Here is a 144,179-nt window from a genome sequence, read left to right as displayed (position 1 = left end):
TGGGAGTGGAGAGAGGCACTGTCTAGACTAGGCACATGCCTGTTCCACCTCTGTCTTCAAGGTCTAGCTCCCCCGGGCTGTGGTGGGCCAGGCTCTCAGAAAGCAGAGAGTAGTGCCAAACACGGTGTTGTAACTGACAAGCTGGTGACAGAGGCGGCCCGGTGTTGACCGGAAATGCCCGTGCTGAAGCTGTGAGTGTGTGACTTCCAGGACGAGAAGGGCTTTGGTGTCGGGGGAGGGGGGGGGGGGGGCGCGTGCCAGACCGGAAGTAGCATGTGCAAAGGCACAGAGGCACGGAAAGGCTGCTCTGCTCCCAGGCAGACGCACTCTTGGGAGTGGCCAAAGGGGTACTGGGACGATGGGCTGGCAAAGTAGGCAAAGGTCAGATCAGGAAAAAGCCCTCTCTTGCCTGGCCAAATAAGCTGGGTTTTATCCAGTGATGAGGGGAGCAACCAAAGGACATTGAGGCAGAATTGCGGCATATTGGGGATATCTCCCAGGTAGATCTTGGAGGACAGAGCAAAGGGGACGAGATTGGAGGGCAGGAGACCAGGTCACCTTGCCCAGATGATGGACTCAGCGCTGGTGCCCTTCTGAGCATCGCCTCCCCTGCTGCTCTCTGCCAGACCCCTTCCAGCAAAGATCCCACCTACTGGTTCCAGGTCACTTCCCCACCCCCGCACCCTGGGCCTCCTTTCCATAGCTGCCCAAATGCAGGTGGGCTGGGAAAATTGTCAGACTCACTGCTTGAGGCAGCACTTCCCCTGCCAGCAGGGGAAAGGAGACCTTCCTTTTATGGAAGGCCTGGGATTCTTCCTTGACAACCGCTCCTAGGTCCTTGCTTAGTAACAGAAGATTCCCCCTCCCACTTTTCAAGTGCTCCCAACAGTGGCGCCCACGCGGGCCCCATGGCTCTCAGCCTGCCAATGGCACCCCCTACTGAGGCTGCAGAAGGGAGTCTCAGCAAGGGCCCCTTGAACACTCCCTGAGACACACACACACACACACACACACACACACAGAGGAAAAACGACTCTGCCAGTGGAGAGAAATGCCAGGGACTTCATGCACCCGATGCGATGACAGTCAGTGGCCCAGTGGCACTGAGGCCACACCAAACTAGGGAATTCTAGATTCCTACTCTGCCTCATACTTATTTGGTGAGTTTGGCTGATTATTTAACCTCCCTGAGCCTCAGTGTTCCTAACTGTAAAATAGGAACAATCCCTACCTTTTGGGGTTATTTTAAGAATTAGAGATAGGGGCACCTGGGTGGCTCAGGCATTTGGGCATCTCACTCTGTTTCGACTAGCTTCTCTAGCCCATTAGGATATTATGATCTCATGGTTCATCAGTTCAAGCCCTGCATCGGGCTCTGTGCTGACAGTGCCCACTGCTTGGGATTTTCTCCCTCTCTCTCTGCCCCTTCCTTGCTTCTGTTCTCTCTCTCTCTCTCAAAATAAATAAATAAACTTAAAAAAAAGAATAAGAGAGAGTGTCTGTAATGTGCCTTACTTGCATAGAGTTATGAGATCGGGTGAGTAACTACTAATGCCATTATCATTCCTGCCCATATCAGCATTTGAGGCCTCCCAAGAGACTCCCTCCCTCCCCGCCTAAGATATCACTGTTGAAACGCTGCTAAATTCAGAGCCCTGTCACAAATACTATAGGAGATAAGATATAGAGGACAATAACCCCATCCTTGAATTGTTTACAAGAGATGTCAGAATGGAATGTTTTGCTTAGAGCTAGATTTTAATAGTAGGTTTCATTTATACCTCCCTTAATAGATCTTCTCAGACTCGGGTTTTAGGGCTGTATTCCCCTAAGGAGAAGGGAAAGAAAAGAATGATTGTTCAGCTTAACCCTAAGCCAGAAATTCTTAATATAAAATGCTTTGATGATTTAATTTTAAAACTATGGGTGCATGTGCATCCAAATGTAAATATGAGAGCTGAAGAAAGGTTAAAGTTTTTGTAAAGGGCCATCAGGTCGTGGCAGGAAGATAACCCCCCTCCTTAGCACTAAGAGAACAATTACTAAACACAGGATTTGGGGCAAAGCATTTGACTTCTCTGCCAATGGCCGTTATCATCTTCTCTCAAATCATGGAAGAGTCATTGAATCCAATAAAATAATAGCCATAAATATTTCACGAAAGAAAACATTAAATCTTTAGCAACAGATGATTGAGAAGTTGGACATAAGCCAAACTTTAAATGGGTGGAGGTTGGAGGGCAGGTATGTGAGATGAGGGAAGTATTTCAGACTGTAGAACTTGGCAAGTGGTCTCTTTTCCTGACCACCCCCCCCACCCCCAACAAAGATCTCTCCTCCTGACACCCAAGTTGACCCACTCTGAGGGCCTGTAAAGAGAGAAGGAAGACAGAAGATATGGGTTCTTTCCTCTCAAATGAAGAGGTCCAACCCACAATACTCAGGGACTGGCTCTGCCCACTTCCCTTCCCCCAACCCAACAGCCACCATTGTCCTTCTTCCTAGTAACTGACATCCTCAATAAGACCATCTGGACATGACTTGGTGGGCTACTGACTGGCCTCCTCTTCTCCATCATCAACTTGAACATGAAGGGCCTTCCAGAAGGGGTGGTCATTGCATTTGGGTTTCACTTTGAAAGCTCTTAGCTTGGAATCTTAGCTTCTCTAGCCCATTAGGATATTATGACACTGATTAGAAAATTGAGTATCTTCCTGTTTGCTAAGTACTCTACATATATGACCTCACTCAATCTCCACAATAGTCCCATGAGAGAAGTTCTGTTATTATCCTCATTGAACTGATGAGGAAAACTGAGGTGTCAAGATTGAGTGACCTCCCTGAAGTCCCACAGCAACTATAAGACCTCACACCAAAAACCGTGCTCTTAACCACCCTCTTGTGACTATGAAGTTAGAATCGAGTATGGAAGTCCCGCTACCTGAAGGACACCTTGAGTTCATTAGGGGATTCGGGCTGTTCTCTGGAAAGGTGAAATCAGAGGAAAAAGGACACTGAGTGAGAAAACTGGAATTGAAAAAGGAGCAAGGACTTGATGGGCACCCTAGTAGGAGGAGCACTAGAACGAACTAGCAAATACTCTTCCATTGCCAGCTTGCCAGGAGGCCTTGTGCAGGACAAGCCATCCGGGCCTCAGACTCGTCCTCTGAAAAATGAGGATCTTAGAAATGATGCTGTCTCATTTCCCTTTGGATTCTGCTGGAAAATGATGTGATTTGGGTGTCACGTCATTCCCAAGAAACCCTGGAGGCCCCTCCTCCTGGAGGACGATCTTAATAATCTCCTCTTCACCTCTTTGGATTTTGACCCCAAACCACAGAAGAAGAGGGACAGTTGTCATTAACCATAAGAAGAGGGACAGAGAGGATGAGGAAAAGGAAGAAGGACATCTAGAAGACCCCCCCTCCTCCTTTCTGGTCGTTTTTTTTTTTCTTTAACTTCTCCTTCTGGCAGCCAAATAACACATCTTGTCTCAGAGAGGCTTTCATGGCGTATAATTTAAGGCCTATAAATAGATGACTGTTATTAACAAACACATACACACACATTTTTCTCTCTATTCAGACATCAGCAGAAATATTGCAGCTAAGGAACATAAGCTATTCAAAATGGGAGGCACCTTTTTCTCTCCTCCACCAGCTGGATGGCTGCACCTGTCTCTTCCTCCGCCTTTTGCTCTCAACTCCTATTCTTCTAGGTTTTATTCGCATCTCTGTCCCCCTTACGCTGCTAAGCCCCACCCTCTGTGTTCTTACTGTGAGCTTTCTGTAATGCTTGACTCTCCTCTAATCCTTATGCCTTCGTCTTTTCCTCATTAATTATCAGTCTCCTTGCCCCTTTCCAAAGACAGCTTAAAACCTTATTAGTCTTTCCTAAAATTCTATTTGACACAGGACACACACTACATTAGTAGAAAGAACTAGAACATAAGGGTTTACAGAGATTCACATCAAAAAGAAGCAACCTCAAGAAACAAAACAGATAATGAAATCCGCTGCTATTACAGGAAAATTAAAATGCTGGCCAGATCCGGTAGGGTAATAGAAGATGATGGGTTCATTGATGGTTAATATATTAAAATACACAAGTACATGGCATAATACAGATTCCAAAGAGCTTTTAAGTACATGATTTCAGTTGATCCTCAAACCAATAAACTAGAGGGGAGAGAGGACTTGGAGAGCAAACCAGTTGATTCTCTTCCTTAAGATGCCCCAGCCAGAAATGGAGAACACAGAGCCAACACCCAGTTCTGTGTGACCCTCAGGAGGTAGTCAGGCAATGATCATCTTCGTGTCCAACACAATGACTTATAACTGTCTCTTTACTTGCCTTTCCTCTCCCTTCTTCTGAAAATTCCTTGGTTGTATCTCCAGTGCTAGGGAAATGCCTGACACAGGAAAGTGGGGTAATAAACGCGTTGTCAGTGGGTGAATACCTGAATGAAGGAAAAGATGGAAATATGAAAGCATCTTTCCTCAAAGGTCAATGTTAAACTAAGCGGAAACAACATGAAGTTTGACTTGGGAGGTCTCCAATCGCCTCCCACCATGCCGTTTGCTTAGTGACCACCCCCTGCAGCAGCAGGGTCAGGATCCACGTGCCCCATTCAACGACCACAGCCCAGTCCTTTGATAAATTCTGTCCCGTCCGTCCAGACAGTCTCTGCTCGCTCGTATCCCAGCGCGAACACCAGCTGCATTCTGCCTTGTGTTATTATCAGCCGCTCACCGCCCCATCTTTCCTCCTATCACATGCTTTAAGCTCCTTAAGTAACCACGTTTTATTTAATTGCCTCTTTCATTAATTAAAGGAGAGCTAAAATGAATTAAAGATCTGCCGTGTGCCAGACATTATCATAACCCTAAGAGATTTGTACTTTACCTCATGGATGAGGAAACTGAGGCTCCAAGAACTTAGGTAATTCATCAGAATTACACGTAACAGGAGGTTCATACATGTTTCTTTAATGAAGGAAGGAGAGGTGGTGCAGGCGGTAAGTGATTGCTCTGGGATTCAAAGCCAAGCCTTTCTGATTCCATAGCCCAACAACATGAATGACTTATGAAATCAATGAATTGAAAAATCAACCCCCGGTCTCCAGGCGTATGTAATCATCATAATAATTCTGTGAACCTGCTTTAATCTTTTCTTCCAGAGAGCATAAGGACCAATATGCACACTGCTTACCCCCGCTGCAATTTTATTTACACACAGGGGGGACCTGTTATTAGTTCCATTTTTCACGCTAAGGCATGAAGCTGTTTCCTGTGTGACCCATGGTTACCAAGTGAGTGAGGATAGCTCTGGGGTAAGAGGCTGGTTCCCCAACCGGATGTATATACCCCGTCCTTTCACTAGGCCAGCAAATAAAGCTTCTTTTATTTGCTTTTTAAAATATCCTAGTTTCGTGTCTCCAAAAGGAGACTCAGGAACTGAAATGAAGGCTGTCAGCACTCTCCTCTCTCAGAGGCTCGCCCATCAGCTGGCACACTCTATTAGTCAACGCTTCTGCACACTGCGCCTTGTGATCTAGAAGCATTCTGGAGTTCTTTAAAGTCCTAAATGAGCCTTCTGAGCAGGCAAAGAGAGATTAAATTATTTTCCCTCTTGGTTTGGTATTAACTATGCTCTCACTCTCAGCCCCTGAGCTTCCTGTGTGTTTTCCTTCATGGCCAGGTAAATCCTGCAGGTCCTTCAAAGCCCAGGGGATACCTCACCTCTTCCAGAAAATCCTCTCTGACCACAACTACCTCCTAATTGCTGTTTTTCTCTGAATCCCAGTTTCCCTCATGATCAAGCCTTCTTAATTGTTTCATGTGCTTTGGGTTGTTTATCAACTAGATTTTCAACATCTTTGAGACACCAGCTTAAATGCTAGAAACATAGTAAGCGAACTGCAAGTAAATTTCAGTCCCTTGAAAACTGGAAATACACAAATGCTATTTACAATAACATCTATTAGTGGGTGAGGCCAAGCCCCTATTAATCTAAATTAACCAGAGAGAACTCTCCATTACTCAAACTTCACAGACAGCAGACTTTTTTGGGTTTCTGCCAAGCGGGCCAATGTCTCTTTGAAAGCATGCATTAGGAACAAGAGGTGAGGCGTAAGGAGGACCTTGATCTCACATGAGGAGCACGCGAGCCCTGGTGAGACACTTGTGTCCGTGGCTGCTACCCAGCCCCGCACAGCTTCCAAAGCCAGGAAGAAGCGGGGCCTGAGGCTGACTCGAGCTGCAACTATATTCAGTGTCCTGGGCGGCGCGCTGTCTGAATCCTATCCTAGCAAATCGATGCCTTGTGCCAAGCGAGGCAGGAACCTCGCCACCTCCCCTCTCCCCACCGCCTGCCCCATGCCTGACATCTGGGCCACTGGCCTTCATCAGCGCTGCTCCCTGCCCTGGAAAAGGTGCTGTCCCTTGGACAGTGGGTTCCCACAGACGAGGTTACAAACTCTGGTGAGCACCGGGCAAGGGGGCGTGTTTGGAGGCGGGGACTCTCAAGGCTGGGGCATCTTTCGTGTGCAGACTCTTCCGCTCTTCCCCTCTTGCTCAGATTTTGTTGGACACCAGTGGCCGATCGCGTCACACATTTACAAGCCTAAGCGGGCCTCTTGGGTTTTCGAATTTTAATGTAGGAAATTATGTATTAGCTAAAAATAACATTTTAATCAAACGTCCTCTAGAACCGAACCGCAGCGGGGCTGTGATACTACAAAAGACACGACAGGGAAGTCAATCAAGATCTAGAATTCAAGGTCAGTTAGAACCTCCTGGGTTCCGGTGCTCAAAGTTGTAGGGGCTCTTGTCACTCCGCGTCTTATAACAAGACTGACCATCAGATCGAAGCAGAAACTTCGGAACCACTGTTTAGGGTAACAAAAGCTTTCCTTGGGAACTGTCATTTTCACTCCTGGCTTTCATGTGGGGGTGAAATTATGTATGTAAAATTAACCACCAAGGCCAGGCACAGTTTAGCAAATTTATAGATAATCTGTATTTCTGTTCTCAAGTGAAAGCGTCTTATTTTTGTTGTTCTTTTCTTCTCTCTGCCTGTAAATGTGCATAATTCAATAGGTAACTGCTGAGCCTAGAAAAGTGAGCAATTGTGCCTCTATTTCCTCTTCTTTTTTTTTTCATAGCTAATGTTTAAAAATACTCTTTTGAAATGCTAAGAGACTGAAATATTTATGTAAACAGACTATTAGGTTGAGAACCTAAGTGTCAAACAACAGAAAACCGATGTAGCGATTTGCCATTTGGTAGACAGAATATAGAGCTACCTGGCAGGAGACAACAAAATAAAAAATAAACACTGCCTGACAATAGGCCTACCAAGCAGGTCCTGCAAAAGGGCCGAGTAACAACACGCTGAGACAAGCTGATTTTTCATTGGAAACGCCTTTCAGACGTGAATCTCATTTCATGCCATATCACTGAGATGGGCAGAGGTTGTGACCCCCATTTTATAGGTGAGACGACTGAATCTCAGAGAGGTTCAACAGCTTGCCTAAAGCCACACAGCTACGTGGTGATTGAACCAATGCCAATCAGTGCTATTTTCAGGGTACCATGCCGCATGTAGAAGGCATTGCATACCTCCAATCATCCTTTGCTTCTAGATAAACCTAGTGGAGTATCTGTTGCCCTTTTTTTTTGTTGTTGAACAGTTTTCCTTAGATGTAATTAACATACCGTACAATTCATGCAGTTAAAGTGCACAATTTCATGATTTTTAGTTGTGCAATCATCACCATAATCAATTTTAGATTTTCATCACCCTGCAAAGAATCCTGTAGCCGTTAGCTGTCACTCCCCATTTCCCCCACCCCCATCACAAACCCCTTCTCTCCACCAGCCCCAGGCAACTGCTAATCTACTTTATGTTTCTATGGATTGTCTATTTCGGACATTGTATAGAAATGGAATCATGCAGTTTGTGGCCTTTTATATCTGGCTTCTTTCACTTAGCATCATGCTTTCAAAGTTCATCTCTGTGTAGCACGTATAAGTACTTTGTTCCCTTTTACTGTGGAAAAATATTCCGTTGTAAAAATTTACCACAATTTGTTTATTCATTCATCACTTGATGAACATTTGGGCTGTTTCCACCTTTTGGCCGATTATGAATAATGCTGCTACAGACATTTGTGTACAAGCTTTTGGGTCTTCTTTTCTCCTGGGTGCTTCTTTCCTTTTTTGTGTGTTTTCTTTTCTCTTGGCTATATAGCGAGAAGTAGAAATACTGGGTCATGAGGCGACTCCGTGTTTAACATTTCGAGGACGTATCAAACTGTTCTCCAAAGCGGCTGTACCATTTTACTGTCCCACCAGCAATGTATGAGAGTTCCAGTTCGTCCACGACAATCCTCAGCCACACTTTTTTTTTTTAATTTTTTTTTTCAACGTTTATTTATTTTTGGGACAGAGAGAGACAGAGCATGAACGGGGGAGGGGCAGAGAGAGAGGGAGACACAGAATCGGAAACAGGCTCCAGGCTCCGAGCCATCAGCCCAGAGCCCGACGCGGGGCTCGAACTCACGGACAGTGAGATCATGACCTGGCTGAAGTCGGACGCTTAACCGACTGCGCCACCCAGGCGCCCCTCAGCCACACTTTTGTATTACCTGTGCTTCTTATAATGGCCATTCTTGTGGGTATGATAGAGTATCAGACATTTGTTGTTTTGCTTCTTTTGTTGTTGTTGTTTATTGAAATGTAATTGACACACAATTCCTATTAGCTTCAGGTTTACATTATAGTGATTTGGTGTTTTTATGCATTACAAAGTGATCCCCACAGTAAGTTTAGTTATCATCTGTCACTACAAAAAGTTATTACAATATTCTTGGCTATATTCCCCGTTCTATACTTGTTGTCCCCATGATTTATTTCTTTTCTCACTGGAAATTTGTACCTCTTAATCTCCCTCACCTATTTCACTCATCCCCCAACACTTTCCCACTGTGGTAACCAACAGTTTATATTTCCTGTATCTATGAATCCGTTTCTGTTTTGTTTGTTCATTTGTTTTATTTTTTAGGCTCCCGATATAAGTGAAGTCATATGACCTTTGTCTCTGACTTATTTCACTCAGCATAATAAGGTCCATCCATGTTGTCACAAATGGCAAGATCTCATTATTTTTCGTGGCTGAGTAATATTCCATTGCATATATAGATCACTTCTCTATGCATTCCTCCATCCGTGGACACTTAGGTTGTCTCTGTGTCTTGGCTTTGTAAATTATGCTGCAATGAACATAAGAGTGCACATATGTCTTCAGATTAATGTTTTCATTTTCTTCAGGAGCAGAATTGCCGGATCACATGGTATTTTTATTTTTAATGTGTGTGTGTGTGTGTGTGTGTGTGTGTGAAACCTCCATACTGTCTTCCGTAGTGACTGCACCAGCTTTCCTTCCCACCAACAATGCACGAGGGTTCCTTTTCTCTATATCCTCATCAACACTTGACATTTTTTGTCTTTTTGGTAATAGTCATTCTGGCAGATGTGAGGTGACATCTCATTATGGCTTTGATTTGCATTTCCCTGATGATTAGTGATGGTAAGCATCTTTTCTTTCTTCCTTTTTTTTTTCAGGTATAGAATTTAGTGATTCAATACTACCATACAACACTGAGTGCTCATCCCAACAGGTGTGCTCCTTAGTGCCCATCACCTATTTCACCCATCTCTCCACCCACCTCCCCTCTGAGAACCATCAGTTTGTTTCTTGGTTCAGACCAAGAGTCTGTCTATTGGTTTTCCTCTATTTTTTTTTTCTCCCTGTGTTCATTTGTTTTGTTTCTTAAATTCCACATATGAAATCATATGGTATTTGTCTTTCTCTGACTGACTTACTTCACTTAGCATAATACTCTCGTGCTCTATCCATGTCATTGCAAATGGCAGGATTTGATTCTGTTTTATGCTTGAGTAATATTCCGCTGTGGCAGGATTTGATTCTGTTTTATGCTTGAGTAATATTCCGCTGTGTGTGTGTGTGTGTGTGTGTGTATGTATATATGTGTGTGTGTGTTTATATGTGTGTGTGTGTGTGTGTATATATATACATATATATATACATACCACATCTTCTTTATCCGTGCATCAGTGAATGCACATTTGAGCTCTTTCCATAATTTGGCCATTGTTTTTTGGGGCTTTTGGGGGGGTTTGGGTTTTCTTTAAATATAATTTATTGTCAAGTTAGCTAATAGACAGTGCCTTATGTTCGTCCATCCTCCAATAAATCCCAGAATACAGGTCAGCAGCCCATGACCAGAGATGCGTTGCTGATGCCATGAAGGACATGGTGTTGATCATAGGCAAAACTATCAGGTAAACCTCTTATCAGGGCTCCTCTCCCCCTCAAACCAAATGAGATCTTTGTGAAAAAGTTTTTAAATGGCCAAACGCTACATAAGCATAAAGTATTACTGTCACCTTTAAATTTTGTGAGCCCCCACAGAAATACTTTTTATCTTAATCCCACACATCCTGCCTTCCATATTCACCAGCCCAGCCCCTATTTTGCATATAGTAGGCTCTCAGTAAAAACATATTGATGTTACTATTGATTTTTACACCTTAAGGATATCCCTTCGAAGAATACTTTCTAAAAGCTGAAAAGATTGTACCTAACCCATAACTGCAGCAGGCTAGGAATGGATGGGGTTCCTGCAGTAAACCTTTTAAGATCAACTCTACCTATGCGCTCCAGAGCACTCGAGACATGCAGAGCCATTTGCTTTTTCTAGAATGCAGCTGCTGTTTCTTACTTGCCCACGCATTCTCCCTTCACTACTCCACGTTTGCCTGGCAATTGGCCTCCGAAACAGACCTCAGGCATCACCTTCTGGAAAGGTGTCTCTACCCAAGACCCACCTAACTCCTAACTGCATTTCCACGCTTAGACGAGCTAGCACCCTGCTGTAATCAGTGATCTTCATTTCCTCTATGGGTGGTAAACTCTTCGAAGCTCACAATTTATCGGGCTTTGTCTCCCAGCACCTGACCCAGTGCCTGGCACATTAGTGGTGCTCAGTCGATGTTAAATGACTGGTGCCAAGAGCTTTTGCAAGAGAGGCTGGAATGAGGAATGGAAATGCCAATTCAAGTCATTGTCTCCCAAAGTCTTACTTCAGCTCCCGAATGGATAGTCCTGGAGTACTTCTCTGTATTCCTTACCAGGAAGTTTAGCCAGGCCATTCAACAGCTTTGGTGGGTCAGGTGTCTTCCACAGCTACCAGCAAATGGAACTCACCATCCAGTGGTGATAATTTCATCTCCCCCCACCGCTTATTTTTAAAAAGTCATGATGTACGAGTACACACGCAGAAAAGTACGTAAACCACACGTATATGTTTAACAAGTAAATGAATAAAAATAAAAAGAACGCCAAAATATCCACCAGCCAGGACAAAAGGAACACCGTCAGCATCATAGAAGATCCCATGGGCCTCTTCCTGATGACAACGTTGCCCTTTCTCCCTACAGATGACCACTGTGCTTTCGTGACCATATTTCCTTGCCTTTTTCTAGGGTTTTACCACTCATGTATGCATAACTGTAAACAATAAAATTTTGCTTCCCATTTTTGAAGTTTATATAAATGGGACTATTCTATCCCTATTCTTTCATCTGACATTGGGTTGGTGGGATTCATCCACGTACCTGCACATGTTGGAGTACTGTCATTGCTGTGTAATGTTCCATTCTGTGAATAAACTACAAAGTAATTCATCTGTTCTTTTGTCCACGGGTATTTTCGTCATATCAAAGTGGTAGGTGCCACAAACAGTGCTGTTATAAATATGCTTGTGTTTCTTGGTGCATCTGAACAAAATCTGGTAGGGTATATACCTAGGGATTCTATTTCTGGGTATTTATATTTCTTGGTAATATGTTAAATAATGCATAACTGATTTCTAGGTGGGTGCACTGACACTCTGATCAGCAGTCAGGAAAGTTCCCAATGTTCTATCATCTCTTGCCTGTCAGATTTGAAGAGCTTTTGTCCATCTAGTGAGTATGGAAGGAATCCCATCCTGATCCTATTTGATTTCACTGAAAATTTACCTTATATCTAAGTGGCAATCATACTTCCTTTTGGTGAAGTGTCTGTTTAAGACTTGTGCCCATTCTTCCTATGGGTTCTCTGCCTCTTATGGGTGATTTGGGGGGTTTCTTTCAATATGTTGAGTACCAATCTGTTGTTTGCTGTGTGTGTTGCAGTGTGGTTTATACTTTTTCTTTTTTATGTTGCCATTTGTTGAAGAGAATGTCTTGATTTTAATGTAGAGAAAATTTACAAATGTTTTTCTTTGTACTTCATGTTTTTTGTGCGGCTTATTTAGGAAATCCTCGCCCCAAGATCATAACAGTATCTTTCCTTATCGATTTTCCTTCTCCCCTCCACCTCTCAACCCAGGGAAACCAACTTTTATAGTAAGGTATGAGGTATAAAATCCAACTTTATTTTTTCCATGTGGATACCTCATTGCCCCAGCAATTTCCTGAAAAATCCTTGCTTTCCCCACGGATCTTGATGTCTGGGAAAGCCAGTGAGTTCTACTTTTTCAAGAGTGTCTGGGATATTCTTATGAACTCTTTGCATATCGATCTGAATTTGAAAATCAGCCTGCTAAGTTAAAACCACAACACCAACAACAGAAGTTTATGAAGTTTTACTTGGGTCTGCATTAAATTTATAACCTTTGGAGAACAAGTGACATCTTTCAAAAAACTGACTAATCTGATTCATAAATTTGGTGCTGTCTCTCCACTTAAGGTCATTTTCTTTTTTAATGTCTCTCAATAACATTTGATAATTTTCTTGGTAGACATCTTAGACAAAAGTATTTTGTTAGCGTTATTGCCAAGGATATCATCTTGCTTTATGTGATTGTGGATGGTAGCCCTTTTATTTCATTTGCAATTTGTCGCTTGATTATATGAATGAAATTTATTGCTTAAGTATTGAATATGAGTACTATAACCATGTCAAACCCTCATAATAATTATAGTGATCTATCTATGAGTTCCTTTGGATTTTCTATGTGTAATTATATCATCTGTGAATAGTGACAGTTATTTTCCTCAACTTTTTAATTCTTATACCTTTTATTTCTTTGTATTGTATTAATGAGCTGGCAAGCAACTCCAGGCCAAGGTTAAATAGAAGAAGCCCAAGTGGGAATTCTTTTTTTGTTTCAAATTTCCAAATGAGAATGATCAAAGTTTCAACATTGAGTGCGATGTTTGCAATAAAATTGTAGCAGATTGCCTTTGTAAAATTAAGGAAATTTCATTCTATTTCTATTTTCGTAAGAGTTTCATTATGAATGGATGTTGACTTTTACCAAATACTTTCTCTGCATCTCTGTGATATGCCATTTTTCCCACTTTTTCTTTTAAATTTTTTTTTTCAATGTTTATTCATTTTTGGGACAGAGAGAGACAAAGCATGAACGGGGGAGGGGCAGAGAGAGGGAGACACAGAATCGGAAACAGGCTCCAGGCTCCGAGCCATCAGCCCGACGCCTGACGCGGGGCTCGAACTCACGGGCCACGAGATCCTGACCTGGCTGAAGTCGGACGCTCAACCGACTGCGCCACCCAGGCGCCCCTCCCACTTTTTCTTTTAATGTGATGAATTACATGAATCACTTTTCCAAAGTTACACTAATCTTGCATTCCTAAGATAAACCCAAATTAGTCATGGTGTATTTTTTATGCATGTTGCTGGATTCAGTTTACTAATTGCAGTTTATGTTTTGCATTTACATTCACGAGTGAGACTGGGCTTTAATTTTCCTTTCTCATTTTGTCTTAGTTGAGTGTTAGAATCAAGATTACGGGTAGTGTCATAAAGCATAATGAAAGATTTGCCCCATTAACTCAATTATCTGAAGGAATGGGTATAAATTGCAAATCTTTCTCCCATGAACATTTATAGAACTTTTTGGTAAAACTATCTGGGCTTAGAGAGTCCTGGATAAGAAGGTTTTGTTTTACTGGTTAGAGAAAAATTCAAAATTCTTATTTCTTCATGAGAAGGGTTTTGTATATTATATATATATTTCCAAGAATGTATACATTTTTTATTTATCTTCAAACATATTGGCATTAAGTTGTTCATATAGCCTATTATTATCTTCTCAATGTGTGCAGTAACAGTAGTAATATATACTTTTTCATTCCTGGTATTATTTGTGAATTTCTTCTCTTTTTTTTTAATCAATTGCACCAGAAGTTGTCAGTTTTATTCACATTTTTGAAGAACTATTGGTTTTGTTTGTTTTCTTGATTATATTTCTATTTGGTATAATAATTTTCTATTCCATCAATTTCTTTCTTGTTTTCTTTCTTGTATTTTCGTTGTTTTTGTATTGCTTTGTTTCATCTAGTTCCTGAAATTAGAATTTCTAGCCTTTCTTTTTTTTCTAATTCATCCTTTTGAGGCTATAAATTTCCCTCAAGATAATGTTTTAACTGCATCTCTTGGTGTTCTGTAACTAACTTGTAAGAAAGAAAGAAAGAAAGAAAGAAAGAAAGAAAGAAGGAACTACAAGAAAGAAAAGGAAAAGGGAGGGGAAAGGAGGGAGAGGAGAGGGGAGGGAAGGGGAGGGGAGGAGAGGGGAGGGGAGGGGAGGAGAGTAGTGGAGAGGGGAGGAGGAAAAAAGGAAAAATCCTGATATGTAGCATGCCAGGTCCATGTATCTGTGTTGTAAGTACTCCACCATGACTGATTTCAAGCTACTAGTGAGTTAACAACCAGCTATTTCTAGAATTTTTAGAAATTTCTTGAATATTTAACAATTGGCTCCAGCTCCAGCATGCTACTGGCTGTATGTCTCAGATTTTAAATAGCATTTTCACAATTGTTTAGTTCAAAATATGTTCTGATTAACACTAAACTTTCTTTTTGGCTATACTTCTTTGATTATTTAGAAGTGTCTAAATTTCTAATCAAATGAGAATATTCTAGTTAACTTTTGTTTTTTTATTTCTATCTTAATTGCATTTTTATTAGAGGTCATGTTTAATATGATTTCAATTCAATAAAATTTATTGAGATTGAATCAACATCCAGAAATAGTTGATTCTTATAAATATTATATGTGTGCCTGAAAGGAATATGTTTTCTGTAATAGTTTAATGCAATGCTCTATATCCAGCCATTAGGTCAACTTTTTATCTGGTTTAAATTTATCATTATTAGGGGCGCCTGGGTGGCGCAGTCAGTTAAGCGTCCGACTTCAGCCAGGTCACGATCTTGCAGTCCGTGAGTTCGAGCCCCGCGTCAGGCTCTGGGCTGATGGCTCAGAGCCTGGAGCCTGTTTCCGATTCTGTGTCTCCCTCTCTCTCTGCCCCTCCCCTGTTCATGCTCTGTCTCTCTCTGTCCTAAAAATAAATAAACGTTGAAAAAATAAATAAATAAAAATAAATTTATCATTATGAGTTTTTCTGTAAGATGTATCTATGACTGAAAGAGGTGTATTAAAATCTCCCATTCTGACTGTTATTTTTTCCTTCATATACTTCTGTTGATTTTAAGTTTATATATTCTGAAGCTTTATTTTTTAGGTTTTTTCCATATTTTAAATTATAATATTTTTGTTAATTAAAACATGTCATTTGTGAAATTATACTCTTTATCTCTAAAAATGTTTAGTCTATTTTGCTTCATAGTTCATGAAGCCTTCCAAGATAACTGTCAATTAGTTTTTTCCTGCTATATTTTTCCCATCCTTTTATCTTTCGCTTTTTGGTATCCTTATGTTTTAGACATGTCTCTCAAAAATAATATATACAGGAATATATATCATATATAATCTAGCCAGAAAATCTTTGAGCTTTGTTGTTGTTGCTGTTTGCTAGAGCCCTTAACCCATTTAAATTTGTGTAAGTTCTAATATTTTGGGGTTAAAAATCTGCCATGTTATTTTGTGCTTGTATTTGCCCTACTAATATGTTTCTTTTTCTTTCCTTTATTTCCTTCCTCTGAATTTATTTATTTTTATTTGTTAGGGAGTTATACACTCTATTTCTATTCTACTATTTACTCTAAAAAATACACTATACAGGGGCACCTGGGTGGCTCAGTCGGTTAAGCATCCGACTTCGGCTCAGGTCATGATCTCGCGGTTTATGGGTTTGAGCCCAGCGTCAGGCTCTGTGCCGACAGCTCAGAGCCCGGAGCCTGTGATTCCCTCTCTCTCCCTCTATTCCCCACTTGCTCTCTGTCTCTGTCTAAATAAGTAAATAAATGTTAATTTTTTAAAATAAAAACCACAATATACATAATTTATATAATTTTTAAAATTAACCAATACTCATGTCTATTACAGATAGTATAAAGACCCTAGAACACTTAACTTTATTTTCTCCCACCAATTTATATGGTTTTTTTGGTGGATGTTTTCTTTTTTATTTTTTTAATTTTTTTTAATGTTTATTTATTTTTGAGACAGAGAGAGACAGAGCATGAACAGGGGAGGGTCAGAGAGAGAGGGAGACACAGAATCCAAAACAGGCTCCGGGCTCCGAGCTGTCAGCACAGAGCCCGAGGCGGGGCTCGAAACCACGGACCGTGAGATCATGACCGGGCTGAAGTCGGACGCTCAACCGACTGAGCCACCCAGGTGCCCCTTTTTGGTGGATGTTTTCATTCTTTTTTTTTTTTCTTTTCAATTTGATCGGACTTACGTTACTATTGTTTCAACAATCAAGTATACTTATAATGGAATGCATATTCATAATTTGGTCCTTCCTTTCTTCCTTTGAGAAGAAGACCTGCCTGAAGGCAGATGTGTGTCATAAAGACTGGAAACCCGGAACGGATGGTGAGACAAGCCTCACGGTGAACACCAGGTGCTTGCTCTGATTGATGCAGCCAGATTCATGGGGCCATCTGAGAGCTGATGGTCAAGGCAGAGCTCTGGTCAGAGTTAGGAGAGAAGACAGAAGCCAGGAAGTCTAACTAATGAGAGGAGCCAAATTTTAGGCGAGCAGTTGGGAACCAGGGACTGGGGCAAGCAAGGGACAGGGAGGACCCAGCAAGTTGTCCTGAGCACAGGTATAAGGCATCACAATCTACAAATTGAGGCAACTCCCAGTACAATCAGGGAGCATCTTACTTGCCATCTGCTGAGGGGGGCATGAGCCCACCGATGTGGCCAATAAGTAACGCCAGAGAGCTGGAGGCTGAAGAGAAATAGGGGTCAACAACAAGAGCAGATCCTATTGTATCTGTCGACACTTTCTGTTCAAAGTACTGATCTCCAGAGCATAGCACAATACCCAGCACTTCATAGGCACTCAGTAAATGCCTGTTGATTTATTTGCTACCTCTTATTAAATAAATGGGACTATGCCAGCCTTTAGAATGATAAAAACATGGATTGTACCTGTTTCCTAACCTCAGGGCACTTATATTTAGGGGTTGAGATCAACATTTAACTACAATATAAAGCAGGATGACATCATGCTAAGCAGAGCTTAAAGTGCCAGGGTGGAGCCATGAGCTCTGCATGAGATTATCAAGGAAGGCTTCAGGTAGGACGAGGCAGGCTTGTTGTCACTGTCATGTCCTTGTCATTGTCATGAAGATGACAGCGTCAGGGGCCTCACTAATATTCTGAACCTGTGCTTCCTGAGATACTAGCACCGGAGGTCAGGGTGGGACTTGCTCTGGGGTGGCTGGGACTTGCACAGGGGAAAGTCTGGCAAACAAGAGAGAGAGAGACTCCTTCTCTTCCCCTCTTTCCCCCCACCAGCCACCTGGGAGCACGGTTGTCTCTGCTTCTTATTACTTTCCTTCCCATCCTGCGATACTTGTCATATTCTATCTTGTATTCCAGAGAAACACATCCTGGGCCATTCGAAGCTTGTGAGACTGGGAAACGAACCAAGGCAGATTCGTAAGGATCCCCAAAGCCCTTGATGACAAACATTACTGGGATTCGGCACTAGGTGGAGGGCCAGCGGTGGCGTTTACCACTTCCTCTCCCAGCCTAGACCCTACTGAGTTTTCACTGCAGCAAAGAAAGCAAGTGATGGGCGTACTGTGTAGCTTCCACACTCTATGCAGGAAGCCTCCAGGTCTGCTCCGACACTCAGCTTTCTCAGAATCCCATGTTAGCACCCGAGAAGTCTCTAGAAGGAGAAGCAACACAGAGACGCTGTCTGGGATTCTCTCACCTACAGCTTCCTGCCTATCAATAGTATCCCAGGACCCCAGACCGAGCACACGTAAAGCACAGCAGCACAGGCAGGAGCCCTCAGATTATTAGCGGGGTCCCATGTTCTATCAAGCAGCAAAAGATAACCTTTACCTGTGTCACTTCACAACCTGCCACCTTGTCCACAAGACTTTCCCTGTGATAGTTCCTTTCTTCGTACTGTTTTTGAACCTCTATTTAACACCTTTCCATCCCACCTTAGAGTTTCATATAGTTGATGTGTTGTCACCCACGAAGACTAGAAGAGTCTCGCGCGTAAAATCATGTCACATCTGTAACATCACAGAGCTTAGTATAGTGCCACTCATCAAGTAATAGTCAAATTGCAGGTCAGCCAACAAATAGTTACGGTCGAGTGTTAAATGCCAGGAGCGTGCTACACTCAGAGACGTCCCATGGGAAGTAGCTTCCTCCCAGGGTTTGACTAATGCGCTCGTTTCCTGGGGCTGCCCTAACAAGTATGATAAACTGGGTGACTTAAAAGGCAGAAACGTATTGTCCCACAGCTCTGGAGGCCGGAAGTCCAAATCACTTGTGTTGGCTCCTTCTGAGGCCGTGAGGCAGAATCGGTTCCAGGCCTCTGTCCCAGCTTCCGGGAGTCTCCGGCATTCACGGGCTTCCAGATGGTGTTCCACCTATGTTTTCATTTGGCTCCATGATTAAGGTAATGTAATGAATATAAATGCATCTGAATAGTGTGGCTGTGTGCATGAAATGTTTTTATATATCAATTCCCCGTGTAGAATTCACTTTATCCCTCTGGTTCTGCCATTTGCCATGTTGTGTGTGTTTCGAGCGGTTGTAGTTGGTGTGACGGTGCCATCTTGGTGTGTTCACTACCTCCTCCGGTTTTGCAGAGGTGAGGCGCTGCCTGATGTGATAGGGTGCCCTTTGTGACAGGTTGGTGGGGCCTTTGATCAAGAAGAGAGAAGTCAGCACAGATGGGCTCTCGGAAAAAGAGATTGAAGTCTCAGCCATCAACTCCTCCTAAAACATTATGTAAACTCATTTTCCATTCTGCAAGCATGGTCTTCTGTCCTGGATTGACAACTCCTGGGAGAGCGGCCTCTGCAGTCTGCTCAAGGCTAAGAGGAGAGTTTGTCACATGTCACCTTCACTCAGGCACCACATAATCCTTTAGCTTGCCCCAGCTGTGACCCAGCTGCCACTTTTGAGAAGGGCCACATGGCCGTGTGCAAACAACGGATGCTTTGCAGATGTTTTTGGCATCAGCGATGGTGCTGATGGAAGCGCTGGTGATGCTGGTAGAACATTCTGGAGGTGATGGTCATAGTAATGGTGACAGCGATGGTAGGAAATGTAGTATCTTAATCTATAGCTTTAGTGAGTGTCACAGGAGCCTGAAGTCTGGTGACAGGTGGAGTCAGGCTGTAGAACTTCTAATGTCCATTCTAACGTCTGGCCCAGGACGCTTCCTATAGTAGATTCTAAGTCGAGATCTGACAATTGGACAGATATTCAATATGATCATTTCCTATCAACCTCACAGCTCCCTGCTTAGGAATTGAATCCTCACTCCGCAACTTATTAGCTCTGTGACCCCACAGAATTTATAGGAACAGATTTTGGCACTCTACCTGGACAGAGTAAGCTGTCAATTTATGAGCTCTGTTCATAGAATTATTATCCTCACTTGGAATTTAGTAAAAAAAAGAAACACCTGATGTCTCTATAGGCTAGTCATAGAGACGGAGAACCTCTTTGGCCACTTCAAACAGCAGCACGCAATGGGTGAACTGCAAAGGCCCTGACATTCCGCAGTCAGCACCCTTCTGTTTCTGCCCCTACGCAATGCTAACGGTGGGGTTGCAATGAAGGTGGCAAGTTTATAAATGACCGGCATGCCGATATGTGACTCAGCAATGAAGAAAGAACTGGAATTGTTGGTATTGATTCATTAAATCAAACTTCATTAGCTGTGACTAATGTCTCTAAGCCCTCTGTCTTCGGGAAGGAAGGACCAAGCACCTGACCTCAGATGCCACCTTCACCTCCCTATTGGGGCACTTTTCAGAGACGGGAGGCACGAAGTTGTAGATGAGGTCAGTGCCTCATCTACAAACGAGATTCTCTGCTAACGTGGGCTAGATTGCCTTTCCAATGTTTCTTGTCTATTTCTTTTTCCTGACTGCGGATTGCTCCTTCATACTCTCTCCCCATTCCCTCAGTGAGGTGTTAGACTGATTCATCTCATTTCTTCCTGAATGAGAAGAGGAACAATTTTAAGGAAAAGGTCAGGTCCATTTAAAATTCCTTATAAAGGCATCTCGGAGCTTGCAAGAGAGTGGTAGCAGCCTTTCAAGTAGCTGGCTCAGAGGAGAAACACTGCCCATCCTTGGTGTTAAGTCAGAAATTACTCATCAAGGTTGAAAATCTTCTATCTCTTGTATACACACGCACGCACGCACGCACGCATGCACACAACAGGCCTTCAGATTTAACAAACATTTTTAAACCAGCTCTTGAGGATGAGGTGACAGTTTAGGTAAAGAGACAGGTGCACAGGAGAGAACTGTGCCCTAGGCAGGGTGATCAGTACTCTGCTGGAGGTACAACGGTTTGCTGTGAGAACCCGAATGAGGCCAGCTGGGACGCTTGGAAAAGTCAGCTGCAGCCCATTTTAATCAGGGCTTTGTTTTTCCCAGCTTTGTTAGTAGCTGATTGTCTCAATTTTGTTGGGATCTGAATCAGCTGTTAGCATTGTGGAACTAACTAGACCAGCTATGTCTCTACATTCTTCTTAATAATAGCTCACATTTATTTCGTGCAGCTTTCCCACACAGCCTCTACATGCATTATTTCATTTTATCCTCCCACTATCCCTGTGAACTTGCTCTGGCAGAAAGTACGGATGGCCCAGTGCTGAGCTCAATGCTGCCACCCAGTAGAAACTCACCGGGTTTTGTTGAATGGGGTTGGCTGGCCAGCTGGATGAAGGAAATTACCTATTTAGGTTAAGTGACTCTCCCAAAATGCCACGGGTCTTTAATACCAGAACTGGACCAGAATGTCCACTCTGTCACCATGTGCCACATAGGCAGGGATCAGCCAGTCCCAAGGTGGGACTAGCCCTCTGCCCTGAACTATTTGACCTTACTGCAGTTGGCGTATTTTTCATAGGGCCGCCCGCCATGATTATTTTCAGTTTCCATACTGATTTTCAGGTTTCAGGATAACAATCAAAGAAACATTTTCTTTTGGTTATCAGTATCATCACCATAGTTACCAAAACTCATTTGGTAAGAGTATATGGCAAAAAGGCATAGGACATTTGCATTGATCAAAATCACCTTTTTGCACTTCCATTCTTTGACCATACGGACTTCCCACTACTAATGGCCCTAAACTTCAAGTGAAACGGGTTATATCTTCTTTATGTTAATTATATTTAAGCCCACATTTTTATTCAAAAGATAATATAGCCACAACCTTAAAGACATGGGAAAAATCACTTAAAGTCTGACGGCATTAATACCAGCTTCATCTTCCCATATCACCTTCCCAGGTTTGTTGTCGAGCAACGTGATAGTTAAGATGCTAGTTTTGGACTCTTTTTTAAGCTTTTTTAATCAGTTACCAGTCTATTATATTTTCCATATAGCTCCATTCACATTATAACTACCATTTTAATAACTGCATAATATTCCACCATAGTGATGCACCACGATTTACTGAACCTTGTACCTCGTTGTTAGACATTACGTTATTTCCAGTTATTTGTTATTATGATAGCATTGCAGTGAAGATATTTTAATTACAGACCACAGTGTTTCGCTTGGATGCCCATGACTCATCAGGATGCCCAGATAGGAAGCTTGATTTGTAAAATTCAACAATGTTCATTGTATAGAAACCTATGCTTGATGTTGTGTTGTGGATACTAGAATATTGCAAGACACAATTCTCTCCTTCAGGAAACTCACAGCTTTGCTGGGAATGGGGTAAATGAGCATGGGGCCATGGAAGCTATAGAGGAAGGTGCAGTAAAATACCCTCATACAGCATACACACAAAAGGCCCTGAGCACCTCGAAAATGTGAACGTCAAGGGAGGTGATTGGAAGGTAGAGAGGATGAAGCGCAGTGTCTGCTTTCTTGGTGTTCTTACCTCCCCTGGGGCCTGGGTGCCTGCCCTCGCCCATGCCCACTACTTACCCAGTCCCAAGAAATTAGTGATGGGGAATAGGTGAGCCCCAAACTGTCAGGGGGAGGGATAAGCTGAGGGAATCAGAGGAGAAAGACAGCTCACAGAATTGGGTCTCAGACCTAGAATTGCACTAAACAGGGCAGGAAACACCCTCGGGGCCAAGGCATGGGCAAGATGCTCCAGGGGAAACAGGCCTCCGTGTTGGCCTCACCCCTTCTACAAGGTAGAAACTGTCCGGAAGCATATTAATCCTATTGAACAGCATGATAATGCTTCATTTGGATACCATTTAGCGAACATTTCTTAGATAGCCACAGGGCTTCTGCATTCCGGGAGCTGTGCTAGGCTTTTAGGTACACATCTGAACAAAATGTGGCTATTTGAAAAAATCTTACAATCCGTTTAAGGAGACAGACTTAACCAACAACTGTCTATCTACAAGATAGAGCACAACGAAATCAGTGCTAAAACTAGAGTGGCGCATTTGACTGGGGCAGTCGACAAAAGAGTCTGAACAGATGTGGTATTTGAGTGGGGCTTTGGCGGCAGAGGATTTCAACGGACCGAGAATGGAGCAGATGGTAGGTACTAGGGCAGCCGGTTTAGGCAAAGACCCAGGGGCACGAACAAGCAGGCCGTGCTTGAGTAGCTGAGAGCTGTATGTTGTGAGGGTACTAGAAGCTGTTCCCAGACATGTGGTGGATGCTAAATTAAGAAAAGTAGGTGGGGCCAGGTCAGAGATTATCAATCAATGCCAAGGGACGTGAATCTGAGCTTGGCATCCGTGGAGGGCTACCGAAGGAGCCAAAGAAGTTCCCCCACCCCTTGGGAGCCCTGGACTTAGAGGGGACTCGCTTCCAGCATCCCATTTGCCCACGAGCTGTGATGCTCGCTGGGACCCCACCAGGGTCTGGAGTGTCCCAGAGCAATTGCAGCCTCCGGCTCTGACCCCACAGCCACTGCCTCTTGCCCTCGTGCACAAGCCCGGATGGAGCACCTGCCCAAGCTGTGTTTGGCACCCAAACTCCTGGTTCCGAGCCAGTCTTGCCTTTGTGACCCCGCAGTGGTGCAGACCCCTAGATGACTGAGCCTACCTTGTCTCCAGGAGGAGGTGGAGTAAACCCTGAATAATCTAGGTTACCAAGGAACGGAGCTGGGAGCTGCCATGTGGCTCTGAAAGAGCGCGATCCCAGGAATGCAAAGTCAGGAGGCCTCTTAAGGAACCTAGCCAGGGGCCCTTTGTATTGACTCTCCAATCCACGTGGCATTGGGCATTCTGCCCAGGACAGAAAGAGCATGGGTAGTGAAAAAGCCAGAATCTTTTTGACAGTCAGGAGCAAAGAACAGAAAGGGACCATTTTCCGGTTCTAAAATCTAAGACTTAGAGGCCTCATTTTAGGTGGTGCATCTGTGAGATACTGGTTCACTCAACTAAATTTAACTGAGTAATTAATATTTGCTCAGAATCGTATTGAACGTTCTTTCAGATGCAGAGGTGAAGCTGACACAGAGCCTTCTCTCAGGAACATATAGTTTTCGTTAGAAAATGAGACATAGCCTTCAGAGAATGCAGGTGACGTGCTATAAACTCTGACAGGAGGAATTGATTTCTTCCAGCTTGGAGAGAGAAAGAGGTGGGGCAGGAGGAGGCTTCAGGAAGAAGGTGATATTTGAATCAGGGGAAAGGAAGCGTTGAGGCAAGGGTGGAATCTGGACAGGTGTAGATGGGGGCAGGGGGAGCATTCTAGGCGATAGAGAGGTGGGAAGGAGGCAGAACTGGTAAGCTGCTTGAGATCAGAAATGTTGCCTTTCATTTCTGTGTCCTCAGTGCCTTGCTCAGTGGTTCAATAAATAGCTATTAAATAAATGAATGAGTGAGCGAATAAAGAGAAAGTAGTTTGATTTAGTTGAAGCATAGGGAGCACGAAAGGAGTAATGAGAAATCATGTTGCAAAGGCCACACCTTGAATGGATGTGGACTTTATTCTGCGGGGAATAGAGAAGCCACTGAATGGTTTTTAACAGGGGTAGGGCGTGATGAAAGCTCTGTTGCAGGCAGATTGACCTGATATGTAAGACTGATCTGAGTGAGGCAGAGAGACCATTCAGCCGGTTACTGCTGCAGTCCAGGCAAGAGGTAATAAGCATCTGAATTAGGGCAACAGCAATGGGAACAGAGGAGGGGACAGGTGTGAGAGGTAACAGGAAGGCAGAATTGACAACAGCCAAGCTGTTGGGGGCAGGGGAGGGGGAAAGGGAAGCAAAGATAACAGGGAGATTTTGAGCCTGGGTGGCAGGGAGGATGGTGATGCATTAACAAAAATAGACAACACAGGAGGGGATGCGGGGTTAAGAGGGCAGATGACGAGTTCTGTTCTGCACACGCTGAGATGTGGAGACGCTTTCTTTTCTACCTGTAACATGAATCAACTCTTTACTGGGAAAATACATGAGAGTCGTGAATGGGCTCCCCAGGCAAGCGGCAGCATCGGCCCATATTTAGGGACTGGGTCAAGACCCAAGTCATTTCCTGAATGCTGATTTTGCCAACAGAATCTAATGGTGCTTTACACAGAGAAATTTTGGGGAAAAAAATAATTCTGTATTAATAATGATTTGAGATAAAAACCTGCCAGCGTTCTTCCTTTCCCTCATTACTGATGAATTAGGAGATACTCAGACCTAAGAAAAAAGCACATAAAAGGCTTGTAAGCATCCTTCAGATCTTCCCTACCAGTCAGTCACTTTCATTTTATAAAGCCAGAATTTCCAGTTTTTAAATATTGCATAGGAGCAGCATTTGACTGTGGTTTTAACACTCTATTTCGACAACAGAAGAAGAATGAAGGAGCACTCCCTATGGACTGGTACCATACCAGGAACTGCAAAGATAGTGTTGGAAAGAGGAAGCCACAGTCTAGTGAAAGGGATAAACAAATAAAAACAATGAGCACATACAGCATAGGATGTGCCAGAATAGAAATGTAAGTAGGCAAGAAATTTGAGAGTTATTCATTCTATCTTCAGAGAAGGGAGTAGAGAAGACTTTGTAGACGAGGTGACACTAGACAATGGATTTGGAGGACTATTGTGGAACAATGATGGGAAATTGTTCCACATAAAGATAGGAGATGAAGAAAATGGAGACAATTGTTTGTAGAGGTTGAGTGGAAAGAAGGAGAGAGACAAAAAAAGAGAATCAGAGGCCATATCAAGAAGGGCCATTACATATGTCAAATGCTGAGGGACACAGACTTTGTTTTAATGAGGTGGTTAGACCAGCACTCTGGATGGGTCACTGTGGCAGCACCATAGAGAATGTCTTAAAGGGATGAAGATGTGAGATGGGGAGAGGACAGCAGTTAGAGGTATTGTCACAGTCCAGTGACAGACGGTAAAGGTCAATGGAGATACAGAGGCAAGATTAAAACATAAAAGATGGTTTTAGGAGACAAATCCACTGGACTTGTTGATTAAGCAAAGAGAGAAGTCTTAGGATAGATCTTAGATTGTGGAATGATGATTTGAACTATAGAAAAGAAAATCATAGGAGCAGAAACATTTTGAAGCAAAAACAAATTTTGACTTAGGATTTGGGCGTGTTGAATTAAATATCTTTGGGTGAAGGGGCGCCTGGGTGGCTCGGTCGGTTGGGCGTCCGACTTCAGCTCAGGTCACGATGTCACGGTTCGTGAGTTCAAGCCCCGTGTCGGGCTCTGTGCTGACGGCTCAGAGCCTGGAGCCTGCTTCGGATTCTGTGTCTCCCTCTTTCTCTCTGCCCCTCCCCCGCTCGCCGTCTGTCTCTGTCTCTGTTTCAAAAATGAATAAACATTAAAAAAAATAAAAATAAAAAATCTTTGGGTGAAGCCATCCAGGTATCGCTGTCCAGTAGATATATACATCCAGTAGATACATACATCCACTAGATGTATATATGTCTGACACATAGGAGCAAATTTAGAGCTGAACATTAAGCATGGAATTAAAACCACAGGATTCATACCATTCTTCAGCAAAACATGAAGAGTGAGAAGAGAGAAGCCTCAAGGACAGAATCTGGGAATAGTCAATCTACAGGAGATGACACGGATACAAGGAAAAAGACTGAGAAAGACGGGCTAGTGAGTTAAAGGAAGAACAAGGAGACTGTGACTCAAGGAGCCAAAAAGGAGACAGTGTCGGCTAGAAGGGAGTGGTGGGCAAATCCAAACAGCACAGAGAAGCTCAGTAAGAGAGGACTGTTATTGTATGTTGTCATCAGGAAGAGACCAAATGGGGACTGGATGAGGAGAGAGAGTTATGAAGAAGAAAGAAACTGTAAGTCTAGACTAAATTGTCTGGAAGTTAGGGTAAGAAGGGAAGGAAAGACCGAGGTAGGGACAAGGGTGGGATCCTTCATTTACTAGAGGCACTATGGGGTGGCTAGTGTTCTCTCAGCCCTGCAAAGTCCACTAGATTAATGAGTAGCATGTATTCCCTCTTTCTTAGTTCCTTCCATCCTATTGCAACCTCTCCTAAAACACATAGACATGCATTTATTATTTACCTCCTACTGTGTGTCAGCTACTGTACTAAGGTTCTACATGTTGGGGAAAGTATGATAAATAAGATACAGCCTTTATCCATAAACAAACAATTGAAAGGCAATGGGATAAGTGCTATAAAATCTCTCTCTATATAGTCAGTGGTGACTTGAGCTGGCTCATACTAGCTCATTCCCACCTCTGCATTCCGTGACGTTAAGTTGGTAGCTTGAAACCAGCTATTGTGGAAGTATTTACACAATGGGAATTGCCATTTACACAAATGGCAATCATTATTTTTTTCTCCCAGAGAGACGGTTGTTAAACATTCACCAGCGAGTCACCGGATATGGCAAAAGTGAATGAAATGGCAGAATAATGGGCTGGGGGAAAGCCCACTTCCTGGGGGAATGGGAAGGGTCTTGACAAATGGGCAGGAATTTGATGGCAAAGAAAAAGGGGAGGAGTCTGTAACTGGTGGAAACAGCCTGAGATACAGGGGTGGGGAAGCATCTACTCTAGCAGAGACATTAAGTGGTGAAGGGCGAAGGGCTAAGGGAAATCCTGAGCCTGAAAAGAAGAATGGGCTTTGGGGTGCCCGAGTGGCTCAGTCAGTTCTGCATCCAACTCTTGCTCTCAGCTCAGGCCCAAGATCTCATGGTTTGTGAGTTCAAGCCCCGTGTTGGGATCTGTGCTGACAGCACAGAGCCTAGTTGGAATTCTCTCTCTCTCCCTCTTTTTCTGCCCCTCCTCCACTCATGCCTGCACACTCTGTCTCTCTCTCAAAATAAATAAATACTTAAAAAAAGAAGAATGGGTTTTCCCAGATCATATTGCTTCTTATATGTCCAGCTAAAGATTTTGAAGTAGGGAGCCACTGAAGGATTTTAGGCATAGCAGTTACACAGTCATTAAATATTTTAGAATGACCTTTCTGAAGGAATGGGCAAAGATTACTAGTAACCCACCAAACTCTGTTCTTCTCTTCTTCAAAGTAATAAACTTTAGTCTTGTCCCATGGTCATGTTGCTAGCCAGAGAGTATATTCCCCTTTCAGTGATATATGGTTTTGTGGCTTAGTAGGCTAATGAGATAGATGTAAATAGAAGTTATGCATGAGTCTTCCAGGTCATTTCCGAGTTCAAAGACAAGTTGTTTATCTTCCTTTGAACTGGTACTCAGGTTAGACCGTGTTCAGCTTCAACCATGCAAATGGAAACGACGTCCCGGGGGATGGCAAAGAAGCAGGATGGAAGGAACTACATTTCCTGAAGTGACCCTCTTTACCTGTACTTCTTACCTTCAGATATTCTCATACAGAGAAGTAATTATTTTAAGCCACCGCATTTAGGCTTCCATTCTGATGGTGTAACAGTTACTAGACTTTCTCGCTCATTATAAAAATACCATCAACTGTAAAATACGTGAAGTGACTTTTTTTTCAGGCATTGAAAAATAGGACGTTCAAGACCATTGAGAAAAGGAAAATACACATAGGGCAGTGCATGGTATCTTATGATCCAGCATTAGAAGCCACATGGTGTTTTTTGGTTTTGCTGTCACACCGGTCTGTCTAGGTTCAAGTAGTGAAGACATGGACTCTATCTCTAGATGGAGAAGAGGGGAAGTTCCAGAAAAGGATGTGGGACTGAAGATATTCTTGTGGCCACATTTGGGAAATGCAATCTGTCATACCTACCCTGTGATCCAGAAATCCTACTCTAAGGTATCTACCCAAGAAAAAATAAATGTCCACAAAAATACTTGTATATGAATATTCATAGCAGCATTATTTATAATATTTGCATTTGATCCAAATGTCCCTTGGCAGGAACATAGAGAAACAAATTGAAGTATATTCATACAATGGAATACAATTCAGCAAGAAAAAGGAATGGATTATGGACACACACAATAATCTGAATGATTTTCACAGATATTATTCTAAGCAAAATAATGAAAGAGTATTTCTATATTATTCCATTTTGTTAAGTTCTAGAATAGGCAAAACTAATCTTTGATGAAAAAACAGATCAGGAAAAAAATGATGGCTGATGGGAGACGGCAGTATTGACTAGGAAAGAGCCTAAGAGAATTCTGGGGTGATAGATATATCTCTTGATAGAGGTGTAGGATGTCTATAGGTATAGACATAAGCATTTGACAACACTTAATGAATTGTACACTTAAGATCTGCACATTTTCACTGTTTACATGTTTTACCTGAAAAAAATCATAAACAGATGTTAAACTCAACTTCGTAAACTTAGTTTTAGCAGTTGCACATATTAGGAATTCTGGAGTTATTTTCTGTTTACTCTAGGCTTGGAAAAAATGAGTAAATATATCGGAGATCATGAGAGTCAGGCTTCTTACTCTTGGAGAAAAGAATCAGACATACAAAAAAAGGAGAAAGAATGTGTCCTATAGCACACGTAATTTTACTATACATGTATGTATCAATCTATCTGTCACATACATGCATATATGTTAGTTCTGTCTCTTGAGAAAGCCTGGAAACAATGACCACTTAGGACCACTAGGTGTATACAGAACCCAGATACTGGTTTCTAAATACTATTCACCATTAAAAGGAACAAGTGTCCCTTGGAGAAAAGGCTCAAAGGACAAGATGAACCTGACACGTCGTGTTGTGTAAGAAAGAAAATTGTCAAAGAATGGTGGAGAGACATCAAAAGGACACAGGAGTCAGCTAAAAGGGGCTCCCACTTGATAAATCAGGGCAATTTGAGCATCGAATGATTATAATTGACTACAACCTATTGAATAAAATAAGAATCTATAAGTTTTTACAGATATAAATAGATTATTATTAAACAGCCCCAATGAGTAAACATGAAAGGAATGAAGGAGCTAGAAAACCATCAATGGATGTTAAAACCACTGGGTGAAAATTTGACGAAAGACATGATAGTTCCCATATTCTCAAATTATTTCCCCACAAATTACTTACTAGTTACAAGAGAAGAAACAATAACTTCACAGAAATGAAAACTGGTAGATGCCACCTTAACCAAATAATCAAAGTTAATATCACTAGTATTGGGACGAACTGACATCACAGACCTGCCAAAGCGATATTCCTGCCCAAATTGCCAAGCCTGAATTTACTTACAAGGAAACATCAGGCAAATCCGGACTGTGTCACATTCCACGAAATAACTAGCCTGTACTCTGAAAAACTGTCAAGGTCAAGCAAGACAAAGGAAAGCAGGGGAACTATTTCAGATTAAAGAAAAAAAAGAAAAAAAACTAAAGAGGCATGACAAACTGAATGCAGTGTATAATCCCGGGCTACACCTTAGACCAAAGGAAACAAATCTTACAAAAAACGTTATTGGGAGGATTGATAGCACTTAAATACGGACTGTGGGTTAAATGTAACTATTATATCAATGTTAAATTTCCAAATTTTGATTATTCTACTATAGTTATATAAAAGAATGTTCTTTCTCTTAGGAAACATGGAAAGGCACAATGAAGTATTTAGTTGTAGAAGGTCATGATGCCTCAGCTTACTCTGGAATGGTTTACAGATGAAAAGCACACACATGTAAGGAATGAGAGAGAGAGAGAAAAATAGAAACAATTGATTAGTTTGGGTACGGGACATACGAGAATTATTCAAGGGTTACAACTTTTCTGGAAAGCTTGAAATTATATGTAAATAAAATAAGTCTAAATCAAGACCAGGAAAAAAAAAAGTGATAACTTTTAGAGAGGCGTAATGGGGATGGAACAGACTATGGAAAAGAATTGAAATGATTGGGTTACTTGTAAATTTCTAATGGAGAAACTAGATGAATAGTGTTGTTACAAATGAAAGCGTTCCCATGGCGGACGGGAAGTGTCTGGGCGGGTAGTGAGATAATGAGATCATTTGTAGGCAGTATTGAGTTTCGTTGCTAGAGGGTCATCTGGTTTGAACTATGCAGCAGGCAGATGGTGTACTGGTCTGGGGCTCCTTCGTACAACGATCCTATGTGGCTCAATAATCCCTGAAGTTGGGAAGAAGAGAGAGCCTCAAATAGCATGCTCGCTTTAGTCCATTTACTCTAGCCTGACTCTGACATTCCAGGGCACGTGCCTAGACTGTAACTCCAGTGATCACTTTTTGAAATCAGGAGGACTTTGAGGAAGACAAGGACTTGACGATTGATGGGGCAAGAGGGGGTGCTTGTTGGTATAGCCGGTCCACCATGGAGTTCATTGCCTCATGAGGGACTAGTACGGGCTGTCGTGACACAGCTACTTCTGGGAGACCTCTCCTCTTCTTCATCTCTCATGTCTCATCTGACCCCCTCCCCAACCTCCACTCAGGAGGAAAAACTAGACCTAAAAGCCCAAGGTCCTTCAGACAGACAAATAGATTCTGACCAACGTGATAGAACATTTGCTTGGATCCCACGAACTTTAAAAAATATATATATCACAGAGCCCTACTCATCTGATACACACTATCATTGTGTATGCCCAGTTCCTTCTTGGTGGACCACCCCTTGGCTGGCTGTGGAATTCATCTCAGCAGGGTCTTGCCGACATGCATGGCCTCTGATTCAGCATTTTGGAGGCTTTTTACCGTATGCCAAACGCACCAGGCTACTTTCTGGTCAGGTCCAGAACTCGACAATACTACGAGGCTCCAAATCCATTCTAGCTGCTTTTGAAAAATATTATGAAATAGCTCAGATGTGCAAAAATTATACGAAGAAGAAGACTATGAGGTTGTGTGTGTTAGTTTTACGTTACCCATGAGACACTCAGCAGTTGAAAACGACACTCGTTAGTGAGCTCACAGTTCTGTGGGACGGCAGTCTAGGCACCGGGTGGCTGGGTGCTCTGCTCAGGGTCCCACGCTGAAATCAAAGCATCGGCGCACTCGTCACTGTTCCTCTCCCCTGTGCCTCAGGGTCCTTCTCCTGGACCAGGCTCATTCAGGTTGTTAACAGAATTCCGCTCCTCGCAGTTGTAGGACAGAGGACCCCATTTCTGTGCTGGCTGTCCACTGCCACCACCCTCAGCCAACAGAGGCCACTCTCAGCTTGTTGCCACCCGACCCCCTCCATCTTCAATCCAGCAACAAAGACTTCCTGTCACGTCAAATCCCTTCCGTGCTTCAAATCTTTCGCACCAGGATGAGTTCAGCTGATTACCTCAGGCCCATTTAGCATAATCTTATTTTAAGGCCTATCTTAAAGTCAACTGATTTGGGACCTTAATTACATTTACAAAATCCCTTCTCAGCGGAACTGCAATTAGTGTTTGATTGAATATCTGGGAAAAGGTACGTGTACACCAGGTGGCGAGAATCTTCAGGACCCTCTTAGAATTCTGCCTACCACACCGTGAATCCACCGCTCAGTTTGAGAAAGAGCCTATTCTAATAAATGGACGCCCCTATGTACCCCTCCACTCCCCACCATACTGAATGTAGTGTTTTCCATTCCTCTGCACTTTTTTTTTACATATGTAGGTATCCCTGATCAATACAGAGTCATTGTTTTACATGTTTTTAACCCAACGCATTCTCCTGCAACTCTCTGTTTTACTGCATTCATGAAACGCATCCGTGTTGATCTGCATAACGTCCGCTCATTTATTTTCACCGACGTAAAATATTTCATTGTATGACTATATCATGATTTATTCATTCTCCTACTAACAAACATACAGATTATATTACCATCTTTGTGATTAACAGATGGCTGCTGCTACAAGCATTGCTCCACGGGTTTCCTATACGTATGCAAATGTATACCCAGGAGAACAGTGGCTGGGGCATAGGGTTATGCATGCACACCTTTGACTTATCCAGACATGACCAAATTGTTCTCCAAAGTGGGTACACCAGTTGGCACACTCATTCCGGCTGCTGGTTACTAGTGATACAAATGACCAACTTACGGTGCATTCTTTATGCAACGTGTAATAATCTCTGCACACATAGTGTCATATTTTGTAATCATGAACTTATGAACTACGTATCATTATTATACCTACTTTACCAATGAGAAAACTGAGACTCAGAAAGGATAAGTATCTTTCCTAAAGGCACATCGTTAGTAACAGAACCAGGATTTCAGTCCATCGACCTGAATCCACAGAATTTGCTCTTAATCACTACACAACACTGACTCCCTTTCCCCCAGGAAAAATGAGACAAGCTGCAGGAAGGGAGGGAGAGACAGGGTAGAAATGAGACTCAGATGTGTGGCCTCCACCCCCATCACCACCACTTCCCTTCTCATCCAGACATTCTTGGGACTCCATCTACTGGAAGATGAGGCATAAAATCTTATCATGTAGGAAAAGTTCAAATATGACATCATGCTTTTTCATAGGACTATAGACCCATGTTATGCTCTAGGAAGCATACTGTTCTAAGGTCAAGCCGATCTTCATTTGAATCACATTCCACCATTAGCCAGGTGATTTTTGACCAAGTCTATTAACTTTTCGAGTCCTCATTTTGTTCATCTATACAAGGGATAATGATAACAGCTGCTGAACAACATCTCGCACTGAGCCTGGAACGTGGAGGCACTCAGTAAATGCAGAATTGAATCCTTGAGCGTAGGAGGTTTCAAAGCCTCAGAAGTTCTGTTCCGTCTTTGAGATCTGGAGAAGCTAGGCATCAAGGGTGCGGTGACCCATTCACAGTAGTAGAAATGGTCCCGCACTGTCAGCAGATCTGGTGGAGGAAGGGACGGCAAACAGAGGTGGCAGCAGTTATATAACTATGGGGGTGTGATGAGTCACATGGCACACAGGGACATGGGGACTCTATACGAGGGAGGGGAATACAATATGCTGTAAGCCCCCATCTATGGCCCACATGGCTCCCGCATGCAGAAACCAGATCCGCAGGCACACAGAGATAAGGCGATGCAAAGGCAATGCATGTGGTTGGGCCTGATCTTAAAGGGAGAGACTGAAGGACAGTAAGGGCCCAAAGGTAAAAGCATTGACATTTACTTTAGCTGAGGTCAGAGATAGGCTAACAATGTCCGTGGGGCAGTCAGGCAGGATTCACTTTTCTAGGGCAGCTTCTCAAAGATACCATTCACAAAGGCACACACACGCAAGTCTGTCTGTTTAGTCTACAAACGACCACTTCTTAAAAGGGGTGCTAGATGGGGGCTGAATTGGGCTAACTTCAGTGCACCCAGCTCTGCGCTTGGTGCCACGTTAAAAAGCGAGATGAGCCAGACCTGTCCCTGGTTCTCAGGGAGGCTGGCTCCTGCTCTTTTCCAGTGCCCTCCATGAGGGCACTCTACAGCTGTGTGCTCCAGGTTTCTATTCCTCCAGGACTCCTCTCCCTCCTGGAAGAGTGTTGTCTCAGGAATGAAGTCTCTGAGCCTGTAAGATAAATGATCTATTATCTTGGTCCCGGCTAAAATGTGGTCTCCTCGCTAAGGAATGCTGCTAACACAGAGAGGACTTCGGGTAAGCAAGGGAGATGCGGTTGGTGAGGTGATCTCTTGGCACAACTCTCTCCTGCTGGGGAATAAGCAGGGGGATGATTTTTGTACATCACAGTTCTGAAAGAGAAAGAAACTGTGGAGACATGAAGGTGTTGGCTCTGAGAAGGCCCAGCACCTAACAGCATCATTAGCCCTGATCTCAAGGTACGTTTTAGCTGAAGGTAGCCTCATCTGGCAAAAGTTCCTCATCTAGGAGGAGCCAAAATGAGAAGGGAGGCTCCAAATGCCTCTGCCCCAGTGAGGGAATGATTACTAAGAAGATGCATCAGTGCCAAAGCCAGAAGTCCAACAGTGAGGAGGGACTGGGTCAGTCAGATGCCCATGTTGTAGGGAATAATGGACAAGGCAGACATCTTACTTTGCAATGGAATGATCTTGAAGGCCAGCAGGCAAGCCTTAAGGAACCTGAGCCATTAAAGATGTTGAAAAAAAGAGGAAGGGAAGGGGGGAAGGGGAAGAGAGGAGGGGATCCTGCTTCTCACACGCAAGCCCCAGGATCCGGAATCTTTAAGGGAGGAAGTATTCCTGTTCACATGATCATTTCTGGATAAGAATGGAGAAATAGGGCTGGTTGTTCCCAGACTTCAAGTACTAGAACTTTCCCCACTGGGGTTGCGCTAGATAAACAATGGTAGCAGGGCCATCTAGGTGCAGGATGGTGCCCCCAACACCAGACTGGGGGAAAATAGTTCTACTATTGATGATAATAAGCTACCTTGGGGATTAAGCCCCTAAGTGAAGAGGCAGATGGCCCTGGTTCCAAACTGTTTCTTTGTGGCTGTATCACAGTCTGGCTGGGGGTGAGTCATTTCCCGGAGCATTTTGGTTTCCCATCTGCAAAGTGCCCTGATAGTCCCAAACCTGGGCAAGGGGGAGGGGAGGGAGAAGGAAGAGTCCAGAATGAGTAAATATAACTTCAGATTCAGCTTGGCTTCGAGAAGGAAGCAAGGCACTGCTTTCCTTTGGTTGAGAAGGACGCTTGCTTCTATGTTGGGTGATAGATGTTTCCCCAGTTCCACCTAAGCTTAATTTTTCTCCAGGGCTGAGGGCTATAAAAGGTCTGGCCTTTGGAAGGGTAGCAGAGTTTAGAAAAGCATTCCCTCATACTAGCCTCCCAGGGCATGACTCAAATATATGCCTCAACAAAACGGAAAATTAGCATATGTTAATAACCTTTAGGGTCTCTGACAAAGAGTCAAAACTATAAAAATATTGGTAATGTTTATTAAATTTTTTCTGATTATAGAAGTGATATGTGCACATTTCAAAAACATTAAACGTTCAAAACCCATAAAGAGGGTAATAAAAATTACCCATAAACAATGGTCAATATTTTGGTTTCAATCTCTCTATATGTAAATAAGATAATGGGAATGCATTATGTGAATCCAATTTTACATCTTACTTTTTATACTTTATACTGTGAGCATTTTCCAGGGTCATTAAATATGCTTCAGAAACATGATTTGTAATAGTTTCATAAAATTCCTTCCTATGAGTACAATATAATTTATTTAACCTTCACCCGTTTGGGGACATTTATGCATGCTGTTTCCTATTTTTCTCTCTTATAAATAATGGTATAACTTAAGTATTTTATACGAATTTATGATTATTTCATAGGAATAGATTCCTAGAAGTGAAATTCCTGAGTCAAAGTTAGCAGACTTTCAATGGCAAAGAGCAGAAAACAAAACTCAAATCGGCTTAAAAATAAAGCAATTTTGTTGTCACATGTTAATTAGAATTCCAGAAGCAGACCAATTTCAGGTTGACTGATCCAGTGATTCGGAGATGTAGTCAGGGATCCATTTTCTTCCTCTCTCATCTGTCAACCACAAAGCCAACTCTGTCCTCGGCTGACTTCCCTCATGGTTATAGGATGGCTACCAGCCACAGTTAAGGCTACAGATGTTCTCACTTACATCTAGTGGGAGAGAGTACATTTCTGTCCCTGCATTTCAAGCCAGAGTTTTGCAATCCATCCTGATTGGAATATAGGCCCTAAGCCTGTCCACAAACCAGTGACCGCGGACCAGGAGTTCGGATGCTCTGATTGGGTTAAGTCCACCAGAGCCTATCCGTGATGGGAGGGAGACAGGGAAGTGGTCAGTTTCCCTGGAACATGTGGGTCCTTGGAGAAAAATGAATGATCAAATAAAGACCTTAACAGTAGGAAGAGGAGAAAGGCAAAAATGAGGGCTGAATTAGCACCAACAGACATTTTTTAAGGGGCTTGACATGAATTTTCAAATTATTTTCCATAAGGGTTATACCAATGTAAAATCAGCAGTATATTAGAAGGTCTGTCTAACCATACCCTCACCAGCACCGATTATTGTATCTTAAAATATTTTAAAACTACTTCATTCCAATTTGATAGGCCCAAATAATTATTGCATCCCTATGTAAATTTATATGATTGCTTCTTATTACGTGCCTGTGGCCATTGAAGATTTCAAAACCTTAAAACTTAAATGCTGATTATAAACACTCCAAGCTTAAGGCTGACCTACCCGATCCCTAAGCATCGAGTAACAAAGATTGTAATATCTGGGTGCTGTCTCTACCAGTGAGTGGAGGCGAGGTTTAGTCTCTAGCTCCTAACGTTTCCTCAGCGAGCGCCCGGGTGCTCATATTATCTGCTATGCTTCTAGGAAAACAATTCTCCCCTCATTCCAGCCCCAGTTCCTAGCTTGCCTTCTAACGCCCCATTAGGATTGGAACTCTGATATTCTCCTCCAACTAGGAGGGGTATCTGGCTAAACCCCAGCACCACATTTCAGTCACAGTGCTTTTGCTGAAGCGGGAAAGAAGCGCTCTTCTACCAAGGTCCTGGATTGCTGTGCCCTGAGAACCAACACTGTGCCCTCTCCTTGTACCCTGAGCTTCCTAAAATGCCATTTCTCCATCTCAGACTGGACCGGTGCTTATGACATAATTTGACTGCTTGCAAGGGCAGTTCTATAGCCAGGGCAGTCTCTCTAGAATTGCCCTCATGACCCCTGATTACTTCTAACCCCCTCCAGTCCACCATTGCGTTGCACCTTTCATCTTTGCTACAGCTAACCTGATGTGATTCATCCAACACACAGAAGTCTCCTTCCTCACCATGCTTGGCTCCTTTTGAAACCCTCCACTCCTTAGTTTCCCCCTTCCAGGGGGTTGAGAGGAAACAAGGGGAGAAGGTGCGTATCATCAAAAGGTAGAAACGGGCTCCAGACTGTACCTTCCAGACAAGGCACTAGCAAGAGTCACCAGGAAGTAAGGCCCTATCAAATAGGTTGCAGTATTCACAATAGTAATATATGCTGTGCTGAGCTCAAACCTAGGCTTTGAACACAGGGAAAGAGTTCATAGCGATTATAGAAAAGTCCCCCAGGATGCTGGTTCAATGTGCTGAAAATCTTGGACAGGTTCCTCAATGCATGGAATGTTGTAGGTAGCGGGGATGTTAGAGATCATCTTCATTCGTCTCACTTATCGGCAAAAAGTGCCAACCTTGGGCTAGTTGCTGGGAATATAAACGTGAATCAGATATGAGCTCTATCCCCAAGAGTGGGAAAGGCCAGGAGAAACAAATGCATACAAAAAAGTAGTATTTGTGCTGTGATAGACATTTGTTCATCTGGAAACAGAGAAAGGTGAGTTCAGATGAGCTGCACAGAAGATATACCTTGAACTAAGTCTTAAAAAGTACACAAGTTTTCTCTAGGTGCACAAAATGGGGTGGGATATGCTAAAGACAGAAGGAAGCTGAGGAAAAGTTGGAAGGCATGAAATATCCTACCATATTCTAAAGAACTCTGAATAATTCAGTGTTGCTAGAGTTATGAGGAGGGATGGGCAAGAAATGGGACTACAGAGGGGCGCCTGGGTGGCTCAGTCAGTTGGGCGTCTGACTTCGGCTCAGGTCATGATCTCGCGGTCCGTGAGTTTGAGCCCCGTGTCGGGCTCTGTGCAGACTGCTCAGAGTTTGGAGCCTGTTTCAGATTCTGTGTCTCCCTCTGTCTCTGACCCTCCCCCATTCATGCTCTGTCTCTGTCTCAAAAGTAAATAAACGTTAAAAAAAAAAACAAACTTAAGAAATGGGACTCCAGAAATTGATCAAACAAATGAAAAGATTTTGAGTTTACACTGTGGGCCGGAAAGGAAAATATGTAGATATCTATTTCAGATATCTCTGTGGAGATTGAATAAATCACCATACTGCAGGGAAATAGGAGATTAGAGTCACAGTTCAGGTATAAGATTGAAAGGAGGAGACCTATGAGAGATAATGAAAATTAGAATGCCCCAGGTTTAGTTACCAGTTAGATGAGAACTGAGGGAATAAGGAGTAGTATAGGAAAGCTACTAAGTCATTTATTCACGCACTCATACATTCATTCAAGCCTTTATTTATCTACTCAATAAATATTTGAGTGCTTGCTAATTGCTACTTAGGCTTGCAGGATATAAGCTAGTCATGATCTCTGTCTTTATGAAACTTACAGATAATTGAACAAGTGGTAACAATAAGAGTCATTAGTGTTATGATAAGGGGAGTACAGAGAGATTAGGCATGATTAATCTTATCTAGGGGACAGATAAAGCCTAGCTGAGAAACTGATGTTTACACCCATACTGGAAGGAGGAGCTGAAATTCACCGGGTTGAGACAAGGGTGAAGGAAGTGTTCTGCACAGAGAAAAATAATTAGTGCAGACCCAGAAGAGAAAAGCTTGCCACATCTAGAAATTGAAAGAGGAGAAATATGACTAGAGTATAAAAAGAGAGGGTGAGGGGCAGGATGTGAAGGCAAAACCAAGACTAGACCCAGAAAGTAAATGCTTGGTAAGCAACGGGAGAGTTCAGACTAGATTCTAAAGGGCTGGTAAGCATGGGGGGCCTGGGCGGCTCAGTCAGTTAAGTGCCTGACTCTTGATATCGGCTCAGGTTGTGATCTTGTGGTTGTGATCTGGTGGTCATAAGATTGAGCCCCACTTAGATCGAGCCCTGTGCTGGGCTCAGCGTAGAGCGTGCTTAGGATTCTTTCCCTGCCCCTTCCCTGCTTGCTCACTCTCTCTCTCTCTCTCTCTCAAAATAAATAAACATTAAAAAATAAAGGGCTGGTAAGCAATTTTGCAGAGTGCAGAACATACTGCAAAATGTCCAAACTCTGCAACGTGGCTTGTCAGGTGAGTGGCATCATCAGATATGCATTTGGAAAAGATTATTCTATCTGCATGATGGAAACTGATTTGAAGAAGAGCAGGCCTTGAGGCAGGAAGACCAGATAAGAGGTTGATGCAACACTCCGATAAGATCAGAACCAAATTAAAGGGAGCCGCTTGGTAGTGCCTGGAGTGTCAATTTATGGAGGGAAATGCACACCTCGGTAAGTTTCTAAAACATCAATAGAAATGTATTAAGGTAGACACAATTATATTTTCAGATGTCCTGCCCACCAGAAACATTGTATGTAAAGAATGCTTTGATCAGTGCTGTAATTGTGGAGAACACTCACTGTGGTTATGGGGGATACCTTGCTGCCTCGACCACCCCCTTCCAACCCTACAGGGAGAAATGGTAGACTTACAGAACATGATTTCTGAATTATTTCACAAGGAAGTATGCAAGTGTGGGGCCAGAGCTGAACTGTTGAAAACAATAGGAGATCAGCAAATATTTTCTGTAAAGAACCAGATAGCAAATACGTAAGCGTTGCTGGCCAGTTCGTTTCAACTACCAACCTCCATTGTTTTTTGTGAAAGCAGCTAGAAACAACACAGAAATGAATGGGCATGGCTGTGTTCCAATAAAAGTTTACAAAACTGGTAACTAGTACACTAGCTTTAGTTTCCCAGCCCTTACAATAGAAGGTAATTCTTCCATGGGTCTTCCTTCTCTGTGCTTTCCCTCTAAATAAACAGTGAATTTACATTTACACAATGTTGCTTTGAAGGTATGCCAAAAAACTAGCCTGCCTGGAGAATCCACACATCTTGCATCCATCCTTGAAGGACAGATGGTGGTGATCTGGATTATGGCAGCAGAGAAGGAGAGAAGTGGATAAAGCCAAGGTCTATTTAGATAGTGGCATTATTAGGACTTGGCGATTGGTTGGATGTGCATTGAGGCAGAAGATGGAATTAAGAAGACTTCTGCATTTCTGGTTTTGCCAACCAGTAGACGCTAGGGCAACAGAAAAGAAGAAGCTATCTGGAGAGTGGAAATGAACAGAGTACTTCAGATGTTTTCTATTTGAAATGTCTGAATGGCATACAGATAAAGATAACTCTCTAGTAAGGAGTGAGATTTCTGAGCCTGGATCCCAGGAAACAGTTCCTGGACTGGAAATATAGGTTTGAAAGTCATCAGTAATTAAATGAGTGAAATAACTCAGATATAGAGAATGGCAGAGGGCTAAGAACGACAAGCCTGGGGACAAGCGTCTCAGGGACAGGCAGAAGAAGAGAAACCAGAGAAAGGGAAAAGAACCAGCCCAAGGGAGGAGAGTAAATCCAGACAAGTGTGGAATCCCAGAAGCCAAGGAACATGGATTTCAGTAAAGGGAAAGTGGTCAGCAGGGTCCAATTTTTAAAGGGAAACAGAATTTTCTTAGAATGCTAGAGACATACGCATGTAGCAATGCCCCTGCTTCCCACAGCTCATTTTATGTAAAGGAAAGAGATCTTAATCCTAGCTTCCATTTTTCCTTTCCTCTTTCCCCAGCAGAGACAACTAATGAGCAGAAATAAATGTTCCAAGATCAACATCCAGGGCCCAATTGCACATTAGATATCGAGAGGAAGGAATCTGGTTTCCCACCAAAAGTACCTGGGATTCTGGGAGATAAATATTAAAAGGGGGCAGAGGTCCCTTTCCTCCACTCAGATCCCTCAGAACATCGTCTCTTTTCTTTTCTGAGGACCACAACATCCTGATGGGCTCAGACTGCTGTCTCTATTTGCCTTCCCAAGCAAATCCCTTAAATCCCTTACTGTCTCCTTCAATGCTTCCTCCTCTAAGGCTGCCACCATTTCCAAAATCACCAATGCTATCATGCCCAGGCATACCAACAACAACCATCTAGTTTATCAAAGAAGCTTGAAAATAACTAATTAATTCCATCTCCCATACGGTGAAGCAAACGAAAGTTTGTAATGAGGAAGCCATGGCTGAGCTGCCCTTGCTGTTCTACAAGACAGGAAGTGCTAATTATGGCAATAAGCCCCTGCTGCGGTCCAGCAGGAGGAACACAACTGACTTCCCAACCTGCCAAAACCCTTTTCTCCCTGCCTTCAGTCTCCAGGAGGGAGCAGGGAAGAAATCCTGGGTGGCCATCCACCCCAGAATCTCAGCTTGCAGCTCACAGCCTCTTGGGACGGTGCATAAACTTAATGGGGCAGCTTAGTGAGATGTGTACCGGGGATGAAGAAGAAAGCCCATTACCCAGATAGAGCTTGACGGAGGCCACTGGGAATTAGACTACGATAGAGATTATCTTGGATACGGAGCTTTCTGGTGCTAATCCGGAGGCCAAGGCTCGATGTGAAAGGGAGTCGTTCCTCTAAGCTGTCTATGAAACGGCTCTTACGTTGAGGGAGTTCCATTATTACCCTTGGAGCTTCCTCAGAATTCAGTCCCGAGGGTTTATCATTACACAGATTTAATCACAAAACATTAGCGATTAGAGCATTTAGAAGTACCACTGGTTCTAGTCTATAAGCTGGGGAAGTTATAGGATTGTTTCTTACCTACATTGTCATGGCAACAAGCATGCAGCCTGAGAGTAATCCTGGCAAGCTTCCCAAGCATCTGGTGGGAAGAGAATGTTTGAATCTGTGCATAACTGGTTTACTGAGCAGTCAGAACTCGGTGGGGTGTATACATAAAATAATTGTATTTTTTCCAGTCACCGCTTCCCTCTTGCTCTGTAGAACCTCCTTTTCCTAACACATAGCACACCCTTCAATAAGATTTGAGGCAGATTCCATCATTTTCTGGTCATTTTTGGCTCTTAAAAACGCAGCCCAGTTTCAAGTTTCAGTGGACTTAAATCATGTCTCCTTCCCTCCCTTCGCCACAGCACTGAGCTGTATATTGGTTTCCTAGGGCTGCTCTAAAAAAGTACCACATGCTAGGTGGCTTAGAACTACAGAGATTTATTGTCTCAGCATTCTGGAGGCTTGAAGTCCAAACCCAAGGTATCGTCAGGGGCATGCTCTGCCTGAAAATGCTAGAAGAGGACTTCTTGGACCTTCTAGCTGCTGGTGGCCCCAGGTGTTCCTAGGCTTGGGCACCATCACTGTGGTCATCACATGGTGCATTTCGGTGTCTTTTCACATCACCCTCCTTTTGTGTATGTTTGTGTCCAAATTTCCCCTTTTCTTATTATCAGAGCCCACCATAATGACCTCATTTCCTAACCCCCAGTCCCATCACATTTTGAGGTACTGGGGGTTAGGATTTCAACATATCTTTGGGTGGGGGACATAATTTGGCCCACGACAACCTGGCACGTGGGACGGTAATCTGACTCTGAGATACCTCCTGTGCCCTAACCATACAAATCCCGACTCTTCCAATAATGTTGGGGTGGGAAGAAAGGAGAGAGAGGAGGACACGTATCTCCTTACATGGCTGGTCTCTGTTGTGGTCCTTTCTCTGCCGCTTCTAGCTGCTCCCTCAGCTTACACAGATTGGCCACTGAAGCTCTCCATGCAGTGAGCTTCCAGTCATGGGCTGTCTCTCCTTAGACACATTTGTGAATTCTTCAGAGTGCCATATGAGCCTACCCACAGCACAATGCTGTGATGGAGAAGATTCAGCTCAGGCTTGATCTCTTCTACCCCCTGGCCTTCCAGCTCTAGACCCGGGAGCTACCCCTACCTTCCCAGTGTCCTGCTGCAGAGATCCTGACCCCCAGCAGGCTCTGTGCTCCAGATACAAATTCCAAAACAATAGGAAACATTTCAGTCATCATCCTGTTGGGTATGTTGCATACATACATACACGCATACAGACATATATCTATACCTATAGATAGATATAGATATAGATATAGATATAGATATAGATATATAGATATAGATGATATAGAGATATAGATATAGATATAGATATAGATATAGATATAGATATAGATATAGATATAGATATATAGATACATAGATATAGATATAGATATAGATATAGATATAGATATAGATATAGATATTGATATTGATATAGATAGATAAGTAGGTAGAAAGATGATAGATCATAGATAGATAGATAAATAGATAGATAGATGATACATCACAAGTAAGATACCACTGAGACAAATCAACAGCAGATTAAAGCCTTGGATAATGCAGAAAATGTAATAAATTGTGATCACTCTAGAATTATGAGAATTATTTAAGAGACAAATTGTCCTTGTCTTTACTCCTTTTTTCTAAGGCTAATGATTGGTTTTGAACATCATTTTCATGAACTAAGAACTTGTCACAGAGATAGTTGAAGAAATAATAGCCATACATTGCTGATTACAGGGGGACAATAGTGAAAGGGACAAAACATAATGATAGCTACTCCTTATTGATTACTTTCTGTATCCCAGGCAGTGTGCTGATTGCTTTTGTAAGCACTCTCTAGTTTCTTCCTCAAGCTTTGTAAGATAGGAACTGTTTCTGTCCCCAATTTAAAAGGAACTGCTCAAATCAGTAAGGGTCATGAGCAAGACCAAGCAGCTGGTAAGATCCGCAGCTGGAAGTTGAACACAGATGACCTAAGTGCAAGTTTACATGCTTTCCACCATTTCTCCCTACCTTCCTTGGAATCCATGCCATATGCACACCATCACTGAGTCCTGCTGACCTGGGGGGTTCTCCTGGATCATGTCTCTCAAGATACTCTCTTTCTCTCACTCAACACAACTATGGTTTGAGTGCACAAAGCATTCAAATCAGTGTTTAATGTCATTCCCCCTGTCCCGCCTCAGCCTCTGCATCTCTCGGCCTCTAAGGAATCCTATGAATTCATACCTACCTGCGCTGAACTGAGCCATAGTTTCTGCTAATGAAGACTGAGCATGGAGTGGAATTCACCAATATTTTAGGTTTAAATAAGGGTTCAGGGTACAGGGAATAAAAAGAGACACAGATAGGGAAGGAAAAAAAGTGTTCCCCTCAACACAAACCTAAGAGAGAAGAGGGGAGGCTGGGGAAAATAATCACATGCTAACTCCTTTTACCTCTCATAGGTCAATTTGAAATATTCAGGCTAGAAGAAAATCTGTCATATAACAAAACCCATGTACAATTATAATTAGGTGTGACAGTATCTGTGTTATGCTCAAAGCCTCTTTGAATATGAACTTGGGAGAGGCAACGGGATGGAAAAGAAGGAGCAGAGGGCTGACAGATGAGAGAGTGTCCTGACTGAAGTCGAGTTGGGGAGGGAAAAAATTTGTGTTCAAGTTTCTCTGACCCTTTCTCAGCAGAGTGCCACCTCTCAAGTGAAGTCAACCATTGTTAAAGGCCCCAGAAGCACCTGTAGTAAATGCTGGACCACAGTGCAGGGTTTTGCATCAGTGGACAAAGGTAAACAGAGAACAGGGCAGGAAACAGCTGGGGAAAGTGAAGTATAATGGACTGATGTCCATGATTCACAGTCCCGGCAAATGTGAATGAAAAAGAAAACTTACAGTTCGCAACAAGCAACGACGCTGGGTCCTCCTATGAGGAAGAGACAGCAAGCACATTAACCCTCTGAATGGAAGAAGCACTGAACCGATCACATAGAACACACACACACACACACACACACACACCCATCTCCTTTCACTTGCACTCACTGCTCATTGCTAGTGGGCACCTTAGTCTCTGACAGTCACAGCTTCGCGTCCGATGCAGGTGCACTAAGTCATTTTCATTTCCTAGGAGACATAACAGACTGAGTTAGGTCCGTGAGAGTGGTCCAGAGGTGGTTAGTATAAAGACTGTCATAAATAGAAAATTCGCTCCAATACATGTTCCAAGGAAAGAAATTTGAGATGGAGGCCAGGATTGCTATGTCATTGAGGGGAAAGGAAGAGGGCTAAAACCTCAGGTACAGATTACCTTCATTGTCCAAGCACTTCAAGAGATCTACAACTTATACTATTTTTGACACTCTCAGTTTAGTATCTATCAGCCTTTATTGGCACGAAGGGCTCTCTTACACCCAACCTAAGTCATTCTTATCAATGCTCAGCATCATGCAATCACCAATCAGATAGGAAGCTATCCCAAGAGCCACCCCGTTTGATTTTACTTCTACTTTACAATCTCTTAATCACATTTCTGACCAAATACTAAAAATTTCTTTCTGTCCCACTGAAACGGTACTGCATTCCTGCAGGCCTCCATCAGTTCATTCGTGTACGAAGTGATCAAGTGCTTACCAGCGTATCAGATCTTGTAAGGGATTCAGATGCAGGCATCCAAAACATGTTTCCCATCTTTCAGAAGCTTGCAACCCCATGACCTTGAATTGTTGAATCACTGCGTGATAGAAATATCGAGTTACAAAAGAACCTGTAGTTTGTTTAACCCGCTCGGCATTTTTCAGCCATACACACCAGTACTATTGATATTTGTATGAACCACTGATGTTGATGGGCATACCATGGGCAGGGAGTTGTACCCAATCTCCAGGTAAGTTACCATCCTCTCCCACTCAAGGAACCATAGCCAAATGCAAGTCAGTGAATACAAAAATTATTATTTGGATAAATTAACGTGCTTTGAATTATTATTATCGAAAAGCTTGGGGCGCCTGGGTGGCTCAGTCGGTTAAGCATCCGACTTCAACTCAGGTCACCATCTCACGGTTTGTGAGTTCGAGCCCCGCATAGGGCTCTGTGCTGAAAGCTCAGACCCTGGAGCCTGCTTTGGATTCTGTGTCTCATTCTCTCTCTGCCCCTCCCCTACTTGTGCTCTGCCTCTCAAAAATAAATAAATGTAAAAAAAATTATTATAAAAAAGCAGATCATTTATAAGCTTGTATAATTTGCTACCACTAGGAACAACACTTTTGAAAAACCATAGTTGAAAAGCATTAATCTAACCCAATTTCCCACCAGGTCTCGGAGTTTTTCTGTGATATCCATGGTGTAGTCATCTGGTCTTTGGTCAGAGAGTTTAGAACCAGAAGGTTCCTTGCCTAACTAAACCCCTTCCATAACCTTCCTTTAATCCCCCCATCTTGACCTCCGCAGAGCAGCCCCCACTGTTGAAGAGTTAAAGCCTCTCTACTTTGAGTGACGTGCACTGCTCGGTTCTGCTGCTACGTATCCTATTGTAGTCTGATGTCTAATTTGTCAATTCTAAATGTAACTGTAGCCTAACGTTCAGACTCTGGCTTCCATCTCTTCTCTCTCGATACTTTTTCTTTCAGAGACACCCACTTTAAATAAAGCCCTCTCAGGTCTACATTTCCCCTCTCTGTAGGTTTTCCACTGAGCTTTAAACCTACATTTGCCTCTGCTTCTGGACGTCTCCCTCTCTTACCTGGAGTTCTATGCATCTAAAATGAAATGCTACATCCTGCTCCATATGATTGAAATCTAAAGTTCCTCCTTCTGGTTCCTACACTTCTCTATACGATATTGCCTGTCAGAATCTCTGGAAGCTATTAGGCACCCTGAAATTGCTTATTGGCTACTGACTTTCTGTACGCCACAAGAAATTTGAAGTCAGGGTCCTGTCTTAATCATCATGGTATTTTCCACATCTAGGCCTGACATCTGACAAATAGCACACACTCAATAAATGAATGAATGTGCATGTATGTAGGTGAGTGGGTGTTACTGAATCCTCTTGAAATCCAGGCGTGAAACATTCAAGATCCACATTTGACCCAACTCTCTCTTCAACCCCATATTGACCCAGCCATGAAAACTTGTTGATTTTTCTCTCCCAGTTTCTCTCTCTTATGTCTACCTACTCTCCACAGCGAATGGCCACCCCTGACCTTGCTAAGTTGTTCTGGCCTCATGCTTAGACCTCTGTGACAGCCTCTTAAATAGCTGATCTTTTTTTTTTTATGTTTATTTATTTTGTTTGAGACAGAGAGAGACAGAGTATGAATGACAGAGGGTCAGAGAGAGAGGGAGACACAGAATCCGAAGCAGGCTCCAGGCTCTGAGCTGTCAGCACAGAGCCCGATGTGGGGCTCGAACTCACGGACCGTGAGATCATGACCTGAGCCGAAGTTGGACGCTTAACCAACTGAGTCACCCAGGTGCCCCAATAGCTGCTCTTTTCAAAGCCATTCTTTATGCTGCCAGACAAATCACTCAGAAACACCATGCCCTTGTGCAAAATATTTACTGTCCCTTAATTGCATGGAAAGTGATACGTAAACACGATATTATAGTTTTCATTGCCTTTAGAATCTGGTCTTAATCTTTCTCCCCCCTTTTACTTCTGATTACTCTGTTTTTCACCTGCTCTAGGCAATCTGGTCAATTCCGTTTTCCTCTGACACGTGTTTTTCCTTCACTGCCTCTACACTTTTGCCGATGTCACTCTCTACACCCCCTTCCTGAAAATGTCTTTCCTCATCTCCCATCATCTTGGCCAGTCACACACATCCTTGAAACACATATATAGGTCCCATATCTTTTGAGAAGTCTTCCTAGCCCACCTTTTCTGAGCTCCTAGAGCTTTTAGTGTCTACCTCATTCCTTGAGTAATGTCTACATTTTAGCATCTACACCATTCCTTGAGTAATTAATCGCACAACGCCTTCTGACATCTTCTGTGCTGTTGTTGTCTTAAGCTGCTATTTGTCTCTCATAATGTTACTTAACTTCTCACTGATTTACATCTGGGCTCTACAACAAGATCACAAACTTGCCAAGGGCAGAGACCCCATTTTATAATCCTTTGTATCTGCCGTAAGACTTAGTCTGATATCTTATGCATAGTAGGAACTCAATAAGTATTATGATTTATTCTCCCCCACCCCTCAAAGTCCAGCTAAATGCCATCTCATTCATAAACCCTTCCCTTGAGACCCCAGCGCACATTCATTTTCCTCCCTCCGAATTCCATTGCACTTACTGCCGGTCCTGCTAAATGCACCCTTTATGGAGGATAATCCCTTTTGTGGCACCTTGTGTATAAAGCGTGTTCATCATACTAAATTGTCTGTTTCTGGAGAACAGGGCTATTATCTTGGAGTGCTCCTATATTCTTCTCAGGGGCAGGCACTGGATAAGTTCTCCATGAGTATGTATTCAGTGACCAAAAATAGTTTCCCAATTACAGACAGTCTAACAAGACAGACATTAGGGATAGTCTAACAAGACACCTCCAAAAGGCTGGAATGTGTTATCACCGCTCAATATAACTTAATTTATAAGTAGGCATCTACAATATTACATATATACACATACAATAGGATGTATATTTCCTAGGTCTGGATTTCAACCTTAATGAAGACATATCAAGTCACTTGCCTGGGATGTTCTTGGCAAGTTAGAAACAGACTCAGGCAAACATAAACAACCATAAACTCTGTTGTGAAGTCCACTCAGACAACCTGTGGTTAGTTTGTAGGACCTTTTACCCACTGGTAGTTGCTTCTTCAGATATTATGTGTTCAAAAGGGGACTATAATGAATAATATGAAATAATGCGTAATAATCCCTACAGCCTTTTTCTTTGATAATATATTTATTCATTGATTCATTCATTACAGACACTGTGTTAGCACTGGTTGTACAAAGGTGAACAAAGTAGGAACGGCCCTTGCCCTACAGGAGGAGAATGGCTTACCAAATAACCACAAATAAATGATGACAAATATTATCAAGAAAAATATGAAGAGAAAAAAATGAAACTCATTTCATGTAAAGGACAAATTCTCAAGAAAGCACATTTAAGCTGAATTTTGAGGATGAAGAAGGAGCCAAAGGAGAAGCTGGGCAAATAGCAATCTACAGAACTGTATGTGCAAAGGTCCTGAGATAGATTGCAGAGCCGAAGGAAGAGCAGTACAGCTGAAACACCGTGAAAGAAGCAGCTTTTATAGAGAATGGACAATTAAGACATTAAAGGCATTATACCCTTTAATCCTTGTGGAGGGCCAGACCTGAAGCGGCGCCCCAAAAGCAGAGCACCATAGACTGTGGTTGATAAAGGAGTCAGCTGGAGGCAGAGGAAAGACATTGAACTTTGTGATAGACCTGAAGTGACTTCCTAATTCTACCTCCAGGTAGCTGTGTGACCTTGGGTAATTCATTTCACCTCTCTGGGCCCATATGTGATCTGAAATAAGTGATTCATTCATTCACTCATTCATTCATTCACCAACTGTACCCAAGTAGTTATGTGCTAAGGTATATTCTAGATATGTGCCAGGGTATATTCTAGATATAGAATATATAGAAGGGCATATGTATTGATATAGGTGATACAAAAAGTGAGGAAAAAAAGAACAAACCCTTGCACTCCTGGAGCTTACATTCTAGTGGGGACAGGCCACTATAAACTACATACCTCTCTCTCTCTCTCTCTCTCTCTCTCTCTCTCTCACACACACACACACACACACACACATGATATTAGAAGTCAAAAAAGTAGAGGAGAGGTCGGGTGGCACTGGGAAGAGTGGGGAAGGCCTCATGGAGAAGATCACAGTTGAGTAAAGACTTGAAAGAGGGGAGCATGTGGGCCAAATGGGTATCTGGGGAGAGTGTTCCAACAAGGAGGCTGGTGTGGCTGAAGCAGAGTGAGGAAGAAAATAATACCAATCATACCTGACGTCAAAATTATCTTCCCCTAGGAAATGTAGTGGCTCCATGCTAATCTTCGAAGTAGATTATCCATAGATACGTGATTGAAATGGACATACTGTGATATGCCAGGAGTTATAGGCTCCCTGGATTCGAGGGAACCACTGGTATAACCCAGGAGTGGGTGGCAACAAATAGAATGTGAGGCTCTAAGGGAGAAGGTGGGATGCTGACAGTGAGGGCAAGGGGCCAGGACAGGGAGGGAGGGGGTGTGGAGGTGGGGGGTGGAGGGGCGTTAAAATATACAAATCATAGGGCTGGGTGGACCACAATCAAGGCCCAGAGAACTGCAACTCTTTGCAAACGGTAAAGATAATTAACTTCAGCCAGTGTGGCTTCAAAAGAGTAAGTTTTGAGACTTCACGAGTGGGAGGCGTGGGTGGGTCAGTCGGTTACATCTGACTTTGGCTCAGGTCATGACCTCGAGGTCTGTGAGTTCATGCCTTGCCTTGGGCTCCGTGCAGAGCCCAGAGCCCAGTTCGGATTCTGTGTCTCCCTCTCTCTCTGCCCCTCCCCTGCTCTCTCTCTCTCTCTCTCTGTCTCTCTCAAAAATAGATAAACATTAAAAAAAAAATTAGGGACTTCATGAGTATTCAAAAAAATGAAACAGAAATGAAAGTAAGCAAAAGAATTCCCAGCGAAAAGAGAGGGTTCTTGCCGGGAAAGTGGATCAATGTGAAAACTAAGTTTTGGTCGAATCGAGCCTCCTTCCTTCAACAGCTCCCGATGCCAGATGCTCAGGTACGTGGTTTGCAGATGGCATTTCATTTAGTCCCTAGGACCGCCCTAGCAGTGGGCCTTATTTCCCCCTTGGACGGGTGAGAAATGTTCAGGCTCTTCTTACACTCTGTCTTCAGAGGCTGAGCTCCCTGGCCCCGGGTGCAGGGGGTGTGCCTTGGCTGAGTGAGGGATTTGGTGACCCTCCTGCTCCCTCAGCCGCTGGGGTGGCTGGAGCCCGTGGCAGTAGCCCTCTCCACGGGGACCTCTTCAGTCTGTCACTATTCACGTATGACATGAAAAAGCCTGAATTCATTCGAAAGCTCTGCAAAGGAGGAGGAGAGGTGCACTTAATGTGAAAGAGCGTCTAACTGCTCAACTGCTTGGTTTGCGAAGGTGAGGGACTAATGGGGGGACCTCTCTCTGCAGGTCCTTGTGTTCTGAGCATCCGATGGCTGTAGGCTTACAAGTCTGGAGGCACAGGGGCTGAGCAACGAGAAAGTGAACAGCGAACAGAAAGCGGTTTCAGAGGCCTCCGGAGGGAGGAAGGGGGGGTGCACGCCGGCGTGTGGGAAGTAGTGAGACTGAGAAGGCCCAGCCAGTGAGTCTGGGCACTGGGTGAAGCAGAGAGGAAGAGGGGCTGTTGATTAGCAGGGAAGTGGACAGATTTGGGAGAGAAGACCTGCATGGAGGCTTACAGGGCTCACGGTGGAGGTGCACGGGGTAAATCCCTCCTCCATTTCTGTACAAAATCGTCAGTTACCTCCACATGGCTCCATAACGGGGGTGGGGGTGGGTGGAAGAGGTGGGGGGACATTCACCGGGAGGGAGAAAGATACACTGCATCCTACTGGCTTGGAGGAGAAAACGTCAGCAGCGCCCCCCCACACACACACCCGGCACCCTGCCCGGGGCCACAAGTGGATCCAGAACGCATGCCTCCATGCAGACAGGGAAACTGGGGCTCAGAGAGGGTGCGCGTCCTTCCCAGAGTCACACGGGAGCCAGCTGCTGAGGTCTTGCAGCCTCCAAAGCCCAAGTGTTTCCACTACATTGTGCAGTGTCCTTGGACCGTGTAGGTTGGTAACTTGGCACTTGGTCCAAAAATTCTGGCCTTGAGATGTTTTGTGTTTTTTTCCACCAACCTGACTGCTAGATAAAAGCAACATCTGCACATCCTTTTTTTTCTTTTCTGTTGGAATACGTAAGTTGAAGATGGAAGAGGAAATAAAATAAACTAATACAACAAAGCTTAGGATTGAGGATTGAATTGGAGCTAGGGCAGACACAGGATGAACGAAAAGACAGGATGCTTGGTTTCACTATAAGTCATAGGAGGGTGATAAAAACAAACATATTATATCATATTATATTATATTATATTATATTATATTATATTATATTATATCATAATGATTTAATTTTAAAATTAGCTTCCCTAAAATAATGCCTGAAGCCTGGGCAGTGAGAGAAAGCGGTCAGTGCCTGCAGTTTCAATGCTTTTCAGTGAGCTCCGGCCCTCCAGCTTCTGCTGGGACAGGGCTTCTGCAACATTTGAGTTGCAAACAGCTTACCTGAGGGAGAAGTTTCTGCAGCCGCTGGCTGATGCTGGCTGATACATTGTTTTTCCTCCTCGTTGCTTCCACAGAGGTGAAGGAAGTATTAGAACTGGTAAGAGGGGCCTGCATCTACCTCAGGGTGTCTTTACTTTTTTTTTCTGGACTTAAACCCTTCTGGGGATTGGACAAAGCAGAAGACGTTCCTGACACAGTGGCACAGAGGCCCATATGCGGGAGGTCGCATATAAATTATCAGGGAATGCGGCGGAGGGACAGGGACCGCAGAGCATAGGACCCCTGAGACGGGTAGGCAGGGTTTCTCATTGTGAGGTCCCCGAGCCACCTGCGTTAGAGACCTGGGTTGCTGATGAAAACTGCAGGCAGTCTCCCTGCCCCATCACAGACCTGCTGAGGAAGAATCTGTAAGGCTTCGATTCCAGTGTCTGCCTTTGATCCCATTCTCCAGCTGATTTTTTTGTGTGCTAAAGGTTGAGAACCTTGCCCGCGTGTCTGTGAACCCCAGGTTTAAAATTCCTGATTTAGAACCACCCTGGTGTGCGGGTTCAAAATGCAGATTCACGCTCAGAAACGTTAGTGTCTAAGACGGGATGCAGGGATCCGCAGCCTAATCACTTGCGTGATTCTGGTGCAGGACTCCAGCCCCATCTTTTGAGGCGGTGGCCTGGAAGAACCCCCCCCCCCCCCCCGGGAACTTTCCACCTAGTTTTGGTGTCCTTCACATATGCCTAGTGCTGGAGCTGACCCAGATCTCCAGGCTTTCCTCCATTATAGTTTCTCATTTAAATAAATCACCCAAGGGGCGCCTGGGTGGCTCAGTCGGTTGTGCTTCTGACTCTTGATTTCAGCTCAGGTCATGATCCCAGGGTTGTGGGATCGAGCCCCATGTCAGGCTGTATGCTGAGCGTGGAGCCTGCTTAAGATTCTCTCTCTCTCTCTCTCTCTCTCTCTCTCTCTCCCCCTCCACCCACCTCTCCTGCTCCCTCATGCTCTCTCCCAAATAAATAAATAAATAAATAAATCACCCAAGAACAGTACCCATTCACTTCTCATTCTCTGGTAGCCTACCCCACCTGAGAAGAGTCATGATTGCTAAAATGTTAAAGCTTTGCTGTGTCAGGTAATACAATTTCAGATATACTTATATTTGTCAGGGGCCTCTGATACCTCCAGCCCTAGTAGGGACCGACGGTTTTCAGGCAAGAGGTGAGAGACAGATAATCTGGTTGTTGAATTCTGCAACTCTACCACCTCCAGACTTGGAGCCGTCTGAGGACGTAGGCTATAGCTTCCTTAGCTTTGTACGGGTATCTCTGGCACAATTCTCAGAACATAAGCTGTGCTCAATAACTGGGGTTCGATCCTCAGATCCATGAAGCATGGGTGGGCGAGCACCCACCCTTGTCATTTGCCTTCTTTGCTAGACCCTTATCTAGATTCTGCACCTGGGTAGGTCTGGGGAGCAGGTCTGGATGATCAAGGTCTCACCCAGAATGGAAAACATGCTCCCCCCCCCCACCACCACCAATCCCATCTCGGCAACAATTCAGTCTCTGGTAATACAGAAGGAAATAGTCCCCAGTGATTTGGTTCTCTTTCAGCCTCCTTTCCTCAAGGCAGACTGGGTTGTTGGAAGCAGAAAGACATGAATGCTACCACCCTGAACAATTCTTAGGGCCAAATCAGTGGTCTGGCAGGTTTTTGTGTTCCAAACGGAGCAGCTGGAAGACAGTAGACAGATTCAGAAAGGCAACTGGTCTCAAGAAAGTTTCCTCAGAGACTTCGTTTAAAATTGGCTTGGAGAAGAACCCAGTCTCATCGATTAAGCACTGGCTGAAAGGCGATAGGGCAATGATAAATTGCCAAGGAGCCCATTTGGGGTAAGTGTCTAATTGGTGGCACAGGGTTTGGGGTAAGAACCTGTCTTCCTTCACGGCTTTATTAATGATCTGGAAGTGGTTGGAAATGCTATGTTCATGCTCAATTGGGAGCTTGTACAAGCAAGAGAACAGTAGAATAATGATACAAATAGACTAAACAAAGTGGAAAATAGCCCCATGACATTCAGCTTAGAAAAATAAGCTTTAAGATTTTTTTTTTTTAATCAGGGGATAAAGGGAAGCGAGGGGATTGAACAGAAAATACTTAATGGATATAACAAACCTAGAAATACTCAGACAGAATAGGAAATACACAGCTCTTTGAAGTATCAGACAGCCAGAGGTCAAAGTTATTCTAAGAACCCACAAAGCAGGGGGGTGGGAATAGATCAAAGCCAAGAGCACTCCACGTAACACCAACCCTGGCCCTAGCAGTCCCACATGCTCTCTGCTCTCCGTGGGAGTCCTGAACATCCCCTTGGGAAAGAGAATCTGGGTGGCTGTTGATATACCTCAATGTGACATGACTCTGTAGCTGGCATATGGGTTCCTGACACTTATAAGCTAAGAGAAGGGTCCTTGGAGGAAACGTCAGGAATTGGAAGGTCAAGCCCTGGTTGGTGGTCAAGGAGGACACTCTGGATGGAGCCAAATATCTCAGACCTGGAGAGGAAACAGAGCTAGACGGGCACTTCCTGGTTGAAGGAAGTTTCATCCTGAAGTAAAACACTCTTTCTCAGAGAAAACTGAAGGGCACACTGGCATGGGGAGGAAAGCACAAGCTTTAAATGAAATTCAGTGGTAACAGTTGGACAAAATCATAAAAACAAATATACAATAATATAGATTGAATATTCATGTCGCTTCCAAATTCATTATGTTGAAACCTAATACCCAATGTGAGGGTATTAAGAGGTAGGTGGGGCTTTGGGGGAGGGGATTAGGTCCTAAGGGTCTAGCCCTCGTGAATGGGATCAGCACCTTCGTAAGAGACCCCAGAGAGTTCTTGTATCTCTTCCACCAGGTACGGTTACAGTAAGAAGACAACTCTCCATGAACCAGGAAATGGGTCTTCAAACACAGACTCTGTCAGCACCAGCCTCCAGAACTGTGAGAAACTATCTTCTGTTGTTTTTAGGCCACTTAGACTGTGATATTCCGTTAGAGCAACCAAAACAGACTAAGACCCAGAGTAAAAGTCACCGTGGATGAGGCATCCAGTGATGTTCAGAAGAAACAGACATGTCGATGTCCATGCTGATTCTCATGACCTTACACGTCTACGTTTCAATGCACAGACTCAGGCCAAGAAACGAGTGGTCTTAAAATCTGTCACAAAGAAGTAAAGAAATACATAAATACGGTGTGTGGCATACTGACGTGTGGCAGTTAAGTGACAAGAATACCGGAATGAGGGTGGGAAGAACTGGGTCTTTGAAGCTGATGCCTCTGCCACTAGCATACACATGGCCATATGAACTTTTTCATTAACACTTAGTTGGCCAAGAAAATCCAGTGGGATCTAGATGTCAGAGACCCAGCTCTCGGTGGCCCAAGGCATTGTGCCAGCCTATCAAGTACCTATTCTGCGCAAGCCCACTGACAGGGACTAGAGCACAATGGAAAAAAAAAGCCATTGGTGGGGTCTTAATTCTAATACTCCCCTAAAAGTTTACCCATAAATTAAACCTCGAGTAAGATTTTGTCTCCCAGACACACCCCCAGGAAAACATACTTCCAAAAGGGAGTTACTATCAGACATTGAAACCTGAGTAAGGATTGGCTCATCAGCTCGGTTCCCATCTTGAGAGCGAGTGATCAAAGCATGAAATGAGGGGAGGGGGTAGGATGGGAATAGGAGTGGACATAGGAGTGAGTTGGGCGGGCAGTTCCCTACTGAGAAGGGATCTGTGGTGGAGGGCTCCAAGTACCTAGATCCCAAATGAAGGCACCAAGCATCTGAGGGAGGCAACGCGGGACAAGAGGAGAAGCCAGAGGGAGAGGTTGGAGGATGTCAGAGCAAATTTTGCCAACCTCACGATTCTGCCATCTGGAGCTCTGAAAGTTCAGGTGCATGCAATTCAGAGAATCATGGCAAAGCTAGTTTTAGTGCTGTTACCGTGTCGGCCCTGCCTTGGTTTACTTACTAAGCTATTGGTCTCAGAACAACAGGAGGCAGTGAACACAAGTTATTTGTGGAATAGGTATTTTTTTCATTGCTTTTCCTCTTCTACCTGCAGTCTGTTATTCTTTCATTTTTGTAAGAAAGAAAGGAGGAGGGAAAAAAAAAACCCCTCTCTCTCTCCACAGCTGGTCTACCCCTGGTGCGGCCTTCTACCGGCCCAGAGTTGGGTGATCTGTTTGTAGATAACTTGAACTGCCTGGTGGTTGGTATTCTGCACAGGCCTCCGGTTTTGGATCCCAGTTCCAGAGCCTGGACTGGCTGGGCTCCAGCAACCGATGCCCAGAGATGCAGCTCAGCTGTCAGGGCACAGAGACAAGAATGGAGGTTCGCACAGCAGCCCAACACAGACCTCTCTCCCAAGTGAGAGCTCAGAGATACGCCATCACGGTGTTTCCCCCATGGTCCTGATCACAAGATCGGCTAAGATGTTTATTTATAATAGAGTTCTGGAGCTCCACCGTCGAGCTGTACATTAGAGTCTCAAAGGGAGGGACCTGGGAGTTTGTATTCTAGCAACCATCTCAGGTGGGTCTTAACGATCAAGGCGACAGAGGGCAACAGGAGGACGCCAAGCAGCCTTGTGAGCCGATCGGCTACATGATTTCTTGGCATTGGTCTGGAAGGTGGGAGGAGGGGGCGTTGGGAGGCAAAGGCAATGAGACCACAGGTGGGCACCATTTAAGGGGGCTGTTTCAATAATGCAGGAGAAGAAAAGATGAGAGTCTGAACCACGGAAAGGAAAACAGTGGGCGATGGGGGAGCATAAAGGCATTAGAATCGACAGGTCTTAGTAAATGAGCAGGCAGTTCTCAGAGGTCCACCAGCTCATGCTGAGAGCCCCTCAAGGAAACGTCTTGATCTACTGGGTTCATTAAAACAAGAACCTGTAGGAAGCGAGAGGCTTCATGGTACTCTGCTGAAAGTCAAAATGTGCTGAAACATATTCTTTAACTTTCTGACCCATTTCCTGTTAGCCGATCAGAATGGGTTTCCCACCGTGTAACAACCCCTGCAAGTTTCTAAACTCCCTGACTGATTGTGGCATGAGCCCTCTGACTCTGCCTTGCACACCACTGTTCCTGCTCTGCCCACGGGCCATCCCTGGTCTGCAAGGTCAGGCAGGTCCCGATGGACCGTGACCAAGAGGTCGTGCAGTCCCTCAGAGCTCCCTTGGGGCCCAGAGCTTCATGGAAGGGGTACAAGTGCTGTCCTTCAGGACACGTGCCTCCTGTCCCGGGGACAGCCTCTCCCCCGGGCTCTCTGCCTCATCAACTCCCGCACCGTCCAATCTCCTCCCAAGCATTTCTTCTATCCTATGCCCACGCCTCCTCCTTTCTGGTTGCTTCTGGTATTGACTCTGTGACTGAATGTTTTAATTAAATCACCATAAAACCCTTTGTGGGGTTGTTTTCCTTAAATCCCACACTCACTGGCCACCATCTGTGTTATTAACCCTCACAGCATTCCATCTGCTGCCAACAGTGGTCTGACGGGGGGAACCTGGGCATCCTGTTGGTTTGCTCTGTGGAGATCCTGCCCGGCGGGGCGATCTGGGGCTAGTGCCCTGCGTCTGCCCTGTGGGGAGATGGAAACTCCAGGTGACTTTCCTTCTCCCATCACAGAGGTGGGACGTGGAGGGAGGGTGGGAGACTCCTCTCCACTGCCTCTTCCCTGTTACTTGCTTTTCCTGGTTTTGCTATTGTTCTTCCTTTCCGCTTAATCCTGACCTGAACGGCTCTGTGGAGAATGGATTGGGGGAATATGCCAGTGTTCAGACAGCGTGCTCTGAAAAGAACAAGGCAGGGCGGCAGGGGACAGGGACATTCTGCAGGAAGGCGGGACAGAGAAAGGAGAGGTAGAGAAGCCATTCTCTCCATCCCCTGATGGCATACTTGGGCCGGGTAGCCAGTTGTTAGTGTCAGGGTGGGAAACCTGTCCTAGAAGGTGGGCTGGGAACCACCTAGAAGGTGGGCTTCAGCCTGCACCATGGCGTGTCAGCGGCAATATGCCTGTTGCTGCCTCCTCTGACGTCCGTGCCTGGCTTTCCCGCACCGTTCCGGGCACGGAGGACTGTCACAGCCACCTGCCAGGTCCTTCTCAGCCCACTTGGGCATCATCTTGCAACGGACACAATTTGGCAGTGACCCTTTGCTATAAGGCAGCAAAAAAAAAAAAAAAAAAAAAAAAACAAACAAAAACATTGACAAAATGAGAGGCAAGGGTTTTTTCTTTCTGTTGTCTTTTGACTCATTTTTCTTCCATGCCTCAGATAAAGGAGGCAGAGGTGTTTTAATTATGTTTTCAGCGGGAGAATACAGCCTCGTCCTTTGTGCAATGCCCAGGGTTCCCTTTGGGGCCGCTGAGCTTTTTCATGGGTCTGTTTTCTTGCAAAGAAAAGAAGCAGCTTCTCTGTTGCTAGGAAAGACACAGCCAGCCTCATTCAGGAGGTTGGTGGCCAAGCCTGAGGGGGCCCCAGCCACGACGGGAACTAGTGGTTGGTGCTCAGTGTGGTTTCTGAAGGAAGATTCTCAATTGCACGTGGACACGCTGGTCTTCCAAAACTTGAACATGAGCCTGTTGTCCAGATGAGTATAAATGAGCTGAGGCTCTATCCTGGTATGGCTCGTTGGTCTGGTTGTCTTGCCAAGGCAGCTAATATTAATCATTGCATTGTATTTGTACAACCTTCTCATTTGTCAAAGCACCTTCACACCGATGTCTCATGTGAACCTCCTCGGATATTCCTGTAAGATGGGAGGGCAGGCATAGTTATTCCCACTTTTCTTTAACTTGAGAGAGAGAGAGAGAGAGAGAGAGAGAGAGTGGGGGAGAGAGTCAGAGGGAGAGAGAGCAAGAATCCCAAGCAGGCTCCGTGCTCAGCACAGAGCTAAACCGAGAGCTCAGTCCCATGACCCTGGGATCATGACCCGAGTTGATACCAAGAGTCGGATGCTCAACCGACTGAGCCACTCAGACTCCCCGATCCCCATGATACAGCTCAGAGAGATGAAGTGACCACACCACACACACACACACACACACACACACACCCCAACGATCAAAGTAATCAGGATCAGATTCAAGCACAGGCTTCCAAACCCCACCTGCCTCAGCTTCCACTTCATCCCTTTGGCTTAAAACCTTTGATTTTCTCCCCTTCCGTCTCTTTTTCTCCCTACGACCTACCAGTCGTAGCCAGGCCATGCTGATGCTTCCTTTGTATGATCTCCCTCACCCACCTATTCCTGACACCCAGCACCGCCCCAGGGAGACCCTCGGTACTTCAGCATGTGGAACAATGTCCTAGCTGCTTTGTCTACATCTGGGATCCCCTTGTCTTGATTCCATGCACCACCCATTTACCAGGCTCGTTTTCCCACAACACCATTTGTTTACCTGCCGTGGCTTTCTCTTCCCTAAAGAATAAAAGCCTGCTGTTCAAGGCTGGCACCTGCTGACTTCCCAGACTGACCCCCAGTTATTCCATCATACTAACCTTCTGCTTCCACTAACCTGCCTGCCCTTCTTGACTTTCCTCCAACATGTGCTCGTGCCCGCCTGTGATTAATTGTGTAAGTGTGCCGGCTAAAAAAAAAAACAAAAGTATGGTTTTGCATCCCTGCTTGGTCTCTTAATTGTTGGGTAGGTTGGGTTGCTAAGCCTCAGTTTCTGCACCTGTACAGAGGGATCAGTACTGGGACTTGCTCATAGTGTATAAAGATAGGTGCTTAGCACAATGCTTATCCGTAGGAAGTGGCTGGGAAGTAGTCATTATTTTTATTATCTAACTTTCCTTTCTTGAAGTCCACTTTTTAAAAATAAATTTACTTATTTTAATGTTTATTCACTTTTTGAGAGACAGAGACAGAGTGTGAGCAGGGCAGGAGCAGAGAGGGAGGGAGACACAGAATCCGAAGCAGGCTCCAGGCTCTGAGCTGTCGGCACAGAGACTGATACGGGGCTCGAACTCGCGAACCAGCAGATCATGACCTGAGCCGAAGTCAGACGCTTAACCGACTGAGCCACCCAGGCACCCCTCGAAGCCCCCTTTTTAAAACCACCCTTTAAGTTCCCCCAAAGTCCAGTGATGACAATAGCAGTCATGAGGTTAATAGCTAACACTTACCTGGATGGCCTTTCTCTCACACCAGCCACTATTATATGTGCTTTACAAATACTAACACATTCGTCCTTCTCATCAACCCTAGCATAATACTATGAGATCCATAATAACAAGAGGAGATGGAGTTCAGAGACATTAAATACCTTTTTCCAAGTTCACCCAACTAGGAAGTAAACTCCAGAAACTTCCTCTCCAGATCCTCGCTCAGCACCTAGCTTATGCCATTGCCTCCCCGGTTCCCGTAGGGCGAGGACCTAGTCCCAACGTATTGCCTTTCGCCTGGCAGATGCTTGGGAATTAACGTTTCTGCCAGTGTTGATGATGTGGCTGCAAGCATCTCTCTCCTCTCCTGATCTAGGCAGGGCCTGTATTAGCTTCCAACCCCTCTGTAACAAATTACCATAAATTTAGCAATGTAAAACAATAATAGATTTATTATCATGCAGTTCTGTAGATTTGAAGTCAAACAGAGGTCTCTCTGCCTCACATCAAAGCGTCAGCAGGACTGTTCCTTTCTGGAGGCTCTAGGGGTCTCCATTTCCTTGCCTCTTCCAGCTTCTGGAGGCTGCTCACATTCCTTGGCTCACAGCCCCCTCCTCCATCTTTAAAGGCAAAAACAGCTGATGGAGCCCTTCCCAAACCACATCCCTCTGGCCTTGTCTTCTGTACCTAATTCTGCTTTTAACAGCCTTTATCATTGCACGGGGCCCACCTAGATAATCCAGGGGAATCTCCCATTTTAAAATCAGCTGATTAACAACCCTAATTTATTTGCAACCTTAATTTTGCTTTACCATATCACATAACTTAGTCAAAGCTTCCAGATTAGGAGAGGGACATCTCTGGGGGGCCATTTGTCTGCCTACCACAACCCCTTATGAATTAAAAGTAAAAGCAATTCCTAATCGCAGAGTAAATATAAAAGAATCTAACAAAATGCGAGTCTTCCCCATAATTACTACCTTGGTGACTTTTAAAGACATGAAATACAGTATTTTTTTTTCAAAATCACATCCTTGGCTGCCCTGTTTCACAGTGCTCTATGTGTGTGCCTCCTCTGGCTGCTGGACAGTCCGGCATTGACTGAGGTCTTGTTGAGGGAACAGCTAAGGGGAGGCCAAATGACTGCCCGCCATCTCTCCCCACACCCACAGCTGCCCACCTGCTCCCCTGGCCCTCTATGGGAAGAGGAGACTGGAAAAGATATGAACAGTAGAGATCAAGAGGAAAACATAGTGCAAGGATCATCCAGAAAGGAATGGATGGAGTTAGGCCCACAAACGTGCTGAGTGGACATCCTGCCTCCTTGCTCCCTGTGGTAGCCAGCCGGGGTGACTATGGGGCCAAGACTCATGGAAACCCTCAAAGCCAGGGAACAAAGTTATAACAGGCCAGCAACAGCAGAGAGAGAGTGATTAGTGGGATGAATGCATGGAGAAGATAAAGCCGTGGTCCTATTCACATTAAATGCTTTTCAGTTTTTATCGTAATTAAATGTTTTTTAAATGTTAATAGAATAAACTGAACTTGACGTCCCCATTTTCTCCAGATCCTGCAATTATGCTCAAGCCCTGTCTTGAAAGTTTGCCAGAGGGTGATGGATTAACTCTAAAATAAATCAAATTTCCCTTGTTACAGAGTTAGGGAAATACAATAAGGATTCTATCCTGCCTCTGGTGATGGAAGACTTGCCTAGCCTGTTCCCTGGGCCACTGGCCATTCGGGCTAGGAACCGCCTGAGAAATAAGTTTGCTAATATTGTATCATAAACTAAACTCCATCAGGGCGATAAACCTCTGTTGCCACAGCACAGCGGGTGACTGGGTCTGGGCAACATTTCTGCCGAACTGCCCCCTCTCGCCAAGGCTCCCTCCCAGTAAATAGCTAGCTAGCAAGCTCTTGGAAATGAGCTGGGTGTGATGCCAGCCAGACTTCCAGCTTGCCAGGATGGGTGGTGCAGAGGGCCAGGCACCTGCTCCCTCTGCTGTCACCGGTGTGGGGCGTTCATGCAGGGCTTTGCTGACTGGGGGGATCTTTGAGCAAGACCCAGGAGATCCAGTGCTCGGTCTGCTCCCAGCTCTGAGTCAGCAGCAGAAACTCCCATCTGTGTCTGGAAATACTGAAACCAGGCTAGGAGTGAAGCCAGGTGAAGCCCTGGGCCCTTCCTTGGGGTCAGTGAATGTGGGATCATCTGAGTTCACTAGCAGTGGGAGTCTCCCCTCCACTCACAGGATCTGATGCAGGCAAATAGAAATGGATACAAGTTTCCTACACTAAAACCCCCCAATTTACCCCATCCCTCTGTCTTCATACCTCCTCTCTATCCCCCACCTTAAAACGTTTCACTTCTCTCCTTCTTTCACGTTTATATATAATTTACCAGTAGAACATCCATGGGAGTCTGCATAGAACAGGAGTCAAAGCCTCACGCTATAGGGATAGGGTGTTAATGGGGAAGTTTCAAGCAATGGCCAGGAAAGATGTTTTGGCTATTAAGATGTTTTGGCAAAGATGTCTTTGGGTAGTTTCTTAAACCAAACTGAGTATATAGAGTTTTCTATTCCTGCTACGTATGAGGGACTTTCTGACAACATTCACGTCGATTATATATTGTCTTGACTTATCTGTTCCATTGTGTGCTGGGATTAGTCCGCCTCCAGCATTGTATATCTGGAGAGCTTTCTGTACATAGAGCCCTAAGCTGGTCTTCTGGAACTTTCAAAATCACATACACATTTTGAGGGCTTCATAGGAAATCTAGACAGACTTCATACATTAAAGCGCTCTCTCTTTCTTGTGACTCTTAAAATTTCTCATCAATCTTTCTTCTACCTTTATTGATAGAGTATTTCAAGTCATTTTTATTAAACTTAGATTCTTCATTCTGGCTTCTTAGGGTGATGTCCAGAAGGGAAGGCAAAATTCTAATGATATTTGACCAGGACATTGCAGAATGGAACATCATGTCCTCAGTTGCAGACTCTCTGCTTCTGTGATTATAGCCCCAAACTCATGCAGCATTACAGGAGACCTCACACCACAATTTCAGATTCTGTTAGGGGCGCCTGGATGGCTCAGTCAGTTGAGCCTCTGACTTCGGCCCAGGTCACGATCTCACGGCTCGTAGGGCTTGTCCGTAGCCCCCGTGTAGGGATCTGTGCTGATGGCTCAGAGCCTAGAGCCTGCTTCTGATTCTGTATCTCCCTCTCTCTCCGCCCCTCCCCCACTCACTTTCTCTATCAAAATTGAATAAAAACATTTAAAAAATTTTTTTAAATTGCTGATTCTGTTGGCACAAACTGCCAACCCTTCTCACGTGAGCCACTGCTAAGCCATGTTCTCTCTTGTACCCATACTATTAGGTGCGTTTGTTAAATATCATCTTGCCCGATTCCACTGTTGAATCCAGCCTTTGAAAAGTCTATCAGCTGAGAGGGAGATTTTCCCAGTTTCCTGTCTTCTGAAAATCTGTATTTCCATCTAGTCGTAGATAATAAACTTGAATGCAGCAGAATGAAGGGGTGGGGTTCTAAATCAGACAAGTACAGATGTGTTTTTTGCACATTCATTGAACAGTGCTTTTGGGGCCCAGATGCTCAGCTAGTTACTAATGTGCCTATATACCTGCGTATCCAATTACGTGTTTCTTTCTTGTCTACAACTAGACCATGAACGTCGTTGTCATTCAGCTGCCGAAGCCCACGTGGTCTTCCTTGACCAGTCTACCATGACCTTGTCAGAGAAAGATGTCATGACCCTGCTCTGGTTTGCCCTCAGTAGAGCCGCGTTGGATCCAAGAGATCCTAGAGTCTTTTCCTAGGTGCTTCTGAAGAAGCCCTTCAATAACCTAGTAGAATTTGGGCTGTGTTTTAACATCAAACCCACAGGTCTGTTGTCTATAAAATCTGTCTTTTGGGCGCTTGGGAAACCAGAGCCCGGTCCTAATAATGGACATAACTGAAAAGCCTGGTTTATGCCCCACCCCTTAAAACTGCAGCCTATACTCTGGTTAATTAGCCACTGTGGCTGACATATGGCAAGCAGACCATCATTTGTCTCTTCTCCTCTACACTTTTAGGCCAAGTGCCTTTTCCAATATAGTTGTATGTGAGCCTCCCACCTCTTGTATGAGCCCCCAGAAAACAACAGGGAGGCTCACAGTAGGGGAAAAAGTTTGTAATGCTATGCCTATGAGTTGTCCTAGTGAGTTCTGGGGTTTTACCTCTGGACTTTGGTTTACCTGATGCAACGGATGAGTATACGGCCACGTGAAATCCCAGAAGAAGCCTGGAGTCCAGCATTTGCTTTTACCTATAGTTACTCTGCCACCCTTCTCTCGCCAATGCTAACCTCAGCCCCTCCTCCAAGGCCGTGAGTCAGTGTCCTCAGCAATAGCCTTGCTTTTCCAGGTCACACGTTGGGAATGTGAGCCCCTAGAGAGGGGCTGAGATTGGGCAAAGCCCATGAAATAATGGAAACAGGATGAAGGGAACCACATGCCCCAGAGAATGCATTTGAAACTCACCAGGTTAGGACCTGGGTGCAGGTTATGACACCCGCTCCACCTACCTCTCTGGGAAACGAGTCAATGCTCGGGCACTAGAAGGTGAGGGTTATTACTGGATGGGTGGGGTGTGGCTGAGAGAGGGAGAGTGGGGAAGGTCACTTGTAGAAGTTTCAAGCCATGGGACAATTATCTTAGTGCTTTGGGGAAACAGCTTGAAGAGAAAGGGGCAGAGGACAAAAGAGCTTGCCAGCTACTTCTGAGAAAAACAAAGAAGAAAAACAAAATCAAAATGAGGCCTCCTGGAGGTAGGAAAATCTGTCACTGTTATTCCTCTCCCTGCCTTCCCTTATAAGACCACCTGCTGTATTTCCACCCTTCCCGGGTCAGGGGAGTCATTTGGGGCTTGTGTTAAAAACAGAGTCCAGAGGGGTGTTTCTCAACCTTGGCCGTACTTTAGCCGCTCCGTTATAATAAGCTCCATTATAATGAGGGGAACGCTGCCCTGTTGAGCCCTCTTTGTCCTTTGAAGGCTGTACCTAACACTCTTCGTGTAAGCTGTGTTTCATCTGCCAGGAAATAGAGGTGGGAAGGGTGGAGTGCCCCACTCAACACGTTACGATGGCCACTGAAGACTGAGGTGTAGGGGAGACCTCGGGAATTCTGGAAGGGTCATTACTTGGGAGCCCAACAAACTGACAAATGAAGCAATTTCCATTTCAAACAGAAAATCCAGATGAGATCAGAGGCATTTCCAGGCAGCATGCAGCATAGTTCGAGCTGCTCCAGGGACTCACCCACAGGTTGCCCCCAACTATTGCAGGGCTGGGCCAAGTGCAAATGAAGGCTTGAGGTCCACAGCCCTCACCCGTTTCTTTTCCTACCACAGGCTCCAACCTACACCACTCGGGGCCACATGCACATGCTTGTGGGCACCCCAGCCCCCAGAGTAGAATTTCACCCATAGCTCCAAATAGTCACGCCTCAGGATGGTTGACCCTCGGTAGGACAGACCCTGCAGAAAGGCTCACCAAAGGGCTGAGACCATTAGGGCTGGAATCCTGGGTTTCAGGTATAGAATATAACAGAGCATGGCAGGGGATACCGGCTCTGCGTGGGTACATTTTGTGGCCCAGCTGACTCCTTGCCCCACATGGGAAGACAGAACTACAAGATGACTGGAGGGGGACCTTCAGAATCACAGGGTCCAGGACAGGGGCCCCTTGCCCAGATCTCAGGTCAGCGATGCCCACGCATACACAGAAAGGAAGCCTCTGTGCCCAGAGGATCAGCCCACTCTCCCAGAGGGGGTAGAGCCCCCCAGCACATATATGAGCTTCTTTCTGGTAGACCTCATTCTCTGGCAGGAAGGAGGTCCACACAAGACCCACCTCCTCTTGCCACCCTATCCCTGCCGATTCATATTCCCCTACTTCTTCTGGGGGCACCAGTTTTCTTATCCTAAATGGCTTTTCCTCCTCTGCTTCTTTTGACAATATTCACCGGAAGCTCCCATACCCCTCCCGTGTCCCTGATCCAGACAATGGCCACACCCCACCTGGTTTCCTCTGCAAACTGCCCACCCGCCTTTTCCCTCCTCAGCAGGGCTGTGCCCCTGGGCGGACCTCTTCTCGCCTGAAAGTGCCCTTCATACCTCAGAGGGAGCTATGTGCCTCGAGGTTCTATCATCTCTGGCTAATATCCTGGCCTCATATTCACTCCCTTGACCTCCTCTCCTTACCTTTACTCCATCATATGAGAATAGGCTGCTGGGCAGGGTGTCTGATACACAAAACCAGACTTTACACTTCCAGATAGTTGCGATCTTCAAACTGGTGACCTGCGCTTATTTCAGTAACATTCTCGTTGCCCCCAAATGTTATTGCAGCTTCCCTTTTAAAATTGCCTTTGAGAATTGCAGCACCTACTTTGAATATCCTAGCCCAGGCCCGGCTTTGTCCACTGTTCATGGATTTAATGTTTTGAAGAAGTCCTTGATTTCCTTTGGAGTAAAGCTGGTAAATGAAGTAAACTCTGAGTAATCAAATTAAGACATGCAAAGCATGGGGCTCCTGGGGGTGAGCATCTGACTCTTGATTTCGGCTCAGGTCATGACCCCACAGTTCATGGGATCCAGCTCCGTGTCAGGCTTCAAGCTCAGCATGGAGCCTGCTCGGGCTTCTCCCTCTCTCTCTGCCCCTCCCTTGCTCTCACTCTCTGTGTCTCTCTCAAAATAAATAAGGAAACTTTAAAAACAAAAGAAGAAGAAGAAGAAAAGAGGGCATCTGGGTGGCTCAGTCGGTAAAGCATCGTGACTCTTGACATTGGCTCAGATCATGATCTCACGGTTTGTGAGTTCAAGCCTCGCATCCAGCTCTGTGCTGGCAGCCTGAAGACTGTTTGGGACTCTCTCTCCCTCTCTCTCTGCCCCTTGCCTGTGCTCTCTCTCTCAAAATAAATAAATAAACTTAAATAAATAAATACATATATACATACATAACTCAAAACATGAAGGGTGAGTTCTAGGAACTCGTCCGAGGGAAATGCTTCTAGATAGGTGAAAAGACTAAGTGAGGTAGATTTCCAGAATAGTAAAATAAACAAAAAAAAAAGAAAAGAAAAGAAAAGAGAAAAGAAAAGGAAGCATCCAACAAAAATGTGCAACCGGCAAGGATGCGGCAAACATAGTAACTTCCTGTAACGGAATAGTTGTAGCCCTCAAATTGTGCAAGACCACGTGAGGCCACGGAAACGTCATGGGAGGGGTGGTGGAGAGGATGGAGGGTTATGCAAGGAAACACGTGGGACCCTTGTGGCCCGGAAAGGCTCACCATCTGACTGTGGTAGTGGATACACAGCCTACCCATGCTAGCGCTCTATTGAGCTCTGTGCACGCGCGCGCACATAAATGGGCCCAACTACGAAGATCTGAACCAAATCCATGGATTGCATTAACATCAATGTTCCGCTTGTGATACTGTGCTGTAGCTTTCTTTGCAAGGTGTTGCCATTGGGGGAAACTGGACAAAGGACAGCAAGTTCTCTGCATTACCTCCTAACACTGTGTATAAACACATACTGGCTTGAGAAAAGTTTCACTTGAAACACACATTTGAACTGACAGGGCATGACTTAAATGTGGACACTGTTGCTTCAATGTCCGGCAGGAATTGGATAAACTCACCCACAGTGAGGTGAACACAAACGATTTAGCATAATGCATTTTAGGGGAAAGGTTACATTTCTCCAGGCAATTAGACTCACATTTGTCTCCAGCTGACAGAAGGAGTTTGGAGCCAGGCCCACCGTTAGGTGAGTGAGGCTTCTGCGGGCCCTGAGAGTGAGCGTCTCCATGCAACCTTGCACCTCGGTGCCTCTCTCGGCTCATCCCAGCCCTGTCTGTTCTGAAATGCCACTTTTGGCTGAACTAGGAGCAAAGAGGCTGCTCGGGGAAGTGGGCAGCCCATAGCCTCGCACCCTGCGGGCCACGCAGACCCTGCTATGGATTCCCTTTCCGGGCTTGTGGAGGAGAGAGAGGAAAAACAGAGCTGAGTATATGCAAAGCGGCACAGCTTCGTAGGTGTTCCTGGTGTAAGTTTACGAAAAGAGAATAGCGGCCGTGGCCTTTTAAACACCACTGAAATATTCCTGTTCCTACCATTTGCGGTATTTTTTGTAAATATTTGTAAAGTGCCTACTATGTGCCAGGCATTTTTCTAGGTTCAGGGAAGACCACCCTGAGCAACAGTCTTTTCCCTCAGGAGGCTTACATTTCCTCATTTCGAGACTGTATGATCCAGCTTAAGAAGTCCCCAACCAAAGCAAATTCTAAGCAGAAAAAAGGCTACCGACTTTGCGCCATAGTTTAAGCTCCGCGTTGTTATCTCATTTTGTCCCTTTTGACAGGTTTTGATGTGCTGGCTATCAACGGGACTGCAAAGTGTTAACAGATGGAGGGGCAGGAAGGCAGCGGAAAGAGCCTCCCTCGCAGACAGAGTGATTGATTTATATTAAACCACACACGGCTATAGGGGCAGTAGTCATCGTGGGTGGGAGCCTGGAGCCTTGGCAGCGGGCAGACTTTGGTGGAAGCTCTGGCTCTGCTTCTTAGTCATTTCCATGGGATTCATAAGACGACACACCATCCGGGATGACCGTGACAGCTGAGTATGGGGAAATCACAGACGGAAGCTTTTAGTACAGTGGTAGCCATGTAGTAGGGAGTGAATGAACTAGAACTGCTATTATTAATACACTGAAGCCTTCCAGGGTTACCTTTGTAACACCTTTTTCACAAGTGACATCCTGGCACAATTTGGGGCAGAGAGCCTTGTGCATCTGCCTGTGATTATGCACAGACAGCCTGGACAGTGTCGTTATTGGAAAGGCCTTGAAACCAAGCACGACTCTCAAGTCTTCGATATTTTCCTCAAGCATCTACTTCTAGGGCCCAGGTAGAACAAGCCGAACTTGCAGATTTTAATTCAATTCAATAAATATTCATGGATCCCAAGGCTGTGAACGGAGCTATTGTCATAGACGGTAGATACTTCTGGTGATGGAAGCATTTCTCTTGGCGCTCAAAAGCATTAAACTGTGAACAACTAAGAGTCCTACGTAGAATATAAATAAAATGCATGTCAATATAGGTCCATGAAATGAACTGTGGAACACATTATCAATTTTTTAATCCATTAATTAAGAACACTCTACAGTGGTCTATGATATCCCAGACACGATGTGCGAGACCCTAGGCTTCCAGAAACAAGTATTGAAACTGACGCACTTCATTCTCTCATAGTCCATCAGGGGAGACAAAGGAATAATTATGATTTTAGCATAAATAGATACTAGGAAAGAAATATGTACAGGGATCACAAATAAGAAGGGGTGAGTTAGGATGACTTTATACATGAGGCTTAAAAACTAGGTACAAACTCCTCGGGTCATCTAGAGAGGAGGACACTCCAGGTAGACATATCTCCACGTGCAAAGGGAGGATGGTTGCCACCAAAGGGAATGGTGCCTTTAGGGGAAGGGTAGGCAGTTCCCTATGGCTCCAGCTAGATTTGCAAAGCAGAGAATGACAGCATATGAGGTGGAGACATAGGAAAGATCGAGTTCTTGGAGGCCCTATTACGCCCTGCTAGGAACTTATGCTTTATTTTGTAAGCAGTAATGATCCCCGAGGGGTCTTAAGGAGTGCCCATCAAATTTACCTTTTAGAGCAAGAGTAATTTCGACACAGGAAAGGAGAGGAACTAGAGGGGGAGAGATGAATTTCCTTCCTGGTCTGGGACCATTTTCAGGCAGGAAGATAAGCACTTGAACTGATGCCAGAGTGGAGGCGAAGAAAAGAAAAGTTGGAGACAGGAGGTACTTTAAAGCTGAAATTCCAAGGATTTGGTCACTGATAGGATGTGAATAATGGGAAACATGGGGAAAATTTTGGCTGAAGGCATTAGAGACTACCACAGATAAGATGGCAAGATTCGTGGCAAGCAGAGGAGTGGAGGAGGAGAAAACAGCTGTCATGAAATGTTCTTTTCCATCTTCAGATGCGCGGGCTGCCCCAGGACCCGTGCTGTGCAGCCACGGGAGACCAGACTCCCGTACGAGCTTATCTTGGGTACAGACAGGGCACAGCCACACAACATGCACATGGCTCTCCTCTCTCATTCTGTCACATTTTCTAAACACTCTCACAAGAGCCCAATGTTGGCAGAGCCACGTTCGGAAGTCAAAACTTGATAATTGATGCCGTAATCCCCTGGATTCCCTCATTAGCAGCTGCTAATGGCTGGTGTGTTAACGATTCAATTAGGGCTCTAATAGGCCCATTGTAAACCACATCCCTTCAAAGGGAAGAGAAGAAGCCCTGAGATGACGGAAGCCAGCAGCAAAGGTCCCAGAGAGCACCAGGGCCCTCCCCACTGTCGGTCCCTGACTGGGGCGCACTCGGTCCAGATGAGCCCTCTCCAAAAGACCTGCCGGCTGGCAGGATATTGTATTGCAGAGGGAGGAAAGTGGCCCTACCAGAGCTTCCAGCCAGGAATCTGGAGACTTTCTCTGCCAAAAAAGAGGGTCCTTATGAGTCTAAACATCCAGATCTAAACTTAGGCTGTGAGTTGCCCTCTCCCAAGCCAATAACTATGAATGACGTCTTTACTCAACCGCGCTCTGCAGCCCCAACTCAAAGGCATATTCACAGAACCTGAGAAGAACTCGAAGATTACTATCGTAGCCACCTCCCCTCCAGCATCTGCCCTTGAGTCCCGGTCCATTTCCATCTCTCTGCCATCTTTTTCCTCCATGACACGTGTTTTTGAAGAGAGACAGTTTGGTATTTGAAAGTTGCAGAGTTGTTTGGTGGGGGTGAGGATGTCGTCAACCCAGGGACCTCACACAATTCGAGAGACCCAGAGGAAAGCCCGGGGCATGACTGACTTCCTCTGGTTTATGGGACTAGCTCTAGAAACATCTGCCTTATTGGGGACAAATGTCTCAGCAATAAAATGTGGATATCGTTGGTGGAAGGCATCCCTAACTAGAGGGGGCTCGGTTTGCGTATTTCCCAAGGTGATTAGAAGAGAAGTACGTAGTCACAAAGCTTTTTAATCAGCTCTTTGGTTGGTTAGTGGAAATGCAAGCAGATGCGATTTTCTTAAATAGTTTGGCCTCAGACTTCAAAATCACCACCTAGGGGCACCTGGATGGCTCAGTTGGTTAAGTGTCCGACTTTGGTCGGGTCATGATCTTATGGTTCATGGATTTGAGCCCTACATCAGGCTCTGTGCTGGCAGCTCAGAGCCTAGAGCCTGATTTGGATTCTGTCTCTGTCTCTCTCTCTCTCTCTCCCCCGCCCCTGCTCATGCCCTGTCTCTCTCTCTTTCTCAAAAATAAACAAACATTAAAAAAAAAAATCACCACCTATTTTTCACTTTCTGCTCTATTTTTCACTTCCTCTATCCTTCATCCTTTTAATGCTCACTTCTGAAAAAAAATTCAGATACTATACATGTATGTAGATATTCCCTAAAACATGAACTATCCTGTGTCGTGCCCACCAGCCTTTTCAAATCCTGCACCAGGCCTCCCCCCCCCCCCCCCCCCCCCCCCCGCCACCTCTTGAGTCTTGGACCCTCCAGCGTCACACCCAGACCTTGGGCTGGCCCTTAGGGTTCACATCACAAACCTACTTTTGCAGAAAAACTCAAAACCAGGGAGCTTGACTGTACTGCCTACTCTTCTTGGCATCTTTTTCCTAGCCCTGCCTGTCTTTCTCATCTCAGTTTTCTTCTGCAGCTGGTGGGAGACAGGTTCTCTGGGATGCTCTGTCAGAGTCAGCCAGCATGATGCTTGGAATAGGCAACTTCCCATGCCCTGTAGGCCTCACTAATGCAATCTTACCCGCTGAACTGCAGGGCTGGCGACACACTGAACACACAATGGAAGGCTTTTCTGAGATCATCTATTAGGCCAGGGCAGAGAACCAGCAGTGAAAAGAGCTGACCCTAGTATTGACCTAGAGTAGCAAAATCACGGAACTAAGGGCTCTAACTCATTTTGTAAACTTTGGTTAACCCCTCTCCTCTGGAGTCATTTATAAAAGAAGGAGATTGTTGTACTCATCGTTCTATGACATTCTATGTAAGGAAGACTCAGACCCAGGCTCACCTTGTCAGAGCTCTCAGTGCTAGGAACACACCCTGGGTAGATCTTAACGCCTACCCCGATCCTAGAGACCACATGAAGGAAAAACTGATGTAACTAGACTATTATCATCTACTCAGGAGGTTGGCAGAGAGGATTTGCCAGAAGGCTGACAGAAGGTCCTGAAAATGAACCATGTTACCATTGTTCCCAGAGGCCCCAAGAGAGGGCGATGTGATCTACAGGGTCAGCAGAGTTCTAAAATGGCTCCAGGATCTTTGCCCCCAGATGTCACCCCCCCATGATTATGCGACATGACACGACCAAGGGGATTGCAGATGTAATCAAGGTTACTGATGAGTTGACTTCCAGATAGGGAGGTTACCCAAGTAGAACCTAGTCACATAAGCCATTTAAAAGCAGAAATTTTGTGGGGCACTTGTGTGGCTCAGTCGGTTGAGCATCCGACTTCAGCTCCGGTCATGATCTCACACTCCGTGAGTTTGAACCCCGCGTTGGGCTCTGTGCTGACAGCTCAGAGCCTGGAGCCCGCTTCAGATTCTGTGTCTCCCCCTCTCTCTGCCCCTCCCCCGCCCATGCTCTGTCTCTCTCTGTCTCAAAAATAAATAAAAACATTAAAAAAAATTTTTAAAGCTGAAAGTTTCCTCTAGCTGGTGCCACAAGAGAAAGAAAGATGTGAAGTGTGAGAAGGATTTGACTTGAGGGGGCCACAGAGAATGACTTGAGGATGAAAGAACAGACCTACGCTGGCAGACTCCATCTTGTTCTGTGTCCTCCACCTTGAGTGACTATGTCTCCGACATGGCCCCTTTCTGGAAAATCGCAGAAACCTCAGACCACACCTCCTCCCCTTGAGTAACCTCCCGCTCACCCATTCAAACTTCCCGATCAAAACACACCCGGCAACCTGCAAAACAGGACTCTGACCCTTCCCCAGCCAATCGGCTGAGGCCACACCCTTCCCCAGCCAATCGGCTGAGGCCACACCCTTCCCAGCCAATCGGCTGAGGCCATGACCCTTCTGCAGCCAATCGGCTAAGGCCACAGCCATTACCTCACCAACTGCCCCTAGACCCCTATCAAACTTTTGTGCTTTTGAAACTCACTGGCTCTCTCCGGCATCTCACCGCTGCATCGGTGCAGGTAGGGGATTGAGCTCGAGCTAGCTCGAATAAAGGCTCTTTGCTTTTGCATCGGACTCGGCTCCCTGGTGGTCTTTGGGGATCGTGAATTCTGGGCATAACAAGGAGAGTGGTCTTCAGAAGGTGTGAGTGGCCAACAGCCGGCAGGAAAACAGACACTTCAGTCCTGCAACTTCAAGGAACTGAATTCCACCAACAACCTTCATGAGCTTCAAAGTGGATTCTTCTCCAAAGCCTCCAAACAATGGGTAATGCCTTGATTTCAGCTTTGTGAGACCAGCTGAACCCACCTGAACAGACCCCTGAAATGGTAAATGGGTGTTATTTAAGCCACAAAGTTTGTGGTAATTTGTTACACAAGAAATAAAGCAAACTCGATAAATAGCTCTGACCTTATGTCATTCTATCCTTGCCGAATAAAGAGACTGGGTATCTTGGATCTGGGGCTGGTACGAGGGCTCGTATCTCAAAAGAGGAAGTGTAGTACCATGGAAAGATTTCCAAATTTGAAAGTCAGGAGCCTGGATTCCTATCCCTGACCTGCTGTTTACAAAACGCCTTGTGGCCTTGAAGAAGACACATAGTACTCCACTCCTTCCTTACCTGTGAAATGAAGGGCTGGCCCCATCAGTGCTCACAGCCCTTGAGGGCTCTGCCAGCCGGGCTCCAGACCCCACATCAAAGAGACAAGCTCTGCTTTGAACTATTCTACACACAAGGCTTCCGAGTCAGATTTCATTAGAAGAAGGGTATCTGTTGCCAAGATGAAATTTGAAAACCACTGATCTGGCTGCTTATTAGGGCCCTTTCTAGCTCTCATGGTCTCGAAAATAAAGCTCAGGCGGGCCACAACTGGAGCTGTGGAAACGTGGTATGAATGGGGGCTTGAGTTAGTAGACAGACTAGCTGAATCAGACGTTCTCTGTCAACAAAACCTCCTCCTTCCACCTCTTTTTCTCTGGAGGCCTGAATGTCTGGGGCTATAAGATTAAACCATACAGATTCCAACTCAAATCCTGACTCTACTTTCAAATCCTGACACTGGGTAAATACATTTCTTAAATTCTCAGAGCTGCAAATTCTTTAACTATAGTGATGTCGCTTTGCTTGAGTGTTGTGCAGATTAATCAGTGCTATAGACAGAATGTTTGTGTTCCCCCAAAAGTCATGTTGAAATCTTCACCCCCAAGGTGATTGTATTAGGAGGCGGGGCCTTTAGATGGTGCTTAGGTCAAATGAACTCTAATGAACGGGATTAGTGCTCCCAGAGAGGCCCTATAGAGCTCCCTTTCTGCCATGTGAAAACACAAGAACATGGCCATCCTTGAACCAGGAAGAAGGCTCTCACCAGACACTGAGTCTTCTGGCACCTTAACCTTGGACTTCCCAGCCTCCAGAGCTGTATGAAATAAGTTTCTAAAACCACCCTGCCTATGATATTTTGTTACAGCAGCCCAAATGCATTAGATATTGTGGTCAAAATTGTTACAATGGTTAGGCCCCCAAAATGCAAAGGCTTAAGAGTAATAGAAGGTTGTTTTTTTTTTTTTTCTCTCATGTTAATAATCTAGAGCAGACCAGTTGGTGGACTGTCTGTTCCAAGCATTCTTTCAGTATCCAGGGATCCAGGCAGATGGTGGTTCTATTACCTGCAACTTGTGGCTCCCAAGGTTACTCAGGATTACCATTCTAGCCATCTGGGGCAGGGAGGAGGGGTGTGTGGTCTGTGTAGGACTTCTTGAACTCTTTTCGTGGTCAGATCTGGTAGTGGCTTGGGACACTTCCACCAGCGGTCTATTGGTAAGAGCTTAGTCATGTGGGCATACGTGGTTCCAAAAGGAGCCAGAAATCAGTTCTTGGCTGCATAGTTGTTTCTCAGCTAAAATTCTCTTACCCTGAGTTTGCTGGAAAATTAGCAGTGGTTTCCATCACATTATACATAGAAGAGTGCCTAATACCTGGAAGGCTGGTGCTCAGCATCTCCCCACAGGCCCAGCTCTGCTAATTAAGTGGGTTTCTATGCGGGGTACGTGGAGGTGGGCAGCAACATCCCTTATGCTCAGTTCAGAACTTTCCATAGCTGCTTTCATTCTCCTTCCCTTAAATAATTCTCTTTTCTAAATCTCTCTTTTCCTAGATTGGATATAGCAATCAGCTGATGCCCTTCTAAGGCCTCAGGCTCCTTTGGTTTGCAAACTTGCCCTCACTGGACTGTCTGGAATCTAGCCATTTGAATCTTATCAGTCCGTTCTCCATCACCAAAGGACTTCAGTGGGAGAGTGCCAACCAGGCTGTCAGCCACAGGCAAGCTTTCTGGAAAAGATGTGCCAACTGCTGCAACAGAAAATGCCGTTCCCTTGAATAACTTTGTTAGTATTTGAAAATTTGTTTCCTTGCTCCTTATCGTATTACTGGGTATTCAAATACAAGAGAAAGGACAGGGGCAACAGCAAATGAAAATGACATTCTTCTCACACACTCACAGATATGGAAGGGCAGGCCTTATTCCCTATCATCTTGGGTGGTTTGTTTTGTTTTGTTTTGTTGTTTTGGAGGCTCCCACTTTCATTAGACCACAGCTGCCTTAGGGATCATTAAAGGAAATGTTCTGAGATTTTTTTTTCCCTTTGTATCAAGCAACTGGTAGCACACACTTAAATTAACATTCTTTGAATCCCAAGCCCAGAAAAGAGCTGCCGTGGGCTGAGTTCTGCAACTCGGGGCTCAGATTTTACTCCCATGAGCATGGGACATTGGATATGCCCAATTATGGGATGGTGAGCCCAATTATGGGCTGACAGTTTCCACATGGGTGCAGTTTAGGTTTAGAGCTGGGTACAGGAGCATGTCACTGTGCTAGCACCCAGGCCACCAGATGACTAGCCAACAGACACGAGCTTCAGACTGAGATAAGAAGGGTTGTTTCCCTTCAGTGGCCTCAGTCTCCCCCTACTCTTCTCAAACTTGCTATCAGGAAACAGTCATATCCTTTAAAGAGCCAATGACTGATTAGACCTGTACTATTGCTCTCAAGGTTTCTGATATTTTAACAAATTGTTTTGAAGAGGAAAGAATGAGTGATCAGTGTCAAAATTTTAGACATTGATGGGACGTTTGGGGAAGGAAACTATTTCAGCCTCCCCCAACATGCATGCGCGCACACACACACACACACACACCCTAAAGCCTGTAGTTGAGGTGGTGACCTACTCTATCTAATCTCAGGGATAGATGGGTCAGAACAAGTCATCTCACTATATCGTCGGGTGGCAGGGAGTATTGGGGAGACAAAATGACAAAGACAAAAGTAACCAGTGAAAACATACAAGTAGAGAGGTGAAAGGGGAGTGTTTAGGTTTGGAGAAGCTTTCTGCTCCTAATGGGTAGGGAGTTGAAAAGCACCAATCTCATTGCACCCCCTTGTCTTCATGGGGAAATTGAGGAGCCAAGAGGTTGAAAGCCCCCCATGGAGGCTCATGCAGTCAGTGAGGAACCCAGGTCAGAGCACATGCTTCCATCAGTTAAGTTCTTAACTCTCATTTGAGAGGTATCACCTCCAAATGTCTGAGTTCCATTGACCTTCTTTGTAGCAACTGAAGTAAGAAAAACAACATGAAAAGCCTCTGCCTCTTGGTACCATTTGCATATTGATTGTCCGTGTTTCTCCATAGAGTCAAAGGGCAGCATTTTCTCTGTGCCTTCTCCTCTTGCCCGACGCAGATAAAATGTGCTGCTGTTGCCCTTGGTTTTCCCCTGGATGTTCAAGTAACGTCCAGGACTCAGGGAAGTACGACTTCTTGCTTTTCACTGGCAATAGGTGTACAAATTAAGAGTCTTCCCAGGGGCGCCTGGGTGGCTCAGTCGGTTAAGCGTCCGACTTCGGCTCAGGTCACGATCTCACGGTCCGTGAGTTCGAGCCCCGCATCGGGCTCTGGGCTGATGGCTCAGAGCCTGGAGCCTGTTTCCGATTCTGTGTCTCCCTCTCTCTCTGCCCCTCCCCCGTTCATGCTCTGTCTCTCTCTGTCTCAAAAATAAATAAAAACATTTTAAAAAAAATTAAAAAAAAAAAGAGTCTTCCCTGAGACAGTATGCATGATCTCAGACGCATTCTGCTTGATATCAAGAGCTCCTCGCCAGCAAATCCACCAAGGCTAGAAAGGAGAATGCTGGAAGGAGACAGGGGTTTGGGACTGCAGATAGGGCTGTAAATGAGAAGGGGGAGCGTGCAGAAACTAAGGAAGATGTGAGGCATCGATGCCAGCAGATCAAGTGTGACAGGTGTTCATTACATGGATCATATTACATTTCCATCATTTATATAAATCAAAAAGAATTTCCACAGAGCTCCCCCATAATTTAGCATTAGCCAGCTTTAAGACACAGACTTTCTTCACCTCTTAAAAGCACTTTTATCTATCTAGCTTTCATTTGCAGAGTGGGATAATCAGGGGAGGATCCCCAGCCCTGTTGTGTAGCCCAAGAGCTCTGCTGAGCAGGTCTGGTGCTGGCAGAAGTCCTCAGAGGCACAATGCAGTCGCCTGCATCCTAACCCCTGCTTTCGCAAATACCGTGCTCGCATTACCTACCGGTTCTGATTTCTCCAAGGTGATGACAAATTAGGAGTGTGCAAACTCCTCAGGCTCATTTACAATCTGCATACAAACCACAGGCTGCCAGCCTCCTGGGAGTTTGAAGAAAGTCTGAAAGGCTCTCCCTTTCAGCTGCCGTGTTTGATAAAGCCCAAGGGAAGCAGAATATTGGGGATTTCCATAGCCTCTGTTCTGCGGGTCTCCTAAGAGCTTTGGAATGGCAAAAGCATAGGACGGCCACATTTTTCTATACAGAAGCCAGGGTGCTGGGAATAAAGGAGCAGCCTGGAAGGAGAAAGGAATTTTAAAAGCCATGGACAGTCCATCTAAAGTGCGGTTGGATGCCACACCAAGAGAAGGAGGGTGCTGAAGGCAGACAGACCTGCTCTCTTTGCCTTATTGCTGAGGAAGGAAATTTAAGCCAAAAGAACAAATGGATACATTGGAGATTCCTTAAAGTTTTTACTGTAATTATATAGCCTTAGGAGATGAGGAATTGTAAAGTAGATGTTGGCTGAAACATTGGACATTTTCCCAAAAGGATAATTGTTTTCGTTTCTTTTTCCCCTTAGAAAAAGAAACAAAAAAGTCATATTAATACTGTAGTCAAGACTCTGAGAATGAGTCTGTTTTGACTATTTTTATACCAAAAATAGGAGACAATCTTGTAATGACCAGCAAAACCTAACCAGAGAAGTATTTTTATTTCTGCTACTAGTTAAACACCGACTTCTTAAATAAGATGAATAGCTTGGCCAATAAGAATGATTAGAGTCTGACCTGGTCTTAAGAAGAAAGAAGTCTTAGAAAGAAAAATGCCCCCATGCTGATAAGCGCCTCTGCCCTGATTGGTTGGGGATAGGGAGGACAGAAGGGGAAAAGAACACCATGAGGGTGGAAGCCACCCGGAGATCAGTTATCAATTCTGGTAATTTCCTCTACAAAACAAAAAGTGGAAACTACCTCTCCGTAGAACACCTGAATTATGAGCGTGCCCTAATATTGGAACAAGTGGTAGGAATTTAGGAGCAAGGTGGGTGATTATTGTATCTTCCTCCTTTTTCCGACACCCAAATAATTAGACTGCTTTTCTCTTGGCTCTGGAGTTAAAAAGATGCAATGCAATGAAACCTTTGCAGGCTAGAGAAGATTGAGGTAACCTGGTCCTTCTCGGGCTAATCCTGAAGCCACTTGTAACAACGTGAAGACAAAACAGTAGTCCTCTAACTCCCTCCTACAGACTGACCTTGGAGCTCCTCAGCTCTCCCCGTGGAGGGAAGGAATGCAGAGGAAGAGCAGTTTTAAGTCCCTGGTCAGGGTCTCTGAAGACAATTCCTTAGGCACGAAAAATGCCTAGACATTCCTCAAAACCCTGCATAACCTAGCATCTTAATTTGGACCTGGATGAAACAAAGCTCTGACTCCAGATTCAAACACGGTTTAGTTTCAGATTGTAGGCTCCTGTCACAGCCAAAGTTCCTGAGGTCCCTCCTGGTGATTTCCAATGTCAAAGACATACTTCCTCCTCCTCCTAATGCTCTCCTTCTACCATGCCCCTCCCCCTCCTTAGAATGAACTGTCCTGTAGAATTTACCCTTGGGTCTGACTTCTGGGACAATAAACCTACTTTGTGAGGGGATGTGAATGAAGATCACACCGTGAAGTGTACTCAAGTTCCCAGGCAGGCATGGGCTCTGCCCGGCATAAGACATGATTCCTTGGTTACCTCAGCTCTAGAGACCTTTTCCAGCTCGTAGACCTATCTACTCCAATTCCAGCTTGTACTCTTCTGTTTAATGACAAATACTTATTTCTTTCTTGTGTCAATGACTGTCTTATATTCTATATGACATAAGCACCATGCTGGGAATCTAGAGTCTTGAGTTTCGCTCCCAGATCTGCCATGCATGCGCGGAGACCTTGAACGAGTCATGTGACCTCTCTGGGCCCGAGTTTTCTCACTTGTAAAATAAGGAAAACAAGGTAGAATACTGTTAAAGTCTCTCCAGCTTTAATTTTGTTAAAACTAAGTTGTTTCCGGGGCGCCTGGGTGGCGCAGTCGGTTAAGCGGCTGACTTCAGCCAGGTCACGATCTCGCAGTCCGTGAGTTCGAGCCCCGCGTCGGGCTCTGGGCTGATGGCTCGGAGCCTGGAGCCTGTTTCCGATTCTGTGTCTCCCTCTCTCACTGCCCCTCCCCCGTTCATGCTCTGTCTCTCTCTGTCCTAAAAATAAATAAAGGTTGAAAAAAAAAATTAAAAAAAAAAAAATAAGTTGTTTCCTCTTCTGAGCTCCCATGGCACATTGTTCATCCTTCTCTGTAGAAATGTTATTAGAGTTTCTCTCTTTACAAACTTATTTCCCCTACTGGACCGTGAGCCCCACAAGAACAAGGACTGTCTCCTCACTATTTTGCTCCCTCTGCACCCGGGGAAGACAGAGGAAAGCAGAGGAGGAAAGGGGATAGGGTAGTACCAACCTTTGTTGAGGGTTTAAGTATAACTGTGCCACACCTCATACATAAAGAACTTCTTTTAAATACAATCTCTTTTAAAAACAACACAAGCGTTATTATCCCTGATTTGCAGATGAACAACTGAGAAATTAGCTTACCCGGCTCACAGAGCTAGACCAGAAACGAAATCCAGGTTTCCCTTCTTTGCCTACCTTCTCAGGACCTGGCATGGGGCAGCAAGCCTTTCCTAAAATTCCCCAAATATCTAGAAGATGCCCAATAAATACTCATTTAATGGATGTTAAATAAACCCTTTTGTTTGTCTTTTGGTCAGGCTTGGATGTGCCTTTGATCCTTACCTTTGTTGAGATGAGAAGGGGACAGAGTTGAGGTGTGGGGTAGGAGATGAGAGCACAGGGTGCAATCTTATTACAAGGATGTAGGAATTCTTTAATTAAGAAGAGGGCAGGGCAGAGCTCTTACTGCGTATGAAGAAATAATGATGAATATTCTCAAGGTAACTCAAGTCTCGAGTACTTCACCCTGAAGAATAAGCTAACGTCCTAATTTGCATCATCACTCAACCTACACATTCACAGAGGACACAATTGTTTTTACGGCCCTGGAAGGTCACATTATTCTTTCTTGCTCTGGTGCCCCTCACAATTATGTACAGGTGAGCAGACAGAGAAATCTATATTAAAGGCTCAAAGCATGAGGGGCTCCCAGCTCCGGAAACCTGCAAGGTGCTTGGCCCAAGGACCATGGCAAACACTGTGGGGTCCCGTCCTGTGGCCCAAAAGGCAAAGATATTGGAATTGAAATGGATTACTGTCTTCAGGGCATACTGGCCTAGTACGGATACCTCAGAAAGGCTCTTTGGTTCTAGTTAATTTATCTTAAGCACAAATAAATTCTAGGAGCCAGCTGAGTTAATGTTCGCCTCAGGGGAGGAAGGAAAAAGAAAGGAGACCGTCTGTTCCTAAGGGTGCCTTAGGATTGTGCCTGAAGCTTTTAACCCATTCAAGATCCGCATAAATCTCTCGTGGGGGTATTTGATATTGTTTTAGCAAGGAGTGCAGTAGAGCAGTGAAGAGGAGAATGTTCATTTCTGCCTAGTGGTGAGTTAATGCCTGTCTGCAGGCAAAGTACAAAAAAAAAAATGCACATTACATTTACTTCTTTCTAAATAGAGTACTGCTTTAATAGCTGGTTGGAAGATGAGGCTGTTTGATATCCATTTTTGAAACAAACAACATATCCTAAGACTTCAGACAGGTAGGCTGTGCTGTAAGGTGTCCAGCATTTCCAAAACACCATATAATGGCCCTAAACTTTGATTGGCTTTTTCTGCTTAACTATGCAGTGGATTTTGTGTCTCCATTTGCTCAAACAAATCCTTAACGAGTGCCTGCCATGAGAGCTAAAACGTCAGAGTGGTTAAGAAACACGGGCGCTGGAACCATATTCTCAGGTCTGAGTCTTAGCTGAGCCACTTATTAGATCCGTGACTTTGGACCAATTGCTTAGGTTCTCTGTGCCTCAGTTATCTTATCTGTAAAATGGGGATAATAAGAGTGCCAAATTGGGAGGGTTGTGTGAGGATTAAATTAGCTAATACATAAAGCACTTGAAACACCTTTGCCACATACGTGTTTGTTACTATTGCATGCTACTTGCTAAAGCCAAACCTATCACTCAAGCTATTAAAATCCATAGGATGGGGGCGCCTGGGTGGCTCAGGTTAAGCGTCCGACTTCAGCTCAGGTCACGATCTCACGTTCCGTGAGTTCGAGCCCCGCGTCGGGCTCTGGGCTGATGGCTCAGAGCCTGGAGCCTGCTTCCGATTCTGTCTCCCTCTCTCTCTGCCCCTCCCCGTTCATGCTCTGTCTCTCTCTGTCTCAAAATAAATAAACGTTAAAAAAAAAAAAATCCATAGGATGAAGAGACACTGCATGGATTGTATTTCTTATTTGGATAGAAAGGACAAGGGGCACATACATCAGAGCTTTAAGGAAGTTCTATAGTGTAATAGTGCTTATCCACCCTTGTACATGTATTCCAATTGGTAAGCCAGAGGGTTGTACGCAGTATAAGGAAAAATAATTTTCTTGAGGTTTTAATGTATTTCTAAAGTCACGTAATAAGAAAAATATATCTAACACATTAACTCTTTTATGGATATTATTACTTAGGAATAAGTAAAAAAAAATATTTAAATTGATTCAAACAAAGGTCTTGTAGGTTTCCATAGGATAATGGCAGCAACGTAAATCTAAATTTCTTATATATCCTCCAAAACAAATGACAAATAGACAACAAGTAGAACAAATATAGTTACACCTGTGCTTATGGTAGCATCACTAGGAGACATCACTAAGAGTATAGTAGTGATGAGGTTTTGGGGTGAAAGTGAGGTTTGTGGGGTTCGGAGCTGACAGCCAAGAAAGAATTCTTGAGGATGTCTTTGGGGCAAAAAGGTGATTTTATTAAACCATAAGGCAGGACCCAAGGGCTGGAAAAGGTGCACTATAGATGTGGGGGGTGACTGGCTAATGGAGTCAGGGCAGAAGGAGTTCCAGAAGGGATTTTGATATGCTAAAGACTCATCCAGCTAAAGTTGTTTTTCCCTCTAGCAAAACATTAACATTAAGACAATAGGGAGTTCCCAGACTTTAGGCTATTGATGGGATTGCCTTTTTCTTGCAAACTGGTGGACGCTTATTAAAATCCATTTGATTTTTTGTCCTTTCCTGCTTTTGGGTAACCAGGCTTGTCCAAGGAATATCACACATATCCCACGGCAGGGGGGAGGGGGGGTGCTAGCTAGTACTTTGTCCCCAGCCTGCCTTATGCTCCCTCATCAGTAGATCAGCTTGTTTCTTCATTGTTCTGCAAATACTCATTCTCTGTCTCCCACTTCAGAGTCACCACCACCATCCTCTGACACTGAGCTTGGTGACAGGATCTGCTTTGACCAATTACATGCCAGGAACATGGTGCAAGCAGAAACTTGACGTGTGCTTTCTTGGTTGGGTTTGGGCTTTCGCATGCCTGGCTTTCACCAGGGAAAGACTATGCCTCACACACCAGCTGTTATGCCCAGAATTCGTGATCCCCAAATACCGCCAGGGAGCCGAGTCCGATGTAAAAGCAAAAGAGCCTTTATTCGAGCTAGCTCGAGCTCAATCCCCTACCTGCACCAACGCAGCGGTGAGATACCAGGGAGAGAGAGTGAGTTTCAAAAGGGCAAAGGTTTTGGGGTCTAGGGGCAGTTGGTGAGGTAATGGCTGTGGCCTCAGCCAATTGGCTGGGGAAGGGTCCTAGTCCTGTTAGGCAGGTGAGCGGGAGGTTACTCAAGGGGAGGAGGAGTGGTCAAGGTGAAGGACACAGAACAAGATGGAGTCCGCTGGCGTAGCCCCGCCCTTTCACAGCTAGGTCAAAAAAGATGAAAGACCCTCGGAGAAGACCTGGATATAACTTGTAGCTTATGACAAAACCCAGCTGAACCCAGTCTAGACCAGCTGAATCTGTCACCTTGCAAACTTACAAGTGAAAAGTGAATAGTTGCCGTCTTATGCTCTTGAGTTTTAGGGCTGTTTGTTTTTGTGGCACTATCAGACAGACACAGAAATTATTACCAGAAGTAAGATGCTTCTGTAACAAGAATGTTGAATATCTGGTATTGACTTGGGAATTAAGAAGTAGGTAAGGAAGAGAGTGTTACATGAGGATGAAAAATAATGATCTCTGTTACGCAGGGGCAAATCACTTGGTAAAATATCAGCTGCAGTATCTTAGAAGGTAGGAGATGTATCTTGTAAATATTTAGTGTTGGATAAAGAAGTTTGGAGGTAGAAAATTGATAGCGGGAGCTGATTACTACTAGTTACATTTGATAAGGTACTACATGAACAATGCTCACCAGTTTGCAAACAATATGGTGTTGCCGTTATGACACAGCCTCTGAGAAAAGGCTAAGCCCAGGGGTTTCCAGTTGAAACATGACCTCAGGATAGAGATCAAATCAAAGGTGTGGCTATAATACTTGCTTGTATCACTGAAGAAATGAAGGTACGCTCCAATAGATCCTTTCAACACAAGGAGAGCTAGAAAGCTTGAGAACATGAACCCACAGAAGCATGTCGTGTTCAAATTTACTGCAATTTTAAGTCCAGAAAGAGAGAAATGTGTATCAAGAAGAAAAAACGATGTGTGTGACTCTGGGCCCTTGTGTCAATAATAATGAAATAATAAAACAAGAAGGAACTCTCAAAAGTTGGAGCCAAGTATAATGAGGAACAGTGGACCTACAACTACTCCTACAGAACCTATGGAGGGTTATTTCTATCCCCACTGTAGCAGAATCCGGAATTTGCCCAGCAGAGCTTCAGAATTTCTATGGACATGTGACTAAGTGCTATGTGACTGCTATTCTTGCCAATTTAAAGTTAGAATGTTTAGAATGAAGTTAGTTAATTAGAGTGCAGTTAGCCCGTCTCTGATCCACCAGAATCTCTTCCTGTCCACCTTTGTATATGGGGCACGTGGAGAATGGTGGTAGATGGCAATTTGTCTTCTTAGGTCAGGGTTCTCTGGATCAAGAGGAGCCACACCAACTTTGAGACAGATCATGAAATCCTAGTTTTCATGGCATATGCCATGATTTGATAAGACTTTGGGGCTCTTGGGATAACACTGAGTATATTTTGAGTATAGGAGGAATATAGATATTTATTTAAGGCCTGTGGTAAGTGATATTAGTGTTCAACAAGTATTCATTTCTCATCTCTCCCAACTTTCATGGAAAAACACATTTTTTTTTGGCCCCACTGATCTTGGATTCATTCATATGCCTTTCTTTGTCAATGGGATATATTGCAAGGAGAGAACTGAAATGTATTCTCACAGAGGACCTCGATTTCTTGCACTCCTGTCTTTTGTCATAAAAATAACATGCCTTGCATAGCTACTAATTCAAGGAGAATGAAAGGCACACAGAGTAGACCTGAACCCAACCTGCAGTTGTAACCAAACCCAATCAAATCAGGCCTAGATCAGTCAACTCTCAGTAGACTCAAAGATGGAGAAGCAAAAAATAAAAGCTTGCGGTAACATACCATTTAAGTGATTTCTTATACACTAATAGCTTACTGACATAAAAAAAAAAAAGCTACAAATTTTATTTTAGATGGAAATAGGAAAATAAACATCTGGGACTAGAAGAAAGCAACACATTTTATTTTACAAATAAGTGGCAAAATAAACATCTGAAACTAGCAGAGCCATGTCTATTGGTCATACCAGAGTTATAGAGATATAGACAGAGATTCAGGGGGAGACTATAATGAAAAAAAGAGAGCGATGTCCTACGGATTGCAGAATACATGCTAATGGCCGTCCAGAAAGAGAGGATCCCATGTGAAGCTCAGAAATACTGAGAAAAGGTCTGAGATGGTAGATAAGACTACCAGCAACTGGGGACAGAAAATAAGGGTTTGAAAAGGTACAGTTTCAAACATAGCAATATTGGGAAGGCACAGCTCTGCGACACCGGACAACTTGGGAAAGGTCTCTGTACCAATTATCAATGTATTGTCTCCCAGGCCCACACCCATCCTTCCTTGCCCTGCTTTGTGATATAGAAGTTAAACCCTCTAAACATGTCTCCTTTGCCAATTGGCACAATATAAAGCTTTATAAACACAGGGTGCTGGAGTATCCCTTCGCAGTGATAGCCGCATGAAGGTATATCTCTTCTAGACTCTAGTGCATCTTTTTGTTTGTTTAAGTGAGCAGCAGGAAAAGTTTATTAGAGTATGAGATCAGAAAGGAAGAATAGTATGAAATCTCTCTTTACATAGAGGGGCATTCACTTTCAATTTTTTTTTTTTAATTCAGCATTGTAGCCTAGTGGGCCTCATGGACCCATTGTGGGTATGCCCTCAGCCACTCTGACCCACGCCAATGGACTATGTCCATGGTAGCTCCAAATGCATCCTCAAGCCGTCCCGCCTAGGAGCTGATTCTGGGTGCCTCCAGTGGACCACTTCCAGCAGCTTCAGCTACACCTTCAGGCAATTGTATCCCACTTGACCCATGTCATCTGGCAAGTTTTGTCATTACATTTGAGCTGTGTGTCTCTCTTTAAACAAGTCTGAATCTCATGTTCATGGGGATGAAGATGTTCCAAGTCTTTAGTTTCCTTTTTTTTTTTTTTTTGAGATTCTTTTTTTAAGTTTATTATTTTGTTTGTTTGTTTGTTTTGAGAGAGACAGAGACAGCACAAATGAAGGAGGGGCAGGGAGAGAGCGAGAATCCCAAGCAGGCTCTGTGTTGCCAATGCAGAGCCCGATGTGGGCTGGAACCCACGAAGCTGTAAGATCATGACCTGAGTCGAAACCAAGAGTCGGGTGCTTAACCGACTGAGTCACCCAGATGTCCCCTAAGTCCTTAGTTCCTTTATGGCCATTCTCTCTCAGCCAGAAGTAAAGTTGATTTCTTCAACTTGCTACTTCTGGAAGCCTTAGAGCCCTCTTTTATCTCTTTTAGTCGTCAATTACCTATCACTAGTTAACCATTCTTTATACTAAGTTCAAATTTCCAATTTCCAGTTATTGATGCACTGACTGGACCCTGACTGATATAGTGTCCCTTGGAGTGGCTTGATGGTTAAGGGAAAGTAGGAAGCAAGCAGTTAAAATAAGAGCTCCTCAGAAATAATAGAGGATACACGCAGAAAACCAGAAGTTTTCTCTCCCCAAATAGACACCACTAGTTAAAGAAAGTGGGTTTCACAGTACAAAAGAAATGTAAAGAGACTTATCAAGCTAAACAGCTCTTTTCATTCCTCCATACAAACATCCTTAATATTTTTAATCTAGGAAATTTCTAAGATATTTAAAAATTAACAGTAAATATCAGAAAATATCAAGCAAAGCTGCTCTAATAAGAAAATGGAGGGACACCTGGGTGGCTCAGTCAGTTAAGCGTCAGGTCATGATATCACGGTTCATGGGTTCAGATGCGCATCGGGCTCTGCCCTGACAGTTCAGAGCCTGGAGACTATTTCAGATTCTTTGTCTCCCTTTCTCTGTGTGTGTGTGTGTCCTTTTCCTGCATGTGTTCTCTTTCTCTCTCTCTCTCTCTCTCTCTCAAATAAATAAATAAACTTAAAAAAAAGAAGAAAATGGAAATTGAGAATCAAACTTCTAAAATGATAAAAAAAAAAAAAATTCCTTCCCCAACAATCAACCATGAAGTGGAGGAAAACTGTAACACAGTAAGTAGTCCAATAGGAAATTATTTATTTATTTTTTTAGTTTCTTTAAGTTTATTTATTTATTTTGAGAGAGACAGAGACAGTATGACTGGGGCAAGGGCAGAGAGAGAGGGAGAGAGAATCCCAAGCAGTCTCTGCACTGCCAGCACAGAACCCAATATGGGGCTTGAACTCACAAAACCACAAGATCATGACCTGAGCTGAAACCAAGAGTGAGACACCTAACCAACTGAGCCACCCAGGCACTGTGAAATTGATTTAAAGAGCATTTGCAGAAGAAAGACTTGTTTCAACCAGGAATTGAACCTCATTACAGAAATGGGAAAGAGAAAAAAAAAGATAGAAAAAGAAAACAAAAGTTGGCTGAACTCAAAGAAAAAAATGGAAGTAAAAGAAAAAAAAATCTCAGAAATGAAGATTAAATTATGAAGTGCTCAGGTGAAAATAGATTTGATCGAAATATATTGAATAAAATTGATAGGAGAAATAAAAAATAGCCCAGAGAAAGCAAAGAAAAGAAAAGAAAGAACTATGTAAAAAGTATTAGGGACAAAGTGATACATAGAAGGCAAGCAAGGAATACCCAACATATGTATAATTGGAGATCCTAGAGCAAAATAGCAAGACAGAAGCCCAAAATAAAGATTTTTAAATAATGCAAGAAAATTTTCCAAAAATAAAAAAGGACTAAATTTACATATTGAAAAAACCTACAGTGTACCTCAAAAAACTTGATTCTAATTATTCAGACAATGAATGTAATGAAAAAAAAAATTTCTGGGACTCCAGACATAAAGACTATATCATTTACAATGAATGGAAACCAAGTCAGCCTCTGCATTCTCAAAAACAATACACAAAGCAAGTCAACAATGAAGCAACATTTCCAATAACTCAAGAAACATAAAATTGGTGAATTTTTACATGTAAATGTCACCTCAATACATATAGTTTTTCAAAAATGGAACTCAAAACAAAAAAGTTAGTAGAAGATTCTGGGAAAATCAGAAGGCAGTAATGACATAGTTTGTTTTGTTTTGTTTTGTTTAGGTCTTCCTGAATCTTCACATTAAAACAAAGAATGTAACTAGATAGCAAAACCAAAACCTCATGGGCAACATGAGGAGAACCCCAAAATAACTAACAAGTGTTGACTGGAAAGCATGGAAGGCCAGTTTGACAAAAGCAGCTGAACAGGATGATATTTTCCCCTCTCAGTTGTGGGTGAGTGCAAGCAAGTGGCAGTATGTTCAAAGGGAACGGAGAAGATGGGTTTCTATAAACTCTGAAAACTGCCCTAAAGATCTCTACCAACAGAGGGTTGAAAACTGCCAGAATGGAATTAAAATAAAACAGGATAAGGAAAATATAGATAAAAATTTTAAAAAGTTCCAGATGAAATTAGGGAGGAGTAACATAGCCAGGAGGCCTCTGGCAACAAACTGTGTGTGTGTGTGTGTGTGTGTGTGTGTGTGTGTGTGTGTTTTAACACTACACAAAACCACAGAAGAAAGAGCTCTGTGAATTTCAAAAGTCTATCTCGGGGTGCTTGGGTGGCTCATTTGGTTGAGACTTTGGGTCAGGTCATGATCTCATGGCTGGTGGGTTGGAGCCCCGCATCAGGCTCTGTGCCGACAGTCAAAATAAATAAAAATGTTAAAAAAAATTTTTAAAGTGATTTAGTGTTTAGCATAACATAAATCAGAACTAAAAAGAAACTCAAAATGAGGTAATATAAAATAGTAACATACAAAAGGAGAAATTACCTCAGAAATGAGGACTAAACAAGAAAGAATCCATGGGTGAATAAATATAAAAGATAAATCCTTAGAATAAATAAAAGATGAAAGGAGACCAAAGTTTTAAATCAAATAGAATGCAAGAAGGAGAAAAAAATGTGATAAACAGATAAATGTTGAAGCTAGGCAAAACAAAATTTTGTACACAGATAAGAATCCCTGAAGAAGAAAATGAAAGCAAGGGTAATATAAATATAAACATAAAAAATGAGAATACCTAAAGAAGAAAAATAAAGGAAATAATATAAATATAAGTACAAATATAAAAATTATAATCCAAGGAAATGTTCCTGTAATTAAAAAAGTAATATTTGATCAAATATTGAAAAAGCACAACTCATATCTGAGAGGATCAATTTAGAACGACCATGAACAAGACGTTTTTGTACAGATACTTTATTTTTAAAAAGAAAACAATTTTGAGCAATAACTAGATGAAAACAGCAAGTGACTCAGAAAAGAAAGAAAATTAGCTTATCATTTGATTTTTGCCAGCAAGGCTTTTTGCCAGACAAAAAACCAAGTTACTTACAATGAGTGGATACCGTTAGTCTCCAGCCTCTCAAAAATGATACACAAGATAACATAAGAACAAAGCAATCTTCTCAACAAATTCAAGAAACTTAGAACTGGTGAGATTTATTACATGTAAATTACATCTCAATAAACTTATTTCTAAAAAGTACATGCTTGAACTCAGAAATTAGTAGAAGACAATGGAGGAACATTAGTAATACAAACAAGGAAAGAAAACCTGACCCGAGGATTTTATATCACACAAAACTAACCTTCAATCATGAAGAGCACAAATTGTTAGTAACGCACAAGAACCCAGGGGATATTGTTCTCATGAGCACTTCCTGAGAAATGCTTAGTAGAGAACAAACTCAGAAAACCGAAATGGCCAGAACAACTTTCGCACAAGGACTGCATCAGAAAATATAGTTACTTGAACAACTACAACTTACATGACGGCTTAGAAAGAAAAAGTATTGTATGAAATGAATATAATGTACATAAAGTGTAACTGCAAAAAATTAGAGGGGGAGGTGAAGAAAATGGGTAATGCATATTCAGTAGTGCCCCCTTATCTACAGTTTTGTTTTCCACTATTCCCATTACCCATGGTCAACCCTGGTCTGGAAGCATACGATCAATCCTCTTCCTGTACCATCGGGTCAATAGTAACTTAATGCTACATCACAATGCCTACCTCATTCACCTCCCTTCACCTCATCATATGGCCATTTTATCATCTTACATCATCATGAGAAAGGTGAGTACAGTACAATATTTTGAGAGAGAGCTCACATTTACATAACTTTTATTATAGTACAATATTTTAATTATTCAATTTCATTTTTAGTCGTTGTTAATCTCTTGCTATGCCTAATTTATGCATTAAGCTTTATCATAGATACGCGTGTATAGGAAAAAATATACTATATATAGGATTCGGTACTATCTGCAGTTTCAGACATCCACCAGAGGTCTTGGAACATATCCCCAATGGATCAGGAGGGACTACTGCACATAACAATTTTAACGCCTCTTAGTAATAATTTTGATGGCGATATTATTATTATTTTGAGAGTTTAGGTCATCCCTCAGAGATGGAATGGACCTCTTTCCAATTAATAGGTCAGTTGTCAAAAATGATAATGCCATAAATACACAGAAAGGGTATGAACAAGTTTATTACTAACATAATGAAGCCTTCTGGGGAGTGCAGGGCAAGTTCTCAACAAGTGCAAACATGTCTTGAGAGAGTAAAGACAGGCAAATAGCATAGTTTTTTGGTGGGCAGGGGGGAGGCTGGAATGAGGGCTCCATGCACAGCGTGGAGTTTGCACTGTTTGAACTTTCCACCCATGCCAAGAGAGGGAACAATGTAAGCTTCATTATCAGCTAACTCAGATGTAAGGCAAGAACGAAAGAAGAGGACTTGAAACCTGTTAGCAGTCAAACACCAGAAAGAGTGTCATAGTCATTGTTACACTGAAATTATTGCCCATACTGTGACATAATCTTAGGATATTTTTCACACCAGATATCAAGAAAGCTATCAAACACTGATAAGCTCATCACAAAAGAACCCAGAAGCCAAACTGAATAGGCTCCTAAGCCAAATAAAGAAATTTGAGCTTCGTTAAGTATAATATTGCAGCAGATTTAAACCCTTCAAATATGTTTCAATCTAACAGTTCATAATTATAAAGAAAAACAAAACCTAATTGGTCATTTTCAAAGAAGGAAATAACGGAATATTGTCACTTTGTGTCATCTAATGAATTGAGGTATCTAGGCTTTGAAATAGGTATTCTGTGCCTGCCAGTGAAAGAGCACACCAAGACCTATATAGTTTTGCCAAGTGGATTGAGTGAGTCTAATCAAGCCTCTGGATCCAGTAGTAAATTTACAGAATATATGGGAGATGGAGGAACATGTTGAACTGCACCATGAGTATGCAATCAGAGAAATCCAGACTGACTAAAACTCTATAAGGCAATTAGCTCAGATCGATGACAAATAAATTGCATGCCAAATAAAAGGACAGAGGGAGGAACCAGAGATTTAAACAATGCCTAAGAGACATAGAATGTTTTTGTAAAGAGTTATTATATCCAGGGACACACACTGGGGTGATAAAACTATAATGAAACACCCCAAAACTCAAGATAATGGTTACTTGTGAAGGGAGAAGGGAGGAGGTTCTGAGGTGGGTAGCAAAGTTCTATTTCTTGACCTAGTTGGTGATTACAAAGGTGTTTGCCTTCATTAAACCATATATTTGTGTGGTTTTATCTATAATTCTTTTTGAAAGTTGGAGAGGGGGAAAGAGGGGAAATATTTAATAAATAATTATTCCAGTGGTAGGTGCATTTGGCACAAGTCATGAAGATGTTTGACTGGTTGGTGTTTAAAACACACAAAAATATTTCCCCGATTGATGGACGATGTTGAGCATCTTTTGTCTGTTGGCCATCTGGATGTCTTCTTTGGGAATGTGTCTACTCATGTCTTCTGCCCACTTCTTCACTGGATTATTTGTTTTTGGGGTGTTGAGTTTGGTAAGTTCTTTATAGATTTTGGATATTAACCCTTTATCTGATATGTCATTAACAACTATCTTCTCCCATTCTGTCGGTTGACTTTTAGTTTCGTTGATTGTTTCCTTTGCTGTGCAGAAGCTTTCTGTCTTGCTGAGGTCCCAATAGTTCATTTTTGCTTTTATTTCCCTTGCCTTCGGAGACGTGTCAAGTAAGAAGTTGCTGCTGTGGCTGAGGTCAAAGAGGTTGTTGCCTGTTTTCTCTGCTAGGATTTTGATGGTTTCCTGTCTCACATTTAGGAATTTCATCCATTTTGAATTTGTTTTTGGGTATGGTGTAAGAAAGTGGTCTGGTTTCATTCTTCTGCATGTAGCTGTCTATTCTCCCAGCACCATTTGCTAAAGAGATTGTCTTTTTTTCATTGGATACTCTTACCTGCTTTGACAAAGATTAGTTGGCCATACATTTGTGGGTCCAATTCTGGGTTCTCTATTCTATTCCAATGATCTATGTGTCTGTTTTTGTGCCAATACCATACTGTCTGGATGATTACAGCTTTGTAGTCGAGTCCAGGATTGTGATGCTTCCAACTTTGGTTTTTTTTTCAAGATTACTTTGGCTATTCAGGGTCTTTTGTGGTTCCATACAAATTCTAGGATTGTTTGTTCTAGCTCTGAGAAGAATGCTGGTGCAATTTTGATTGGGATTGCATTGAATGTGTAGATTGCTTTGGGTAGTATGAACATTTTAACAATATTTGTTCTTACAATCCACGAGCATGGAATGTTTCTCCATTTCTTTGTGTCTTCTTCAATTTCTTTCAAAGCCTTCTATAGTTTTCAGCACACAGCTCTTTTACCTCTTTGGTTAAGTTTTTTCCTAGGTATTTTATGGCTTTTGGTGCAGTTGTAAATGGGATCAATTCCTTGATTTCTCTTTCTGTTGCTTCATTTTTGATGTATAGAAATGCAACCGATTTCTGTACATCAAAAATGAAGCAACAGAAAGAGAAAAGAGATTTTATATCGTGCAATTTTGCTGAATTCATTTATCAGTCCTAGCAGTTTTTTGGTGGAGTCTTTTGGGTTTTCCAGGTAGAGTATCATGTCATCTGCAAAAAGTGAAAGTTTGTCTTTTCTGCCAATTTGGATGCCTTTTATTTCATTTTGTTGTCTGATTGCTGAGGCAAGGCATTCTAAAACTGTGTTAAACAACAGGGGTAAGAGTGGACATCCTTGTCATGTTACTGGTCTCAGAGGGAAGGAAGGGTCTCAGTTTCTTTGCGTTTAGGATGATATTAGCTGTGGGTCTTTCATACATGGTTTTTATGATGTTAAGCTATGTTCCTTCCATCCCGACTGTCTTGAGGGTTTTTGTTAAGAAATGATGCTATATTTTGTCAAATGTTTTTTTCTGCATCTATCAACAGGATCATATGGTTCTTATCTTTCTTCTATTAATGTGATATATCACACTGATTGATTTGTGAATACTGAACCAGCCCCGCAGCCCAGGAATGAATCTCACTTGATCATGGTGAATAATTCTTTTAATATACTGTTGAATTCAATTTGCTGGTATCTTGTTGAGAATTTTTGCATGCATCTTCATCCGGGATATTGGCCTATAATTCTCCTTTTTATTGGGATCTCTGGTTTGGGAACCAAGGTAATGCTGGCTTCATAGAATGAGTCTGGAAGATTTCCTTCCATTTGTATTGTTTGAAATAGCTTGAGAAGAATAGGTATTAACTCTGCTTACCACCTTGAGATACCACCTCACACCTGTCAGAGTGGCTAAAATTAACAACTCAGGAAACAACAGATGTTGGGGAGGATGTGGAGAAGCAGGAACCCTCTTGCACTGTCGGTGGGAATGCAAACTGGTGCAGCTACTCTGGAAAACAGTGTGGAGCTTCCTCAAAAAATTAAAAATAGAGGGGCGCCTGGGTGGCTCAGTCGGTTAAGCGTCCGACTTCTGCTCAGGTCATGATCTCGCGGTCCGTGGGTTCAGGCCTCGCGTCGGGCTCTGTGCTGACAGCTCAGAGCCTGGAGCCTGTTTCAGATTCTGTGTCTCCCTCTTTCTCTGACTCTCCCCTGTTCATGCTCTCTCTCTCTCTGTCTCAAAAATAAATAAATGTTAAAAAAAATTTTTTTTAATTAAAAAAATTAAAAATAGAATAACCCTATGACCAGTAATAGCACAACTAGGAATTTATCCAAAGGATACAGGAGTTCTGATTCATAGGGGCACATGTACCCCAATGTTTATAGCAACACTATCAACAATAGCCAAATTATGGAAAGAGCCCAAATGTCCACCAACTGATGAATGGATAAAGAAGGTGTGGGGTGTGTGTGTGTGTGTGTGTGTGTGTGTGTGTATGTGTGTATGTGTGTGTGTATATATATATATATATAAAATTCATATATATAAAATGGAATTATATATGGAATTATATAATATATATGGAATATATTATATATATGGAATATATTATATATATATCTATATATCTATCTATCTATTTCTCTCTCTATATATATATATATAATGGAATACTACTCAGCAATGAGAAAGAATGAAATCTTGCCATTTGCAACATGGATGGAACTGGAGGGTATTGTGCTAAGTGAAATAAGTCAGTCAGAGAAAGACAGATATAGGTTTTCACTCATATGTGGAATTTGAGAAAGTTAACAGAAGACCATAGGGGAAGGGAAGGGGAAAAAATAGTTTCAAACAGAGAGGGAGGCAAACCATAAGAGACTCTTAAATACAGAGAACAGGGGTGCCTGGGTGGCTCAGTCAGTTAAGCATCCGACTTCAGCTCAGGTCATGATCTCACAGTTTGTGGGTTCGAGCCCCGCATCGGCCTCTATGCTGACATCTTGGAACCTGGAGCCTGCTTCGGATTCTGTGTCTCCTTCTCTCTCTGCTCCTCCCTCACTTGTGCTCTGTCTCTCTCTGTCTCTCAAAAATAAATAAGTATAAAAAAAATTTTTTTAAATTTAAATACAGAGAACAAACCGAGGGTGGATTAGGGGGATGGTGGAGGGGAAAATGGTTGATGGACATTGAGGAGGGCACTTGTGGGGATGAGCACTGGTGTTGTATGTAAGCAATGAATCATGGGTATCTATTCCCAAAGCCAAGAGCACAATGTATACACTGTGTGTTAGATAATTTGACAATAAAGTATATTTTAAAAATAATTATTATTATTAAAAACAAATAAGTAAATAAATAAATAATTTTTTAAATTAAAAAAATAAAACACACTAAAATAGCGTTCAAGAGCTCAGGCTCTGGAAATTCACTAATTGGGCTTGAAATTCCCATTCTATTCATTATTAGTTATGTGATCTCTTAGCCTCAGTGTCCTCATGTATAGAACAGTATAGGGGTGCCTGGGTGGCCCAGTCAGTTAAGCCTCTGTCCAACTGAGGTCATGATCTCATGGTTCGTGAGATCAAGCCCTGAGTTGGGCTCTGCACTGAGCATGGAGGCTGCTTGGGATTCTCTCCCTGTCTCTGCCCCTCCTCCACTTGCTTGTGCATTCTCTCTTTCAAGATAAATAAACAAACTTGAGAATCAGTACGATAATAAGGTTGTTGTGAGGTATAAATGAGATAACCCACCTAAAGCATTCAGTAAAGCGCATGCCACATAGTAATCATTCAAAAAATGCTATTTGTTGTTATTGTTGCAGTTGTTGTTTTGGGGAATGATAGCTTTTATCTAGGCATCTTTTTTATGGACCACTAGGGACTTCTAGAGACCTCTTTCGATATGCATTGCGGCTATTGGAGTTCGTTTTCTTCTCTGCTGCTCCAATTATAGTTCTGAGAAAATTCTGACTTCATTTCTTTAAGCACTAAATGCTTTGGGATACATAGGAAAATGAAAAGTGTTACAGATTTCCGAACTATATTAAACCAATATAACTTGCTGCCCAACTGCCAGAGGGACCAACATGGTAGTAACTGTTAGATTGATGGTGACCGGAGAATCTGGGAACTCATTTAGCCTATGGCAAATATGCCTACCACCTCCCCGGGTTATCAGGAGACAATAGTTATGCTAACATCTCCAGATTGGGTCAGTATTTGGAGATGTGGCCTCTAAAGCAATTACCCTTCTCAGCATACTTTCCACTGATACATTTGTCAGGTTTATTATATGTATAAAAAACACATGGCCTATCTGTATTCATCAGCCAACTGCTCCAATGAGTGTCGATTTCCTACTGACCCGTCATGCATCATTGCCTTTTACCCAATTGTAGCAGCAGGTAGGGAGATGCCCTCTGGGAGAGAATGCTTGCAATTAGCTTTAGTCTGCTTTAGCCTAAGGTACACATCAAATAGGGAGTCGAAATGTTCCTCTACAAGCATCTCCCCTCTCCACACTCCACCATTTGGGGTATATGCATTCTATTCCCATTTCCCCTACCTGAATTTGCATAGCCAACTCAGTTCAGCTTGCTTCTCCTATTTCAGATACCTTACTCTGCCTGTTAAACTTTCCACGGCGCTTTCCTCCTTATTTCAACCGTACCAGGCAAGTATTATTAATGTCTTTTAGTTTTTACAAGGAATCAGGTCTGGTGGTTAAGCGACACACCCACAGTTCCACATGGCAAAGCTGGGACAGGAGCAGACTTCTCCCCATTAGACATGTCATGTTTATAATTTCCTCCCACTGTGTCCTCCAGACCCTGCATTCTCCTACGGGAGAACTTCGAGAGGTTTTATTTATGTGTTTACTGATTTATGAATGTATTTATTTATCAATTTGTTGGTTTATTTCATATAAATTATTATGTTATCTGTTCTATGACTATCTGATAGAAATGGAATAATATACAATGAAATACAATAGTCTACAATAATTACTAGACATTTTTAACACGTAATGAAACTAAATTTTCAAAGAAACGTCATCATAAAAAATGCAGGCTCACTTCTAAAAGTCTGTCAAAATGCTGCCTTTTATTGTCTTTTCTTGGGACTGTTTTATTCCATTTTCAATTAATTTCTAATGAGTTTTTTTAATACTTTAAATATTTAGAAAAGTATGAAGGCTAACATAATGAACACTTGTGTACCCACTACCCAAATGTTGTTAACATCTTCTCCATACTGGCTTCAAATTTTTCCTCTTTTTCAAATAAAACATTTCAGAAAAGGCTAAAGTTTCCATATTCTCTTCTTCCAGTGTCATTTCTCTCTTTCCCACCCCAAAACAAACCACTGTCCTGAAGGTGGTGTGTATATTTTCCATTCATGTTTCTAAATATTTACTCTGCATGCATTTATCCATTAATAACATTCATTTAAAAATAGAATCTCTACACAAATAGTATCATCAACCTTTATATATCACTATACACTGTGTTTTTGAGGTCCATAATAAGTGAGACTAATCCTTTTCATTTTTTGTATCTGTTAGTATATTTAAGCTTATTTCTATCTTGTTTTGTGTTTTCTTTTCCACACTTTTTCCTTCATTGTCCCTCTTTTCTTGCCTCTTGCTAAATTAATAAAGTTGACTATCAACCTACTTTTCTTCATTTGCAAGGTGGAAACTGCAGATGATTTTCTATTATTTTGACTGTTACCCCCATTTTTTTTAAGTAACCTCCATGCCCACCACGGGGTGTGAATTCACCACCCTGAGATCAAGAGTCACATGCTCTACTGACTGAGACAGCCAGGCAAACAACTTCCCCCAAATTTTTAACGAACATTCTTAACTTCACGTGTTTAATAAAGTCTCAAATTATTATTTTGTTATCCTCCTTAATGAGAAAGACCTTACCACTCACAAATCACCCCTGTTGCTAGAATTTATTCCTATTTTTTATATATTGCTAATGTTTTTTGATGATCCGTAGTTAATTAATCAAAATATTTTCCTAGTTTGGGGAGTCATGATGTTTCATGCTTTATTCTAACTCGGGTTTCTCAACAGGGGCACTATCCACATTTTGGATGGGATGATTGTTTCTTGAGGCATGTATTTTAGGATGTCTTTTAATATGTATTTTAGGATGTCTCACAGTTTCCCTGGACTCTTCGTACTAAATGCAAGGGGCACCTCCCAAGTCCTGGGGATCCAAGATGTCTCCAGAGATTGCAAACATCCCTTGAGAGGCAAAATTTCCCCCCAGTTAAGAACCGCTAACCAGGGGCGCCTGGGTGGCTCAGTCGGTTAAGCGTCCGACTTCGGCTCAGGTCATGATCTCACGGTCCGTGAGTTCGAGCCCCGCGTCGGCTCTGTGCTGAGGGCTCAGAGCCTGGAGCCCATTTCAGATTCTGTGTCTCCCTCTCTCTCTGCCCCTCCCCCTGTTCATGCTCTGTCTCTCTCTGTCTCAAAAATAAATAAACATTAAAAAAAAAATTAAAAAAAAAAAAAAGAACCGCTAACCAGCTGAGTAGGGGAGCTAGTTCTAGCTGTTCAACCTGAGGTATCCTTTGGTTGCAGGTCCACTGACAAGGATCAGAAAATGGGGAGAAGACGGTGTAACATAAACTCAGTTCATCATTGTTTTTGCCATTATACGACATTTTTAAAACTAGATTTTTAAAATCCATCTGAACGCTGAATTTTCCCTCATTGCCTTTCCTGTTGTTCGTGAGTGGCCTGCTGATGGTATAAGAGAAATTCCTTTTTTCTAAAGTGATTTGGGCCTTTCTCACTCTGGTATATCTAAAACCATTTCGCTTATACCTTGTATGTTTCAATACAACCACAGTGTGTCTAGGTATGGATTTATTTTTAGTCCGTCATGTGTACTTTTAGACTGAGAATTCATGTCTTTATTCAATTCTAGAAAATATTTAGTTATTATCTCTTTAATATTGGCTCTCTGTTATTTCCTCTTCTAGAGTTCCTTTTGCATATGCTATTATCCACATCTTTTAAGGGTCTTTTCATACCCTTTTTTTTAGGATTTTAATTTATTTGTTTATTAACATACAAGTGCTATGTTAGTTTAAGATGTATAACATAGCAATTCAACAATTCTATACATTACTCATTGCTCATAAAAATAAGCGTACTCTTAATTCCCTTCACCTATTTCACTCATCCCTTACCCATCTCCCTTCTGGAAACCACCAATTTGTTCTCTATAGTCAAGAGTCTGTTTTTTTTGGTTTCTCTCTTTTTTTCTTTTTTTTCCCCCCTTAAGTTCCACATATGAGTGAAATTATATATTTTTCTTTCTCTTACTCACTTATTTCGCTTAGCACTTTACTCTCTAGCTCCATCCATGTGGTTGCAAATGGTAAGATTTCATTCTTTTTTATGGCTGTATAATATGCCATTGCATATATATACTACATCTTCTTTATCCACTCATATCTATCAGGCTTTTTCCATAATTTGGCTATTGCAAATAATGTTCCTATAAACATAGGGGTACATTGATCCCTTCAAATTAGTGTTTTCATATTCTTTGGGTAAATATCCAGTAGTGCAATGACTGGATCATAAGATAATTCAATTTTTAATTTTTTGAGGAACTTCCATACCATTTTCCACAGAAGCAGCACCAGTTTGCATTCCCACCAACAGTGCACAAGGGTTCCCTTTTCTCCACATAGGAAACAACACTTGTTTCATGTGTTTTTGATTTTAGCCATTCTGACAGGTGTGAGGTGATATCTCATTGTCGTTTTGATTTGCATTTCCCTAATGATTACTGATGTTAAGCATCTTTTCGTGTCTCTGTTGACCACCCATGTCTTGTTTCGATAAATGTCTGTTCATGTCTTGTGCCCACTTTTTAATTGGATTGTTTTATTGGTGTTGAGTTGTATAAGTTCTTTGTGCATTTTGGATATTAACCCCTTCTCTGATATATCATTTGCAAATATCTTTTCCCATCGAATAGGTTGTCTTTTAGTTTTTCTGATTGTTTCTTTCGTTGGGCAGTATTTTTTATTTGTACATAGTTCCAATAGTTGATTTTTGCTTTTGTTTCCCTTGTCTCAAGAGACATATCTAGAAAAATGTTGCTACAGCTGATGTCACAGAAATTACTGCCACACTCTCTTCTAGGATTTTTGTGGTTTCAGGTCTCTAATTTAGGTCTTAAATCCATTTCAAGTTTATTTTTGTATATGGTATAAGAAAGTGGTTCCGTTTCATTCTTTCACATGTAGCTGTTTAGTGTTCCTGACACCATTTGTTGAAGAGACTGCCTTTTTCCTGTTGTCTATTCTTGCCTCTTTTGTTAAAGATTACTTGACCATATAATTGTGGGTTTATTTCTGGGCTTTCTATTCTGTTCTATTTACCTGTGTGTCTATTTTTGTGCCAGTGCCATACTATTTTGATTACTATAGTTGTGTAGTATATCTTGAAACCTGGGATTGTGATGCCTCCAGTGTTGTTCTTTTTCAAGATTGGTTTGGTTTAGCAATTTGGGGTCTTTTGTGGTTCCAAATTTTAGGATTATTTGTCCTAGTTCTGTGTAAAATGCTGTTGGCATTTTGATAGAGATTGTATTAAATTTAATAGGTTGGTTTGGGTAGTATGGACATTCTAACAGTATTTGTTCTTCCAACTCTTAAGCATAAAATATCTTTCCATTTGTTTGTCTCTCTTCAATTTCTTTGATCAGTGTTTTATAGTTTTTAAAATATATGTCTTTCACCTCCTTGGTTAAACTTATTTCTAGGTATTTTATTATTTTTGGTGAAATTGTAAATGTTTACTTGATTTCTCTTTCTGCTTCTTCATTATTAGCATATAAAATACAACCAATTTCTGCATATTGATTTTGTATCCTTCAACCTATTTGAATTTATTGATCAGTTCTAGTAGGGTTTTCTCATGGAGTCTTTAGGGTTTTCTATATATATAGTATAATGTCATCTGCGAATAGTGGAAGTTTTACCTCTTCCTTGCAAATTTGGATGCTTTTTATTTCTTTTTTTGTCTGATTGGTGTGGCTATGACTTCCAGTACTATGTTGATGGTGAGAGTGGACATCCTTGTCTTATTTCTCATCTTAGGGAAAAAGTTCTCAGTTTTTCACCATTGAGTGTGATGGTAGCTGTGGGTTTTTCGTATATGGCCTTTATTATGCTGAGTATGTTCCCTCTAAACTTTGTTGAGGGTTTCTATCATGAATGGATGTTGTAGTTTGTCAAATGCTTTTTATGTGTCTATTGAAATGATGCTACGGTTTTTAGCCTTTCTCTCATTTATGTGATGTATCAGGTTGATTGATTTGCGAATGTTGAAACACACTTGCAACCCAGGAATAAATCCGACTTGATTGTGGTGAAGGATTTTTTTTATGTATTGTTGGATTTAGTTTGCTAATATTTTGTTGAGGATTTTTGCATCTATGTTCATCAAAGATACTGGTGTGTAGTTCTCTCTTTTTTTTTTTTTGGTAGTGTCTTTATCTGGTTTTGGTATCAGAGTAATGCTGGCCTCATAGGACAAATTTGGAAGCATCCTTTCCTCTTTTATTTTTTGGGATAGTTTGAGAAAAATAGGTATTAACTTTTCTTTAAATACTTGGTAGAATTCACCTGTGAAGCCATCTGATCCTGGACTTTTGTTTGTTGGGAGTTTTTGATTACTGATTCAATTTCATTGCTGGTAATCAGTCTGTTCAAATTTTCTATTTCTTCCTGATTTGATTTTGGGAGTCTCTAGGAATTTCTAGGAATGTATCCATTTCTTTTTTTTTTTTAATTTTTTTTCAACGTTTATTTATTTTTGGGACAGAGAGAGACAGAGCATGAACGGGGGAGGGGCAGAGAGAGAGGGAGACACAGAATCGGAAACAGGCTCCAGGCTCTGAGCCATCAGCCCAGAGCCTGACGCGGGGCTCGAACTCACGGACCGCGAGATCGTGACCTGGCTGAAGTCGGACGCTTAACCGACTGCACCACCCAGGCGCCCCAAGAATGTATCCATTTCTTTAGGTTGTCCAGTGTGTTGGCATATAATTTTTCATAATATTCTCTTATAATCTTTTGTATTTCTGTGCTGTTGTTATTTCTTCTTTTTCATTTCTGATTTTTTTTTTATTTACTTCTCTCTCTCTCTCTCTCTCTCTCTCCCTCTCTTTCTCTCCCTCCCTCTCCTCTCCCTTCCTCTTTCTTATGAGTCTGGCTAAAGGTTTATCAATTTTTTTAATCTTTTCAAAGAACCAGCTCCTAGTTTGATTGATCTGTTCTATTGTTTTGTTTTTTTGGGGTTTGCTTTTAGTTTCCATTTTGTTTATTTCCTCTCTAATCTTTATCATTTCCTTCCTCCCTCTGGTTTGGGGTTTTATTTGTTCTTCTTTTTCTAACTCCTTTAGGTATTAGGATGGGTTGTGTATTTGAGGTGTTTGGGGGGTTTTTTTGTTTGTTTTTTTGTTTGTGTCTTGAGGTAGGCCTATATTGCTATAACCTTCTCTGTTAGAACAACTTTGGCTGCACCCAAAGATTTTAGTTAGTAGCATGCTATTTAACCTTCATACATTTGTGTTCTTTCCAGATTTTTTCTTGTTGTTGATTTCTAGTTTCATAGCATTGTGGTTGGAAAAAATGCATGGAATGACTTCAATCTTTTTGAATTTGTTGAGACTTGTTTAGTGGCCAAATATGTGATCTATTCTAGAGAATGTTTCATGTGCTCTTAAAAAGAATGCACATTCTGCTGTTTTAGGGGGAAATGTTCTGCATATATCTGTCAGATCCATCTCGTCCAAAGTGTCATTCAAAGCCACTGTTTCCTTTTTTCCTGTTTAGAGAATCTATCCATTGATATAAGTGGGGTTTAAAGTTCCCTACTATTATTGTGTTACTATTGATTACTTCATTTGTGTTATTAGCTGTTTTATGTATTTGGGTACTTCCATGTTTGATGCATAAATATTTATAATTGTTATGTCTTCCTATTGGACTATCCCGTTTATGATTATATAGGGTCCTTTTTTGTCTCTTTTTAAAGTCTACTGTAAAGTCTATTTTGTCTAAGTATTGCTACACAGGTTTCTTTTCATTTCTATTTCTATCATAAATGATTTTCCATTTTCACTTTCAGTCTGCATGTGTCCTTAGGTCTGAAATGAATCTCTTGTAAGCAACATATAGACAGGTCTTACTTTTTTATCCATTCCATCATCCTATGTTTTTGATTAGAGCATTTAAAGTAATTATTGATAGGTATATATGTAATGACATTTTTTTTAACTTTTTTTATGGGTTTATTGTTGTTGTTGTTCTCTGTTCCATTCTTCTCATGCTCTTTTCTCTTATGGTTTGTTGGCTTTCTTCAGTAATGTACTTAGATTCCTTTCTCTTTATTTTTTGCATAGCCACTACTGGTTTTTGACTTGTGGTTACCATTGGGTTCATATATAACATTTTATGCATGTAGAAGTCTATATTATATTGATGGTCATTTAAGTTTGAGCCCATTCTTTACTCCTCTCCTCCCCGTGTTTTGTATATACTGCCATACTTTACATTCTTTTAGTTTGTGAATCCCTTGACTGATTTTTATAGATATACTTAATTTTACTGCTTTTGTGCTTCCTACTTTTCCTACTCCTTCTTATGCCCTTTCATTTCCACTTAAAAATTCCCCTTTAACATTTCTTGTAGGGCTGGTTTATAGGTCATGAATTCTTTCTTTTTTTTATTAATTAATTAATTAATTAATTTCTAGAGAGACAGAATGGGAAAGGGGAGAGAGAGAGAAGAAGAGAGAGAATCCCAAGCAGACTCTGTGCTGATGCAGGGCTCGATCCCACAAACTATGAGATCATGACTGAGCTGAAGTCAAGAGTTGGATGCGTAACTGAGCCACTTAGGCACCCTGGTCATGAATTCCTTTAACTTTTGTTTGGGAAAATCTTCATCCCTTCTTCTATTCTGAATGATAGACTTGCTGGATATATTCTTGGTTGCAGGTTTTTTCTTTCAGCAGTTTGAATATATCATGCCACTCCCTTTTGGCTTGCACGTTTTCTTCTAAAAAATCAGCTGATAGCCTTAAGGCATTTCCCTTGTATGTAACTGTTTTCTTTTCTCTGGCTGCTTTTAAAATTATCTTTTTATCAGTATTTTTTGCATTTTAATTACTATGTGTCTTGGTGTGGACCTCCTTGGGGTGATTTGGGGGTGGGGGGGCTCTCTGTGACTTCTATATTTGTTTCCTTTCCCAGATTTGGGAAGTTTCAGCTATTATTTCTTCAGTTAAATTTTCTTCCCCCTTTTCTCTCTCTTCTCCTTCTGGGATCCCTACAAGGAGATGTTATTATACTTCATTGTGCCACTGAGTGGCCTAAGTCTATTTTCATTTTATTATTATTTATTATTTTTCTCTCTCTCATTCAGCTTTATTGCTTTCCATTAGTCTGTCCTCCAGGTCACTGATTTACTCTTCTGCTTCCTCCAGTCTACTATTTATTGCATCTGGTATATTTTTTATTTCAGTTATTTAGTTCTTCATCTCTTATGGGTTCTCTTTTATGTTTTCTATCTCTGTTGAGGGTCTTACTGAAGTCCTCCACTCTTTTCTCAAATCCCCAAATCCAGTGAATATCTTTATGACCACTACTTTAAATTTTCTATCACACGTATTACTTATCTCTGTTTCATTTAGCTCTCTTGCTGTGATTTTGCCCTGTTCTTTCATTTTGGGACATATTCCTCTGTCTCCCTATTTTGTCTAATGCTCTGTACCTGTTCCTACATGTTAGGAAGGTCAGCTACATCTCCTGCTCTTGTAAGCAGTGCATTATAAAGAAGAGATACTGTAATACCCAGAAGTTCAATGTCTATGTTCACCAGAATCTGGTACTTCAGAGGCTTCTCCTGTGTGTGTTTCCTGTGTCCATTGTTGTAGCTGAGCTACTTTTGCCTGTAATCCAGTCATCTGCAATGGCTCTCTTTGCCTATTGTGGGCAGGGTTTGGCCCCTGTGTTTTTGTTAGGCCAGTCTAGGGTCACTTTGGGTTCGAGTCAAGTCAGATCAAGCCTTTGCCAGAGATGCAGTAGCACCAAACTGCTGGATATTTTCCCTGTGGTGTCTCTCGAGAAGTTTTCATTAGTGGGTAGGCCTGTAGTCAGACTAGCTGTCTGTCCCACTTCTGGGGCAATAGTCATACTGGTTTATGTGGTTATGTTCCCCTCCCTCTGGGGCAGCAATCACTCTGAAGTGGTACTGGCCCCTGATAGGGCTGCTAGCACACTGCCAGACTTGTGGCACCACTTTGGGTGGGCTCTGGCCAAGGGTGTATTGGAGGGGGCAGGTCCACAGGAGAAAATGGGAGGGTGCACAGTGTTAGCAAGGTTTATGTAGGTCTTCTGTGGGAGGAGACCGGAAGCTGAGGCCTCGCTGAAGGTGGTGTGTCAGCAAGGGAATGCGAGGACTGGGTAAACCATTAGCAAGTTAGGTGGAGAATGTTGGCAATGTGCAGGCATCCATGTGTCTAGGCTGTGGGGTGCAGGAGGGAAATGAAGCCCTCACCTCCTTTACTCCTGGAGAAGTCTCTTAAATATCTTTGCCCCTCCAGCACATGCTATGATATTAGTAAATAAATCTTCCCATATACCCCAGATGTTTTTCAGACTGCTGTGTCTATGCCATATCTCAGTGGGGTTGTTTGTGGTACTGTCTCTTTACAGGTGGGGAGTGTTTCCTCTCACCCCCCATCCCAAGTTCTCCTAGGGCTGAGCCCTCTAATTTTTTAAAGTTCCAGGTCTTAAGCCCCTGATTGAAGCTAGGCCCCCCCTAGTTTTCAAAGCCAAATATGGTGATTTGTCTTCCTGTGTGGGATCCTGTGCCTTGGGTGCTTGGTATGAGGGTCCATTTCTCTCCCCTCTCCACACCTGCAGTGTTCCTTCTTCCCATGGACAACTTTGTGGGTCTATTTAACTCCCAATCGTGTCTCTGCCCTTCCTACCCTCTTCAATGTGGCCTCTTCTCCATATTTAGCTGTGGACAGTTTGTTCTGCCAATCTTCAGGTTGTTTTCTGGGTTATTTACACTGATGTGGGTGTTATCTAGTTGTGTCTGTGGGACGAGGTGAGGTTAGGATCTTCCTACTCCATCATCTTCCCCCTGCCCTTTCATACTTCTATCTGCACTATAATAGGTGGTTTCCTTACTGGCATCTTCTAATTCACTAATTCTCACTCTGTGTCCAGTGTGGAATTTATCTTATGTATTGCAACTTTTCCATTTCAGTGATCATTTATTACCTCCAGGATTTCCAGTTGTTTCATTTTTATAAATACTTCTTCTTGTTTATTTATCACTCTATTGTGTCATAATTTATTGTTCTTTGGGGGGAATATTCTTCCTTCCTTTTTCTTTGTGAAGATTCTGAACATTCATATTTTAAAGTCCTCTTTAGATTGCTGTATATTTGCATTTTGTGGGGATGAATTCCTCTCCCAATTGTTGGTTGTTTTCTCTTTTTCTTAGCATTACTTTCTCATGTCTTGGGAATGTCAGTTTAGAGTCCTATTTTGAGAGTTTATTCTCTCTCTCTCTCTCTCTCTCTCTGTATATATATATATACATATATATATCCATTTTATCCTTCTCCCTGTACCCTTTCTGGACTAGCAGTTTTTTTGGCTGCCTCCATGCAGCCTCCTGGGGCTCTCAGTGTACAACTAGAACTCATATTGCATGGCCCAGATCAGATACTTTCTTGGCCTTGGTCCTAGGTGAAAGTCTAAGTCTGCCTCTTCCCACTTTGACATAAACCAGAGTCTCCAAAAAACAATCAGATAAACTTTTACTAGCCGCTTTTTGGTGAATGGCAGCCCCACCTCAACTACAGACTTTGGTTCCTCACTTGGAACGGGGCCCCCTTTGTCTATATTACTCTGCAATAGCTGAACCCCCTGGCTGCCTCTGCCTATTTCTGGACCCATAGCCTGGCAGTCTCCCAGTTTCAGTCCACTTGGCACTTTGTATTTGTTTTATTGGTGCTGCACGGGGATGTTTGTGAGCATAGCTTTGACTTTGAAATTGTCTCTTTTTAAAATTTTCTATCTGTAGAAAGTCGTTGAAAAGCTTCAAAGAGTGACCTTTCAGTGACATTTTGACCATAAAGTTCTTAAACCCTTTTATAGCCTAAATCTACTTATCAAACTTTATCTTGGGTCCTTATTGTCCAAAATTAAATATAATTAGTCTTTCAGTGTATGTCAAACCCTCCCATTTATTTCTCTCTGGACACCCTCAGCTTCTACCACTCCCCTGGATTCTATGGGCCCAGTGGAAAGGCTAACCTTTCCCACTATTCATTCCAGACCATGAAGACTCTAGACTCTCTTCACTTCTCAGTGGTTCTACCCATGACATAGCTCATTCCACTTATCAAATCATTGTTCTTTTGGTGTTCCTTTCCCATCCAACCCCCCTGCTCTACCCTGGTACATTCACACCTTCCTAGGTCACTACAGCAACTAAAAGACATTTTTCTTCTCTATTCTAAGCTGCACTACATTCCCGATGACCCCAAAATCCATGGTGAAGTTCCCTTAGAAGCTTGCCTTTAAGGTTCTCATTCTCAAAGACATCACAGAAAAGGCTCTGTTCCATCCCTGAGCTATCCGTCTCATCCCCAGGATGGTTCAAACCCTCAGGAGCTTCCCAGGTGAAATTTCAAACCAACCTCTGTACTCCCCGGAAAGAGCAAGACTGAAGAAAGGGCCAGGTTGTTCCAGATTGGTAGCTGGCAGGTTTAATAAGGAAGGAAACTTACATATGTGGCTTGTCATCAGTGACTACAAGATGAGTACATTTCTACCTCCACCACCAGAATCTTAAAAGTTTATATAGATGTCTTACCTGGATTCATACACCACATCATTATCTCAAGACTATGTCCTTGGGGAAGCTTCTGGAAGAAGGGAAGACATGCAGAATGCACATTTCCAAAGATGGAAGGAGACAAGGTAACTCCGATTGTCAAGGTCCAGCTCATCAACCAGCAGTCATGTCCTCTCAACGACCTCCCCCAGCACCACCTTAGATAGACTTCATGATTCTTTTTCCATCCGTTATAGCATTCTGGATTCCCTCCTTTTATCTCCACTCCTTGATATCATCTTCAAAAAGATTTTTTGTTAGTATATTTTCATTGGTTCAACAATTTATTAATTTAAGAACCATTGAGATTCTGCTATGTTCTAAGTTTACATTAGGTTCTAGGATAAGAAAATAAAGCAATTATTCAGATACCAATGAAATTCTGTAGAAGTTTATAACCTGAAATAATAGATAACACATATACAGAAACAAACATACTCTAGGAATACGGAGGAGGGAGAAGCCTAAGGGAGGAAGCATCATGTGAACAGGGTCTTGAAGGATGAGAATGTAGGCATGAGATCAAGGAAAAAGAATCCAGGTAAAGGGAAAAACGTTCAGTCATCATACACCTTCTTAACTACAGTTTCCATTTCTTAGAGATAGGAACCATGTATTTTCCTTTTATACCTCTCACAATCATTTACACAGATCGATATTAAAATAAGCTCAACAGATGATGAATAATGTTATTTCACATGGTGTGAAATGTTTCCTCATGACTTGGTGTCTGTATTCTTGTTCACAGAATGAGCTACCCATGTATTAATTCATTCTAGCAACACATCAGTACCCGGTATGTGTTAGCCACACTATGTGTAGTGATGGAGAAAGGAGCAAGCCAGGCATTCTTAGTTGAACATCTCGGTCTTTGGGGGTGCCTTTGGCCAGAAGGCTGGAAGTATGCTGGGAGTTCAGTATTCAGTGTTAGGTGCTCAGGCCCTTCCACGTGCAGCAAGGGCTTCAATCAAGCAATTCTGTGCATCTGAGTTCACAGCCCTCATGGCCCTGGTACTTCCCGCCGACACTGAAAAGTCTTTGTACAGATATAAGGGATTTTCCAGTGGGAAACAGCCTAGGGGCACAGTCGGCCACACCTAGAAAACTGAAGGGTAAGTTCTCTGAGGTTGAGGAACTTGAAGGGCAGCCCTGGAGGCAGAGGCTTTGGCTCCAAACCACACAACTATCTATGCTTCTCCTGAGACTCTTCCCCTTCTTATGTTTGAACCCTCTGTCCTCAAGGCTGTCTCGCTCCCAGAAAGCCAAGGCAAACAACACCGGAAGCCAAATCAGTTATTCCGTTACGAAGATCGTGTGTGTATGTGTGTGTGTTGTGTTGTTTCTCTAGTCTAAATCCTAAAAAAAATATGTATACGTGACATCTACAAACATATTGCCCCCAATCTTTTCCCTAAACCTACCTGCGGTTAACATAAAATAAAATGGAGACTGGTCTTGAAAATCTTCCAACCAGTTATGCAACATAAGCAAAACAGTCTAGCTTACTTCGTGAACATAAGCAAAACTTAAGTTATTCTTGTAAAATGCCTGTGATAATCATAAATGAAACTGAAGTCATCTTCCTAAAATGATATAAGATAATCAGTTTTAACCAACCCCCTGCCATATGGAAACCCCCAGTGCGATAACCAATCATTAGAAAGGTTAAACAACTTTCTCATTTCACTTCATAAGCCATCCCGTAATATCATGCCACTGAGCTTCATACCAGCTTCAAGTTTGAAGTTCACAAACCATTTGTTCCTTGCTCAATAAAATATTCATAACGAGTAAAGCTCTTTGAATTCTGTTTTGACACTACATAGATTCACAAGCTCTCAGCTCAAAAGTACTTTTTGCCCTTTGACTACACAATATTTTCATTCTAAACATCCCTACCAAAAATAAGATTGCATTGAACCTTCTGCCAACTTATCACAATCACTAATAAACAATCCTAGAGTCAGGAATAGTGAGTTTTTATAGGACAGGGTAGTAAAGGCACAATTAGGGCTTGGACAATATAGCTTTGAATTCTGACTGCAACTTTTAGCAATAAATGTGGACTGACACAAATGATGTGCATGTGGACTTGTTTTGCATCTATAAAATGGGAACAATAATGCCACGATACTAAGTGGATTGTTGTGAGGGTTAAACACGGGCCTGCCAAGCCTTCGATAATTAGTGACAATTTTACTTTATTATTATAATTACTACCACTGTCTAACACCTGGGCTCAGTGGCTGCCTGTGCCGTTTCTTCACTCCCTTTCTCCATCTGCTTCAGGAAGCAGAAAGTGGAGCTTCCAGAAAGGCAGCCTCCAGGCTCTGCCTACAGAGTGTGGCATGGTAAGGGTGTCGCTCTGCCCTGTCTGTCCCTGTTGACGCAAGGCAACTGCCTTTCCACCAGTGCAAAGGCATGGTCAGGGCACAAATCTGGGCTGCAGAATGGGCCTCACCAGACCAGATCCCTTCACTGCTATGGAGCAGTTTCCATCACCAAGACGTAAGTTATCCAGGTTGCTATGTTAAGAGTCTTCAGTTTTCACATTCTAGAAAAGCTGTTCCTGGGTCTCCAAACTAGTGATGGACAGGTGCCTCACCCAAGTGCTCACAATCCCCACTTCTCAGACAACTGGGGAGTCTTTGGAGTCGCCATGAGACTCACCACCATTCCACCACCTGGGGCTGCAATATGCTCACTGGGAAGTGGGAGGGGCCCCCCAGAAGGGAACAGCGGCTTCCTGTCACCAGTCTTTCCCTGGCCAGAGCTATCACAGATGGGGTGCACCTTCTGTCTGCCACAGCCTGGACACCATGTTCTCAACAAACCCCACGTTAATTAGCAACAGGCCTGGCTTGCATGCCTTATCTTTTAAAAAAATGTGTGCTCATTCATTGCTCTAACCATCCTTCCGCTCCCGGTCTCAGCCCTTCTCTCCACCTCAGGCATCTTCACAGATTGCCTGATGAGAGTGAAGAAAATCCACAAAAGTGGCCTTGTGAACATCTGGAAAGCATCTGTCTGCCATCATGTAACTGATTGCAGGTGGTGCTGGGGGTAGAGAGTTAATACTAATGAATAAGCGTAACTGATTATTAAGCACTATTATCCTGGCAATAATACCACCCTGGAATTCTGCCAATCGCCGCGACTTAGTTACAGAGAATCCTTACTTTGCCGGTGATCGGGAAATGCAGGACAAATCAGAATGTCTGGCCTGGGAAACTGCAGGGGACTCTGAATACCAACAGTGATAAACGTGAGTAATATGAGTATTTAAAATGCATACACCAGTTGTATCCCCAAAGATTCCCAGGCACCTAAGCAAACTGGACTTTATTATAAAGTTCTCTGCCACCTCTTAACTTCACAGTAATAATCATCATCTTTTGTTCCGGGGGAGGAAAAGGAGTTGAGAAGTTGTGTGACAGGCTGGGAATGATAGGTTAGACCCAACACAAACCTCAATGATTCTTCCTTCTCTTTCCCTCAGAAAAGTAGAAATTCAGAAATAAATTTAAAAGATAACATTCTGACTAAGGACTATTTGCTATATGTTTGGGTGGAGGATTGGTAAACAAAACATGTGTTTATGTTTGGTATGTCTTGAGAAAGAAAAGTGTTACATCATATACTCTTTTAACAAAAATTTTCTGAGGGTTTACCATAATCTAGGCACTGTGCTAGGTGCTGTATATATTTTGTTTCTCAGAAAGCTCATAGTCCAATTGGGGGAGACAGATATGTGTAAAAACCTTTGCTTCTTGAGATATGGCCGATCAGATACCCTGAAAGGACCCTTCTATTACGAAACAACTAGATCCCAGATATAACACATTTTACACTTCTTTACTTGACTCACAAGAAATCTCCATGAATTATTCACACCCTCCCTCCCTATTGCCCTCTCCCAAAAGTGAGCTGAACTGGTTGGTGGAAGCGGAGAGCTTTAAGCAAATAGGGAAAATGGAGTTGCCCTGAGGGCAAATCCCAATAGCAGTGCCATCAGGATATTAGCACTGGGCCAGTAGCTAAATGGGGGAAATTAAACCTATGACACTTGTAGGTTTTTGAAGGGAGCTAACATAGTCACAAGTCACTATAAGATGTTACCTCTAAGTGGAAGTATATAGATCCTCTCTGGAGGGAGATAGCCCTGATTTAGGCCCTCAGAATTCCCACAGATAAAAGCAAGCAAAAATGAACTCACAATCAAAAACCACCACAAATGAGAGTCTGGGTCACATGGTATAAGAGTTTGGCATACCCTTTTGCAGTCATCTATGCAGGCAGAAACTCTCAGCAGAAGAGCCGCAAGCAAGTGAGTCCTTCAGGCTCTTGACATTCCAGAGAGAGATGCTCTTGAGCAAAGGCATAGCTGGATTCACTGTGAGGCTGAGCAATGCCACTTGCTACTCTCTCTTCTTTTGTAGGGAAGGAGTACTAAAAAAAAAAACCCCAAAAAAACAAACAAAAAAAACACGAAAAATAAAAAAACACAATACTTTGTCTGAATTTTGGATTCAATTGCCAAATGGTCTAGTTAAGGGGTCATCTGTTCAAGGCAGTGCATGGAAATGTCAGCTATCTGGCACCTGCAAATCCTGGGACCCACCAGTTCTATTGAAGTTGAGCTCCACTGGAACATCTTTGGATTGGATAAGGGATGAAGTATGGTTGCATGGGACGCTGTAGCCCTTCTGGCTATGAGAATATGAGTCATTGGTCCCTGCTACATCACTGCTAGACAGCTCAGAAAATTTAGGATCATTCAAAGGCTCTCCTGTTTATCATTCACTTTTAGCTGAAATGACAAAAAATAAATTTAGACCCCCAAGGGCTCCTGAATATAAAATTGTCAGTTACTGAGTGTGGAATAGCTATGTATGAAATGTTTATAGAAATAAAAGATGGGGTCACAAAGTTGAGTGTGCTATAAGAAACTATCATGAAAGAAGAATCAAATGGAATTTTAGTTATACAACAAATTATACACATCTAAACACAGAATTAGTAAACTGTAAACTAGAGTTGAAAAAAGTATTCATAAAATACCATGGACAGATAAAGAGATGAAAAATATGAGAGGCTCAATGATGTGGAAGAGAAAAGAGAACATTTAGTATCTATTTAATCAGAGTCTCAAAGAAAAAGAGTATAGAGAATGAAAGAGAGGCAATATTTGAAGAAATAATGTCTGAGGATTTTCCAGAACTGAAGAAAAGCACACATCTACAGATTTATGACATACAATGCACCCAAAAACGTGATAAGTAAAAATAAACACATGCTCTACATAAATTGTAATATAACTGTAGAGCACCAAAGACAAAGAAAAAGATCTTGGATATTATTAAAGAAGTTTCTGTAACAGTGAATCCTTGTTTCAATTTCTTTTGGACCTTAGATGCAAAGTCAATACCTATTGTTATTATTATTGTCCTTGCAAGGCCTCACAGTTATTGATTGATCCATTTATTCACTTATTTATCCTCTGTATCTCCATACCACACTCCCATTCTCTTCCCTGACTCACAACCATTTTAAAGTGTATCTTTTTTCTCTGTGTGTGTTCTTGCAAAATGTATATTGTTATTCCATGTGTGTGTGTGTGGGGGGGGGGGGTTAATTGAAGTAAATGGTACTGAATCACACCTCACAATCTATTTCTAAATTTTTTACTGAGCACTGTGTTCTGAAGATCTATGTTATATAGCAGTATTTTTCAAAGTGTGGGTTGTAACTTGTTAGCGAGTAGTGGGACCTAGATGCATTTTGTTAAATGAAATAGAAAGAATAGAAAATAAAAAAATTTATCACAAGTTGTAAAGGCAGGTATTATTTCTAATACTCTTGTTCTACTTTTATGTGTGAACAGGAGTTCACACAAATGGATCAATCACACACACACACACACACACACACACACACATGATGCATTATATGTATGTATATGTATGTGCGTTCTGGATTGTGATATCTCATATATTTCTTAGAGGGGTACAACCAGAAAAGTTTAAAAGGTCCAATTCTATAAGATGTAGTAGACGCACAAAGCAAACAGTTGTCATTTCTACCTGGGTAGTCTGGTTTTGGGGAACTCAGGATGGGAGTCTAAACTTTATAGTGAAGGTAAAATTTGCCTTGATTACTGAAAGATAGATAAGACTTCTCCAGGCTGATGACAGAAAGAGTATACCAGGTGCGGGGGAGGAGAACCATTAAAATGGACATGAAGCCATGAAAATGGGATTTTTGAAAATGCAACCTTAGGCTATTTAGAATTAGATGCAGCACAGGGTGTTAAGAGGAAAGCATAGCTGGAGATAAAATTGTTGGCAGGAGCCCTATTGTGAAGATCTTCATAGGCCACCCTGGGGAGCTATAACTTTATCCCATGAGCAATGAACAGGTACTGAAGGGTTTTAGGCAGAGATGTGATATGATTCATGGTATGAACTGAAGAAACAATTCTGGCAGCATCCTGAGGGAATGTGACTGAGTATATGTCAGCATCTTTCACCCAAAGCTGAATGAAGACATAGTTTGGTGGAGGAAGAGAGGAGTTATTCAGAGGACAGTTTAAATGTCCAGCATGTGATAGATTGTATTACCGACCAAATTATTTGCTGGCCTGGGTGTTGGTCATGTGACTTTGCTTTGGCTGATGAAATATGGGTGAACGTAATAGAACCTTTAAGAGCCACCTTTTTTTCTATCTCTTTTTCCTCTGCCATAGCATTTGCTGTGTTCCAGCCAGAGGCTGCTCTGTTGTTTTGGGCCCTAAAGTGGAGGAACAGAGCAGAGTGTGGTCAACCAGTGGTGGACAAGTAGAATTAGTGAGAAAGAAAACCTTGCTATTGTAACTACTTAGATTCGAGGAGTGTTTGTTAACACAGCATAATCTAGCTCATCCTGACTGATTCAAGATGCCTGAGGGGTCATTGTCTTTTCATGAGGTTTAGCTGCAGGTCATCCATCTTTGTCTACCTGTTTGGAAGCTTCTAGAGTCACTATTTATTAGCCTATGTCTTGGATTGATTTGAATGCATCGGTTCATGTTGTGGGCCTAAGAGGACCAGGCTGTAAAATTTACCCTGTTATGAGTGCAGAATCTTCACAGCACAATGATTGTGGTAAAAAGGGGTCCCATAGAAAAGCACAGTGTCAAGATAGTGGTGAGCACAGTTAACTTTTAACAAATTGTGAGTGACGACTGAATTAACAGTATCAGTAAACATGGATTTTATCACAGTATGGGTATTGCAAAAGAAGAGAGGTTATTGACCCAAGAGAATAGGAAGAAAAAACCAAGGACAGGGATCAAGGCAGGGGAAATCTAGGTAGCTCCAGCAGCTGCAGGGAAGTCTGTAGGAATGCAGACAGGGGCCAGACAGAGATCTCGGGGGCTGGGGGTGCCACTTTGGGTGACCGGGCATGGCTGCATCCTGTCATGCGTGTGTACCCATGGATTTCCCCATCTGGGGTGACACATGCATGTCTGTGTGTAGCACATTTGCCCTTTTCAAGTATTTTGGCAAAAGAGAAATTAATGAGATTCTGTTATATGAGGGTAGGTTGAGTCTGCTCTGCCATACCTTGGTTGTGAGTACACTACCGTGTGTGATAATGAGAATATGCAGTCTCATGAAACAGGAAAGGAAAGAGCCTCAGGAGACACTTCTCTTTTTCCCAGAAAGGCTGGAAGTTCTCTTTGTCTTGAGAAGAATGAGAAATCTACCTGGCAGTGACTGTGAGGGAAAGACAATGATGACAGAATAAGAATGCAAGAGAAAGGGAGATAAGGAGAATCTAGTAAAAAGCCTTCTTGGGCTTGGAAGTAAGAGTTCTAGTGGGAAAGACAGAAGGGTGCTTAGAGGAAAGGAGAGACTTTCAGATGAACTGGAAATAAATAATATCCAAAAAGCATTTCTCAGTATACTCAGGAAGCCAATACTATAACATTCCGCCCCCTTGTCTCATTCATTCATTCACAAGCATTACAGAGGGATATGTACACACGAACATGTGCTCATCACCAGGGACATAAAGATGAATGAGTCCCTCCTCTTGACCCCAAAATGCTCTCTGTGCATTCTAAATTTAACAGGTGCCTCCCTCAGAAGACTATGAGCTCTTCAAAGGCTAGGACTGTGTTTTTTCAAAATCTAGCACATAATAGATACTCAACAAATATTAACTGAATGAACAATTATAAATGAAGGGATGTCAAACAGGGGACATAAATGAATAAACAATGCCCCTTCAATACGGTAAGTGCTCTGGTAACACAGGGCATCGTGGGAGGCTTGCAAAAGGCATTTTGAGCAAATCTCAAGCAGACTGACCTAAAGGGAGGCTCGAAGAATAAATAGAAGTTTCCAGGCCACGGCACAGCACAATGACCAAGAACAGAACTCTAAAGACTCAAAGCAGTTTGATCTGTTTGGGGAACTCTGAGAATTCCATACATCTAGGGTGGGGTCAGTGTGGGAGTTGTCTACCCATGAGAAGTTAGGATTTTACCCTGTAGGCAATAAAGGGCCATTGAATGTTTCTCCTTCTCCTCTTCCTCCTTCTTCTTCCTCTTTCTCCTTTACCTCTCTCCTCCGTCTTCATACAAGGCCTGTGTTGGGAGATTACTTCCCAGAAAATGCATCTTGTTTTCATATTTAAGCCCATTTTCTATTAAAGATTTATCAGCACAGATTTATTAGCAGAGATCAGCGAATCAGTATTTTGCTCCCTAATTCGCTATATGTTGGAGGGCCATTGTCAGTATTGGGATTTTTTTTTTTTTTTACTCGCTTAGTCCTCATTACTTGTACTCTCAAAGTGACAACAACAACTTCTACTTTTGCGCCTTCGCTTGCTTATATTATTCTTACATCTCACTTGTGAAATTTGGTAAATGAAATAACCCCACAAATTTTCAACTATATGGCATATATAATTTTTTTAAAAAAATTATTGAGATAGAGCTGACCTACAACATCATATTAGTTTCAGGTGTACAACATAATGATTCAATATTTGTACATATTAATGCTTATATATGGTATATATTAAATGCTTTCAAAAAGAGAAGATAAGAGTCGCAGTTCTGGGAAAGAGCATCTAGTAGCAATGGGGACAGTTGGTTTCAGGGAAAATGCTGGAACAGAGAGACCAGTGGCAGGATTGGCAGGCAGATACAGTGAGGATAACAGAAGGACATGGATATGAGATTTTGAAGCTAGAATCAAGGATCTGATGACCTATGGGCGTAACCTAAAGTAGTTATAATAGCACTCAAAACTCTGGTTTGATTGGGTAGTACTAGATAAGTGACTTTTCGAGAGGGAGGGTATTTAGGCTGACAGGAGAAAGCTGTCTTCTAAGAGCCATTCTGAACACTGAAGAAATGAGAGAAAATCAAGCAGCCACTCAGTGGCCAACAGGCTCGGGTTGAAATTATTGAAACCCGTGGCATCTGCGTTTATTACTGAAACCCAGTTGTGCCAAGAGTGGAAAAAGAAAATTAAAAGCCTGCTTCTGACAGCTGGAGCTGCATGGTAGTGGTAGGGGAGAAAGTAGGTCAGTACAGGGTGAAGGGAGTGGCCTGCACTTTTACAACGACAGAGCAGCACTGGCTCCATGAGGGCAGAGATCACGTCCTTGTTGTTCCATGCAATAGCGACGTCTTGCATATGGTTGGTAATAATTGGTTTAATATGTACAAGGACACCAAAGTCTTGATTCAGATGGGGGTAGAAATGGAAAGAGCTTTATATTCTACAGTGAAACCTTTATTCTTTTTTTTTTTTGGAGTTTTATTGTACTTTATTGAAATATAGTGAACATACAGTGTTATGTTAACTTGAGGTGTACAATATAATCATTTGACAATTCCATACATTACTCAGTGCTCATCAGGATGTGTACTCTATTCATGATGATGGAGGTAAGGGGAGAAAGTTAAACTTACTGACAGTAATTCAGCGTGCTCTGGCTTGAAAGTCTCTTTCGGGTTGAGCTTGATCCCTTTAGGGTAAAGATGATCTGACAGTCACTATTTCCTCCCTTTTGCCCTCCTTGTCTTTAACCAAGAGAGGATCTAAGGCCCCAGGTATTAAGAAGCTTTGTGGTGCTGGCGATCAGGGGAAGGTGGACACATCCAACCTGTACACTGCCTTCCATCTCTTGCTGGGTGCATTGCTAGAGTTCACTGTGGTATGCTCATGTCCTCGTCTCAGCCTAGCAGAAGCCACTGCAATCCCTTTGCTGGCTGGTGATTTTCTCTGGCTCCTGCTGAACATGCAGATCCTCTGAGATCCAGCTGTGTCACTTGCTTGGATGACAGTACGAGCCTCTTTGCACTTGACCGTTGTTCTACTCTGTTACCTGTTGAACCGTGTTCAATATGTTGAAGTCCTAACCCCTGGTACCTGTCAATGTGACCATATTTGGAAGTAAGGTCTTTGCAAAGGCAATCAAGTTAAGATGAAGTTATGAGGGAGGGCACTAAAGCACCGTGTAAAGATGGAGACACACGGGGAGAATGCCATGTGACCACGGAGGCAGAGACTAGAGTGATGCAGCTGTAAGCCAAGGAGCATTAAGGATCCACCGCCTCCACCAGAAGCTGGGATGAGGCAAGAAAGGGAAAGCATGGCCTCCTTGATTTTGAACTTACATTCCCCAGAACTGTGAGAGAATAAACTCCTGTTATTTAAAGCCATCTAGTTTTTGGTCCTTCATTACAGCATTCCCTAGGAAACTAACACCCCTTCCTTTGAGCTCTTCACCTAGTTCCGCCCAAAATACCCTCTATCTCCCAGTTGAGGGTCGTAGGAACTCCTTGGCCCCCTACATGTCACTGCAAATTGTAAGAACCAAAGGACTATCAGGCCAGGCCCACACAGGTCAGCACTGCTCTCCACCATTTCTCCTGTCATGTATGGCTTACTATAGGGCTTCTCTGACAGGATTGCAGCCTCAGTAGGCTACTCCTGGGGAAGGAGAGCTCCATCCACTAAAGTCTCAGATTTGCCCAAACCTATCTGGGTGCTTTTACAACACACTTGATCCAAGGTTTAACTGGGGGTGGGCGAGGCACAGAAAGTTGTGATTGACTTATTTTCTAGTTCTTCCTATCCAAACCAGACATATTGATAATATTTACTCTTTTACAGAAAGTATCTTAATCTACCAGCCTTGCATTTCATTCCCTTTTCATTTATTTTTTTAAATGTTTATTTATTTCTTTTTAGCAAAAGAGAGAGAGAATGTGTGAGCGGTGGAGGGACAGAAAGAGGGAGAGAGAGAAATCCCAAGCAGGCTCCGTGCTGCCAGCACAGAGCCTGACGTGGGGCTTGAACGAACTGTGAGATTGCGAACTGTGAGATCATAACCTTAGAGGAAGTCAAGAGTCATCTGCTGAACCAACTGAGCCACCCAGGTGACCCTCCCTTTTAATTTACTTCTTTTTTAAAAAAATTTATTTAATGTTTATTTATTTTTGAGACAATGCGAAAGACAGAGTGCAAGCAGTGGAGGGGCAGACAGAGGGAGACACAGAATCTGAAGCGGGCTCCAGGTTCTGAGCTGTCAGCCCAGAGCCTGACGCGGGGCTCGAACTCATGAACCGTGAGATCATGACCTGAGCCAAAGTCAGAGGCTTAACCGACTGAGCCATTCAGGCACCCCTTAATTTACTTCTTAATCTAGGAAACCATCTAGAGAAATGAATCCTAGTTGTCCCAACCCTCAAGCTATTCATCTTTTAACCAGGTACCTCTGGATGTGTGTGTAAACCTTGACCTGTAGGAACATATCTCTGGTAGGATTTAGCAGATTGATGGAGAAGTACTTTATGTAAATTTGCAACTGACCCAGTCTAGAGCCACAAACTTACAGTTGTGGTCCCACTTGACTTAGTCTTTGGCAAGTGCCATCATGTCTTGTATGAGATTAGATGTTTTTTTTAATTTATGCTCTAGAGCATGAATCAGGGACCTCAGGCCTGTGGATGAACTCCAGCCCAAGGCCAATTTCTTTTTTTTTTTAATTGTTTTTAATGTATACTCATATTTGAGAGAGAGAGCGAGAGAAGGAGAGAGAGAGAGCGGGGGAGGGGCAGAGAGTGAGGGAGACACAGAATCCGAAGCAAGATCCTGGCTCTGAGCTGTCAGCACAGAGCCTGACGCGGGGCTCGAACTCACGAACTGTGAGATCATGACCTGAGCCGAAGTCAGACGCTTAACCCAGGCACCCCAAGGCCAATTTCTATATGAATAGTCTTCATGTTTTTTTACGGGAAGGAGAGGGAGGAGGAAGGGAAGGGAGGATGAACACAGAGACCATATGGGCTCAGCCAAGCCTAAAATATTTACTACTTAGCCCTTTTCAGAAAATGTAAAAACAGAAACTCTTGTATCAAGATCATAAGATAATTTGGATGAGAGTCTCTATTATCTCTAAAGGTTCATTCAAAGCAGGTCAGTTCAACCAGATTATCCTTCCTCCAGAAGAAATTGATACTCCCCTTATTTTCTAAGACTCTGATGGCTCATAAAGTTAGGGAGCTTTGTAACATCAAGTAGGGTTTTCTAGATGACCCCGCTCTCCAGTGATCCAGTGTCACAGTGCTGTTCTCCAGTAATCCAGTGTCAAATTTCTCCCCTCACCCACTGAACATCGGGCATAGGGAAGGGCAACAACTCAGCTGTCTGCCCAGGCAGCCCAACCAGACCTGTTAGGAGAAGGACTGGGGAAGATGTCTCACCAGCTTCAGGTTGCAGAGAATCGCAGAACGCTTGGATCCAGCCAGGGAAAAAAATGGTTGGAACAAAGAGTAAAAGTCCTGTCTTTACACACATCTCTGTGTACCATCTTGGTCTTCTTTCCACTCAAATATAATTGCAGAACACTTTAGACACACATGCATGATTGGTCAGCCCCTCAGGAGAGCACAGCAGGCCTGTGTGCAAACATAGAAGCTCAGCAGGGTGAGTCATACCGGGGGCGGGGGGGCATACACTGGGGAAAGTTGAAGATCCTGGTAGCAGTAAAAGGTGGCCATAAGTTATGTCACCTTTCAGGCACTGGGATGGCACCCAATTCATCTCTAGGAAAAGATCTGTACTGTTTGTCTTAGGTATAACACCTCCCACCCCCAAGGGAAGACATGTCACTGGGGCTTCTGTGCCTTATAAATGGGCAACAACTTCACACTCTGCACACAGCCCTGGACCAAGGGGGTTCTTTCTTCCAAGCATCTTGTCGGTCTGTTTGCAGACACAACCATAGCTGTGCACAAATCTTTTTGTCTATAGCAGCACAACAAAGAGATCACTGCCAGAGCTTCAACATTGTGTAACACAAAGGGCAGTGATAAATGAGGAGCGTATTAGATCATGGCCTGTTTGCTACCCATCCTGGTCTGTCGACTTCTGTGGCTGCCATAGATATGCTCTAGCAGTCATCCAGCACCTTGGCTGCCTTCTGAATCCAGCTATATTATTTGATTTTGGCCATTACTCCAGGTCCAGAAAGTGGGCACTAGCTTTGCTACTTTGGAAAACAGAGTATCTGTTCTGGGAGCCTTTCTAAGGGTGTCTATTCAAGTAAAGCCAGAGCTCGGGTCTCAGCAGATTTAGTCACCGCCTTCATCATTGTTTGGGGAGGATAATCCACATCCCTCACTGCCCTCCTAGGGCCATGCTTTGTTCATCATTTCTCACATTCGGAAGTTGCTTGGTTTCTTGCCCACCCTTCTCCCAGCATCTTCCTTAAACTGGCATACAAGTGGCTGCGATGGCTGTAATTCCCAAAAGTCATCAGTGAGGCTCAAAATACAGTTACCTGAGTTTGTTCCTCCTGGCAGGACTATAAAGGCCTTCAAGGTATCTTTCTAACTATGTTAGAAGAGCACAAATAGGGATGAAACTCGGTCCCTGAAGCTTAATTTTAAAATATAAAAGGTTAAAGGTGCCTGGGTGGCTCAGTCAGTTAAGTGTCTGACCCTTGTCTTTGGCTCAGGTCATGATCTCATGGTTCATGAGTTCGAGCCCTGGATTGGGCTCAGTGCTGACAGTTTGGAGCCTGCTTGGGATTCTCTCTCCATCTCTCTTCTCTTCCCCTACTTGCTCTATCTCTCCAAAATAAATTAATTAACTTTTAAAAATTAAAAAATATATAAAAATATATATAAAAGGTGATGTAGACTTTTCTGGCCACCGGTGGGAAGGGTTCTTCTTTAAGAAAGAGTCTTTTTCTATTCACCTATTAATTCATTCAACAAGTATCTATTGAGAGTCTATTCCCTGCCTGGCATTCAATGCCCTCGGAATACAGAGATGCACAAAGTCTCCAGGAGCTCACAGGCTGGTGTGAAATCCTGAGAGATAAAGACTCTGCTGTAGGCTCTTAAAACACTACTAGTTTTAGGGATATTCACAAATATTCAGTTCTCTCCACTTTCCCAACACAAGGTAGGATTGCGTTTCCCTGCTTCCTTAGAAGTTAGACACAACCCTATGATTTGCTGTAGCCAGCGATATGTGAGCAGAAGTGCAATGTACCATTTACAGGTGAAAGTTTTTAAGAGACGACATATATTTCTCTATCCAATTTTTCCTGCCTTGGGGATTGTGGAAGAATAGGTAGAGAGGTAATAATTACCAGTCCCCACTTTCGAGACACCACAATGAGCATAGCTTCTGGCCAACACGCAAGAGGCAAACTTCTATGGCTACTGAGACTTGGGGGTTATTTATTACTAACAGCATAACCTAGTCTATCTCTCCCAATACACGCTGACTCTGGGGAACTTAACTTTTCCAGCCCTCAGTGACCCAAGAAGAACTTTTTCCAAGATATGACCAATCTATTATTTGAGGAACACCTGGAGTGTATTGGGGAACCTCTGGATCTAGACCAGATGACAGCCCTTTAATAGCAGCGGATCTCAAAGGGATCTTTGGATCCCTCCTCTTTTGTGCTCACCACTCTCGGGCTTCCCCAGTAACATTGCCTTTGAACAGTTAACTTTCCAGCTTGTGGCATCGCTGAAGAGAGATGACCAGAAATCCAGGACTTTCAGCAGCCTGTGCTTCCCTCTATCACAGCCCTTGTCACATTGTTTATCTGTCTGTCTACCTCACTAGACTACATAGGCCCAGGTGTAGGCTGCCATGATCTCCAAATCAAAATAGATAGCCCATATCTCCTTTTTGAATGAGCACATTTTGAATTAATGAACGAAGCCTTCTGCTGTCACGCTTGCACACTCTATCTTTGTCATGGGTAAACAGTGAGTCCCTTGGGTCAGGCATGAGGAAGTAGAGAATACAGGCAGGCTTGTCTCTGGATAAACATTCCTTCTCTGTAGAGTAATGGTGCCTCGAGAAGAATTCTGTTGTCAGAAACCCTTGGCTGTAGCATCGGCTGTGCCCCTCCACCTTTCATCACTTAACTGGGTGATCTTGAGCAAGTCTTTTAACTTCTAAGTCCAATCTGATATGAAACTTAAATGAGACGGTGGACACAGTTCATGGAATGTCACAGATAGAAGGAACTTCCAGACACCTTTCAGCTTGTTGCTCTCTGACTCAGCAAGCTAATGATGGAACTTCAAAGAGAGTCTAAGTCTCCTAAAACACAGGCTGTTGGTAAAAGGAATCTAAGAATCAATGACATCATGGATGTGAAAGTGAGTGCATTAAAGATACAACATCTTGATGCATTGCTCTGTATGTTCATGGCATTTCATTCTCCCGTTCTTGTTAGAACTGGTGGCGATGGGGGGACTGCCTTTTAACCTACCCACCAATCTGGTTTCTGCCTTACTATCAACTAAACATTGGGGAAGGCTGAAACCCGGCTACAATTCCATCAAGCAGTGAACCCTTGGGCATTTATTTCCAAGGCTATATAATTCACACTTTTCCTAGGCTAAGTAGATTGACCCTGTATCCCCACGGTGGATCCTTGCCCTGTAACATTTTAGCATTCTGGCATAAATAACTCCATGCTGAGGTACAAGAGTTGATTGTGATTTAAATAGAATTTACATAAAATAGATTGCCTTGAGTTCTAATTGATGGACAACCAAAAGCTCCTCTGTGTCAATAAAGAAAATTATCGATATCTATGTAGGGGCTGAATGGGCCTGGATGCCCCGTTAACAGGAAAATGAGGATTTGCACACAAAATATCACACATATTTGTATACAGAATATGTACAAGCATTTTAAGTGGGCCATGCTGTGTAATATAAGGCAACATGGTATGGAATATGTTGTGTGATTCATAATGTAATTAGATGACAGATAACATTCATTATATAGGCATGTAACCCAGATGTATACATGTTTTCAACCCTTCATGGGTTCCCTTCTTAACTTTCAAATAACAATGGCCTGGGTATCTATTCTGAATAGCACAATCTGGAATATTTCAGAAATTAATTCAATAATGCAAGGTCACTTTTGGGTAGTTAAGCAGCTGAATTAAATCCTATAGGAATATCCAGATTTCTCCCTACCTTGAAATCCTGAACCCTAGTTCCCCTTAAACCCACAGTGAGAAGATTCCCTCTTCCCTGGTCCAGATCCCTACTCCAGTTTGGCCTCTTACCCGGCTTCAGGATGTCCAAGAGTAGGAATATTTATTATCTTTAGGGGAAAATCCCCACCATTTTCCATGGGGTATAATCTGGCCTTATTATGATTCAGACAAGGCAATCATGATACTCTGTATACATTTCCCCAGAGGTTAGCTGACCAATCTGGTATTACACCCAGTCCAGGTAACACTAGGCCAAGCCCATCCCAGAACCAATTCACAGTTCTTTTTCCAGCATGAGTGAAGAGAAGCTCAAATCAGCATGCTTCGTAGGATTCCAAGGTTCCTATGAGCAAATACTTGGGGATTTTTTCCCCAAAACAGCAATTTTCATGAACAGACCAATCTAAGTCCACATTTAAAAACTAATCTCAATTTTATAAAAGCACATTTGCTCAAGTCTCATACTTTACAATGCTTAAATGGACTACTTAGTATCTCGGTCTGCATCTGAATTCAGATTTACAATGGATTCACAATTTTCCATAAGACAATGAGTAGATATTGCAGACCATATGACATATCGACCCCACTTTGAGGATGGTGCTACCAAGAGAGCTTGATTCCTGTGAATGAACTGTAGCTTAACTATCATGTGAAATGCCCAACCAGAACAGGGTTTTGCCAATTCCAGTTTGAATCAAATGGGAAATTTATGACCCTTTTCCAGTCCTTTACATGGTATAAGGAAACACTGCCCTGAATGGTGTTAAACAGAACCTAAGCCTTTTAACTCAATGGTTCTGTTCTCTTGAATTTAAATAGCTCTTTATACAGATGTGTTATATCAGGTTTAACCGTATGAAATCACTGACATTCGATTTTCACCTACAAAAGTAGCAATTTCACATGACCCAACATAATAGTGAGAAGAGCACTTGGAGCCCAGAGGGTTGGTTTTGAATCCTGGCCCTACTGCTCAGCGACTGCTAAGCTTTAGTGAGCCACTAAATGTCTCTCAGAGCTCAGGTTTTCAAATGAGAAAAGCTGTATCTGCTGAGTGGGGTTACTGTGGAGATTAAAGGAGTGATGGAAACTGACTTAGTCGATACATGGCCAGTGTTAATGGTGAAAACACCTGCTCTGCTATTATTTTATTTGATCTTCACAATAGTCCTATGAGGTAGACATGGAAATCATGTCTATTATTGAATTTTAGAGGGGAAGAAATTGATGCTTGTAGACTGTATGTCGTTTACTCAGGATTATCCTGGCAGGATTATCAGGCAGCAGGCTAGAACTGAAATCTAGACATCTTGATTCTTGGTCTAGTAAGTACATGTTCCTCTCATAAACTTCTTTTTTATGACCAATAGAACATTAATAAAGAAAAAAAGACTGTGTAGGAGTAAACTGAGCTCCAAGAATCCTAATGCAAAGAAACATAGCACCAAAACTGAACATTCTTGAATCTTTCTTTTGTTGATGCAAGGACCTCTCATGCACCCAATACTCTATCCACATTTTTACACATTTAATCCCCATCATAATCCTTTGAGTGGGGTGATAAGTCTCTATTTTCCAACTAAGATAGCTGGGGTTCAGAGTGGTTTGGCAAATTATTCAAGGTCACCTCTTGACCCATCCTTATATACCCTCGCGGTAATCATTCTGAGAATCAATTTCCACTGCATGGAAAATGGATCAGAATTTCCTCTTCACTATGGCTGGGAGCATAAACACCTGACTTGGAGTTGGTGTGACCTCTGATGGCCACGTGGATATGATTTAACAGACAGAATTCAAGCTTTAACACTACAGAATCTATGACTTTGAAGGTTCCATTACATGACAAACTGCACTCGGTTGTCCACCTGGAAATCAGTATGGGATGGGCCAGGGCTTCTCTGCGAGGGCATGTGGACCTGGATCTCCTTGCTGCCAACTGTTACCAAAACACTATAACGAGCTTTGGAAAGAACCACAGTCACGGTTAGTCGGTGTCAAAGGCCAAAACAGAGAGCTTGGAGAGGATTCTAAGAGAATCTGTGTTCCCACAGCCTCTGAAGAAAGATGAGATAAAAGTCTAAGGAAGAGAATTCCTAGTAGATATCCTGATAAGCTTAATGCTCCAGAGGGCCTGTTTCCAAACAACTGTATGCCTCTGTGTTGGGAAAATCATTCTGCCTAGAGAATCATCTCCAGTGATTACCCTACAACTTTTTGTCACCAGCTTTCAGTGAGCATCCTTTGCTCCCAACTCGACAGCAGAAGACCTCAGAATGGGTTTTACAGAATAAGAGAGCATGTCAGTACAGCTGGGGCCCAAATAGCAAGTTCCCCTGGCATCTGGCTCCTTTCCTGGATGCCGGGACCACACAGCTGTTTTCTGGAGAGGAAACTCCAGAATCCTCCAGATTGCTCCATATTGATGACCCATCTTCCTTTGTTCCTTCAACTTCTGCAGGTTTCAAAGATGTGAACTACTTTCCTGGGCTGGTCTCCTATTTTTTCCTGACATCCACTTCTCTTTGATTGATTTCTGTTAGCTTATTTAGCAGTTAACCCCTTGCTACCCTGATCATAGCCTTTCATGAGCTCCTGCTCTCCCTTTTCTTTCTTTCTCAGATCCCTTGACCTGACCCTGCTCACAGCATGGCCTGGCATTGAGAACATTGTCCTCTCACCCATGCTTGGTGACCAGCTTGTTTCTTGTTTTCATCTGCAAATGCATGACTCTGCATGGCATCATGAACAGTGACTGTGCCCATTCTGAAATAAATGCCATGCCCTGTAGCCCTTGGGGCAGGGAACCGCAGTGAATTTTCAATCCCCAGTTGTGTCTCTGGTGATTAAGAAGGAATCTGCTTCGCTTCTGCCTATTTCTTGGTATTGTCCCCGGGTATGGCTGCCTTTCTTAAAGTCATTATCCTCAAGGAGTGATCATGGGTGGATAGTACGAACACTGAGATTCTGGTCACACTCTGACACTAATTAGATTCTCTCAGACAAAATCACTTCATGTATAGATGGACTTAATTTTATCCTAATTCCCTGTGCCATTTACTGTGTTTTATGTGAGGTCAATAAACACATTTTTTCCTGTAACTTCTGTCAGTCGCCTGGTTGTTAAATGTACCTGCTCTCTGTGTTGTTCAGAAATCGAAACGAGAAAATTCAAATAACCAGACTTATTTGCAGCTTCTTTAATGATAGTTAATGTTAAGCATAATAAATTAAAAGCACTGTGAAATCCTGAGGTGTTCTATGAATCATCTAAGAAAGAGAGAAGCACCTTTTGATCCATTTTAGTGATGAAATTATGGTTCTGTTGGCTCATTCATTTAATTAACACCTACTGTGTGCAAGGCATGTGATAGCATCTTGGGGGCTAACAGAGATGCATCTGTCACAGATAATACACTCAAAAAACTTGTGATTTATTGGTAAGATAGAGTAAATGTAAATGAGGATGACTGAAAGGAAAAAGTCATTTCCCAGGAGGGGCAGAGATCAAAGATGTGCAATTTCAGAAGAAGAAGACGTAGGCTTTAAAAAGGAGATGGGGAAGGAGACATTTAGGAAGGCTTTCAGAAGAAGAGGGAATTGACCTGATTCTTCAAGAATGGGTAGGGTTTGAATATGCAGAAACAGGCCAGAAGGGCATCCTATGTGGAGGGAACATCAAGCATGAGGAAAGTCAGGGTTTTTATAAGGAAGAGCACAAAGGGTAGAGAAACAGAGATGAAAATAGATGTGTGGGAACAATCATGAACAACCTGGAATGATAGCCTTATCCCATGAGCTCTGGGAGTTATCGAAGGTTTCAAGCTGGAAAGAAATGAGTTACTCTTCAAGAAGATTGACTTGAAGAGAGACTAGAAGGAACAGGAGGGTAAAAAAGTTGAAGCCATCATCCAGAGAAGACAAATTTTATTCTCTGGTGATTGGATTATGTGGCAATACCCAGTTAATCAGCATACTGGAAATTGAATCCCACCGATCTCCAGCTACTCTGGGTAAAGGGAAATTTGCTGTAATTGGTGAAGTGTGTGGTGGTGAAAGGTTACATGTCCTGCAGTGTGGCATCCTTTAGTTAGCTTGAGACATGAGTCAAGGTATCACGACGAATTAAACTCCAAGTCATAAAAACCTCCACCTTTCACATTCGGATTTGCTTTAAACAATTAGTTGCTCACCGTCCATGAAAAGATGACATTTCATTAAGCAGGAGAGACTTAAAATGCTAAGCAAGGCAGATGAGCCCAGGAAGGAGCCCTATGACAGTTATAATTCAGAGATGTGTTTAGCTATTGTTGCTGACGTCGAGAATAGCATCCCATACAGCACAGAGACAGGAGCAGTTCTGCCGCAGCCGCGGCCACCTTAACTCTCAGCTTTCTCTAGCTGGCCCATGTGCTGAAAACAGCTTGAGGAATAGAAACGTTTTTAATAAATGTAATACGTGACTGAATGAAGATGTCATAGCCAAACTGTTGTTATTTAAAATAGTTTAGCAATGGGGCGCCTGGGTGGCGCAGTCGGTTAAGCGTTCAACTTCAGCCAGGTCACGATCTCTCGGTCTGGGAGTTCGAGCCCCGCGTCGGGCTCTGGGCTGATGGCTCAGAGCCTGGAACCTGTTTCCGATTCTGTGTCTCCCTCTCTCTCTGCCCCTCCCCCGTTCATGCTCTGTCTCTCTCTGTCCCAAAAATAAATAAACGTTGAAAAAAAAATTAAAATAGTTTAGCATTTTATATTCATCATATTTTGATTAACATTTCTGATCATTACTTTTTTTTTTTTTTTTTTTTTTTTTTTTTTTTTTTGCAGTCCCCATCCCATTCTTCCTCTGCTCAGCATGTTACTGTCTGTGCCAGAACAATTTTCAAGATTAGGCCCTGAGGTGTCAATTCCTTTCTTCTAGTAGATTCCCCAACTAACTAGTTAATCTCCCGCTCTCTCATTACTTCCTCCCTTAATGACGATAGGTAGTAACATTCCCCGGAGACGATCCTACCAACATTTATATTTCTTCCAAATTAGACGAGTAGGCATCTCTCCAGATCATAAAGAATACATTTATTTTAAGGTACAGTGGAGAGAACGCACACAAATTAAAGTTTGCCTAATGAAAGCTTTAGTAGTTTGCAGAAATTGTAGCTTGTGCAGCTTCATGTTATCTCCAGGCTTTCTAGCCTGGCGCTCTGGTTCGATATTCCCATAATCTAGCCCTTAGGCATTAGGTGACAAACCAGCTTGGGAGTTCAGGATGAGAGAAAATTCAAGAGACATATTTTGTCTCTGGCTGTAAGTTTCTGTATGTCTCTCCTGTGCTCTGCCTTGAATGTGTTTTCTCTTGGTATGTCTATCTCCCTATGGGGCCCTCCTTTTGTTTTTTTAATCTCTGCCTCACTACTTCATTGCCCTTCTGTTGTGTTTAAATTCCTGGGTGTTTTTCTGGATCCTCTGGTCAGAAGCTTTGAGCTCAGTGACTCTGGTCAAGTGCCCACACTTCCAAGGATTATGAAGTGCTTAAGTCTGGATTTGCTATGGATATTACTAAACGCATTCCCCCAAGCACAAGGGTTTGGCACATACATTCCAACAGGGAAATGTGGACACTTGTCCCGTTAGGTGTCAGGAGGCATGTGACTCCTTACATAAGCGGCCTCAGTCACTTTCTCTTATCAACTCTGTGAAGTCCATATCACAGAAAAGGAAAATAATTATACCCAGAGAGGGTTAGTAACTTGCCAGTTAGTTTCAGAATTGGAATTCACCTCTTCCATCGGGTGCTGTTTTTTTCTAGTCTGATCTATATGTTTATTTGCAGACTTTCATTATTTGTAACCTCTAAGGGTAAAGTGGCTCATTCAGGGGTTTGAGAGAGAGTCCAGGGATTATTAAATTTACCATTAAGTTGAAGGTACAGAAAGTATTTATTACTGGAAAATCTAGGGACTCAGAAGGTCCAGTGAGGGAAGACAATGGTTTGGTAGAACAGTAGGACATCTATTAGTTGGGTTAGGGTCCTTTGCCTTCAAGGGATAGAAGTATTCTTCCCGCCTCCAGTTAAAAATAGGATGTAGTGGAACAATGGGTGGCAGGTCTCAAAATTGAAGAAATGCATAGAGATGCCAAACAGATTCGAGAAGGGCAGGAGCCAGGGCAGTCCTGGGAATCCATGTAAGAGGAGCCAATTGATGGTCTTGTCAGGAGAAATCAGCTCCAACTGTTTTTTCCATCTACTAATGATTCCAAGTTTCAGGACACAGACCAGTTGAAGCATCATGACTGATAGCCCCACCAACACACATAATTGCAAAGCACTTTGAGAATATCCAACCAGTTATCCTTTTCATTCTTTCAGGTAATTAAAGTGCAATCGTGTTCCATTTGATACAAACCTAAGGCGCCAGCGCAGTCTAGAAGATTCCTTCTCTACTACCACCCAGGAGAGCAAATGCTTTCCTACCTCTATGTTAATCCGTGAAGTTTTTCCGCCCACCCACTTCTCTACCTTCCAAACTTGATGATGCCCAATTTCCAACCAAGTATTGGCCACAACAATTGAAAAAAAATATATGAATCAATCTTTGCACTGTTTCTAAGTTAGTGTCACCATAACTGCATCAGAGCAAGTGGCAAAGGGAGGAACGCCAGTTTAACAAGTGCATGCTGCACCAGGTCTATGCAAGCCCCCATTCCCAGGAGATTGAGGTAGTTTCCCCTTTGTCCTCCTCCCTGCCCTCCCCATTCCCACCTTTGGTCCCATGTAGAATCTTAGTGCATTAGTCCCTGCAGCTAAACACTGGACTGACCTAGTCTTTTGATCACTCTGGTTTCTCTACAAATAAACATGGCCTGAGTCTGATTACCTCACACTCATAAGAAAAAAAAAATAGAGAATTAATCTTTATTCTGCAGACTAGAAAAAAGAAGTCATATTTACATTAAGTGTGCTATTGAGTGACACATAGCCCCCTTCTTTGATTCTTATTCTCCCATGCCCTCTTCACTCCTATAGGAGCATTTTCTTCCATTTTCTTCTTTCCTTTGTTCTCTGTCTCTGTTGTGCCCTCTCTCCTTTCTTTCCCTCTTTATTCTCTTGGTGTCTTCGCCTTCTTCTCCTTCCCTATTCAGATAAAAACTAAACTACAGAAAGCCACTGCCTGAGTTGGTGAGATTAGCCCTCTCACCAAGGTCAGACTTTCCTCCTTCCCTTGACTACACACCCTCTCTGGGCTCCAGTGGACCCGCCATCTGCCGATTTCCACCCTTATAGCTGGCTTCTTCACTGAGCCAATTTCTTCATGTATCACCAGGGAAATAAAACCTACAGTGAAAATGATGGTATTGGTTTTCCATTTTACTTTACTGGTAATAAAATTGTAGAACTTCTTCTCACAGAAAGAGCCTTCGCATGCTTGAACCACAAACAACATTGGGGAAGGGAGAGCCACACAACCCCTCGGTGGAATAACAGAAGGCATGTACCAGTTCAAACCTGAGCTCATTCTAGATCTTTCTGGACTCAGAATAACTTGTATAGGGTGAGGTGGAGGCAGCAGAGGAAAATAAAAATTTGCTGAAAGTGTTCTGCAAAAGAAAGCCAGGAGACTCCCTGAAGGGATCTTTAACAGGAGAAACTCTGAAGCAGGAAGAGAAGAATTGCTTAGACCCTTTAAATAACACTAAGATGGCGAGTTAATATGGAACCTAAGTAAAATTGACTCGTACAGATGGAAAAGGAACATTTGGAAATCAGCTCACACCACTAACTTGTTAAGTGATTGTGACCTTGTCACTTAACCTTGCTGGACCTCATTTTTACTCTTTATAAAATGAAGAAGAAAATGTTGAGATTGCTGATTTCTAACATTTCTAGCTCTAAAATTCTATCATTCTAAACAAGGCTGGAAGATCATGGCGAAAGCTAAAGCTATTTAGAGAGGTTTTCCCTGTAACCCACTGGGGGAGGGATAGGAAATAACCACCATGAAACCTCACCAATTGTCCTGCTCCTTCTCAGAATTTTTTGGCTTCTCTATGATTCAAAGAGTTAATGCATTTGGCCTTGTAGGTGACCTGTTGATTCTGTCTTTCTTTCCCTTTCCTACCTTGGAATCCAACCACGCCACTGAAGAAAGGGCTAGCTAGACAATTGAAGGCATCAAAGCAAACAGGTAGAATATCGATGGTCCCAAGTGGAGACTTCCAGAAGCACTCTTTGCACAGGATGCAGTGGGCCTGCTGGAAAAAAAGAGTAACAAAGAATTTAAAACCTGAGAGGCCTCAAGACAAAAATATTCAGCCTCAGGAACAAGAAGAAAGTTAGAGACAAACTTCCCCTCTTGGTGGGAACACTTTCTAAGAAGGAGTTGAGATTCTATGCTGGTAATTTGCCTATCTGCTCTCAGATTCATCCCCTGACTTTCTCCAGAAAAATATATTCCCCAAGCTCCCTTGACAAGTGTCTTCTCACCAGGCTTAGTTAATGAAAAATACTAACAGGAGACTAGAGAATAGAAGGAAGGAAGAAGACACGGAATTTCTCCCCCTCCCTGCTTCAGGGCGGGGCACAACCTCATCAAGGGCTAGGACTGTTCTGTGATCCACACTGCCATGGCAGGTCTGCCTTTTGGGCTCTATTAGTACTACCAACTCCCCTAGGGATGGTTGCAGATTGCTAATATTGCTCATCTCTCCTTTCCTCACCACATCCAGGTACGGATACCTGGTTCTGACCATGTGCTGACACTGATGTATTGCCAGTGTGCAGGAATACTTTGGGTACAACTATAATGGTGGTGTTCCAGACACATTACCTCAAAAAGCTCTCCCCACTTTGGTGAGAGCAAGATGGTCAGTTCAATGGCTCAATGGTCAGTTCAGTGTCAACACTGACAACGGAAAGGGCAGATAGGCCAGTATTGGTGCCTCCATAAGTTGCACACCAAGCCCACTTGGTGGAGGAGACTATAAATTCTGCTTCTGACTGTGGGTGACCCGGACGAATCTACTTGGGAAAGGGAAAGGCTCTGTCAGTCCAGAAACAAATACTATCGTTACTGCTGAAATGATTCCCACAATCCTTGGTTGTTCTCACTCACAGTTCTGTTCCCTAGGAGAGAAAGAATGTAAACAATAATTTGCACAGCACTTTTAAGCACTGATACCATTCTATACTCACATCTCAGATAGAGATTTTGATATTCTGAAACACTACAAGCTTATTATGTTACTAAGGTACTCATGTTACTAATACTTGTTAGTAACATAGATTAAACCAAAACCCAAGGTTTCTGACCCCAATTTCTGTGTATTATGAAGATCATATTGCAACTGGCAGTGGGGGATGCCAACAGGTTGCCAAGAACATACACAGAGAAGGTGGGGTTGCTGGGGAAAAAGCTCAACCTACATATATGTGTATAGTAATAACTGCCATACTAAATGTGTATCTAGATGTTTAAATCTCTGTCCAAATTATGAGCTAGGGAACAGAGACCAAGTATGAGTCCACTCTAACTCCAACATCTATCAGACCTTGAGGTCTAGTAAGTGCCCAAAAAACATTTGTTGGTTGAACAGGTGAATGAAGGCAACGCAAACCACTAACTGGCCAGAACAAACATTGATGGAATTGGAAATCAGGATCTGATAATAAAGTCAATCATATAAGTGAGCTTTGTAGAAACAAGCGGCTTCCTATATATCTTAAGATGTAGAAATGGTCTTAAGATCTCACTTAATATTTTCTCATAGAACTAGAATTCAACCCTAAGAGATCCATTCCTTTGGTCTTTGAGAGTCTGTATGGCAAAGTCCATTATCTCTGAGACTGGGAATAATGATGAACTTGATTTTAAAAAAACAAGAAAAGAAAAGAGAGTGGATATCTGAGCAGTCCTCCTTCTGGGCATTTTGCCCTGTAGATACACCTGCACACATATGAATTGATGTATGTAAATGGTTTGTGCAACAAATTTTTAACAAACGGTTGGAAGCACCCCAAGTGTCCATCTGTAGGGAGATGGCTAAATGAACTGCAGGATTTTCTATGCATTTATAAAACAAGAATAAAGAAGCTCTTTATTTTTTGACATAGAATCATCTCTGGGGTATACTGTGAAGCAGAAAAAAGCAAGAATGGCACTGTATATAATGTTCATTTTGTGGAAGAAAAAAGATGGAATAAGAATGAGTATTCTTATCTGCTTTATTTACATAAAATAGCCCAGAAGAATACACAAGAAACCACTGCAAAAACCTACCTGCAGGATACAGGAGCGGGAGGAATGGTCTGAATGGGGCATGGTGAGAGCAAAATTCCCGAACATGGTGAGAATAAGACTTCTTAATGTCCATCTACTGAAATTATTTTGGTTTTTGAAGATTGGAATGCATTAGCCAATCAAAATTTCAACTTACTGCAATTTAATGTAAAGAGAAGATCCCATAAGAGAAATGGGAAGACAGCACGGAGAAGTTATAGTACTTTAGGATGTCTCCCTTCCTTAGTCTTCCAAAAACATATGATAAATATTGAGCCCCACAGGTGTTCCACTGTTGTCCTGCTATAGCACTCGCTAAATCTGCCTGATGCTAGAATTATTGCACCTACTTCCATTACTATTTGGACTTCCTCAGTCACTAGATTGTTAATCCCTAGAGAGCAGAGTCCATGACTGACTCCTTTTTTTTCAACTTCGCGGTTCCAGGCATATAAAAGAACTTTAAAAATAAATAAATCTCTGTTAAATGGAATTGAATTTTTTCCTACTGCCAAATCTAATTCTGCTTTCAAAATCCTGAGCATGAGCCAGAGATTTCTCCTTCCTTCTCCTCAAAAAGCACTTTTAGAATTCATTTAGTAAGGGCATACTTTCTGGTTTCAGAAAGGGGAGCTCTTTCCGCTCACTATCAAGCAGTGGCGGTAGGAGCTGGGCAGCCATCTTGGATAAGAGAGTGAGTGAATCACAGACCCTTGTGAGGCACATGCTTGCCCATGAGTCTGGAAGTGGCAGTGATAAGTTAGCTGTAAACTGGTACCATGAGTGCAGATGGAGAGCCCAAGACTGAAAGTCCAAAAGGATGATGTAATTCAGGTTTTTCTCAGACAGATATCCTATCTCTCCAATGAATGGGCATAAGAATCCAGGGAGCGTGTTTGTTTTTTCAGGCGTTTACTCATTGACTATCTACTGCATTCCAGGTAGGATGCCAGCCATTGAGGTTCTAGCAAAGAACACCACAAATCATGTCTAAAGTGAGGTAGGCATTTGTAGCAGCATTGCCAACAGTCGCTCCATCCACATTCCCAACCAGTGCCTGAATCCACAGAAAGCAAAACCCAACCACCTCCTCAGGAGGTGAGCTGGTAGACACTGGATGGGGCTTTGGGGTCCCACATGAATGGTCTGATATTCAGGCCAGGGCTCCAAACAGAAACCCAGTCATGGGAACTGACCCCTGCTGTTGCCAAAAGGTGATATGGACTCAGGGGGGATCTGGTTGCCCAGAGCTCATAGCAGACACTTAATCCATGACAAACAAAACCCTAGGTCCCATCATCCAGAGGTCTGACGCTACTGATACTCCGGTCAGGATCGGCTCAAGTACTGTCCCGGACTAAGCCTCCATGTGAGAGGGCTTGAGAAAGATAGGGGTTGGAAAACAAAACGAAGCAAAACAAAACAAAACAAAACAAAACAAAACCCCACCTCCCTTTACATACATTCGCTTGACAATACATGCTGTCCTTTTGTACCCATCCTATTCCACTAAAACCACCCTGGTTTTATCTTCATAAATATGGTGACCAGGTCGTAGGGAAAGCACATAATTGATTACCCGGCCTGAAAGCCTCGCCAAAGCACGCTTTTATTCCTCTCAAGTTTATTTTTTAAGCTTGCCGCGTATTTTCAAACCTAGAAATAAGAAGTCAATACTGGGTATCAGATGAGGTTACTTTAATATTTCAGTGTTCACAGTCCGTACAGCAGAGGATGGAGATTTTTGACTCGGTCACCAGTTAGCCAAGTGACCTTGAGGATGTCAATGAACTCTTCGGGGCCTCATTTGTCCTAGGTCAAATGGGCCTATTTTGACGTAAAAGGAAATAATACGTGAAATTTTAAAAGTGCTCCATAAAGGGACAAATGGTATCTAAATATGTGAGATTTTTTTAAATTATTATAGTTCTAAATTACATAAAAGTAAGGCTCTTTGGGATGAATCTGACTATAACATTCTCATTGTGGGAGCAAAGTGGGTACCTAGAGAGACAGGTTAGAGAACATTATTTGGGTGTTTTCGAAAGCTGCCTTGTGCATTATCTGTGACAATAATAGATTGCTTAGGACTAAAATATCTTCCCATGTTAAAGATTTTTGTTTTGATGCCAGATGCAAGGATAAGACACAGAAGCAGTCAGTGTGCAAAGTTGAAGCAATGCTGACTGCTTAGCTACTTCTGAATATTTTTAGCTCAGCTCTACCATTTTCAAAGTAACTGCAGACAAGAGGTACAGATATATTACGGATCAGAGAAGGGCTTCAGAAATAATCAAAGCATCTCATGCAGTACCAAGAACAATTTAGAGGTGCTCTCACAGGGGCACACACAGTGTCTTATGAGCAAACAAAAAACCACAAATGCCAAAAATATTGATGTTGTGTCAAAAAGAGCTTCAGCACCACACAATCCAGGGACAAAGCCCTCTCTTCGAACACAGTCTTAGACCTCTTTTATAACGGTTTCTCATAATTCGTTCAGCAATGTTTATTGAAAGCCTTCTAGGCCCCAAGCACTGTTCTAGGTATTGGGAATTCACTGGTGCCCAAGACAGTCTCTACCCTCATGAAGCTTATATTCTTGTAGGAGAGACAAAGGAAACAAGCAAACACATATTTGCTATAGAGCTATGTGGGGATAAAGGCTACTTTAAAATACAGCGGAGCAAGGAAATAGAATAAGGAGTGCTAGCTCTGAAATCATTGTCAGGGGAAAGTCACTCTGAAAAGGTGATATTTGAACAAAGGTAGTGACAGAGTGAGCCATGGGAGGGGGTCCTATCTGACTAATGTAAGCATTTCATCTCACGACAAAAAAAGAGACGATAAATACATCACACACACACACACACACACACGCACGCCCATGCACGCTCATACAAATCGACCATCAATACGCTACCATTACCAAAGAAAGTTAAAAATGTCCTCAAAATCTGTTTGCAGATTGAGCTTATTGTCTTGTACCTCTGCCATCATCATGAAAGGAACTTTCCCCGGGCAGCTGCTGCCCCTTTTGCATGGGCCCCCAGATGAAATCACAGGGAGCCCACCTGAGTCCTACCCGCAAGGAGGAGGCCAGACCAGACTACGAAATCAAACCCAGCCTCGATCACCTAAACCGCAGCCAACCCACAGATGTGCTAGCCAGAAAAACTAAACAATCGTTGTCACTGGGACTTGGGAGGGCTTGTTACTCAGCGCTAGCCAACTGTTACAGTATGCCAGACAGTGGCACGACGGTGATGAGTAATAAGATAAAAAACAAAAGAAAGAACCAGAGCAGGAAGTATTCGGCGGGGACATAACTTATTGAGGATGATCAGAATTGGCCTCAACAAGAAGGTAAGATGGGAGGAAGATCTGAAGGAGACAGAGAAACAAGTCACCCGGGTTTGCCCAGGGGAAGCACTGCAAAGGGAAAGAAAAGCACATGAAACGTACTTGAGGCAGGAGTATGCCCTGTACCTTCATAAGAAGCAAGGAAGGCAGAGTAGCCAGGAGGAGTAAGCATGGGGCAAAGTGGTAGGAGATAAAGTCAGGGAGATAAAAAAAAGGACAGGCTGTGTGGGGCCTTTTGGGTCTCATTTGTAGATCTGAAGCAGAGGCGTGGCATAGTCTGACTTAACTTTGAAAGGATCACTCCATCTCCTGTGCTGTGAACAGGGTGTTAGGGAGTCAAATAGAAGCATGGAATTGGTTGGGAACTATGTCAATAACCCGAGGAGGAAATTACAGTGGTTTGAGTCAGCATAGCTGCAACAGAGGTAGGGGGAAGTGATCAGGTTTGGGATATGGTGTGAATGTAGAGCCAATGAGACGGCAGTTGTAAACAATATGAAATGTGAGGGACAGATTTGGAGGGTGACTCCAAGGTTTTAGTCCTCAGCAGCCAGAAGGTTGGAGTTAGCATCTACTAAGAAGGGGAAGACTAAAAGGAGCAAGTTTGAGCCGAGGATCTCAGCACCTTGGGTTGACCATATTAAATCTGAAGTATCCATTAGTCATCCCATGGGATGCCACGAAGGCAAGTTGATGTCTGAATGGAGATATTAATTAGAAAGTCATCAGCATAGGGATTAGGGGTTTTTTTTTCATGCCAGTGAAGTTCTAAGAGATCTTTTATAAGGGAGGAGAGACTAAAATGGAAAACTGAAGGCTTCCAGAGATAAATCACTCATATGGGCTTTTCTCCAGGCCACATGGCAAAGAGTTAAAATGGTGCTCGGTTTCACTCTTTCTTCCCCTCTATCTCTCTAACCCATTGATGTGGGTTTGCCTTCCTCTCTGCCAGCTTGATGAGTGTTCCACCTGAGCAACTGAGCAAAACTCAAAGCTCTGAAAGGTTTATGTGCTGGTAAGAGACACGCACTATTCTGACTTCTACAGTCTTACTAATTAGGGCTGACACCCTGGGAGTATGGAATGATACTGAAAACAGGAAAACACTGCCTCTGCATTTCTAGAGCTAGGAAGAGGGAGAGGGGCTTCCCTGACTCTGCAGACCTCTCTGAACAGGTGCTGCCTCTTCAGTCTATAGGTTCGGCATGCTCTGGCTTTATCTGTTAAAATCCTATAATGGCGGGGTTGGGGGGGGGGGGGCGCCTGGGTGGCTCAGTCGGTCAAGCGTCCAACTTCAGCTCGGGTCACCATCTCACAGTCTGTGAGTTTGAGCCCCGTGTCAGGCTCTGTGCTGACCACTTGCTCAGAGCCTGGAGCCTGCTTCGGATTCTGTGTCTCCTTCTCTCTCTGCCCCTCCCCTGCTCATGCTCTGTCTCTCCCTGTCTCAAAAATAAAATGAAAACATTTTTTTAAAAATTTAAAATCCTTGGGGCGCCTGGGTGGCGCAGTCGGTTAAGCGCCCGACTTCAGCCAGGTCACGATCTCGCGGTCCATGAGTTCGAGCCCCGCGTCAGGCTCTGGGCTGATGGCTCGGAGCCTGGAGCCTGTTTCCGATTCTGTGTCTCCCTCTCTCTCTGCCCCTCCCCCGTTCATGCTCTGTCTCTCTCTGTCCCAAAAATAAATTTAAAAACGTTGAAAAAAAATTAAAAAAAAAAAGTTTAAAAATTTAAAATCCTATAATGGAACAGAGAGCAGAAAACCAATACACAAAGCAACACTGCCCTATTTCAAAGAGTGGCACTCCTGTGCCGAGCTGAGACACAAAACTTAGAGGAGAAATTGACCAAGAAAATGTAAGTGGCCAACCTATAGCCTCAAATGATAACTTCAAAATAAATGCCCACAGGATTGTAAAATCACTACAAACACAATTGTTCAATATCTCAAAGCAAGTTTTAAAACTTGATTCCCTTTTGCTGCCATCGTCACCCATCTATAGCCAAGAAACTTCAGCCTCATAAATTTAAAAATGCTTGATTTCGTTTTAAAGAAACTTTGTGACCTAGTAAACTAACAAGCGCTCCTGGGAGCTAAAACTGAAATTTAGATGATCAAAAGCGAGTTACCAGCTTGGGCTCGGAAAGCGGACGAGGGACCTAAAGTCCACTAAGGTAATAAAGCCACCGAGGGGACTGACTTGGAAGAGAAAGGTCTGTGTCACATGGCAGAGTCATGAGAGAAAGATGCTCAAGTCAAATTTGGAATCACAGCTGAGTATTCTCTTCACAGTCCTTCAGCTGCTGAACAGTGTGTCCATTTCCCTTCTGCTTTGGGACAAATAGTCTTAAAGTTTCATGGCTGTGCTCATATTTACTACTTCCAAATTATGATGAATCCTTAAAGGCCCAGCACAGCAAAGAGTGAAGCCTCAGCTTCTGGGGGGGGGGGGGCGGGAAGTTAAGGACGGCCTGAGAAGATACACTGCAGATGAGCTGCAGGACCGCAGGTACCGTGTTCACTGGCAGCAGAGCAGGAGGCCCAGTAAGGGGACATCTCCGCCGGGTTTTCTTTGAACCTTTGCCTTTACAAAGTTAAACCCAAGTAAAGCCGAGCAAACCCAAGACTCGTACTCTGTGGAGCAGCTTGCAGGGATTATTTCTCTTCCCTGGCCAACAGAGCGGGAGAATTGTGGGATGGGAGGGGCAGAGAAAGGTGATCATTCAGATGGTTCATAAGGGACGACCGGTATTTCGAGGGGGAAGAAAACACGGGCCAGCTGGTGAAAACACAGACCCAGAAATCAGTTCAACAAGGGGAGACTTTTCTGAAAGAATCACTCACCAGTGGACAAGTCTTACCTCAAAAGCAGAGAGCAGAACTACTGAGGGTGTGATCTTTCCTTCATTTTTCTTTGTGGACAAAAATGTACTGAGTAAACTCTATCATGCACCAGTCATGGTGTTCAGATCTCATGTGCCAGTTTACTGTGCTGTGTCTACCCGGCTATTGCCCCCACTGGACACAGGAGTCACTTGAAAATTTTTTTACTTTTCTTTTAACTTTTTTTTTTAACGTTTATTTACTTTAAAGAGACAGAGAATGAGTGGGAGAGGGGCAGAGAGAGAGACACACACGGAATACGGAGCAGGCTCCAGGCTCCGAGCTGTCAGCACAGAGCCTGACTCGGGGCTCAAACTCATGAACCAGGAGATCACGACCTGAGCCGATGTCGGATGCTTAACTGACCGAGCCACCCCGGCGCCCCAGGAACCAAGTGAATTTTTATCCATTCTTATTGCGCTGTCCTCAGCACATGCATCCAAACTGTCTGTTGGAGGGGAGAAGAGAGGAAGGGAGGAATAAATCATAGACAAGATTTCTGCATTGGTGAGGTGATTGGACTAGTTGAAGTGTTATTCATTTCGCATCAACCAAAGAGATATGGAATCCACTGTTTCAAAAAAAAAACACTTGAAACAATAATTTTCAAGCACTGAGCAAATGAAGATAGAGCGTTCTTCCCGTTCTACACGTTTTGGTTATGCAGAATTCAACCTTTGTCTACCCAAATAGCAGGAAAGAGTGTTGGCTATTGGCCTATCCTTGGAAAAGTTAAGCAGAGGAAGATTTTCTTTTCTGTCAGTTTATCAGAATACCACCCGAATCCCTCAGGGACCCAATTAGGTTTCATTGGGCCTGTTTCCCTCTTCAGACGAGGGGCGGGCCTCATCCACAGGGATGATGTCCCTCCCGTGTCCTCTCCGAGTGACTGAGGGCGGGCCCAAGTGCAGTCATTTGCAGTCATAAACATTAGAACGAGCGAGCCCTTAAGTAAGGCCTTCTGTTCCAAGCTCCACATCTTATTTATTTTAAAAAGTTTTTTTAATGTTTTATTTATTTTTCAGAGAGCATAAGTGGGGGGGGGGGGGCGGACACGCAGGGAGAGAGACAGAGAGAGACAGACAGACAGAGGATCCAAAGCAGGCTCTGCGCTGACAGCAGCAAGCCCGGGGGGTGAGGCTCTAACTCACAAACCACGAGATCACGCCCTGAGCCGAAGCCAGACATTCAACCGACTGAGCCACCCAGGTGCCTCCCAAGCTCCACATTTATTTATTTAGTTAGTTTTGTTTTTTTTTTTTTAAGGTTTATTTATTTTTGAGACAGAGACAGAGCATGAACGGGGGAGGGTCAGAGAGAGAGGGAGACACAGAATCGGAAGCAGGCTCCAGGCTCTGAGCCATCAGCCCAGAGCCTGACGCGAGGCTCGAACTCACGGACCGTGAGATCGTGACCTGAGCCGAAGTCGGACGCTCAACCGACTGAGCCACCCAGGCGCCCCCCCAAGCTCCACATTTTAAAGGCCATGGGCTTGAGTCCCAGAGTGGGCCGTCCTCCCTTGTGCCACAGCAAAGCTCTGTTTCCACACAACGTGGGCAAAAATGAATGGACCGCCTCCTCTCCATTAACCCTCTGTTTCCTGTCAGCACTGCTACTGCTTCAACTTCTCTCCATTTCCCTCTTAGGATTGTTCCCCCCCACACACCCCGGCACCTCAACCTATGCCGCCAAGGACTGTCACCTGGAGAACCGACTGTTAGTAAGTAGTGCCAGGCAATGAGGAGGTGGATGTTGAAGCGAGGATGCCCTCTTGACCTCACCACCATTAGCCGCGCTGGAAAGCACAGGAAATGGGGAGAAGCCCCGGCTAATTGGCCAGAACTGCGGTCACCAGCAAGCAGTAATAGGGCTGAGTGTGATTACTGTAGTTCTGGCTTATTCCTTCATATCCTGTCTATCTAGAATCCCCCAACTCACACCAAAAGAGTCTCCTCTCGGCTCTGACTTTCCCCAGGACCTACCTTCCTAACC

Source organism: Prionailurus bengalensis, chromosome B4, assembly GCF_016509475.1.
Source record: "Prionailurus bengalensis isolate Pbe53 chromosome B4, Fcat_Pben_1.1_paternal_pri, whole genome shotgun sequence".
NCBI lineage: Eukaryota > Metazoa > Chordata > Mammalia > Carnivora > Felidae > Prionailurus > Prionailurus bengalensis.
The sequence above is the reverse complement of the archived record's forward strand: the minus strand, read 5'-3'. Positions refer to the sequence as shown.